This window comes from Talpa occidentalis, unplaced genomic scaffold (assembly GCF_014898055.3).
Source record: "Talpa occidentalis isolate TD23 unplaced genomic scaffold, MPIMG_talOcc4v2.1 talOcc4.13, whole genome shotgun sequence".
Classification (NCBI taxonomy): domain Eukaryota; kingdom Metazoa; phylum Chordata; class Mammalia; order Eulipotyphla; family Talpidae; genus Talpa; species Talpa occidentalis.
The window spans coordinates 67,061,054-67,205,232 of record NW_023601322.1 but is presented as its reverse complement, the minus strand read 5'-3'; the positions used below and the strand labels follow the sequence as shown (position 1 = coordinate 67,205,232).

Here is a 144,179-nt window from a genome sequence, read left to right as displayed (position 1 = left end):
TCTGCAGAGGCAGGCTACCTGGTGACCAAGGTTGTGGCTGTGGATGGTGACTCAGGCCAGAATTCTTGGCTGTCTTATCATCTACTTAAGGCCACTGACCCTGGGTTATTTTCTGTTCAACAACAAAATGGGGAAATCCGCACACTGAGGCAGATATCTGAGAGAGACCCAATGATGCATAAACTGACCATTGTTGTTCAGGATCATGGCCAACCAGCCCTTTCCACTACTGCCTCACTAAACATTCTGCTGGTGGATGGCTTTTCTGAGCCATATCTGCAGTTTCGGGATCCATCCAAGCATCCAATAAGGGTAAATCCATCCACTAAGTATCTGGTCATATCTCTGGCTGTACTTTCCTTTCTCTTTCTCCTCTCTGTCACAGTGATTTTTGTTATACACATCTACCAAAAGATTACTAAATATAGAGAAAGGTTCACAATTCAAGAGCATTTCTATGATGACTGTAATTTCCCTAACAACCTAATGCAAGGAGGAGCCAATGGAACCTTGTCCCAGCCTTGTTCCTATGAAATATGCTCAGCCACTGGCACTGGCAATAGTGAGTTCCGGTTTCTTAAGCGCTTTATGCCCAACTTCCCCTTCCCTCATGGTACTGGAGAGGCAAAAGCAGAGGCTAGCTCTAATTTACCGCCAAATTCTAATAGAAATAGGTATCGGGGGTCAGAGGGCCATGCCCGAGAAGCAGATGACTACATGTAGCTCACATTCATGCGCATTATTCCTGTCTCCCCTGAAAGTTCATTAGTCATGGTCCTGGAAATGCTTAGTTCTATAGAGATACCCTATCATTTTGCCCTTAAATTACTTCCCAGTAGAAAGTGACACGTGCAGAGGGATGAGAACTTTTACTGATAGGGAACAGGTTTGAGAAGCAGAGACATAGTTTATCCTTACACAGAAATTTCTATATTGTTGACCCTTGGTGAGCAGAGATTACCTTTGAATCAACATCTTGCATGCATCGTTCATAAGCATACAAATGCCTGGTGAATGGCTGTCCTCACTGCTAACTGGGTGGGAGGAGGGTAAAACAAAGAGAGGGTTTGTTTTATTTGCAAATGTAATAAGGGCAGATATAAGGCTCAAGACACTCAGGCCCAGGGGCCAAAGGGGCTTTGAGCTGCTTCCAAAACCTAGTGGAAGTCAGAATGTCAACTGTCCCCCCAGGCTAAGTCCTTCAATCCTAGTAATCCCAGAATCTTCTTTGAGCAGCTATCAAAGGGATAGCTGGTCAAAGTGTCTTAGAATTGTTTGCAGATATTGTATCCAAAACCACAGAAAATTTTTGTGCATTATGTGCTGGAGACAAAGGCATTGGGTCCGCCACTGGGAATGTCTCCATTTCAAGGGATGCCCTTCCCATTGAATAATTAAGCAATTTATGATTGATGGTGGAGACTTTTCAACAGAATGGGATAGTTAGAGAAAGCATTTATGGTAAAAATAAAATTGAAGAAAATTTCTAATATAAACACATTAGGAGGGGTTGTTGAACATGGCAAACATAGGCCTCATGAAGTCCTAAGTTTTTTATCACAACAGTTCCAGCTCATTTGGATGGGAACCATGTGGTGTTTGGTCAAGTAACTAAAGGAAGAGGTATGGCAAGAACACTGGAAACAGAGAAATGAACTTTCAAAACCCTGCCAAATTATGCGTTATCACAGAGCATGGAGAACTGAAGGAAGGGGATGACTGGGGAATAGTCCCTAAAGATGGTACTGGTGACAATAATCACCCTAATTTCCCTGACTATGCAGATCTGGATCTAAAAGATGCAGATACAATTTTATTAATAGCAGAAAACTTTAAAAACACTGGAAATGCTTTTTTCAAATCCCAGTCCTGGGAGATGACCATTTAAAAATATACTAAAGTTTTAAGGTATATGGAAGGTTCAAAGGCTGTCACTGAGAAAGCAGGTAGATCTCCAGGCTGCAACCTATAGCTTTCAACTGTATGCTGAATATTGGTGCTTATAAATTGAAGATGTCCAGTTGGCAGACAACACAGGCCCTTGAAATAGACCCATCAAATACTAAGACACTGTACTGGAAAGCTCAAGGATGGCAAGGATTAAAATAATATTGTCAAGCACTGGCTTATCAGAAGCAAGCTCAGGAGACGGTACCAGAAGAAACGACTATTCAGACAGAACTGCTGAAAGTCAAACAAAATATAAAGGCAGAGAAAGATAAGGAGAAGGCAGCATACATTGATAAAAATACATTTGCTTAAAAAGGTATTTGTTTAAATATATACATTTGATTGTATATAGGCAATGAGAAAACTGAAGGGTTTTTGTCTATTATGCACGATCCTTAACGTGTTGACACTTCCGTCATTTTTGTAATACTGATAAAGGATTCACTCTGAATAGTCTCCAAAAGTAAGTCATCGGTAGATATAGGTTTTGCATAGGCTTGTGGTAGTTAACAAGTGATATTAAACGACTACACGATAAAAACACAAAAAGAAGTTATATAAAGTTATGGCCTTAAGAAAAATGGCTTTAAGACACATTTCCAGGTAGTACAAGATTTGATTTTAAGTCAGTTTCTCATTTCAGCATTCTGAAATGATGGAAAATGAAAAAGCTATTTCTAAAGCAAAATCATTCATAAAATGAAATGGAATAGGGAAACAAGTTGGTCCTTTATTTTATCATCACTCTTTTGCCTCCTAAAGTTATGTTAGGTTCTCTCATTCTAAAACTAAGGAAACCAATATTAAAACATTGACATACTTCAAGGATGCTATCAATGCTTTAACTATCCCTTAAAAGTTAAAATTTTTCTTTTTAACATAACTTAACATGCATCTTATTTTCTGCAAAAGGTGTAAATTCAGATCCACAAGGACATGTCCTATACAGGAGAGCACAATATTTGTAACTGAAATTTCAGTACTTTTCTTAAAATATTTCTCTTAAAATACTTCTCAAAATATACCTGGTCTTAAGTATTATTAGTCATAATTAGAATTAAGACTGCTTCTAGGGCCTCCCCGGTGGCGCAGTGTTTGAGCGCTGGGTTGCGAAGCTGCCCGCAGCCTCTGCGGCGCTGGTTCAAACCCCGGCTGCTCCCCGGCCACCGGAGGAGGGTCCCGCATGGTCGCAGACCTCTCCTGCCGCCCGCTGCTCCCCTCAGCACTGTACTTCGGTCCTTCTGCCTGCTCTGCTCCCCACTCTGGCTCTGGTGAATTCTCTCACCATCCCACGCTTCTGACTGTACCCAGTGCTTGTATAAATAAATAAATCTTCAAAAAAAAAATTAAGACTACTTCTAAAGACCTAGCTGTCTACCTGGTGGCCAGGATTTACTAAATTTTAGTACTATTTTTTAAAATTTCCTTCAATCAGGGATTGTCTTTGTTTTATCATTATTAAATTAGATTGCTTTTATGTATTGGGAAGAAAACCACAGAAATTATATTGTGCATTGTGCCTATCAGAGGGTACATGATGTCAATTTGACATTTTGACTAGTGACATTAATCTCTTTAAAATTCTGGTGAGAAAAAAATCTTACCATGTTAACTGTTTTTTAAGTGTACAGTTTAAGTAGTGATAGTAATCTTGACCACATGGTTAAAACAATACCTGTCATATTTCACCACTGTAAAGCTACTGCTTTTCCCTTTGTGATTAATAAATATCTGGAGAAACTTTGAAACTATGGAACTATGCAAATACATTTCTGCTTAAACTTTTGCCCACTGATTTTAGTACTCATTGCTGGATCTTTCCAGTGGCCATCAACACTATGGCATTCAAATGGTGATTTTTCTGTTTCCTTGATTCATTTTACATTCATTAACTGAAATTCTTTAAAAATGTTACATTTCCCTATTCATCTACTAATTTAGCCAGTTATTTCTTTACATATGGACTAATGGATATACACCTTGTCATTTGGTTTATAATCCAATGCTATCATGACTTATTTTGTTATTCAGCAAACCCTGTTATCTGGGATGAAAAGAAGATTTTTAAGACTTGAATTATCCACATAGAACATGTTTTGATGAAAATTAGTCTTTCTTTGTAACCCTGTAATGTTAATCTTAAGCATAAGTTTCTTTAGCATTGTTAAGGTTTGTTCATGTTTTTAACTGTAAATGAAAATTACATTAACATGATTTTACATTTCTATTACAGATATATAAAGCTATTTAAAAAATCAAAACATAAAAATTTAAAATTTTGTGATATAGACATGTTTATATATTTATAAGGTATGTATAAAAGAAATGGTCTTTAAAATAAATTATACAGGGCCTCCTCAGTGGCACAGTGGGTTGAGTGCCACTCTATGAAGCTGTCTGCAGCCTCTGCAATGCGGGTTTGATTCCCAGCCGGTGAGGGAGAAACCCACATGGTGCGGCAGACCTCACCTGCCTCACTCGCTGCTCCCCTCAGCAATGTCTTTGGTCCGTCTGCCTGTTCTGCTCCCCTCTCTGTCTCTGGTGAAGTTTCTCACCCTCCTGCACTTCTGGTCTGTACCCCAGTTCTTGTCTAAATAAATCTTTAAAAAAAATAATAATCAGATATGTAACAAATGGAGCTGATCTGTCTGGTTTTACTTAATTCTCCAAAAAATAAATATATTGCTTTCTCTGTTATGTCTGTGTAGTTTACTGTTGTTTTCTATTTAAAGATTATTGTTTCATTCCTGGAGACAAAATTCATTCATATAATTCTCACATCCATATATATAGTGAGTCATATTTTCTAGAGTTGAATTAAACAAATGTGCCTAATCAGACACGCACTTTTCAACCAACCAGACCGCCAACTCTATTAACACTTTTTTGAACTCTTAGAAACTTAAAGAAAACCTTTATTTTCTTTTTCTTTTTAAGAGCCTGTGGAAGAACAGTTTGAGACCACTTGGTGTTTGTCCCTGTCCACTCAGTGGCATGAATACTGGTAGCTACAGACCAGTTTGCAGTGGCAGGCTGAACACTCCAGTCCTCAGTAGGGAACTTTGGGATATGCAAAGGGAGTACCTGCCTGCCCTCAGACCAGTCTGTAACCTCAGGTTTAGCAGCAGTAAACTCAGGAGCTGGAGCAATACATTCACCCTGAAATTCCTCCTTGTTACAGTTTTATCAGCAGCAGTCTGCTCTTCCTTTTCAATCTCTTCAGGATTTCTGTAGAAGTAGAGATCAGGTATACTTCCTATGTGTATTCACAGGAGATAGGGTTACACGTATACAGTACTTTGTGGGTCTGTTTCCAGCACTTCAGGACCACTTAGTGAATTCCCCTTTTGCAAGGCCAGGCAATTAGCACATAGCACAGAGGAGAGTCTGTGTACACAGAGGTATGGGAGGTTTACGTAAGACACCTTCCTAAAAGACTGGTTGTCAGCCCTGGGACCAAAAACCATGAAAAAACTAGTCACCCTCAAACTGTCTGGTTAGTGAATCTTCCAGAAATAAATCAGTGAGCAATAAGACTGGCTATACTGACAGCAGTCAATTTCAACAAAACTTGCTGGCCAGTATTCCTGGATGATATGACACTGACATCAGCCAGGTTTTTAGTGGCAACAATGACACAAGCTGCAAACAGAAGCTTCTACCAGGTTCTTTTCAGAAGCATGATGTAGATGCTGTCACTTTTCCTTTTGTAGATATACTTTTCCATTTGGAAGTATAGGTTGGTGCCATCTAAGTGGGTTCCTCCTATAAGCAATTTTCAGGACATCAAGAGCTTAGGACATTGTGAATGTTTCCCTTTAAGTTACAATGGCAGCGCAGAACACACCACATGGACTTATTTCTAGATAGCGTTATAGCATTATCAAAAATATTGGTAATGTCTATGTAACACTTAAACATGATAAAAAGTAAAAATAGTAAGGGTTTTTTGGTCAAGCAAGTGAAGCAGTTTATTCTTCTGTGTACCAAGCTCTGCTCTACATACAGAAATGATTGATAAAAAAATGGGGAGAGTAAGTTGGTGACAGAGGAGGTTCCCTGCTTCGAGAGGATCATCTCAGTTAACCAATTGGGTACTGAAAGGATTGGCATGGTAAAGAGGAGGAGAGCCAGGCTAAGTCAAGGAGAGCCAAGTTTCTCACAGGCCCCCCTGCACAGATCTTACAGGTACTATATACAGAGTCCCGTGGCTTGGGGAAAAACTGGAACAACCCCTGGACATCAGAGATCAACACAGCACTGAAAAGAAGGGGAGAAAATCTCCATAAGCCTGCAGTCCATGGTGACTGAGAACTCAGCTAGAAGCCCTGCAGAGGTGAGGGCTAAACAGTGGGGAAACACATGCATCAGAGGTGTGCTCCTTGCAGCCAGGTACCCAGTAAAAAGAACAAAGACAATGCACTGGGTTGCATACCTTCTCCTACTCCTCAGGACCAGCATCATCCTCATGCATTGTGCTAACAATGCACAAGCTAGAGTCTCAGATCTAGAATTTCAGAGAGGAAGCCTAAGATTGTTATCCTCAACACAAGCTAGCACTCGTCCAACCCACACATTTACAGCAGAGTCTAGACCATCCAGGACCCTCTTCCACACTCTGACTCAGCAACTGCAACATCAGGTCTCATGATCTACAGAAGACCACAAAGGTCAAAAAACTAAAATCAAGTGGAATCACAGTGCCACCTACAGGAAAATTAAAGTAGTTCAAATTGTCACAGGTATAAAAATATGGGGAAATCTAAAGCAGCAGGCAGACAAATCTTATAACACATGGCACCTTGAAACCTCAAATAGCATGACATCACAGAGGAAAAACCTTCCTGAAACCAATACAAAGACATGGAAGATTTTATTTCCCTATTCAAGAGTTCCAAATTGCTATAATAAAAAAATTTGAAAAAATAGAAATGAAGAAAAAAAAAAAAAGTCAAAATGATACAATAAAAGCAAATCAGACAAACCAAAAAAATTCAAGAAAACAATGAATGGCCTAGTATATAAAATTAATGAACAAAAAATAGAAATTGAAGTTTTAAGAAAATAACAGATTTGGGCCTCTCCGGTGGCGCAGCAGGTTGAGCACAGCGCTATGAAGCTGTCTGCAGCCTCTGCAGGGCAGGTTCGATTCCCAGCCGGCCAGGGAGAATCCCACACGGCGAGGCAGACCTCACCTGTCTCACCGACTGCTCCCCTCAGCAGTGTATTTCAGTCTGTCTGCCTGTTCTGCTTCCAGCTGTCTCTGGTGAATCCTCTCACCCTCCCGTGACTCTGGCCTGTACCCCAGTTCTTGTATAAATAAAATAAATCTTTAAAAAAAAAGAAAATAACAGATTTGGGACATAAAAAAAAAGCTCAAAAGGCAGAAAGTTCTAGAGAAAATTATGGAAGCAGAGAGATAAAATTGAGGACTGATTCAGGTACCTCAAAGACAGAAATACACAAAGGAAAGCTGGAAGGAGAAATATAAACAAACAAACAAAAAATATTGAAAAAAAAACACCTTGAGATATCCAATTCCATGAGGAAAGGAAACAGAGGGACAGTGGTATTTCAGAAGTGGACAAAAGGGGTGGGAGGAAAAGAGGTTATCCTCCCTGGTGGCACAAGGGGTTAAGCACAGCACTGTGAAGCTATCCGCAGCCACTGCAGCACGAGTTCGATACCCGGCTAGGGATTAACCCACAAGGCACAGCAGACCTTTCCTGTTTCGCCCGCTGCTCCCCTCAGCAGTGGATTTCAGTCTGCCTGCTCTGTTCCCACTGTCTCTGGTGAATCCCCTCTCCCCCTGCACCTCTGGCCTGTACCCCAGTTCTTATATGCATAAATAAACAAATCTTCAAAAAAAAGTTATTCAAAACAATCAAGAAAAAATTTCCCAAACCTGGGGAAGGAACTAAATACACAAGTCCATGAAACTAAGAGAACATCTGGTTATCTAAAATAATGACACCTACAGGCCTCCCTGGTGGTGCAATTGAGAGCTGGGTTGCGAAGCTGCCTGCAGCCTCTGCAGCGTGGGTTCGATTCCAGGCCACCGGGCGAGGGTCCCACATGGCGCGCAGACCTCTCCTGCCGCCCGCTGCTCCCCTCAGCAGTGTATTTCATCAGTCTGCCTGTTCTGTTCCCCGCTCTGGCTCTGGTGAATTCTCTCACCCTCCCGTGCTTCTGACTGTACCCAGTGCTTGTATGTATGTGTGTATAAATAAATAAATAAAGAGTTCCTCCGGTGGCCGGGGAGCAGCCAGGGATTGAACCGGCATTGCAGAGGCTGAGGGCAGCTTCGCAACCCAGCGCAACCGCTGCGCCACCGGGGAGGCCCTATCTTGAACTCTTGATAGTTTTACTACTAAGAAAGAATCTTGAAGTCTAGAGAAAAAAGTAGGTAACCTGTACCCCTATGTTTATAGCTGCACTATTTACAATAGCTAAGCTTTGGAAACAACCCAAATGCCCAAAAATAGATGACTGGATCAAGAAGTGGTACATATCACCATGGAATATTACTCAGCATTCAAAAAAGATAAACACATGCAATTTGCAGCAACATGGATGGCGCTGGAAGGGATCATGCTCAGCGAAATAAGCCAGAAAGAAAAAGAAAAATACCGGATGGTCTCACTCATAGCAGGAATCTAGAAAACTTAAATAAGGGACCAGGAAAAAGAATAACTATAAGAAAGTAAAAATCAAAATCAACAAACAACTATGAACCAGAGATACTCTATAGGGGGCAGGGGGCGGGGAAAGGAGGGATTGGGGTCAAAATAAGGGGGTTGCAATTGTATGGGGAGTATAAAAATAAAATTAAAAAATCTTAAAAAAAAAAAAAGAAAGAAAAAAGTAGGTAACCTATAAAGTTACTCCCATCAGGCTTACCTCAGACATCTCAGCAGAAGCTGTGCAAGCAAGGAGAGAATGGAATTGACAAACTCAAAATAGTCAAAGATAAAAGCTGTCAGCCAAGAACAGTGTATCCTGTAAGACTCTTTCAGACATTCCTGGCCTAGGGGTTAAGTCTCAGCACTGTCACTGCTACTGCCTTAGTTCAATCCCTGGCCAGGAAGCTAACCCACATGGCATAGCAGATCTCTCTCCTGTCTTGCCCACTGCTCCCCTTAGCAATGTATTTCAGTAAATCTGCCTTTTCTGCTCCCCGTGCTGTCTTTGGTGAACCCTCTCTCTCTTACACACACCCACTCTCACACCTCTGGCCTACATCCCAGCTCTTGTATGCATAAATAAATATTTTTTTTTAAATCCTAGAAACTGAATACAGTAATATATCAAGATACTTATCCACCCTGATCAAGTAGGTTTCATCCCATGGATGCAAGCATGGTTCAACATATGCAATTTCATGTCATTCACCAGATCAACAAAGGAAGATAAAAACAGGATCATCTCAATAGATACTGAGAAAGTATTCAACAATATTCAACATCCATTTATGATAAAAACACTCAAAAATGAAGTGGAATTTATCTAAACATTATAAAGCCATACATGGCTTTACCCCACAGCCAGCATCATAGTCAATTATGAAAAGCTGAAAGCATGTCCACTAAACTCAGCAAGACAAGGATATCCACTATCACCACTATCATTAATATAGTATTGGAAATTCTAACTGAAGCAATTAGGCAAGAGAAAGAACATGAAAGGCATCCAAAATTGGAGAAAATGTAAAACTATCACCACTTGTCTATGACATGCTAATATATTTGAGAAACCAAAAGACTATAAAAAAATACTTCTAAATACAAAATCGGGCCTCCCCGGTGGCGCAGCGGTTGAGCGCTGGGTGGGCGAAGTCTGCCGCAGACGGCAACTCTGCAGCGCCGGTTCGATCCCCGGCTGCTCCCCGGCCACCAGAGGAGGGTCCCACATGGTGCGCAGACCTCTCCTGCCGCCCGCTGCTCCCCTCAGCAGTGTACTTCGGTCCTTCTGCCTGTTCTGCTCCCCACTCTGGTGAATTCTCTCACCCTCCCGCGCTTCTGACTGTACCCAGTGCATGTATAAACAAAACGAACAAACAAACAAATAAATAACATGCCTCTATAAAAAAAAAGTAAAAAAAAAAAATAAAAAATACAAAATCAATACAGTAAAGTGGCAGGATACAAACAATGTATCAAAAGAAAAAACACAAGAAGAAAGAAATAAGGAATACAATCTCATTTATAATCACATCAACAATGAAATACTTGAGGGCCTCTCTGGTGGCACAAGGGGTTAAGATACAACCTATGAAGCAATCCACAGCCACTGCAGCACAAGTTCGATCCCCGGCCAGGGAGCAACCCACATGGTGCAGCAGACCTCTCCTGACTCGCCTGCTGCTCCCCTCAGCAGTATATTTCAGTCAGTCTGCCTGTTCTGTCCCCTACTCTGTCTCTGGTGAATCCTCTCATTCCCCACACCTCTGGCCTGTACCCCAGTTCTTGTATGCATAAATAAATCTTTTTTAAAAAAGAAATACTTGAGACTAAGCTTAATGAAGGAAGTGAAGCACATCTGTATGTTGAAAACTATAAACCTGTTATAGGAAATAAAAGACACAAAGAAATGGAAAGATAATCTATGCTCTAGGAATGAAATAATTAACATTGCTAAAATGACCATATATCCAAAACAATTTATAGATTGAATGCAATACCTATCAAAATACCAATGATTCTTTTCAAGGAAATACAACAATTATCAAATTTATATGGTACTGTATAGGCTCCAAATAGCTAAGACAGTTCTGAAAGAAAAAAAATGGAGGAAACATACTTCCTGATTTCAAACTATATTACACAGTGACAGTAGTCAAAATGGTAAGGTACTGGAATAAAAAACCCAGACCAATGACATAGAATTGAAAGCACATAGATAAATCCACACAAATATGGACAGTTAATCTTTGACAAAGGAGCTACAGCCATGCAATGGAGAACAGCTAGCCTCTTTAAGTAAGTGTTGGGAAACATGAATAGGACTTGCAAAAAAAAAAAAAAAAAACAAACCAAGACCCATACTTAAGTGCATACACAAAAATTAAAAATGATTTAAAGGGGTCTCCCCTGGTGGTGCAGGCAGTTGGGCGCTGCGCTGTGAAGCTGTCCGAAGCCTCCACAGCACTGGTTTCATCCTGGCCAGCAGGCGAGGGTCCCACAAGGCACAGCAGACCTCTCCTGCCTCACCTGCTGCTCCCCTCAGCAGTGTATTTCGTCAGTCAGCCTGTTCTGTTCCCGCTCTGTCTCCGGTGAATCCTCTCACCCTTCCATGCATCTGGCCTGCACCCTGGTTCTTGTACAAAATAAATAAATCTTTTTAAAAAATGAATTAAAGACCTAGACACCAGAACCAAAGCCATGAAGTACTTGAAAGAAAATATAGGGTACACACAAAATTCTTATATAACCCAACAACAAAGAAACAAACTACCCAATCAAAAAATGGGCAAAGCACTCAAAAATACACTTTGCTAAAGAAGACATTTATTACAAGGGAAAAACAAATTAAAAACACACTGACAGGGCCTTCCTGGTGGTGCAAGGCGTTAAGACTCAACGAATGAAGCTATCCGCAGCCACTGCAGCACGAGTTCGATCCCCGGCCAGGAAGCAACCCACATGGCACAGCAGACCTCTCCTGACTCGCCTGCTGCTCCCCTCAGCAGTGTATTTCAGTACATCTGCCTACTCTGTTCCCCACTCTATCTCTGGTGAATCCTCTCACAATCCCCTCACCCCCAAACCTCTGGCCTATACCCCAGTTCTTGTATACATAAATAAATAAACCTTCAAAAAAAAAACCACATTGACATACCACCTCACACCTATGAGAATGGCCCATATAAAAAAGAATTGAATCAAAAAATGTTGGCAAGGTCATGGTGAAAAAGGAACTCTCATCCACTGTTAGCGGGAATGCAAGTTGGTGCAGCCCCTGTGGAAAATGGCATGGCGATTCTTCAAGAAAAAAAAGGGAAATTCCATACAATCCAGCAATGTCTCTATTGGGTATTTATTCAAATAATATGAAAACTCAAATAAGAAAAGATTTATGTAGACCTACGTTCATAGCAGCACTGTCCACAACTGCCAAGTCATGAAACCAATCCAAGTGCCCTTCAATAGATGAATGCATAAAGAAATTGTGGCATATGTACTCAATGAAGTACTATACAGCTGTGAAAAAATATGAAATAGTGGCATTTGGGACAAAATGAATGGACCTCAAGGTGATTATGTTAAGTGAAATTGATAGGGGGAAAGGATGTCCTGAGCAAACTCCATACAGGCTTTGTGGACTCCACCCCCATGACACTGGGAACTACAAATCCCACGATCACCAAAGCGAAGGTTGCGAGGACCCGAGGGCGGAGTTAAACAACTAGGCACTCGGTTTGGGTATTTAACTGGTCATGTGGCCGGGGGTTACCCCTTTTTGGCCACGAGGTGTGCTAGGTTTTTGGCAGCCTGGCGGGTCATTGGGATTCCAGGTAGGCGGAACGGGTAGAACATATTTACGAACTTAGTCCTCTCTTTTTCTCCAAGTTGTTCATTTCCCCAGTTCCCCTTCCCTTGTAAATAAACCTTTTATCAACATTTTGTGTGTGTGTCTGCATTTAGCATTAATAAGTCCCTTTTAATCACACAGGTGAGGACCCACAGTCAAGCAACCCCATTTTATATCGGGGTTTGCCCTGTAACAAAATCGGTCAAAAAGTAAAGACAGATAGCAACGGGATAATTTCATTCATCTGTGGAATTAAATAACTGAAAAACAGATAGGCAAATTATAGTAGGAATTAATCTTGAACTCATGAAAGATTACAGTGGTTACCAGAGGCAACAGAGGGGAGGAAGGAAGGAATGGAGGAGGCAGATGGGGTTTGGGCACAGGTAGTTTGGTGCAGGGTGTGTGAAACACATGAACAAATGGAAAACGTATAGTCTAAAAAAGTTAACTATTAAAAAAATAAACACCCCCTGCAGTTCATTTACAAATCCACCAAATCAGTACACTCTGCACAAACACACTGACAGCTGTAAGTTGCCAAATTGGTATCATTTTACAAGTCACTCAGAATCTGAGTCTTAGGAATATTAGCAGTGATAAATTGATTACACATGCCTTACTCTTTATTATAAGACCCATTTAACTATATACAAAAACTGTTTTCAATACAAAATTCTGTATAAACTCAATGATCTCTGCCACAAATAATAGATTTCAACCAAACAACAGAATACAAATATGAAAGGAATTTGCAAAGAACATTATTACTCTTGAAAATATATACAAAAACACATTTACTCTATAAAAAGCCACTAAACGGGGCTCCCGGGTGGTAGAGGGGTTAAATCAGCACTATCGAGCTATTGGCAGCCACTGCAGCATGAGTTGTATCCCCAGCCAGGGAGCTACCCACATGGCCCAAGAGACCTCTTCTGTCTCACCAGCTGCTCCCCTCAGCAGTGTACTTCAGTAGATCTACTTGTTCTACTCCCCACTCTGTCTGGTGAATCCTCTTACCTCCCACATCTCTGGCCTGCAACCCAGTTCTTGTATGCATAAATAAATAAATCTTTTTTTAAAAAGTCACTAAACACTTGGTGAATCAAAGGAATTTCTAATTTTACTCCAAAATTTAATTTTCCAGCTCTCACTATTCCTAGAGAGAAATGTAAAATAGAAAAGAAAAATACTGTCTTGTGGGCCTCCCTGGTGGCGCAAGGGTTAAGATGCAACCTATGAAGCAATCCACAGCCACTGCAGCACGAGTTCAAGTTTGATTCCCAGCCAGTCAGGGAGCAACCCAAATGGCGCAGCAGACCTCTCCTACTCGCCTGCTATTCCCCTCAGCAGTGTACTTCGGTCAATCTGCCTGTTCTGTTCCCCACTCTGTCTCTGGTGAATCCTCTCACCCCCTACACCTCTGGCCTGTACCCCAGCCCTTGTATGCATAAATAAATAAATCTTTAAAGAAAAAGAAAAAGACTGTCTTGCAAAATGCCCAATTAGCCAAAGTGTGAAGACTTCATTGACTATTTTCTTGAAACCCATGTACTCTCAGCGAGGCCTGTAAGAACACATTTTCTTCTAATTAGTATACAAATTAGAATTTCCCTTATACCAATTAACACTTTGCAATTTCTTTGACCTTAAAATCATTTCAAAGTAAAATATTCATTTGCTTTAGGAAGATTTGAGAAATCCCTATTCCTCACTATCAAAGTTAATTAGTAAGTATTGTTCCCTTAGTAAAAGGTATTCCTTTGAATCAAATGAGTTCTCAGGAAGCCCAACATAACCACTAACCATATTTTGAAAGTAGGTTTCCACTGACCTCACTTTTTTCCTAGAAAATCATTTTTTTAAGTACCAATATTTTGAACTTCAGCATGATCTTTTGGGAATACAAGAATGCCCCCTAAAACTTAAGTTTTCATTAAGCTTGTTGAAACATTTGACAAATTATGGAAATAATCCTTCCCAGAATACTCAAGAATCACAATATGGCAAATGTGTCAGAGTTAACATTCAGTAAATGTCAAATCAAAGAAAAATTTGTACTGATACTCAGTTGAATACTTGTCAATCTTTAATTTTTATTGGCAAGATAGTATGAGAATTTTTCTGTTTGTATATTAGCATATACAGTGTGCATGGCTTTACACAAACGAAAGTGAATAATGACTAAATAAAGAAGCTACTATGAGTAGAAAAATTAATGTTTGACTAAAATTGTTGGTTTTGTCCAAATACACCCAAATTCTCTTCAATTTATTTATATTTAAAATATCTGAAAAACTTGAATTTTTTTTTTTACTTGACCACATCTGAACCTAGTTCTGAACTAATCATGTTTAATTGGAAGAGGAAGGTATTTTTCAGTGTCCCTCATATATTAGGCAAAAAAATCAGCTGAAGAGAAAAAGGTGGTTCTGCATTTGTTTTAAACAAGTGTTAATTTTTAAAGTGCAATTTTATGTTAATCTAATTTTGTCATTTTATTTTTTCCATTTTCAACAAATAGGTCAGGTGATTGACTACAGAGGAATCTTTCTATTAAGATCATTTAAACCATTTGCCTAGCATTGAATCTATTCAGAAGTATTTAATCATGCTTTAAACTTCGACGTCATTAGGAATGCTTACTACTTTTTACATAATGTTCACTGAATAAACACGAGTGAATTCCCATGCGTGTTGATTTACAGTTTAACTGTAGCTACGTCAACCCGTTTCTTTACTGAAGAGCACTTACATCAATAGTAAAATACACACACATAAATATATAAAAGCTGCTAAAAAAAAAAAAATATATATATATAAAACAGCTGCTACACTTTCTGAATCACCTCCTGACTGTGAATATGTAAGTATACACTTTCGGGGAAAATTGGCTACTTGTTATCTTTACTCAATTTCCTATGTATATGTTTATATTCCCAGTAAGCTACCAATTGAGCGCTTCTCCTGTGCTCAATTACCTGACCATAATCTACGTTGAAAATGGAAGGAAAAAAAAATCTAAATTCAAAGTACTACGAAAGTTTGGAGGTAGAGATCATTTGAAAGAGAATAAAAAGAGATGTTAAAAAAAAAGAACCGTTCGCTCTACATATGCAAATTATTTTAAGCCGTGATTACATTCAGTAAAATCCTATTCTGTACCAGCAGTTTCGCAAGCAAACTTCAAAGTTTCTGTTAAAAACCCGACGCAATCTCCGGAGAGCTCTTACCGAAAGCTCCAGCCCATCAGCTTAACCTACTCCTCCCCCCGACCCTTGCTCGAGCAATCCAACGGCCGGTTCTTAACATCAGCTGTTCCCACTTTGCTGTTAGTGAGCACAGGGAACACGATACTCCTACTCCACAACACAGGATTTATACATTCCGGCTGTAGCCAGCACAATCAACCACGTATTTAGTTACAAATCTCTACCTCTGCCACCAAATTTATAAAAAGATTTAGTTAGCAGGATTTTGCAACTTCCTAAAGCATTTTCATCCCATTCAAAAAGTGCTTCAATTTACATTTTGCAAAGGCAAAGAGGAGCAGTTTTCAAATGTAAGAAATTTTAAATTACCCTGGTCACGGGAAGTTTAATACAGCCAGGTTTTTTTTTACATTTACCCATCGAAGCTGCGGTTCCAGTGCTAGTGCTCACATGGGCCGTAGGAAAGCACTCGAAAACAAAGGCAGCAACACCGACCTGGTGTCTGCCAGAAATCACCCAGAAACGTTCCAGACCAAACAGGAAAATACAAAAATAAAATTTCACATACCTCTTTCCCGCCTTTCTAACTTCCCATCCCTTGATTTGCTCACACAGCGAGCAGCGCCTCCCCTCGCGGAAGCCGGAAGCGGAATGCGTTTCACAAACAGCCTCTGTAGCCGACATTTTTCTCAGATTCTCGCGGAATAGACTTCAACACAGCTTTAATTAGTTCAATAATAATAAAAATAAACAAAAAAAAAGACATAAAACTAAGCGGTTAAACCTGAGCGCACGGGCCACGCCGCCCCCACGTGGGGGGGGGGGCAGCGTGGCAGGTCGCGAATCTGCGGCTTAAGAACCCGGCGACCGGAAGTAGCTGCCGCGCGCTCTTCCGGCGGCGGCGGGAAGAATCGCGGCACCTGGAGGAAGTGCGGATACGGCCTTGCCCTAGATTGAGAGGCTTCCTGTGGGTAGACTCCGATTCCACGCCTGTGGGTGTGGAATTCGAGGTAGGGAGTAATAGCCTCCCAACCTACGTGGCAGCTGACGAGAGTGGCAGCTGGTCGCCTCCATTGCCGTTCGTTGCAGCGCGCGCAGGAGAATAAAGACCTTTAAGATGGTCACACACACCAGAGCTGTCGTTCTTCCCTGTGTTTGGAGGAGACTCAGAAGTTCCGTTAAAGAAAGGAGCGGTGGGACCGTGTTTGCATACTGCTGACAACATTCTGTTTCCTTGAGAAAACTGATATTAGAACTAGAAGGCAAAGGAAAGCAAGGGTTAACCAATAGGAAAATACAAATGTCACATTTTTAAAAATCTGACTAGATGGAACTTGGAAAGCCTGGGAAATAAAGAGAACATCAGTTTGACTAGATAAATTTTTTTTCATTTCATTTTTTTTTTTATTTTTAAACACTATTTGCTTCCCCTCACCCCCTCAGATTGAGTCCCCATAGCATTTCCTTCCCCAAGGCACCCGTGCGCCATCACCACAGTCCCCTGTGCTCTTCCCTCCCTCCCTCTGATCCCTCTCCCTCCTCCTCCCCTGCAGGATGTTTCTGATTTATAATTTTGTGTTTGTGATTTGTACTGTTATATTTTTTTTACACTGATGTCTTATTTGATTCCCTATATTCCTGCTATAAGTGAAACCATCCGATATTTTTCTTTTTCCTTCTGACTTATTTCACTGAGCATAATTCCTTCTAGCTCCATCCACGTTGCTGCGAATGGCATGAGTTTATCTTTTTTGATTGCTGAATAATATTCTGTTGTGTATATATACCACATCTTCTTGATCCTTGACTAGACGTTATTCAGCAGAGCCGTAAATAAAAATATGAAGCTAGAGTTGATCACAATAGACAAGGGAAAAACATAAGTTTCTATCAGTGGATAAATGGTAAAGAAAATATGATATATTCCAATATTCAGTCATAAACAAGAAATCTGCCATTTGTGGCAATGTGGAGGGAGTTTGAGGGCATTTTGCTAAATGAAATAAATCAAACTAATACTGAATGATTACACATGTGGAATCTAAAAACAATGAACTCATAGAAGCAGAGGATAGAATTGTGGTTGCTGAAGATGAAGGAATGGGGGGAGTGTGAAGATGTTGGTCAAAGGCTACAAACTTTTAGTTATAAAATAGCATCCAGAGATCTAATGTAAAGCATGGTGACTACAGTTAACAATGCTATATTGTATACTTGAAAGTTGCTATTGGAGTAGACCTTTATATTGTCACCATGGCAACAACATGATAATTATGAAGGTAAAGGAGGTACTAACTTTATTGTGGTAAACATTTCACAGTATATACATGTATCAAATGATCACTTCCTACACCTTGAGTTACACCTTACACTGTTATATACCAATTATTTGTCAAAAAAGCTTGGGGTGGGAGGGAGAATGGAAGTAGCTGTTAGGCTGTTAGAATGTAGTTGAATTTGAAATGTGGACAAGTGAGATTTATGCTCTAATTGAAAGCAAAAGGGGAGCAGAAAAGTAGACAGGGCCTAGACCATGACATCTTAAGTTCCTACAAAGGATTCTGAATTTTAATATTAAAGCAATGAAAAGTTCTGCAGAGATTTCAGAAGGGTGTGAGAGAAATTCAATATGTTCAAGTTCACTCTGACTGCTTTGTGGAGGAGGGAGAAGGATGTGCAAAAATTGGCTGATGAGAGGTAGATGGAAAAAAAAAAGACAAGAAACTAAATTAATAATCCAGCAAATGAAGATATCCTGGATAAATGTGTTGTGAATGTATGTGAATAAAAACAGGAAAATTTGGACTGAGAATAGACCAAACTTGGTCATGGATTGGTGGTAAGGGCAATGGAGTTGTCAAAGACACTTCTGCTTCTGGTCTTCAGAAGCTTGAAGATCCATTCTAGGCTTAGGAAATTGAGATCTGCTCTCCTCCCCAAGAGTGGCAAGACATAGAAAGTACATTGTGATGGTGCAGTATGGTGGTGCACAATGGATCTTTAAGGAATTTACCACAATGACTCCTTAAGAAATTCAAGTCACACAAGGAGGACACCAATATCCTAAATGTATGGGATGCAGCAAAAGCAGTAATAAGAGGAAAATATATAGCAATAGAAGCTCACATCAAAAAACAAGAAAGAACTCAAAGAAACAACCTAATCTCGAAGCTCAAAGATCTAGAAAAAGAACAACAAAAAAACCCCAAATCCAGTAGAAGAAAAGAAATAATAAAAACCAAAGAAGAAATAAATGAAATTGAAACTAAAAAAACAATCCAAAAGATCAATGAAACCAAGAGCTGGTTCTTTGAAAAAATAAATAAAATAGACAAACCCCTAGCCAGGCTCACAAAGGAAAAAAGGGAGAAAGCACAAATACACAGGATCATAAATGAAAGAGGAGAAATCACAACGGACACAGCAGAAATCAAAAGAATAATCAGTAACTACTATGAACAGTTATATGGAAACAAGTTCAACAATCTAGAGGAGATGGACAAATTCCTACAACTCTACAATCACCCAAAGCTAGATAAAGAAGAAATAGAACACCTAAACAGACCAATTACAAGCAGCGAAATTGAAATGGTAATCAAAAACCTCCCCAAAAACAAAAGCCCAGGACCTGATGGATTTACAAATGAATTCTACCAAACATTCAGAGACGAATTAGTGCCTATCCTTCACAAACTCTTCCAAAAAATTGAGAAGGAAGGGACAATACCAAACACGTTCTATGAAGCCAATATTACACTAATACCAAAACCGAATAAGGACAACACAAAAAAGGAAAACTATAGGCCAATCTCCCTAATGAACACTGATGCAAAAATCCTCAATAAAATTTTAGCTATCAGAATCCAACAATGTATCCATAAGATAATTCACCACGACCAAGTTGGATTCATTCCAGGGGCACAAGGATGGTTTAACATCCGAAAATCAATCAACGTTATCCAACACATCAACAAAAAGAAATATAAAAACCATATGATAATATCAATAGATGCTGAGAAAGCTTTCGACAAAGTGCAACACCCATTCATGATAAAAGCCCTTGAAATTCTTGGGATACAAGGAACATACCTCAACATCATAAAGGCCATCTATGACAAGCCAACAGCCAGTATCATTCTCAATGGTGAAAAGCTGAAAGCAATTCCATTAAGATCTGGAACAAGACAAGGATGTCCACTCTCACCACTGCTTTTCAATATAATACTGGAAGTCCTAGCCAGAGCAATAAGACAAGAGAAAGACATCCAAGGAATCCAAATAGGAAAAGAAGAAGTCAAACTATCACTATTTGCAGATGATATGATAATATACATAGAGAACCCCAAAATCTCCACAGAAAAACTAATTCAACTCATCGGTCAGTTCAGTAAAGTGGCAGGATACAAAATCAACATGCAAAAGTCAGTAGCCTTCCTATACACAAACAATAAATCTGAAGAAGAAGAAATCAAAAAAACCACCCCTTTTATTATTGAAACAAAAAAAATCAAATATTTGGGAATAAATCTAACAAAAGAAGTAAAGGACCTATACAAAGAAAACTATAAAACACTGTTAAAAGAAATAGAAGAAGACACAAAGAAATGGAAAGACATCCCCTGCTCATGGATTGGAAGAATAAACATTATTAAAATGGCCATCCTACCAAAAGCAATATACAGATTCAATGCTATTCCAATCAAAATCTCAATGGCATTCTTCAAAGAAATAGAACAATTATTGATGAAATTCATATGGAATCACCAAAAACCCCGAATAGCCAAAGCTCTACTGAAAAAAAAAGAAGGAAATGGAGGCATCAAACTCCCAGACTTCAAACTATACTACAAAGCCATAATCATCAAAACTGCATGGTATTGGAACAAGAACAGACATACAGACCAATGGAATCGAATAGAAAATCCAGAAATAAACCCACAGATTTATGGTCAACTAATCTTTGACAAAGGAGCAAAGACTATGCATTGGAGCAAAGAAAGTTTGTTCAATAAATGGTGCTGGGAAAACTGGGTCGCTACATGCAAAAGAATGAAGCTTGACCACTACCTCACACCATACACAAAAATCAACTCAAAATGGATTAAAGAACTAGACATAAGACCTGAAACCATAAAATACATAGAAGGAAATATAGGCGAAACACTACGGGATTTGCACATCAAAGACATCTTTACAGACACATCACCCAAAGCAGTGATAGTGAAGGCAAAGAAACAGCTGGGACTACATCAAATTAAAGAGCTTCTGCACAGCAAAAGAGACAATAACAAAAACAAAGAGAAACCCCACCAACTGGGAGAACATTTTTGCACCCAACACTAATGATAAAGGACTGATCACAAAAATCTGCAAAGAGCTGATGAGACTCAGCAACAACAAAGAAAATAATCCAGTCAAAAAATGGGCAGAAGAGCTAAAAAGAAACTTCTCTGAAGAGGAAATGCAAATGGCCAACAGACATATGAAAAAATGTTCAACATCACTTGCAATCAGGGAAATGCAAATCAAAACTACCATGAGATACCATCTCACACCAGTGAGAATGGCACATATTAAAAAAACTAGCAACAACAAATGTTGGCGAGGATGTGGAGAAAAAGGAACTCTTCTGCACTGTTGGTGGGAGTGCAAACTGGTCCAACCACTATGGAGAGCTGTGTGGAGATTTCTGGACCTACTAAACATAGAGCTTCCATATGATCCAGCAATTCCACTCCTAGGTATTTACCCAAAGGACACAGAAACATCAATTCCAAAGAGCACCTGCACCCCTATGTTTATAGCAGCACTGTTTACAATAGCTAAGCTTTGGAAACAACCCAAATGCCCAAAAGTAGATGACTGGATCAAGAAGATGTGGTACATATATACCATGGAATATTACTCAGCATTCAAAAAAGATAAACACATGCAATTTGCAGCAACATGGATGGCGCTGGAAGGGATCATGCTCAGCGAAATAAGCCAAAAAGAAAAAGAAAAATACCGGATGGTCTCACTCATAGCAGGAATCTAGAAAACTTAAATAAGGGACCAGGAAAATGAATATAAGAAAGTGAAAATCAAAATCAACAAAAAACTATGAACCAGAGACACTTTTGGGGGGTGGGGGGCGGGAGGGGAAGGATTGGGGTCAGAATGGGGCGTTTGCAATTGTATGGGGGAATATAAAAATAAAATTTAAGATTAAAAAAAAAAAAAAGAGAAATTCAAGTCACAGCAGTTCTTTCAGAAAACATTTTGGGGCCTCCCTGGTGGTGCGAGGCATTAAGACAAAACCTATGAAGCTATTTGCAGCCACTGCAGCGCAAGTTCAATCCCCAGCCAGGGAGCTACCCACATGGCACAGCAGGCCTATCCTGACTTGCCCGCTGCTCCCCTCAACAGTGTATTTCAGTCAATCTGCCTGTTCTGTTCCCCACTCTGCCTCTGGCAGGTCCTCTCACCCCCATCCCCACACCTCTGGCCTGTACCCCAGTTCTTGTACGGATAAATATTTTAAAAAAGAAACCATTTTTGTTGTCAATAGTGTAAAAATGGACAAGTTTTCAGACATTCCAGTTGAATATGACATTGAAGATAAACTTTTGTAAAAGAATTGAGTAGATTCTTAGCAGGGCTACCAAACCAGGTAGACAGGAGACCAGTATGAAATTATATATATATATATATATATGTGTGTGTGTGTGTGTGTGTGTGTGTGTGTGTGTGTGTGTGTCTATCTCTACACTTAAGATCCCTTTGTCTTCTAGGAACTGTCCCCCATTTCCCATTTTATAGAGGAGGAAATTATGTATTTTATTAATATCAATAACTCATTACACATTGATAAGCAGGTTAGGAGTCTCATCGTGATGGCACAGCTGGTATTAGCAATCTCTATACAAAATGTCCATGAAACTTAAAATAGAACCAAGAAGAAGATTATAGAATAACAAGAGGAACAAAACAGAACATTTTCAATATGTAAAAGGTAGATCTTACCTGTTCTCAACACACAGACACACACACCCAACAAGATGAGGGCAGTATGCTAAGTGAAATAACTGATACTAAGAAAGACAAATAATGCATGATCTCATTTACATGTGGAATCTGAAAACAGTAAACTCATAGAATGGAAGTTGCCATCTCAGTTTATCTTTAGATATCTTTAGCTATCTTTAGTTTATCTTTAGTTTATCTTTGGTGTTTGGAACTGGGCAGTGGCGGGTTTTAGTCATGTTGGTCAAAGGGTATAATCTGAGGATCTAATGAACAGTGTGGTGACCTGTACTGAATAATATTGTATCTTATACTTGAAAGTTACTAAGGAAGTAGATCCTACCTGTTCTCAACACATGTACACACCGGTAATTGCGTGAAATGTAAAAAGTCCTCTCAGTTATTTTTATTTTTATTTTTTTTTTTGGTGGGACCCTCGCTGGCGGCCGGGGAACAAACCAGTGCTGCAGAGGCTACAGGCAGGCTGGCAGTCCAGTGCTCAACCGCTGCGCCATCAGGGGAGGCCTTCCTCTCAGTTATTTCAATCAGACTTTAGGGGCATGGATGGGACATTGTTTGCTTCGGTTAAAACATCTTTTAAGTTCTTTTCAACTAAAAGTTCATTAGGAAACATTTATTTTAAAGAATGATATAAATATATAACCCTAGGTAATGATTAAATAATAGATTACAGGGCATCCCCGGTGGCGCAGCGGTTGAGCGCTGGGTTGCGAAGCTGCCCGCAGACTCTGCAGCGCCGGTTCGATCCCCGGCTGCTCCCCGGCCACCAGAGGAGGGTCCCACATGGCGCGCAGACCTCTCCTGCCACCCGCTGCTCCCCTCAGCAGTGCACTTTGGTCCTTCTGCCTGCTCTGCATCCCGCTCTGGCTCTGGTGAATTCTCTCACCCTCCTGCGCTTCTGACTGTGTACCTAGTGCTTGTATAAATAAATAAAAATAAATCTTTAAAAAAATAAATAATAGATTACAGAATAAATAATGGCATTATTGGGTTAATAAATTATCTAGTTCTACATGATCCATTATACTAAGGAGAGATTCTAGACTTAGCAAAAGGGACTGGCTTGCCTTAGTTCACACAGCATGTTATTTTAGAGCTGAGGTGAAAATTGACTAGTGATTCTTTTTCTGAAAAAAATACACAAGAGGGCCTCCCCTGGTGGCACAGGGGTTGAGCGCTGGGCTATGAAGCTGCCCGCAGCCTCTGCAGCGCCGGTTCGATCCCCGGCCACCGGTGAGGGTCCCACATGGCGCGCAGACCTTTCCTGTTGCGCCCGCTGCTCCCCTCAGCAGCGTATTATCATCACTCTGCCTGTTCTGTTCCCTGCTCTGGCTCTGATGAATCCTCTCACCCTCCCACACTTCTGACTGTACCCAGTGCTTGTATAAATAAATAAATAAATAAATAAATAAATAAATAAATAAATAAATAAATAAATAAATAAATCTTTAAAAAAAATACACAAGAAACAAGCAGGAGGAAAATTTTCTGGCAGATTTAACTCAAGGTTGACATCAATTCTGAACTTTAAATTTGGGGGGGCAGTTTCTTCTACATTTACACTGATCAGTAAATCGAGGTGTTAAAAGTCACAGAGGAGTTAGCTCTGTTCTTATAAGACAAAACACACACACACACACACACACACACACACACACACACACTTAGAAAAGAAAGGCGGCCAAGATTATCAGATAGAAGCAGGCTTTATTTGACAAATGCCTATGAGGGGTGATTCTCCACAGCTGCAGAATGAGAATCACCACTTGAATTTTGGAAAGCATGTCTTTATAGCATCAGGGTACTTCTGGAATTTTTTGGTGCCCATTGAGTGGTGGGGTCTCTTCTGCTGGAAGGGGTGTGCTGGGATTTCCTGCCAAGGGCAGAGGTCTCTCTACTGCTGGAGGGGTCTGCTGGAGTTATTTACTGCTGTCAGCTTAGTCTTTAGTTTATCTCTGGTGCCTGGGAACTGGGCAGTGGCGGGTTTTAGGAGGGCATGGGCTGGTGAGTGGGAATGGGCTGGTGAGTGCTCTCATCATACATATACACACACACCTATATATACATACATATATGTATATCACATTTTCTTTATTAAGTCATCTATTTATGAATGATTTTTCCCATGTCATGGTTATTATGGATAATGGTGCAATGTACATGGAGTACAGTTATTTCTTCAAGATAATGGTTCCAGTCCTGCAGATATATGCCTAGAAGTGGGACTGCAGGGTCATATGGTAGTTCTATTTTAATTTTCTGAGGAATCTCCCTTTTGTTTTCCATAATGGCTTCACCATCTTTATTTATTACATTCGCACCCCAAAGCTTATAAAATTTCACTCTTAGGAGTCATTTAGATTTAACTTGTTTTGTAGGAGTAAATAAGACTGTACAGATAAATTCCCATTTTCATAGTACTAGCAACAGATCACAGCATTTATGAAACATTATGATATTCCAGGCACTGGCTGAACATTTCATAAGCATTGCTTCACTCAGTTTCCACAATTTCTTTTCTTTTTTTTTTTTTTAAGATTTATTTATTTATTTATTTATACAAGCACTGGGTACAGTCAGAAGTGCAGGAAGGTGAGAGAATTCATCAGGGCCAGAGTGGGGAGCAGAACAGGCAGAAGGACCGAAGTACACTGCTGAGGGGAGCAGTGGGCGCGGCAGGAGAGGTCTGCGTGCCATGTGGGACCCTTGCCGGTGGGCTGGGGATCGAACCGGCAGCTTCGCAGGCCAGCGCTCAACTGCTGCGCCACCTGGGGAAGCCCCCACAATTTCTTTTTTAAAAAAGATTTATATTTACTTTTATGTATTTATGTATTTATGCATACAAGAACTGGGGTGTAGGGCCTCCCTGGTGGCTGAGGCAGTAAGCGCAGCGCTATGAAGGTGTCCGCAGCCTCTGCAGTGCCGGTTCGATCCCTGCTGGCCAAGGAGCAACCCAGGGCACGGAGCAACCCACATGGCGCAGCAGACCTCTCCTGTCTCACCCGCTGCTCCCCTCAGCAGTGTGTTTCAGTCAGTCTGCCTGTTCTATTCCCTGCTCTGTCTCTGGTGAATCCTCTCACCATCCCACACATCTGGCCTGTACCCCAGTTCTTGTATGCATGAATACATAAATCTTAAAATAAAAGAACTGGGATGTAGGCCAGAGATGCGGAAGGCAGGGTGTGTGTGTGAGAGAGGATTCACAAGAGATAGAGTGGGGAGCAGAACAGACAGAGCTGCTGAAATACACTGCTGAGGGGAGCAGCAGGTGAGTCAGGAGAGGTCTGCTGCAACATGTGGGTTAGCTCCCTGCCAGGGATCAAACTCATGCTTCTGGGCCTCCCCGGTGGCGCAGCGGTTGAGCGCTGGGTTGCAAAGCTGCCCGCAGCCTCTGCGGCGCCGGTTCAATCCTCGGCTGCTCCCCGGCCACCAGAGGAGGGTCCCACATGGTGCGCAGACCTCTCCTGCCGCCCGCTGCTCCCCTCAGCAGTGTACTTCGATCCTTCTGCCTGCTCTGCTCCCCGCTCTGGCTCTGGTGAATTCTCTCACCCTCCCGCGCTTCTGACTGTACCTAGTGCATGTATAAACAAAACAAACAAACAAATAAATAAATAAAAATAAAACATGCCTCTATAAAAAAAATTAAAAAAAAAAACAACTCATGCTTCAGTGGCTGTCGATGAGAGCTTGATAGCACTCAGACTTTAACCCCTGTGCCACCAGGGAGGTCTCGATTCTCATAATTTCATGAAGTAGATGACATCATCTTATCCATTTGTTCAGATGAGGAAACTGAAGCTTGGAGAGATTGATTTCCCTTATCACTTGCATACAAATGAAATAGTGAGCCAAGACTTGAATGAGTCTTCCTGATTCAAGCACCTATACTTTCAATCACCACTTAAAAACATCTCTTAGTGGTACATTAACAGGTCACATGCACATATTCAAATAGCAGGACTCCCCTTTAAGTTAGGTATTAGATATATGAGCCAAATCCAAATTAAAAAAAGGACCCATCCGTACCCTTTTACTTGTCATCCTCACAACACTTCATACAGGGCTGTGCCTGACTGACTGCAAGACTGCATCCCACATAAGCCATGGTATTTCCACTTTTTAAAGAAAATCTTACTTCTTGAAAAATCAGAAATACTATTTCTGTAATAGGAAATCATTTCAGTGTGCTTGTGTTTAAGTTGGTACCACAAAATTCAACTTAGCTTAAACCTCTCCTCTTCTGAGAGTCTCTCCTAGGAGCCCTCTTATGTTCTTACTTAAATATTCCCTTTGAGTATTTCAGAGCACTTGTGCACAACTCTGTCTTACCACTTACCTCTCACTACAGTAATTGTTGCCACCTTTCACCCTTCTAGCTTGTAACCTCCTGGGGTGGCAGGTCCCAGGCCTTATCCAATTTTATATTCCTAATTCTGTATACAGTGCATGAGCATAATCCGTGTGTGATAAACAACTAATAAACTGATAAAATCAATAAATGCATGGCCACATGACTGGGCTGTCTGAAAGGAAGAAAAACCAGATCAAGTTACTCTCAATGGAAATTGTACAACTGATGATAATAAAACTGTATGCTTATTAACACTTACTTTTGTTCACATCTGCTAAATCGAAAAAATAACTCAAACAGGAGATAAGAACTGTTGCACTTGACGTTTACTCTGAAAAGATTTTCAGTTTCTGAGGAAAAGCGCTGTGCAGACACCAGATTCTCAGTTCTGACGCCCGGTGGCCGTTACAGGCTAAAAATCACGAAGAGGAGGAGGAGGAGGAGCCCGCGCTGGCCGCAGACTCCATCTTGAAGACGACAAAATCTGAAAGGTGCTGGAAATAGATGCGGTTTGGCAAACGTCAGCCCGGGGCTCAGATTTTAGATCTTTCTTCCAATGAACGGGGGCTAGACATAGTTGCTCTTACCCTTCTTGTAAGACTCCCGAAGGCTTCTCTTGTTAAAGACGACGCGCTCAGGACATGAGAAAATTGGGTGAAAGAAAATCTGGCAGAAAAGGCAAGTGGCGAATTTCCCATTTCTTCCTGGGCGCAGCGCAGGCGGCCCAGGAAAAGGAAGGCTACTCTATGGCTAGTTTCTGGACATTTAGTGCTGGTGCCCGACACGGGGGCGCCCGCGTGGAAGGGAGGACAAACGCAACAGGGTGGTTTCCACAGAGATCAGAGAATATTTTCGATCCACACTGTGAAGAGCCTTCGCGCCCCAATAGGAAACCAGACCTATAGGAACTCTGCATTTGCAAGTATATCTTACCTGTAAGCTTTTTTGTTTTCCGAGGGGGAGGAAATGAGTCTGAGATGTTCTTCCTCTGAAAATTCCTTCTGAACGTTTTAGAATATTCAGGGGGAAATGCATGAGATTTAGGTGGCTTTCCATCGTTGGAACCACACAACCAGATCAATTTACATTTTCACAATAATATGCGATGCAATAGTGGGGTGAGTAATTTGCCAGTCTGTGGGGTCGCGAGGAGGCGGGTAATGTGGGAGGAAGACACCCAAGGTAAGCTTCACTCTCTCAGGGAAAGGAATGGTATAGGTATCCACACTAGTCTGGGACCTCCTCAGTTCAAATCTTGACAATCAATGACAAGGGTAGAGACGCTTACCCCTCAGTACCATGGGTGTAGAATTCTCTGCTGACGATTTAATAAACATTTAATCTCAATAAATAATTAAGAAACATCTCAGTAAACTGTGCAGACTCACTGAGTTCTCCAACCTCTGGAGAGTACTTACTAAATACTTAAAATATTGCTGATATCTGCATTATAAACATCTGCTGCAAGAAAACTACCAGGCAATTTTAGGGTTCCCTGACAAATATGCAGGCAAATTTACATTGGTGACAGTTTCAGAAATACTTTAATTCGTGTGAAGGATGTTGGATGACAATTCCATAAAACTGGTCATGTTCACACTTATCTACTCATCTGGAGAACTTCCAGAAAGACTTCACCTTTTTAAGGATCATACTACTCTAGGAGTAGTATCAGCAGTCTGGAATAAAAAGAGAAAGCCTTGATTCTTCTTTCCAGAATTATTTTTCCACTATTAGAAATATTTCACATTCTGCCAAATGAATGCAGGACAGAAAAGATACTTGCAATATCACTTTATCGCCAATGAAATGGAGTCCTAGAAAATCACAAGACAGTAGGTAGTGACAACTATTATCCTCTCTAGTCTTGCTTTTGGGCACTGCGAGAAACAGAGGAAAACATCCTCTTTCTGAATAACAATATTGCTGTCCTTTTGTGGCTCTACCTTCAGTAGTGTTTTCTTCTGAAGCAATGCTAATTGTTGATTTACAATCAAAAGAACTGATTTACAATAAAAAGAACTCCTCTTTACTTACCTCACAAAGGTCTTTGTTTAGAAGTGTAGCCTCTGTTAAGTACAGAAAAGAAATGCATTTTTTTCTGCCTATGCTTAATTTCCTTTGACCTTCCTCAAAAGTAAGTTACTGCTAAAACTTTTAGACTATCTTCCCATATATCTTGATGCTCAGCAAGCAAAGTCAGTGTCTGTATGTAACTTCCCAGAGGAAGTCAGGCTGTTTGTTTTATTTTATTATTTTATTTTGTTGAGGTAATCATTTACAACACTGTAAATGATTCAGAAGGTCATCTTTTGCTTTTCCTGATATTTCACAGATGATGGCGGATAAATTGCGATAGTCTACTTTTCAGCAAGACTGGTCTCCATCTACTAAATTCAAGTAACTATTTATTTGAGTAATATTATGTAGTCTGTGTTTGAAATTAAATTATTTCAGTGAAATTAATGGCAAAAATTCAAATACAGATATAAAAATACAGGGGAGAAAAAGGAATTGTAGAAAAAATAAATGTTTCTTTCATTACTTAAAGTCTAATTCACTGAGTTATTGTGTAGCTTATTTACGACAATGTTAAATTTGTGGTAGCTTTTACCAAGTTACCTTATTTATTAAACACTAAAAATAATTTGTTATTTTGCAATAATATTCCAGCATCTCCAGTACAAGTCCCATAATGGAAATGCCATGTAATGTGAACTGGCAAAAAAAATCTCATCTCTTCTCTTTGTGTCAATGTTTAAAACCCTCCAATATGGTTCAGAATAATCAAAGGTAGAGGATACATAAGCATGACAATTCTCAAATGAGACCTACTTGTTGCTTTTAATGTATAGTAGTTGCAGAAAAAAAAATAAAATCACATTATTTAACCCACTGGATAATAATAGATATATATCAAATATTTGATATTTTCATTTTGAAATATTTCTTTTTTTCTGGAGAATTTAAAAAACTAAGAGAGTCTACAGCATGGCACTGCAGGCTCAAATATTGATTAAACCACATTACAAATACAATACTCTGTGTGCCACATTACCTATCCCAACAATGAGAGTTGTACTGGAAACCTGAAACTTGATGTATAAGCAACAGAAAAAAGACTAGTGTGCTCAGACTTTGATTGTGCCTTCCATATTTGCTGGAAGGTATTAAAAGCGGGAATAATAGGATACTTAATAGTCTAATGTAAGGCAAAATCTGATATTTTCTCTATTACTTGGCATATGCCATTGAAGGTACTGAACTCCAGCAGAGTTCTGTTTCAGAGGCCCTGGAGAGTAGTTTCTTCCTTCCTAATTTAGCAGTGATTTGGACACTTAGGTTGGGGAAGATATGGGCAGTAGTGAGGGGAGTAAGAGGATAATTCATATTTCTGAAGATGAAGATAGCATTTTCAAATCAACAGACTTGGATCAAAGTTGGTATGCAGATCCACTGAGACATACATGTCGAGTTTTCCATTGCTAAATGAAAATCCTTTGTATTTTCCAAGTTGAGTTGGCTCTCACAGATATATGATATACTTAAAGATATACTTTAAATCCTGCACAGCTTAAAGACAGAGGATACATTCTGAGAAGTGAATTGTTAGGTGATTTCATCCCTCTGCAAACGTCATAGAATGTACTTAGACAAATCTAGGTGGTATAGCCAATAATACACACATAAGCTATATCAGTAGCCTATAAGGACCACTGTCCTTTATGCTGCCTGTTGTTGACCAAATTGTCATTACACTGAGCACGACTGTAAATAACAATTCACTACTGTGTTCTTGGACTTGGTAATAGTAGGATACTTTTGACCACTACTAAAAAAAATCCAATAGCGCATACCTGTAGGAACCAAGTCCATGAAGATGGCAGGCCTTGGATGTAGGCAGACTATTCATAAGTACACCTAGAATCCCAATTCCCATTTCTGTTCTTTACAACTACCAGTATAATGGTGGCAGGAAATATCCTGGACCAGAATGGGCAGATTTCTCAATGGAAAGAAACAGGTTGAGGTTAATGTGACCATGACATTAGATTACCATATAGATCCAGATGGCCTTTGCCAAAGTTATGGGTTACCAGTGACTTTTGCATAGCTGTATTAAAAAGAGCTAGTCCTACCAAAAAAAAAAAAAAAAAAAAAAGGTCTTCCCTCCCTGGATATTATCTTTTCTGTCAAATATTTGGATGTAAGATAAGATAGATAAATATCTTTAAGGTTTTTTTAGGCTACTAAAGGCTTAAAGAAAACTTTTATTATAACATATGCATTGGTTTAAAAAGAAACCCATTACTAAAACCCATTGATTCCAAGGCAATAGTTATGTATAGTATGGGTTCTCAGATCATCAATTATAATAGACTTTCTGAAAAACATACTATCCTGATGTAAAAGGCAGTCCAGCTATATTAACCATCTTACCATTTATGAACTACATCTCAGCAAACCAGTTTGAGACCATAAGTGCTGTTTTCTGTGTTTTTAACCCATTGCGGAGAAAAACAAAAAAAGATGTCTTGGTTCATAGTACCAGCATCCTTTCACCCTAAATTCTTCCATAGAGGCAGACAGAGAAAAGATAAGTAGAAAAGATAAGTACAATACTATAATCAGTACCAGAGATCTGGGGTTTCCCCAGAACTGAAAAAGAATGTAATCCTGGCTTCACTTTCACCAAACTGCTCCTACACTTACCTAACATAGAACACAACCTCAGACTCCATGCTCTTTAGCAGCACATTGCTGTAGACAAAGGATTTTAAAAATGCCTAGATAACCAATTGTTGCCCAGAATGTGCACCACTTCCTCAGAACACAAAGAACCTGTTAGCTCCAACACTCCTGAATTGAAGGCTTTAAATGTCCAGTCCTGCATAAGGAAAATAGATAGTAATGTGGATCTAGAGGTTGATGACAATGGCAATTCGCTGTTCACGTTATTTTCCTGATGCAGAAAGAGATGTGATGGTCAAGGTGGTGGCAGCAGACAGATGACCTCTGGAAGGCCTTCAAGTGAAGTTTGGAAGGGAGCCTGTGGTTGTCCAATTTTTTTACACAAAATTATAGAAAACAAATGAGAGCTTTAAAAAATGTTAGGTCACTATTATATTTAATGTATCATTCATTGAAAGGCTTTTGGAAATACAGGGCATAGACAAAATATTAAATAACACCATGAGGGGGAACATAGGACAACCCACACGACAACTAGTCTGGATACCTGAAAATATGGTGTCATGAAAGATGGGAAACTGTTGTAGAATAGATGAATATAGCACCAAATACAATCATGAAACTTGGTTAAAAAGAGTTTCTAATATATTTCTTTTTTTTTTATAGAGGCATGTTTTTATTTATTTATTTATTTAATTTGTTTGTTTGTTTTTGTTTATACATGCACTGGGTACAGTCAGAAGCGTGGGAGGGTGAGAGAATTCACCAGAGCCAGAGCGGAGAGCAGAGCAGGTCTAATATATTTCTTATAGCAAGTAGTTAAGTGCATTTATAAAAGTAACTCAAGTGTGAATGCGTGTTTCACACAAAGTTGAAGAAAACTAGAGAAGGATAATCAATGTGATTTAATAGGGAATGGGTTTTACCAAATATTGTGGATTTCTTTTTTTTTTAAGATTTATTTATTTATGCATACAAGAACTGGGATACAGGCCAGAAATGTGGTGGGGGTGAGAGGATTCACCAGAGACAGATGGGGAACAGAACAGGCAGATCTATTGAAATATACTGCTGAGGGGAGCAGCAGGCTAGGTAGGGAGGTCTGCTGCACCATGTGGTCACCTTCCTGGCTGGGGATCGAACTCCTGCTGCAGTGGCTGTGGATTGCTTCATAGTGCTGTGGCTTAACCCCTTGCTCCACCAGGGAGGCCCCAGGAATTCTTAATTTTGTCAAGATGATAGTAGCATTGTGATTGTTTAGGAAAATGTCCTTATATTTAGGAGACATCTGCTGAAATATTTAGAGGTGAAGTGTGAAGAATCAACAAAAAAAGGAGTATGTATGCATAGAATAAAATAGGAAAAATGTGGCAAAACAAACAATTCTAAACTTTGGCTGGAGGACAGAGTTATGTTTATACAGTTATTTTAAACTTTTCTGTTTATCTGAAGCATTATAAATATTTTTAATTAATAGACTTAGAGCAATTTTTGGTTTTACAGAATATCGAGCAGATAGTACAGAGTTCCCATATACACACTTTCTCCTATTCACAGTCTCCCTTCATATTAACATCTTGCATTAGTCAGGTACATTTGTTATATGTGATGACCCATTGTTATGAAAATGTGCAGACTGATGAAAAAGTCTGTGGTTTATATTAGGGTTCACTCTTTGTGCTGTGTAGTTCTATGGGTTTTGACAAATACATAAATGGCATGTGTCCAGTATTACTGTCCCATAAATAAAATTTTCTGTGCCCCCCAAATTTTTTACCTCTCCTTCCCTCGCCAAAAAACCCCATTAATCTTTTTTCTTTTTTTAAAAAAAATTATTTATGCATACAAGAACTGGGGTACAGGCCAGAGGTGCAGGGCAGGGGGCATAAGAGTGTTCACTAGAGACAGAGCGGGGAACAGAACAGGCAGACTGACTGAAATGCACTGCTGAGGGGAGCAGCAGGCAAGACAGGAGAGGTCTCATGGGCCATGGGGTCAGCTCCCAGCCAGGATAAAACTCATGCTTCAGTGGCTGGCGATAGCTTGATATCATGCTTTAACCCCTTCACACAAGGGAGGCCCCCACTGATCTTTTATTTTTTTTAATTTATTTTTATTTATTTATTTATTTTTGGTGGGACCCTCGCCAGTGGCCGGGGATCAAACTGGTGCTGCAGAGGCTGCGGGCAGCCTCGCAACACAGCACTCAACCACTGCGCCACCAGGGGAGGCCCCCCCCCCATTGATCTTTTAAATGTATTTTACCTTTTTTTTTTTAAAGATTTATTTTTATTTATTTATACAAGCACTGGGTACAGTCAGAAGCACAGGAGGGTGAGAGAATTCACCAGAGCCAGAGTAGGGAGCAGAACAGGCAGAAGGACCGAAGCACACTGCTGAGGGGAGCAGCGGGCGGCAGGAGAGGTCTGCGCGCCATGTGGGACCCTCCTCCAGTGGCCGGGGAGCAGCAGGGGATTGAACTGGCGCTGCAGAGGCTGTAGGCAGCTTCGCAACTCAGCGTTCAACCGCTGCACCACCGGGGAGGCCAATGTATTTTACCTTTTCCAGAATATCAGGTAGTTGCAATTACAGAATGAATGTGTAGCTTTTCAGACTGCTGCTTTTGTTAAGTAACAAAAATTTACTTTTCCTGCATTTCTTTTGTAGCTTTACAGCACATTTCTTTTTTTTAAATTTATTTATGCACACAAGAGCTGGGGTATAGGCCAGAGGTCCAGGGGGATGGGGGGGTGAAGGGTGGGGTAGGGTGAGGGTGTGTGAGAGGATTCACCAGAGACAGAGTGGGGGGCAGAACATATGGATGGACTGGAATACACTGCTGAGGGGAGCAGTGGGCTAGACAGGAGAGGTCTGCTGTGCCATGTGAGTCACCTCCCTGGCGTGGGATCAAACTCATGCAGCAGTAACTGCAGATTTCTATGCAGTGCTGAAGCTTAACCTCCTGCGCAAGCAGGGAAGCCTTACAACTCATTTCTTTTCAGCAAAAAATATTTTTAAAACACAAAAGGACAGAAAAATTTAAAACTTAACAACAAATTGTAATACAGATACTTTGACATCTGATTTAACAAATATTCTCTAAAATGACATTTTAAAAGATATTTTGAGAAATCACATCACTTGGTATTTAATATAAAAATTGCTAACGTTGCTAGGTGTGATCATTGAATTGAAGTTGTTTTTTTTTTTAAAAAGATATATTTATTTTTATTCAAGAACTGGGGTACAGGCCAGATGCGTGGGAGGGTGAGAGGATACACTGGAGACAGAGCAGGAACAGAACAGGCAGACTGACACAAATACACTACTGAGGGGAGCAGCGGACATGACAGGAGAGGTCTGCTGCCCCATGTGGGATTCTCTCCGGCCGTCCAGGATCAAACCCGTGCTGCAGAAGCTGTGGACAGCTTCACAGTGCGGCGTTCAACCGCCTGCGCCACCAAGGAGGCCCAGTTTTGTTTTTTAAAAGCTTACTTATTAGAAAGGAAAATAAAAGCCTCTCTGGTAGCACAAGGGGTTAAGACACAACCTTTGAAGCTGTCTGCAGCCTCTGCAGCACAAATTCGATCTCCGGTCTGCAAGGGAGCTACCCACATGGCACAGCAGACCTCTCCTGTATCACCTGCTGCTCCCCTCAGCAGTATATTTCAGACAGTCTGCCTGTTCTGCTCCCTACTCTGTCTCTGGTGAATCCTCTCACCCCCTACACCTCTGGCCTGTACCCCAGTTCTTGTATGCATAAATAAATACATCTTAAAAATTAAATTAAAGAGGATAGAAATAAAACTTAAAAAAGAAATTTAAATAAAAATAGCACTACATTCAAAAGAATGTACTACTTTTGGAGGTTTTCATGTTGCTCAAATGCATCAGATTTCAGGAAAATGTGAGGTGGGAGCAATGCAAGAGAGAAATATGAGTAAAGAGACTATTTCAGCGTCCATGGGAGTGTTCTCATTTGAATGCTGTGTTTTCCCTGGATCTCTATACTTTTCCATTGGACTTGAGTTTAAAGATGGTAACCTAACCACCACCAAACTGCCTACGTGCCCAACATCTGAATAAAACTGAGAACCTTCTAGCCAAAGCCTTCTTTCTGCTCATCCTAGGACTGAAGATGCTCCCCACAGTTTCTGTGCTGATTTTTTCCAGTTTAAAAAAAGACATTTGATTTTGTGAGGAAACTGGAATGGAAATTTGTCTATGATTTGTATGTCATCATGGATGCAATGAAAAGGTCTTTCGAAACGTAGATGAGACTTCCATACATTGACAGGCACTACTTGAAAATATTCCATTTAGATTGCCAGCTGCCTAAAAGGATTGGGATTTTCTTAATGTTTGGGAGGAAATGTACGCTGAGAAAGGACGCGGGGTGGCGCTGCAGCCTTAGAATTCGAAGGAAGAAAATACCATCAGCCCGCGCTCCTCCAGCCAGAAGCTTTCTTAACGCAGGGAGCTGGAAGGGAGGCTTCCTAAGATGGTCGCTCCGGGTGTCAGGGCCCTAGGCAGCTCCACTTCACCCACAATCTTTGAGATACCGGGGGGACGCAGTCAGCGAAAAGCGAGCCCGAGCTGGGCCAGGTTTGCTGGGAGACCAGGCGCGATGGAGACCGGAGAAGGAAAGGAACTCTTTCTGAAACAAAGGCAAGTCTTGATATTCTTTGTTTTGCTGGGCGTAGCTCAGGCTGGTTCGGAGCCTAGACACTACTCAGTGGCCGAGGAAATGGAGAGTGGCTCCTTTGTGGCCAATTTGTTAAAAGACCTAGGGTTAGAGGTAGAGGAGCTAGCTGCGCGGGGGGCCCGGGTCATTAACAAAGGGAAAAAAATGCATTTACAGCTTGATAGGCACACCGGAGATTTGTTATTAAATGAGAAACTGGACCGAGAGGAGCTGTGCGGCCCTACGGAGCCCTGCATACTACCTTTCCAGGTGTTACTGGAAAATCCCTTGCAGTTTTTTCAGGCTGAGCTACAGATTAGGGACATAAATGACCATCCCCCGGTTTTCCTAGATCAAGAAATAATTTTGAAAATTTCAGAAAGTATCACTCCCGGAACTACTTTCTTAATAGAACGTGCCCAGGACTTGGATGTAGGAAGTAACACTCTCCAAAGTTACATAATCAGCCCCAATTCCCACTTTCATCTTAAATTACAAGACAGTCCTGACGGCATAATACCACAGTTGGTGCTGGACAAACCACTAGATCGGGAGGAACAGTCAGAGATCAGGTTAACCCTCACGGCGCTGGATGGCGGGACTCCACCTAGGTCTGGTGCCGCCCTGGTCCGCATTGAAGTCTTGGACAGCAATGATAATGCCCCACAGTTTGCAAAGCTACTCTACGAAGTGCAGGTCCTAGAAAACAGTCCCATTGGATCCCAGGTTGCCATTGTCTCTGCCAGGGATTTAGACATCGGTGTCAATGGGGAAATATCTTATGCCTTTTCCCAAGCCTCTGAAGACATTCGCAAAACTTTTCGAATAAATGCAAAATCGGGAGAACTCCTTCTAACAAAGAACCTGGATTTTGAATCCATCCAGACTTACACATTCAATATTCAGGCAACAGATGGCGGGGGGCCTTTCTGGAAGTTGTGCAGTCTTTGTGCAAGTGTTGGATTTGAATGACAACCCCCCGGAATTGACCGTGTCAACACTTAACAATGAGATCTCAGAAAACTTGCAAGAGACCATAATTGCTGTATTCAGTGTTTCAGATCCTGACTCCGGGGACAAAGGAAGGATGGTCTGTTCCATCCAAGATGATCTTCCTTTCGTCCTTAAACCCTCTGTAGAGAATTTTTACACCCTAGTGACAAATACAGCGCTGGACCGAGAGCTAACATCGGAGTACAACATCACGATCACGGTCACGGACTTGGGGACCCCCAGGCTGAGGACCCAGCACCACATCACCGTGCTGGTGTCCGACGTGAACGACAACGCCCCCGCCTTCAGCCAGAGCGCCTACACGCTGCTGGTGCGCGAGAACAACAGCCCCGCGCTGCACATCGGCAGCGTGCGCGCCACCGACGCCGACGCGGGCTCCAACGCGCAGCTCACCTACTCGCTGCTGCCCGCCGGCCGCGCGCACCCGCCGCCCGCCGCGCTCGTGGCCGTCAACGCCGACACCGGCCAGCTGTTCGCGCTGCGCTCGCTCGACTACGAGGCGCTGCGCGCCTTCGACTTCCTGGTGGGCGCCACGGACCGCGGCTCGCCCGCGCTCAGCGGCCAGGCGCGGGTGCGCGTCGTGGTGCAGGACGCCAACGACAACGCGCCCTCCGTGCTCTACCCGCCGCCCAACGCCTCGGCGCCCTGCCCCGAGCTGGTGCCGCGCGCGGCCGACGCGGGCTACCTGGTCACCAAGGTGGTGGCGGTGGACGGCGACGCGGGCCAGAACGCCTGGCTGTCGTTCCAGCTGCTCAGGGCCACGGAGCCCGGGCTGTTCGGCGTGTGGGCGCACAACGGCGAGGTGCGCACCGCCAGGCCGCTGGGCGAGCGCGACGCGCCCAAGCACCGGCTGGTCGTGCTGGTCAAGGACAACGGCGAGCCGCCGCTGTCGGCCAGCGTCACGCTGCACGTGCTGCTGGTCGACGGCTTCTCGCAGCCCTACCTGCCGCCGCCCGACGCGCCGCCGCCCGCCGCGCAGGCCGACCGCCTCACCGCGTCCCTGGTGGTGGCGCTGGCCGCCGTGTCGTCGCTCTTCCTCCTGTGCGCGCTCGCCTTCGCGGCCGCGCGCCTGTGCGGGAGGCGCGGGGCCGGCGCGCGCGCGGGCTCGCTGGGGCCCGACGGCCCCTTCCCGGGCCGCCTGGTGGACGTGGGCGGCGCCGGGACGCTGTCCCACAGCTACCAGTATGAGGTGTGCCTGACGGGGGGCTCAGGGACCAACGAGTTCAAGTTCCTCAAACCCATTCTCCCCAACTTCCTTGCTCAGGGTGAGGAGAGTGTTCATGAAGCAAACCTGTTTCAGGGGTAGGTCTGAAGTCAGTTGAGTATTAATAAGGGCCTAATGGAGTCCTGTCTCAGTTAATTGGTGGAAATTTCTTTTCTACTGCTTTGCTCATTGGGGGTATTTTTATTAGAAAAGTCTCTTATTCCAATCCATTACATGTTATTGGTGTTTCTAAAGTGTTGCTTTGTGATATGACAGTAATTTTTTTGTATTCTTACTGGTTTTTGCTGTAACTTAATTCAATTTAAATTGTAAAAGTATTTTGTTTTTAGGAAGTCTTTTCTTTTAAAGTAGAACGCCTTTTCTGAAAACCACCTTTTCCACTTCCTAGATAATTTTGCAGGTCATATTTCTAAATGTTTCCTAATTCAGGATTATTCTCCACCCTAGCTGTCCACACTCTGAATAGTTTCTATATGCTCTTAGGCTAGTGTAATTTTTGTTCTGTGAACTCACATTGGATAAAATCACTAACAGGTATAGTCATGAATAGCAAAGCATGTACACACATTGTTCTAAATACATACTTTAAGTGTATTTGCATGGAAATTGTGATAGTGATTGTGAGAACCTTGACTGTTGGATTCCACAAACCATACACCTTAAAGGTGCTCAATAAATCAATATTACAGTGTAGTTAAATAACTAGCACATGTCCAGTCATTTTCAAAGACATACTAATTTTTCATGCTTTCTATTTAAAAATTTACAAAATATTTGCCTGTTTCTATCCCTTCCCTTTAAAAACTACCTGTTTTATTTATGAAAAGTCACCTATTAACTTTGAGCTCTTTATTAAAATCTAAAAGACTTGAGGGAATATAATGTCTTTGTCCTTGACCAAATTTTAGAAACTTCAATGCAGCTTGGCTTTAAATTCTTCAAAAATTTATGAAGTATTTATGATTCATTGGAAATAAGCCTGTAGCAAAAATACTTATCTAGGTCTACTTGTTCTTTTTTGGTTTTGTTTTGCATTGATTTTACTTGTATTTTGCTCTTTCTGTTTCTTAGAGTTTTCAGTGCTTTTTCCTTCTAGATGCTTGAATTATGTTTCCCAGAAGCTCCCAAATTATAGCATAATTAGCACAATGACAGGAAGTTTGTAGGTTCTGAATGATTGTTTGAAGGAAAGAAGAGTCTTTATTTCACCTGTGATATATTGATATTTAAATACACTAAACTACTCACAGGGTAAATTTTATATTGATCTATAAAATATTGGACAATTTTTTAATCAAAAATTCTATTATATACAATTAATTATATATATAATTTTTGGTTATTAAACTGAACACTGTTAATCAAACACTCAGTTATCAGTCCTACTATCTCTTTCCTTCAACATATTTCCTTTCTCTTCCTGTTTGAGTCTCCTCTCCTGCCCATTAGCTTAAGAAATACATATGGGCCTCCCTGGTGGCTCAAGGGGCTAAGCACCACACAATCCCAAGCCTCTGCCAGCCAGGGAGCAACCCACAAGGCACAGCAGACCTCTCCTGGCTTGCCAGCTGCTCCCCTCAGCAACGTATCTCAGTCAGTCTGCCTGTTCTATTCCCCACTCTGTCTCTGGTGAATCCTCTCAACCCCCTTTGCATCTCTGGCCTGTACCCCAGCTCTTGTATGCATAAATAAATAAATCTTTTTTAAAAAAGAAAATTACCTTCATTTTTCTATTTCAAATTTCCTTCCATAATTCCCTAGTTGATCCAAATTTCTTCTTACAGTTCATGTTCTAATCCATGCATTAAAATAGTTAATTCTTAGTGTTCTTCAGCTATTTTAAAATTTTACAGTGTTCTATGCTATTCAATGAACTGTACCATTAATATTATAATGTGATATTGAAAGATCTCACTTTGAGATTAGCAGTGTTATAGCGCACTGTCTTCATATCAGAAGTCTCCAATCAATTTATTACCTGTAGGATTTTTGGATAAATCACATAATTTCTCCCCCCCCCAAATTATAAGTTATTCAATAGTTTGCAGTTACAGTCAAATAATACAAAGATATAGAAGTATAATTGTTGTTTTTGAAATCACTAATGTGAAAAGTAAGCTTAATAGAGGAGGTTTCATGTTACATTACTGATAATTGTGATGCTCTATTGAAAATGTGGTATTTGTGTTGTTTCGTTTCTCTGCTTAAAACCTTGCAGTGACTTCCTTTCATTCTCAGAATAAGATCCAACTGCCCTTATTTGGCTCCAGTTTACCTCTCCAGCCCTTTCTTCCTACTTATTTTCAAGACACTAAGTTTTGGATACACTGTCCTTCCTTCATTATCTAGAATAGCTTTGCTTTCCTGTCTTGGGGCCTTTACATATCATTATCTTATATACAGAATCTACATTCTACAGTCAACCCAGAAACTTCTCATCCTTCATTTTCAGTGAAGTGGCACAAATATGGAAAACTTTCTCACTGTTTCCATTTAGTTAGACCCCCCTATTGCATATTTTCACTGCACTCAGTACATCTCTAATACAGCACTTTTCACACGCTTTGAACATCTGTCTAAAGTCTGTCACACCATTATATGGAAGACTGTATAAGACTATTAACCTGGTCTGGCTTGTTACCACTATATTCCTAACTTCCACAAACTAAATATTATCATCAATATGATTATATGAGTAATTATAAAATTGCTATGACACAAAAGGGGAGAAATCTGTGTTCTTTGCATGAGTGTAAAGATATGGAAGGAATTAGGCACCTATGATCCTCTGGATCTACCTTAATAATAAGGATATTATTAAGGATATTATTAATATCCTTAATAATAAGGATATTATCTCTTATAATTTTTTGTCACCTTGCTTGGAGTCTTCTCATAGCATTTTTATGACAGTCAAAACAACTCGTGCACATTTAACAAAAAATCTGGAAAATAAACAAAAACAAAAATAGGACAGTGATTCATGTTATCCTTTAGAGCAAAATCTTTTATGTAATAGTTCTAGATATGTGGGAATAGCCTTAGCAGGTGCCCAAATCCCACAAACCATGTATATAAGTATCTATTGGGGACAGTCAGTCCCAAAAGGATAAGAATTCATTTCATTTCTCTGTTTAACTTACATACCGAAGAAGTTGCGCCAGTAGCGTCGACTGAGTGTGGTAAGGGGAATAAGCAAATTTAAAATCAAAACAACAAAAAAACCAAACACCTTCTCTAAAGTTTGAAACTGCTAGCGAACGCATGGTGGCGCTGTTGACTAAGAAAGAGAATTAAGCCACAGGCAGTGTGCAAACTAACGTAATGCACTGATCCCGTGTGGTAAACTAGGGGTTGTGAGCGTGAGCTGATTTTTAAGGAAGCAAATCTCAGCCTCTGGAGAGGAATAGTCGCTAGACCTTCTTCAAAGTTTGGGAGACAGAAGACTGCGTTTCCCGGGGCTATCAGAGACTGAGCTTAACGATATTCTTGGACCAACCTGGCATAAAGAGCAATGGAGGCCGCAGGGGAGCGCTTTCTTAGACAAAGGCAAGTCCTGTTTCTCTTTGTTTTTCTGGGTGGGTCTCTGCTTGGGTCGGAGTCAAGACGCTACTCTGTGCCTGAGGAAAAGGAGAGGGGCGTTTTAATAGCCAACATAGCAGAGGATCTGGGGTTGAGTGTAGGGGAATTGGCCACAAGGGGGGCCCAGGTTGTGTCTAAAGGGAACAGACAGTATTTTCAGCTTAATCATCAGACGGGTGATTTGCTCCTGCTGGAGAAACTGGATCGGGAGGAGCTCTGCGGCCCCACAGAACCATGTACACTGCACTTTCAGATACTATTGCAAAACCCTTTGCAGTTTATTACAAATGAGCTCCATGTCACAGACATAAATGACCATTCTCCAGTATTCTTTGAAAATGAAATGCAGCTGAAAATCCTAGAAAATACTCCACTAGGAACAGTAATTCCTTTGGGAAATGCTGAGGACTTGGATGTGGGAAGAAATGGTCTCCAAAATTATACCATCACTCCTATTTCTCATTTCCACGTTCTCACGCGTAGTGGTAGGGATGGAAGGAAGTACCCAGAACTAGTGCTGGACAAAGCACTGGACCGTGAGGATCAACCTGAGCTCAGTTTAACGCTCACCGCCCTGGATGGAGGCTCCCCAGGCCGGTCTGGGACCACCCAGATCCACATTCTGGTCTTGGATATAAATGACAATGCACCAGAATTCACACAGTCACTCTATGAAGTTCAGATTCCAGAGGACAGGCCGGTTAACTCTGTTATTGTCACTGTATCAGCTTCGGATTTAGATACAGGAAAATTTGGGACAATATCATATGCATTTTTCCATGCTTCTGAAGAAATTCACAACACTTTTCGACTAAATGCAATGACTGGTGATATTCAACTGGTTAAGTATTTGGATTTTGAGGTGGTTAACACTTATGAATTCAATATAGAAGCCACGGACGGCGGAGGGCTTTCAGGAAAATCAACTGTGGTAGTTCAAGTGGTTGATGTGAATGATAACCCACCAGAACTGACTGTGTCGTCAATTACCAGTCCTATCCCCGAGAACTCACCAGAGACTGTGGTGGCCATTTTCAGTGTTTCCGATCCAGACTCTGGAGATAATGGGAAGTTGATGTGTTCCATAGAGAATGGTCTGCCCTTTGTCCTGAAACCATCTATAGAGAATTTTTACACCCTAATGTCAGAAGGAGCGCTGGACAGAGAAAGGCAGGCCGAGTACAACATCACGATCACGGTCACGGACTTGGGGACCCCCAGGCTGAGGACCCAGCACCACATCACCGTGCTGGTGTCCGACGTGAACGACAACGCCCCCGCCTTCAGCCAGAGCGCCTACACGCTGCTGGTGCGCGAGAACAACAGCCCCGCGCTGCACATCGGCAGCGTGCGCGCCACCGACGCCGACGCGGGCTCCAACGCGCAGCTCACCTACTCGCTGCTGCCCGCCGGCCGCGCGCACCCGCCGCCCGCCGCGCTCGTGGCCGTCAACGCCGACACCGGCCAGCTGTTCGCGCTGCGCTCGCTCGACTACGAGGCGCTGCGCGCCTTCGACTTCCTGGTGGGCGCCACGGACCGCGGCTCGCCCGCGCTCAGCGGCCAGGCGCGGGTGCGCGTCGTGGTGCAGGACGCCAACGACAACGCGCCCTCCGTGCTCTACCCGCCGCCCAACGCCTCGGCGCCCTGCCCCGAGCTGGTGCCGCGCGCGGCCGACGCGGGCTACCTGGTCACCAAGGTGGTGGCGGTGGACGGCGACGCGGGCCAGAACGCCTGGCTGTCGTTCCAGCTGCTCAGGGCCACGGAGCCCGGGCTGTTCGGCGTGTGGGCGCACAACGGCGAGGTGCGCACCGCCAGGCCGCTGGGCGAGCGCGACGCGCCCAAGCACCGGCTGGTCGTGCTGGTCAAGGACAACGGCGAGCCGCCGCTGTCGGCCAGCGTCACGCTGCACGTGCTGCTGGTCGACGGCTTCTCGCAGCCCTACCTGCCGCCGCCCGACGCGCCGCCGCCCGCCGCGCAGGCCGACCGCCTCACCGCGTCCCTGGTGGTGGCGCTGGCCGCCGTGTCGTCGCTCTTCCTCCTGTGCGCGCTCGCCTTCGCGGCCGCGCGCCTGTGCGGGAGGCGCGGGGCCGGCGCGCGCGCGGGCTCGCTGGGGCCCGACGGCCCCTTCCCGGGCCGCCTGGTGGACGTGGGCGGCGCCGGGACGCTGTCCCACAGCTACCAGTATGAGGTGTGCCTGACGGGGGGCTCAGGGACCAACGAGTTCAAGTTCCTCAAACCCATTCTCCCCAACTTCCTTGCTCAGGGTGAGGAGAGTGTTCATGAAGCAAACCCGTTTCAGGGGTAGGTTTGAAGTCAATCAATGATAAATATTAAAGGATCGATTGAATTTACACTAGATAAATTTATCTTTTAATGATGGTTTCAATTAAGTATATTTAAGGGAATGCTTATTAAAATCTATATCCAATTCAATATAGAGTATCAAACCACCAGTCTTATAACTTTGTTGAAAGTAGTCAGGTACTTTTTTAAAATAACACTCCTAATGTAGCTTTGTGTGGGGTTAGTAAAGTTGGTGGATAGATAAGAATGTGTATGATTTAAGATGTACCATGTTTTTAAGGGTATACTGCTCAAATGAAAGTAATACACCTAATTCAGAATGACATTCAAAATTATTTCAATATTGGGTCTCCCTGGTGGTACAGGGGTTAAAGTCTCAGAATTTTCAACCTCTGGCCAGCCACTATGGCAAAAGTTTGATCCCCAGCCCTGGAGTTGACCTACTTGGCTCAGCAGTCCTCTCCTGTTTCACCAGCTGCTCCCCTCAGCAGTGTATTTCAGTAGATTCACCTGTTTTGCTCCCCACTCTGTGTCTGGTGAATCCGCTCCACCCCTTTCCTCCCCACCTCTGACCCCAGTTCTTGTGCACATAAATAATAAGTCTAAAAAAAAAACAACATTTCAGGGCCTCTGTGGTGGCGCAGGCGGTTGAATGCAGCTCTGTGAAGCTGTCCGCAGCCTCCGCAGCACTAGTTCCATCCCGGCCTGCCGTGGAGCAACCCACATGGCCCAGCAGACCTCTCCTGTCTCACCCGCTGCTCCCCTCAGCAGTGTATTTCCGTCCTTCTGCCTGTTCTGTTCCCCGCTCTGTCTCTGGTGAATCCTCTCACCCTCCCACACATCTGGCCTGTACCTCAGCTCTTGTATAAATTAAAAAAAATAAACATTTCAGTTATTGTCTATTCTTACATTGCCCAAAAATGGACAAAAATACAAGATAGCTGGGCTATCTTGCCTCTACCTTACCAGGGAGGAATTATAAAACTGCCACTTACTTTCCAGAGTACTCCTTGGTCTAAAATGTATTGTGAGGATTGAGGGGGGGAAAAATCAAATCTAAGCATTTTAAACAACCGATTATGGTTTTCCATTTGGCAAAAAACAGTTTTGCAAGGCTTCTGGAAAAAGGCAATTTGGTTTGTAAATTGTGAGATGTAAATTTTCTCAACCTGATGGGCATTTTTTGAAAATTTCATGAATATGCATGTATATATGATCTCTAAATGCTGTATGGTAAAAATAATGTCCCATTAAATCCCACTTTTTTTGCAAAATATTCTTGACATTTATATAGTGATGTCAGGGAAATGTTTTCTCTATTTCCTGTTTTGGTTCCTTCTTTAGATTTCAACCTGACATGAATCAGGATGATATATAGTCCTTCTGGGATAAGTACTGTCCATCCACATCAGCATTCGGCCTCCTGTAGGAGAGACCAATGTCATTTGTGAAAGAATAAACTAGCCAAAAGTAAAAAAGAAAAGTGGAATACAACCAAAACATCAACATTTATGACAAACGTAATAGTTCCCAATTAGCAAAGCTAATTAGGAAAAAATAAAATTTCTCCTTAAAGGAATTATCTCATACAGATAGAACTTTCCAGAAAATGACTCCTTGTAAATTTGCATTTCAATGAGTGTGAAATATAGGTTTCATTTGGAAGGTTAGCTGATACTAAATTTTAGTGTGCTTTCACCATTGCTTGCTTTACAATTTTTTTCATTCAAACGGCCATTTGATGTGCTAAAACTTATCTCTCTCTATGGAAAAAATACAAAAGTAACTCTTTTATAAGAATTTAAATAAAATCTACAAACCACCGATATTATTTAGCTATTGCTAATAGGTTAATATTTTGAAATAATATGTCATTTGAACATTTAAGGAACTAAAAATGTTCATTAAAATCTAATACCTACTTTACCAATTTATCTCTTATCAATTTATCTCATTAACAATTAATGTTAATTCACCCTCTACTTATCACCTTCAATTTATGCCCAAACAGCTCTCTGGCCATCATAAGTTTTCAAAACATTTTCTCACTTAAAAAAAATGAGACAGAGTTCAAAACTTTAAAGTATGTACTTAGATTTCGAACTTTAAGATTACTTCTATTCAAATTTCTTTAAAATAATGTTTATCTTTCTTTCAATGATATTTAAAGTTCTTGCCCATATTTTATCTGGGAGGAAACTGCTATTTAATTTCCAGAATACTCCTCTTAGCTATTCTAGCTCTCTTTGAATATTCAAATATCATGCTTTAGGTCTAGCAACCAATTTTTCAAATTATTGTATGACTCCTGAAGAATAAGGCATATTTTCTCCCTTACAAGTACTCACCAACCCCGACCCTGTTTAGCTTGCAATATCACAGGAGATGAGGCACATTCACAGTGGGATGGGAGGAGACATATAATGCATCTTTTCTTACTGCCATGGAATGGTTTATCAGGTGATCATTCTATATATCAATAACTCCACTTCCATGCAGATATAACAGGCTTTTTTTTACAATAAACTTGGCATTGGGGGAGTATTTTATGATATAATGTTAAACTACCCTTTTAGTTCACCTATTTGATTTTAACTTTATACCCTAATAACATCTCTAAAGATCTAGACATGGGCCTCCCCTGGTGATGCAGTGGTTGAGCACTGAGCTGCGAAGCTGCCCGCAGCCTCTGCAGCACCGGTTAGATCCCTGGCTGCTGGCGAGTGTCCCCATGGGGCGCAGACCTCTCCTGCTGCCCGCTGCTCCCCTCAGCAGTGTACTTCGGTCCTTCTGCCTGTTCTGTTCCCCGCTCTGGCTCTGGTGAATTCTCTTACCCTCTCACGCTTCTGACTGTACCCAGTGCTTGTATAAATAAATAAATAAATAAATCTTAAAAAAAAATAAAGATCTAGACATAGATTTCTTTCTCCAATATTTAAAGCTTTAGAAACTTAATTATGTATGTCATTCTTACATTTTTATCTAATTACCTAATTAATTTTACTGAACCAACAAAACACAATTTCCTTTCAATTGCTAAGTTTTGTAGCACCTCTCTTTGCTGGTAGCTATTTCTAATAGGAGACAAACCACTTTTAAGTTTCTTGTATTAATTGAAAACTTCAATACATTTTACCTATAATGCTTATGTACCCAAGTCAAGGCTGAAAGTTGGATCTAAATTATTATAAAAAATCTGGGCCTCTCTGGTGACACAAGGGGTTAAGCACCACACTATGAAACAATCCGAAGCCTCTGCAGCACCAGTTTGAGCCCCAGCTGGCCAGGGAGAAACCCACATGGCACAGCAGACCTCTCCTGACTCGCCCGCTGCTCCCCTCAGCAGTGTACTTCGGTCAATCTGCTTGAGCTGTTCCCCACTCTGTCTCTGGTGAATCCTCTCACCCCCCACACCTCTGGCCTGTACCCCAGCTCTTGTATGCATAAATAAATAAATCTCAAAAAAAATAAATTATTTAAAAAATCATTTACTTTCCCAATTCCAGTTACATAGATAAGAGAATGGATTCTGGCATAATACTTTAACAGTTTGAGTAGTAAGCTCTGCTGTGATGTGTGACAATGGGCAGGTTTGCCTCATAAAATGCACTACTAAGAGTGCCTACCTCATTAGAATTGTTTGGGGGATGAGTTAATATATGTAAAATGGCATGTAGAAGCATGTATATGTTAATATTATATCTCATTAGCTTAAGGTTGACAAAAGAAACTGAAAATGAGTGGTTCACAATATTATTTCTATGTCAAAATACAGGATAAGTAGACAAAATATAGTTTTCATTCTATTTTGATCTCTACCTTGAAACAAAATAAAAGTTGGTAGCTATAGTATGACCAATTTGCTCTTCATTTTGTCCAAGATATTTGCTTTCTACTTGCATCCAAAATAATATGCTTTCATTTTAGTATGTTTTTTATTATTTTTATTTCATTTAACATTGATGATATATATTGTACCTCATCTGATTTGCCTTAAATATGAAACAAGTTATAAAGTACATTAATATTATTGCCATTGCTACAACTTTTATAGGAATTCATAGAACTGGAATAAAACTATCTTAATTGAACAGTGCTTAACATGCGTTATACCCTCACTTTTCTGAATTCTATATTCAGCTTCAGCTATTTGTACAACTAATGTATGATCTGATAATTATCTTATGTAGGTAGAAATAATCATCAGGGAGGATTACTTATCAAATTGTTATTTATTGTATGACTAGTACTAGTTTGAAACCAGGCTTGTTTCAAACACAATTTTTCCTAATACTTCCTATCACTATCTGAATCTAAGATTATCGATATGTTCTTAAAATAATTCATTCAATATGAATTATGGATCATAGTTTATTAAGTTAATTAAGTAATTAGGTTAAATTATGAGATATTTAAGGACAGGAATGCCCATATGTGACAGGATTAGTAGTATTCCACTCAATATACTAATTGTAACTAATAATAAACTGGTTAGTTAACTGTCTCAATTGACTTATTGTAGCAGGGCAATCACAATAACTGCTTATTACGCAGGAATCCATTTTATAAACAAGCCTCTCTTTTTTACCAATATGAGTAGACAAGGCCGGAGATACCCTCTGTACACAGACTTAAATGCTTTAAGTCAGGTTTTCTTGTTTTCCCCTTAACAGTTGGTCAAAGAATATAATGTCTGGGATACAAAGACAAATATAAGAAGCAAGCTCATCACAAAATATAAATATGTATCTAGCTAAACAAGCTTAAGCTTAAAACCTTTATCTTAGCAAAACTGTATGATTTTACTCACTTGATTTTGTCTTGATATTATCCTGTTAATTAGTCAAGCAGAATAATCAAGTCCTATCACCCTCTGACAGTCCCTTTCCTTATCTGCAAAACCTATTTTGTTTTTTCTCCAGGTCTATTAATCTGATTCGATAATACCATGTGACTTCCTTCTAAATGTAATATAAGCTAGTATTTGTAAAGGACCCATAGCACAGCAATATGCCTCTTCATTCAACTATATTATTATTTTCACCCCCAACATAGGAAAATAGAACCTTTTAATTTGAAAAACAGTCTTCCTGAGACAGTGGTACAGAACACCTTAAAAAACCTTTGCATCATCATAAATTCCTCACACATTTGGAAATAAATATATATGATTATTAGGAATTGAAATTGTATGTGTTTCTCTCTCCTGGTTAGATTATGCAAGGGAGAAATATAGTCCTTTAAAGTTCCATTGACTAGGATATAGGGAGACCAAGATATTTTCTTTGTGCTCATAATTATTCTAGCTTTTACAATGTAATGGAATAACCTTATGAATAACAGTTTTATTGCATAACAAAGTTTGTGAAAGTTCCATACACTTTCAAGTGGCTCACATTTTGACAATTTGCGAGGTACGATTTGACTTGAGAATATTAGCTTCTCAAGCAGGACGCAGGGTGGCGCTGCGGGTTAAGATTGGGAATAAAAGCCCTAAAAAGCTCACGTATTCCTTCGTCACAATACGGAATTAAAAATACACGGAAGAAGCTGTTGCCAGCTGTACTGGGTTACCAACGACTTTGTGCAGCGATATACTAAGCGAATTTATGATTAAAAGCAACTTTGAACGGATAGAAAACCAGAAATATCTCTAGCCTTTGTTGTGGTTGCTGAAGGGACTGGATGTAAGCACCTCGGCTCCAACATGGAGGCACCTGAGAAAATTCAACCAAACAGGCAAGTGATCTTCCTTTTTATGGTGGTGTTCTTGTCTCAAGCTGACCCAGAGCCTATTTGCTATTCTGTGCTGGAAGAAACAGAGAGCGGCTCCTTTGTAGCCCATTTAACCAAGGAGCTGGGCTTGGGAGTTGGGGAGCTGGCTGCCAGGTCAGCCAGGGTGGTGTCTGACAATGACAAGCTTGGCTTGCAGCTGGATCGTCAGACTGGAGATTTGCTTCTGAGGGAGAAACTAGACCGGGAAGAGCTATGTGGTCCCACTGAACCTTGTATAATGCATTTCCAAGTGTTCCTGGAAACACCCGTGCAATTTTTTGAAGGAGAATTATCAATCCAGGACATAAATGACCACTCCCAGTATTTCCGACAAAGGAAATGCTCTTGAAAATACCAGAAAACAGCCCTCCTGGGACTCTGTTTCCACTGACGTTAGCTCAGGATCTGGATGTGGGCAGCAATGGTCTTCAAAAATATACTATCAGTCCCAATTCTCATTTTCATGTTCTCACTCAAAATCAGAGCGAGGGCAAGAAATATCCAGCCTTGGTGCAGGACAAAGAGCTGGATAGAGAGGAGCAGGCTGAGTTTAGTTTAACTCTCATGGCTGTGGATGGCGGGTCTCCACCCAGGTCTGGCACCATCACTGTGCAAATTCAGGTCATGGATGTCAATGACAATTCCCCTGAATTTTTGCACACCCCATATGAGGTGCAGGTCTTGGAAAACAGCCCCCTAGGCTCTCCAATACTTACTGTCTTAGCTAGGGATATAGATACCGGAAACTTCGGAAGTGTTTCTTATGGTTTGTTTCAAGCATCAGATGAAATTAAACAAACTTTCTCCATAAATGAAGTTACAGGAGAAATCACACTGACAAAGAAATTGGATTTTGAACAAATTAAAACTTACCATGTGCAAATTGAGGCTACAGATGGAGGAGGCCTTTCTGGAAAAGGCACTGTAGTCATAGAGGTGGTGGATGTAAATGACAACACCCCTGAACTGATCATATCTTCACTCACTGACTCCATCCCAGAAAATGCTCCTGAGACGGTAGTCGCCATCTTCCGAATTAGAGACAGGGACTCTGGAGACAATGGAAAGATGACCTGCTCCATTCCAGATAACCTGCCATTCATTCTAAAACCAACTTTCAAGAATTTCTACACCCTGGAAACAGAGAGACCGCTGGACAGAGAAAGGCAGGCCGAGTACAACATCACGATCAGGGTCACGGACTTGGGGACCCCCAGGCTGAGGACCCAGCACCACATCACCGTGCTGGTGTCCGACGTGAACGACAACGCCCCCGCCTTCAGCCAGAGCGCCTACACGCTGCTGGTGCGCGAGAACAACAGCCCCGCGCTGCACATCGGCAGCGTGCGCGCCACCGACGCCGACGCGGGCTCCAACGCGCAGCTCACCTACTCGCTGCTGCCCGCCGGCCGCGCGCACCCGCCGCCCGCCGCGCTCGTGGCCGTCAACGCCGACACCGGCCAGCTGTTCGCGCTGCGCTCGCTCGACTACGAGGCGCTGCGCGCCTTCGACTTCCTGGTGGGCGCCACGGACCGCGGCTCGCCCGCGCTCAGCGGCCAGGCGCGGGTGCGCGTCGTGGTGCAGGACGCCAACGACAACGCGCCCTCCGTGCTCTACCCGCCGCCCAACGCCTCGGCGCCCTGCCCCGAGCTGGTGCCGCGCGCGGCCGACGCGGGCTACCTGGTCACCAAGGTGGTGGCGGTGGACGGCGACGCGGGCCAGAACGCCTGGCTGTCGTTCCAGCTGCTCAGGGCCACGGAGCCCGGGCTGTTCGGCGTGTGGGCGCACAACGGCGAGGTGCGCACCGCCAGGCCGCTGGGCGAGCGCGACGCGCCCAAGCACCGGCTGGTCGTGCTGGTCAAGGACAACGGCGAGCCGCCGCTGTCGGCCAGCGTCACGCTGCACGTGCTGCTGGTCGACGGCTTCTCGCAGCCCTACCTGCCGCCGCCCGACGCGCCGCCGCCCGCCGCGCAGGCCGACCGCCTCACCGCGTCCCTGGTGGTGGCGCTGGCCGCCGTGTCGTCGCTCTTCCTCCTGTGCGCGCTCGCCTTCGCGGCCGCGCGCCTGTGCGGGAGGCGCGGGGCCGGCGCGCGCGCGGGCTCGCTGGGGCCCGACGGCCCCTTCCCGGGCCGCCTGGTGGACGTGGGCGGCGCCGGGACGCTGTCCCACAGCTACCAGTATGAGGTGTGCCTGACGGGGGAACCCAGGACTGGTGAGTTCAAATTCCTGAAGCCAATATTCCCCAACCTTTTGGATACTGAGAGTGAAAATAAGGAAAACCCCAATTGCAGGAATAGTTTTGTATTCACTTAAATTCTGTATTTTTGCCAAGTGACCTTCTTAATTTTGGTAAACTCCTTTGCATTGTCTTTCTTTTAAGAAATTGTACTGTTGTGAATGTATGTCTACTGTAAACCCATACATGTCTCTAATCACACTTTCTTCCTTTTTAATATGTATTACACTTAGCATTTTTTTAGTTGTACAGGATATTGAGTATTTTCTTCTTATTTGACTTTTTCTTGGTTAGTAACCATTCCATAACTACAATTTACCCAAGTAGTATAAGAAGGAATTTTAAAACCAACTTCTTGATTAGTTATTGTATCTTTAGAAGTATTTTAAAGCTTTTATGTAATCTGCATTGCTGTATATTGTGGTGCTTGTCTTTACCAGATAGCTTCATCTCTGCAAGGCCAGAGTGATTCTTATAGCCATCTAGGATTTCTTGTTGACTTCCCGTCCAGGCTTTGCCCCTGAACGTATTTGTTTCTCCCAAATTATACATAAACATGCTTATGTACATATTGATACAATATTGTGATCTCCCATGGTGAGTGTCATTTATGCTAGAGATTGTATTATTTACTTGGCTATTATATACCCAGAATAGAGTAAGTACTTCATTAATAATAAAATTAAAATTTTACATTATTCTCATTTATAAATAATAATGAAAAAAGTCTTTATTTAATTTCATATTTAATAAAACCAGGTCGTTGTTTGGTAATAATCCTTTTAAAAATCTCATAACTTTAAACCTTTATGAAGGTTTAAAGACTCTGGAGAGTATCATATACTCCCTTGTCCTTCCTTCTTCCCTAGAAATATAAGTTCAAGTGTAGTTTAATGTACATATTTCTCTTGCTCTTCCTGTAGCCTCCCTCATCTTTCAAAGGCAATCAGAGAAAATCTTATGAATTTTGGTTATCCTATCAAGTTTGATTTTCATATCAAGTTTTCACTCAAAATTATTTTGTAAACATGGACAGCCATTATCAATAAATAACTTAGTTTTGATGTCAAAGTTATCTTTTGTTTTGTTCTTTGATGTAGCTTTCAGGTATTCTGTGTAAACTTAATTTTTCAACTATACTGGTTTCATTTATAAGAAATAAGCATTATTTTATCTTTTAGAACAGTAAGAATAGAAACTAAATAAGATAAGAAATGAACTTATCTAAACTATTATTGTTTTATGCTGTGTTCAATAAGTCAATTACATTGATTTTGAGAGTTCAAACTAAATTTATATGGATATGTTATCAGTCCACTTAGTTGAACTTTTAGCACAAGTGAGCAATTGAAAATCTTGCTTTATAATCTAAATATTTTTATATTTTAAGTGTCATTCTACTGAAATTTAAATATTGGCCTCCCTGAAGTACTTTCTCCCCTATGAATACAATGAAATTTTAAAAAGCAACATTAGTGACTGTTTAAGTTATTTTGGAAACAAAGTTTTGGCCTTCATCCAATCCAAAAATTTAAATGAGAAAGTGATAACATTAGAAAAATGAAGACTCATTCTTCAGCCAAAATAAAGGGAGCAGAATTAAAAACAAATATACAATGGGCCTCCCGGGTGGTGCAGCGGTTGAGCGCTGGGTTGCGAAGCTGCATGCAGCCTCTACAACATCGGTTCGATCCCCGGCTGCCGGGCGAGGGTCCCACATGGCGCGCAGACCTCTCCTGCCGCCCACTGCTCCCCTCAGCAGTGTATTTCGTCAGTCTGCCTGCTCTGCTCTCCCCTCTGGCTCTGGTGAATTCTCTCACCCTCCTGCGCTTCTGACTCTACCCAGTGCTTGTATAAATAAATAAAAATAAATCTTTTAAAAAAAAAACAAATATACAAGACATAAATATAGTAGTTAACTTTAATGACTTCTCCATTTATTATTCATTACTTTGCTTTTCTGTGTAGGGGCAAGATATTTGACTAAATTTTTCACAAATTTATTTGAGCATTATGAAAATTCAACTATATTTTTTTGTTTATGCAAGGAAAGTCTAATTTGTATAACTATCCAAATGAGACCAGTTGAATAATTACCCACAACCCATTTTTGTTAATACGTGTGTGTAAACTGAGGAATCCCTTTGTGCATTACTTTATGAATTGCTATATGTAGACATAAAGCATGCAGTGTTCCTTACCAGTTAGTCAGCACCAGACTTTTGTGTAAAATAGACCAACATCTTGAAATGCAATGAAATTAGAAATTATTAGTAAACATGATTCAAACAACTTTCACAAAATGTATCCTTCATGAAAAATAGTTCAATTCTATTGTTACAAACCAAAAATAGAGAACAGAGACCAAATCTTAAAAATAAAGATGCAGTTCTATCATATATTTCCCAAATGCTTGTATTATATATGCATATTTTATAGTTTCTTTTTGGGCATTTTTAGGAACAGAATATAATGTGTTTAACACATGCTTTTTTTTTTTTTTTTTTTTTTTTTTTTTGTTTAACACATGCTTTCTGGGGGACAGAAATTCTACTGAAGGCAGTGTAACCCACATCACTTTAAGAACCCCTCCTTTTACTACCAAAAGTTACAAAATGGAGATTTTATAAAGTCTGAGGTTAAAAGTTACACACATATTTGATGAATTTTGCTTCTAGGTTACATAGATTATCTAACTATAAAAAATGGTTAATATTTATCTATTTGAACCAACAGATAGCAGATGGTATAATAAGATCTGAAGGAACTAAGATGCCTAAAAAGGACTGACTGACTGACTCCTACAGTCAGTTTTCTCTGAGGAAATTTGCTAAGATGGAGAACAGACAAAATACTCCTGCCAGGAACAGTAACTTCAGAAGACATTGACAGATCAGAGTATTCAGGCTTAGGGTCAGTTCTCAGGATACTCATCAGTGCCTCCCTGGGGCATTCAGGGAAGGAGACTAAAAACATAAGTGGAAAATTTCTGGAAAACATAGTGAAGTTTTAATAGTCTGGCTGCACATAGATTAGTGTTTGGGACCCACTGTGGGAAGGGACTATGGAACATACAGTAAGTTGTTTTTTTTTTATAGATTTATTTATTTATTTATACAAGCACTGGGTACAGTCAGAGAAGTGAGGGAGGGTGAGAGAATTCACCAGAGCCAGAGGGGAGAGCAGAACAGGCAGACTGATGAAGTACACTGCTGAGGGAAGCAGCAGGTGGCAGGAGAGGTCTGCGCACCATGTGGGACCCTCACCCTGGTGGCCAGGGATCAAACCGGTGCTGCAGAGGCTGCGGGCAGCTTTGCAACCCAGCGCTCAACCGCTGCGCCACCGGGAGGCCCTATACAGTAAGTTTTAATTGAAAATTCTGGAGGAAAAAGTGCCTATCAGGGCTGCAAAGAACCTTGACTAAGAACAGAACCTGTTTGAATTAAGGCAATTTGATTAGGCCTGACTCTCAGGCTACAAAAGAGGAAGGATAGTATCAGTTGAATCATGGACCGAGTTTTACATATTCAGCATTCAGTAAAAAATTATTAGGCACACACACACACACAACTAGCTATGAATAAGACCTATAGAACAAACAGACAATACAAATGACCAATAGATGAAACAGATAATTAGAATCAACTGACAATGATGTTAAAATAAGTATGACTAATAAGCTTAAAATAAGGAGTAGAGAAACTAAACTTTAAAAATAGGGAATTTCATCAGATAATTGAACTTTACAAATGGATATTCTCAAACTGAAAAAGATAATTTCTGAAATTAAAAAGCATGTATATGATAATGACATAGTGGGCATGAAGGGATGTAGGAAAAGTGAATGCAAGATAAGTCCATATAAAATATCCAATTAGACTCACAGAGAAACGAATAATGAAGAATATAGAAAGAATATTCATGCTCACTTTGGAAGCACAGAACAATACAGAGAAGATTAACATGAAACTGAGAGAACCTAAATGAGAAACAGACAAATCCACAATCATAACAGAGAACTTAAATCAATCCTGTAGAAACCTAATAAAAAAAAAGGACACGTACACTAAGAATATCAAAGATCTGAACAACACAGTAATTCTATTTTAATACATTAATATATATAACAAACAGGAGAATATACATCTCTTTATGTGCATATTATCAAATTATGGGTCCAAGGCAAGCCACATTTTTTTTTTAAAGAATTGAAATGACTTAGAGAGTATGGTCTTTATTCACAGCAGAATTAAGACAGAAATAAAATTGTAACAAGAAATCCCCAAAAGTTCTCAAACTAAATAATATAATCCTTGGCTCAAAGAGGAAATCAAAGCAGAAATATCCATATATATATTTTTTAAAGATTTATTTTTATTTATTTATTTATACAAGCACTGGGTGCAGTCAGAAGCATGGGTGGGTGAGAGATTTCTCCAGAGCCAGAGCAGGGAGCAGAGCAGGCAGAAGGACAGAAGTATGCTGGGGAGCAGTGGGTAGCAGGAGAGGTCTGCTTGCCATGTGGGACCCTCCTCCGGTGGCCAGGGAGCAGCTGGGGATCGAACCGGCGCTGCAGAAGCTGGCAGCTTCGCAACCCAGCACTCAACCGCTGCGCCACCGGGGAGGCCATGTGTATATATTTTTAAACTAGGTAAAAATTAAGATTTTATATCTCAAAACAGGGCTTAGAGATTTTCAAGCTTAAAATGCACATGTTAGAAAAGAAAGACTGAAAATCAGTAATCTAAGTTTTCATCTAAAGAAACTAAAAAAGAACAAGTCAAATGAAAATAAGGAAGAAAGTAACAAACAGTATACATATACATATATAAAATAGAAGATGAAAGTATAACAGAGAAAATCCATAAAGCTGAAAATTAGCTCTTTGTAATGATTAATAAAACAAATCTCTGAGTCAGAACAATCAAGACTAAAAGAAAGACACTTCAATATTAGGAATGAAAAAGGGACATCACTACCAACCTTACAGACATTAAAAATATAAAAGGGATATTATGAACAGCTTTATGACAATAAATTTCACAATTTATGTAAAATGAAGAACATTTAGAACATTTATTAAAACCATAATTTATCAAAAGGGAAATGAGAATAGAAAACCTGATTAGTCATTTCTAGTAAGTAAATTAGTTATTAAAAATCTAGCTACTCCAATTCACACTGGTTAACACTTTGAAATAATTTTGAAAAATTAGCACCAGTTTTTATGCACTCTTTGAGAGAACAGAACAAATAGGAACTATTTCTCAGTTTGTGTGCTAGCTATTTCTCATTTGTGTGCTAGCCTAATTTGAATGGGTTATGACATCCACCCTTGAATAAGACATTATGAGAAAGAAAAATGACAGGCCAATCTCTTTTATAAAAAGTTGGAAAATTTTCAAACAAAATAGCAACAAGTTCAGAAATATATAAGTATCTAGAGCTACACCACCCTGAACATGCCTGATCTTGGAAGCTAAGCAGGGTGGGGTCTGGTTTTCTTTGATAGGAGAAACATATAAAATAGGAATAATAAAATGGGGTTGTTTCAGGAACACAATTGCAACTTAATATTTAAAAACCAACCAGGGCCTCCCTGGTGGCGCAAGGGGCTAAGACGCAACCTATGACGCTATCCACAACCACTGCAGCATGAGTTTGATCACCGCTCAGGGAGCTACCCACATGGCACAGCATACCTTCTCCTGACTCGCCCACTGCTCCCCTCAGCAGTGCATTCAGTCAATCTGCCTTTTATGTTCCTCCACTCTGTCTCTGGTGAAGCCTCTCACCCCCCACACCTCTGGCCTGTACCCCAGTTCTTGTATGCATAAATAAATAAATCTTCAAAAAATTTAAAAAAATAGGGCCTTCCCGGTGGCGCAGTGGTTGAGCACTGGGTTGCGAAGCTGCCCGCAGTCTCTGCAGCACCAGTTCGATCCCCAACTGCTCCCCGGCCACCGGAGGAGGGTCCCACATGGCGCGCAGACCTCTCCTGCCGTGCCCGCTACTCCCCTCAGCAGTGTACTTCAGTCCTTCTGCCTGCTCTGCTCCCCACTCTGGCTCTGGTGAATTCTCTCACCCTCCCACGCTTCTGACTATACCCAGTGCCTGTATAAATAATAAATAAATAAATCTTTTTAAAAAAACTTAAAAAATAAAAATCATGTAATTCATCACAATAACAACTAAAGGAGAAAAATGTAATTATCTCAAAAGATACAGATAAAGGTCAGTTGATAAAATTCAGCATGCATTATGGTAAAACAGCAAACTGAAAATAGAAGGGCAGTTCACATTGTATTTTAAAATCTATGGTAAACGTCACCTTGATGGTAGATTACTGAAAACTCTCATGGATCAGGAATGAAATAAGAATGCCTGCTTGTACTATTTTACTATAGATGCTAAAGAGTGAAAGAAGGCAAAAAATAATAATAATAAAAGGCACAATGACTGGCTATGAAGAAATAAGAATGTCTTTTTTAAAGGATGAGATGATTTGTAAACAAACACATAATTAAGAATCTGTTAGAATGAGTAAATGAAGTTAGCAATTCTACTGAATATAATAAGGTCAACATACAATATAAATTATATTTTTGTACAGCAAAAATGAACATTAAAATGTTGAATCTCATTTGTAATAGTTTCAAAATAACAGGTATCTAGAAACACCAGAATATGCTTAAGACTTCTACATTGAAAAGTATAAAGTATTATTGGAAAAGTTGTATATATCTAAATAAATAGAGATTATATAATGTTCAATATTTTAGAGACTCAATGTTGGGGAAATGTCAGTTCTCACCAGTCAATAGATACAGTGAAATCATAAACAAAATTTCATCAGATTTCTTGGTGAAAATTGTCAAACTGAACCTAAAATTTATATGGAGATACAAAAGGACAACAATCAACACAATCTTGAAGAAAAAGAACAAAACTGAAGGACTTACCTATCAGATAATAAAACCTATTATAAAGCTTTAGTAATAAAGTCAATATGGTTTTGCAGGATAAATAAAGAGAAAATGGAAAAAAGTCTTGAACAGAACTTTGGTCAGTAGACTTATGCCAAAATGACACTTCAGAAGCAATGCAGAATGGGTCACCTTTTCATAGATGGTGTAGTCGTTTAGAGAGATTTATGTGAAAAAAAGTCATTTTTTGACCTGAACTTAATTCATATGAAAAAATTAATTCAGAAAGATTATATCACTAAGTGTGAAAAGTAAAATAAATTTTCAAAATATACCAACACAAGAATATTTTCATGACCATGGGGGTATGCAAAGATTTAAACAGGGCACAAATAGTCCTATCCATGAGTGAAAATATTGAAAAATTAGGCTAAATTAAGGTCAAGTTTTGTTCACCAAAGACACTACATGACATTTCAGGTGCAAGCCATAGAGTGGGAGAAGATATTTGCAATTGAAAAAGGAGACATATTTAGAACGTATAAGGAACTTCAAAAGGCCAATAAGAAAAGAGATAATGTCCTAAGTAGAGAAACAGACAAAAATACTTGATAGGCACTTCAAAAGAATGTATCCCACTGACCAATAAACATGTGAAAATGTGCTCAATTTAATTAATCATGGAAATACCAATTAAAGTTATCTAATACAATATCACCATACACTCACCAAAGTAGTTTAAATTAAAAGATAGTATCAAATGTTGACAAAGCTAAGGAGCAACTGGAACTCTCATTCTTGCTGGTTTCGATAAATCACACTTGAAAACTGTTTTAGCAATATCTACTAAAGCTAAAATTATGTGTACATCTTAATACACAACAATGTAACTCCTAGGAATATATTCAACATGAATGAATAGACAACATAAGACAAGTACAAGAATGTGGGTAGCAGCATCACTCAAAATATCCCCAGATGGAAAACCCCAATCAATGTCCATCAATTGGAGAATGGATAAACAAATTGTGGTATCATGTAACAGAATAATAAAAAGCAGTGAGAATAAGTTAGTAGGTTTTACAACTGCATGTAACAAATGTAATGTTAAGTGAAAGAAACATTACATTTTCTGATTGATATTTCAAAATGAAGTGATTTTTTTATAGCTTGTAAACCACATACTTCTTGATATAATTAAGTAAATCCACAACAGAAAGTTTCTTCCTGTACTCAAAACATACTTTCATGAGGAAAACTAACACAGCGTTTTAGTTTGTTCTAAAAGTATTTTTCAACTGAAAGTTAACTCAGCAAATATTTATTTAGAACTTCCAATAAATAAGAATTGGAATTATAGTTGGGATAATTTCTGTGACTTAAAAGGTTAACAGAATTCATGTTTGGAATTAAATGGTAAATACTATATGCAATAGTAAATGTGGACGCCTGGTGGCGCTGCAGGCTAAGCGTATGAATGAAGGCACAGTGGATACCCCGGTCGCCATTAAGCTGGGAATCAAAACTCTGAATGCTTCCCAAAAGAAGGAAGTGTTTTTAGGTAAGATCTAGGGGAAAAAAATCTTCAGAGGGCATCGTTCTAGGTGCAAGTCAGTCAGAAAGATTTAATTCGAGGTTATTTAACGAGCAATCTGGATCAACTGTACACGGAATTGAAGAAACTGCACCTTCTTGGACCGGACCTGACCAATGGAGACTGCGCTAGCAAAAAAGCCACGGAAAGGCAAGTTATCTTTCTTGCTATATTGTTGCTTTTGAGGGAGGCTGCCTCTGAAACAATTAGATATTCCATGCCAGAAGAAACAGAAAGTGGCTCCATTGTGGCCAACCTGGCAAAAGACCTGGGGCTCAGGGTGAGGGAACTAGCCACAAGGGGTGCGCGAATCCATTACAAAGGAAACAAACAGCTCTTTCAGCTCGATACAAAGACCGGTAATTTGCTTCTATTTGAAAAATTAGACCGGGAGATGCTGTGTGGGGCGACAGATCCCTGCATATTGCATTTCCAACTGTTACTGGAAAGCCCGGTGCAGTTTTTCAAGGTGATCTGCAGCTCACAGACATAAATGACCATTCCCCAGAGTTCCTAGAGAGTGAAATGCTCCTAAAAATCACAGAAAACGTCCTGCCAGGGACTGTGTTTCCTTTGAAATTAGCTCAGGACTTTGACATAGGTAACAACACTGTTCAGAACTATACAATCAGCCCCAACTCCCATTTTCATGTTGTCACTCATAACCGCGGAGATGGCAGAAGATACCCAGAGTTGGTGCTGGACAAAGCGCTGGATCGGGAGGAGCAGCCGCAGTTCAGTTTTATCCTCACGGCGCTGGATGGAGGAGCTCCACCCAGGTCCGGGACCACTGCAGTCCTCATTGAGGTCCTGGACATCAATGACAATGCCCCTGAGTTTTTACAGTCGCTCTATGAGGTACAGGTTCCCGAGAACAGCCCCCTAAACTCCTTGGTTGTCACTGTCTCTGCCCAAGATTTAGATGTAGGAGCCTATGGGAATGTAATCTATGCACTATTGCAAGGCGCTGAAGTTACACAGCCATTTGTAATTGACGAGATAACAGGAGAAATTCGTCTGAAAAGGACATTGGATTTCGAGACAACTCGCTATTACAATATGGAAATTGCAGCCACAGATGGCGGGGGTCTTGCAGGAAAATGCACTGTAGCAATAGAGGTGGTGGATGTAAATGACAATGCCCCTGAACTGACCATGTCCACGCTCTCCAGTTCCATCCCAGAAAACTCGCCAGAGACTGTAGTTGCTGTTTTCAGTGTTTCTGATCCAGATTCCGAGGACAACGGTAGGATGGTTTGTTCCATTCAGAACGATCTCCCCTTTCTCCTAAAACCCACATTCAAGAACTTCTACACACTGGTGACAGAGGGAGCGCTGGACAGAGAAAGGCAGGCCGAGTACAACATCACGATCACGGTCACGGACTTGGGGACCCCCAGGCTGAGGACCCAGCACCACATCACCGTGCTGGTGTCCGACGTGAACGACAACGCCCCCGCCTTCAGCCAGAGCGCCTACACGCTGCTGGTGCGCGAGAACAACAGCCCCGCGCTGCACATCGGCAGCGTGCGCGCCACCGACGCCGACGCGGGCTCCAACGCGCAGCTCACCTACTCGCTGCTGCCCGCCGGCCGCGCGCACCCGCCGCCCGCCGCGCTCGTGGCCGTCAACGCCGACACCGGCCAGCTGTTCGCGCTGCGCTCGCTCGACTACGAGGCGCTGCGCGCCTTCGACTTCCTGGTGGGCGCCACGGACCGCGGCTCGCCCGCGCTCAGCGGCCAGGCGCGGGTGCGCGTCGTGGTGCAGGACGCCAACGACAACGCGCCCTCCGTGCTCTACCCGCCGCCCAACGCCTCGGCGCCCTGCCCCGAGCTGGTGCCGCGCGCGCCGACGCGGGCTACCTGGTCACCAAGGTGGTGGCGGTGGACGGCGACGCGGGCCAGAACGCCTGGCTGTCGTTCCAGCTGCTCAGGGCCACGGAGCCCGGGCTGTTCGGCGTGTGGGCGCACAACGGCGAGGTGCGCACCGCCAGGCCGCTGGGCGAGCGCGACGCGCCCAAGCACCGGCTGGTCGTGCTGGTCAAGGACAACGGCGAGCCGCCGCTGTCGGCCAGCGTCACGCTGCACGTGCTGCTGGTCGACGGCTTCTCGCAGCCCTACCTGCCGCCGCCCGACGCGCCGCCGCCCGCCGCGCAGGCCGACCGCCTCACCGCGTCCCTGGTGGTGGCGCTGGCCGCCGTGTCGTCGCTCTTCCTCCTGTGCGCGCTCGCCTTCGCGGCCGCGCGCCTGTGCGGGAGGCGCGGGGCCGGCGCGCGCGCGGGCTCGCTGGGCCCGACGGCCCCTTCCCGGGCCGCCTGGTGGACGTGGGCGGCGCCGGGACGCTGTCCCACAGCTACCAGTATGAGGTGTGCCTGACGGGGGGCTCAGGGACCAACGAGTTCAAGTTCTTGAAGCCCATTTTACCTAACCTTCCGCCTTTGGGCGCTGGGGAGGAAATAGAGGGAAAAGCCACCTTCCGGAATAGCTTTGGGTTCAATTAGGAATCCAATCACGATGCTATGATTTAGTCATTTATCTCTAACTTCCCCAGATCCCAGGATTGGGAACATCATGGAGAAAAATTCCACCTTCAAGCATAGCATTGATTGCCCTTTTGTAATTAGTTCTTTTGAACTTTATCTTGGCTACTTTTGGAAAACTCAATTCTACAACATTGCACTTATTCATACAATACCATTATCAATTCATGCATGCTGTTGAATTTCCCAAAATGTTTACTCCTCTTGTTATTTGTTGAGATTCTTAATAAAAATCAACTGATTTTCTCGATATTCTGTTTATCTGTTTCATCACATTTGAAGTTTATTCAATGCGAACTATCTAAAGTAAATTGTTTAACATAATTTTCTTCATTTTTCTCCCTCCTTTTTTCATTTTGCTTTCAAAGGAATACATGCCTATGATAAAGAATGCTGTAGGAGAGAAAGCATGACGATAAGAATAGTTTTATCTACTCTTCTGTGGTTGTTCTCATCAGCACTGACAAACATCTTTTAAACAAACATTTTATTGAGTTATACATACAAACAGAAAAGTGAAGAATCCTTGATGTTCATTTCAATGTGTTTCAGAAACTGTACATACTTGGAATCAACATCTTGAGGAAAAATGAAACACAATTAGCATCCCAGGTGCCATTCACATTACCTCTTAAAATCTCTACTATTCCAAGTATAACAAATAGCCTAGGTGCCAATACTATAGTTTAGCTTTGCCTTTTTAAAATTTATACAAATGGAATAGTAGAGTATAAAATATTTTGTGTCTTTCACTTAATGTTATGTTACAGGTGACATTTATGCATACTACTTTTAATTCTTCATTTTTGTTGCTCTACAGTATCCCACTATATGAGTATTTCACAATTTATTTACCATCCATTTGAATGAGTCAAAATTTGGTTGTTAGAATAATACTCTGAACATTTTTTAAAATTTTTTTTTTAAAAGAGGCATGTATTATTTATTTATTTGTTTGTTTGTTTGTTTATACATGCACTGGGTACAGTCAGAAGTGCGGAAGGGTGAGAGAATTCACCAGAGCCAGAGCGGGGAGCAGAGCAGGCAGAAGGACCGAAGTACACTGCTGAGGGGAGCAGCGGGCGGCAGGAGAGGTCTGTGCGCCATGTGGGACCCTCCTCTGGTGGCGGGGGAGCAGCCAGGGATTGAACCGGTGCAGCAGAGGCCGGGGGCAGCTTCACAACCCAGCGCTCAACCGCTGCGCCACCGGGGAGGCCCTGAACATTCTTGTACATTTCTTTTGGTGTGTATGCTTTTCTTTCTGTTGGGTATATAGTTAAGGGTGAAATGCTGCTCCATAAGTACACTTTTACTCTTAGTAGATAATTCCAAATAGTTTTACAAAGTGCTGTATTAATTTACACTGTTATCAGCAGTATCTAGATGTACTAGTTCCTCACCATGCTTGCCAACATCTAGTTGTCTGTTTTTCATTATATCTCTTTGAAAGCAGTTTTAAACCTTATATTTTCTGGTTCTTACTTAATATATACTATCCATTACTTAGGGATATGTTTGTAATTTTCTTCAAACTTTAAACAATTAATTTTCTGCTATTATCATTTAGGACATAGCACACTTGAAACCTTTCTCACCCATCCTGCACAAATAGCTACTGTACTATTTTCTGGTATGTCTCTGCTCAAAGTGAAACTTCCATTGATTGTTCCACTAATAGTATATTTCTTGATCTTTTGTGTGTAGTGGAAAAGAATTCTTATTTTTTCTGTTGTTTCTTTTGCATCTATAGACATCTCTAAAATGAACTCTGGTTTTTATATAGTCATAATTGATGGCACTTTTTACTCTAGAATTAATAGGGAATAATTAATTTCTTGTTTTGTCTAGAAATATATTTTAAGCCTGGAATTCAATATTAGAAGTGAACCTTAATAACCACATAGATTATGAATGTTCCACAGTCAATAGGTCACCAGGAACACACTATCTCGGAATGAAGTTGGATTAATTGTTGTAAGGAAACTGCTCTTATTGGTCACTATTGGTCTTAGATTGTTATGTGATTTTGGGGGTGAGGTTCAAGGAATTAGGGGCTACTATGGAAAGGATGCTTTTAGAGAGTGGGGGTAACTATCTATAATTGAGTATCTTAAAGGGTTTTACTACAGAGGTGGAAAGTACAAAGTGAGGTTAAGGCTGCTTGTTTTTGTTGTTGTGTGTGTGTGTTTTTAAAGCATTCACTGGTAATAGTCAGGACAGGAGACTTTGATTTGATTATTTTTTTGTACAATGTTCTTGGTTATATATTTGCTCAATCATGATCATGAAATTCTCTTATTTTGGTCTCTTTCCATCAGGGTCACAATGGTCTTTGGTGATGTTGTTCTGTGGCATTGTTTATGTTCAACAGACATTCATGGCCTACTTGTGAGCGCTATATCGGTTTCTAGTTGAAGGAAGCAATTTTTCTCTTTCTCAAAATATTGTTGGTTGTACTATAAAATCCCTGGAAGAAATTATCAGGGAAAAGCTTCATGATATTAATTTGGCAATGACTTCTTAGATGTGACAGCAAAAGCACAGGCAACAAAAGCAAAAACAGATAAATGAGACTACCTCAAACTTTACAAAATTTGGGGGCAACAAAGTATTAAAATGCAACCTGTGGAGCAGAAGAAAATATTTGCAAATGCTATATATCCAATTATCAGTTAATGTGCAGAAAATATAAAAACTCCAACAACTCCAAAAATGAAGAACTTGATTAAAAATGGACAAAGGAACTGAAGATACATTTCCCCAAAGATGGCATACAAATGACCAACAAACAGATGCAAACATACTCAACACTACTAATCATATGAGAAATGCAAATCAAAACTTCAATATCACCTCACATTGTGATGACTACTCTCAAAAAGCAGAAAATAACAACTGTTGGTGAGGGTATGAAGAAATGGGCACCTTTGTGGAATGTTGGTGAGACCGTAAAATAGTATAACTGCTATGGAAAACAGTATGGATTTTCTTTGAAAATTTTAAAATAGAACTTTTGCATAATCCAGTAATTCTACTTCTGGGCACATATCCTATACAATTAAAAGCAAGGTCTCCAAGAAATATTTGCATACTTGTGTTTGCAGCAGCACTCTTCACAATAGCAAGTGGTGGAAGAAACCCAAATGCACATTTGTGGATGAATAGAGAAACTAACTGTGGTATATACATTTAATGGAGTATTATTCAACCCTAAGAAGGGAAGCTTATCACATGCTACATCATAAGTGAACCTTAAGGACATTGTTTTAAGTGACATAAGCCAGTCACAAAAAGGCAAATAAATATTGCCTGACTCCATTTATATGATGCTTCTAAAGTGGTCAGATGCACAGAAGCAGAAAGTAAGATGGTGGTTACAAGGCACTAGGGGAATGAGGACAGTGACAATTTTTGTTTAAAAAGGTATAGAGTTTCAGATATGCAAGATGAAAACGTGTGAATGTGAACAGACAACTCTACTGAACCGTATACCTGAAAATAATTAAGATGATAAATTTTATGTTTTTTTACCACAATAAAATATTGTCCATTGCAGACTCATATTAGTGATAAGGGCCATATTTTCTGCTCTTTTAATCTCCTGTTGTGTCTTCTATGCCACTGAATGTAGAATGTCTCCAGAATCAAGAGCAATAGATTTACTATTTTAGCCATCATTTAGACTTGACTTCACCATATCTTTCAGTATGTTCAAATCAGTAATTCACCTTTGCATATTTCCTACCTGAATCCCTCTCTGCTTCTATCTGGACTAAATGACCTCTTAGTGCAAATAAAACTGTCATCTTCTTCATACCTCTCCTAGTTGAGTCTACTGTTTGATAGATCCTTACCTATTTCTTTTTAAAATTCCTTCTCCTTGGGACTTTCGGGTGGCACAGTGAGTTGAATGCAGCACTGTGAAGTTGTCCACAGCTTCTGCAATGCCGGTTCGATTCCCTGCCTGCCAGGGAGACTCCCACGTGGTGGGGCAGGCCTCTCCTATCTCTCCCACTGCTCTGTCTCTGGTGAATTCTCTCACCCTCCCACACCTCTGGCTTGTACCCCAGTGTTTGTATAAATAAATAAATCTTTAAAAAAATAAATAAAATGCCATTATAAAAATTCCCTCTCTTTGTTACAGCATATCCTCAGGTGACTTTCTAAGAGAAGGTGCACAAAAAATAAGCTGTCTATGTCTCTTCATATCTGACAATGGATTTAGTTTTCTTTTAAACTTCATCAATATCTTATACATTATATGCATCATTCAATATCTTGTATATCACAATTAATTCATTTTTATATCTGGGATTATTTCATATTCACTATTATTTCCATAAAATTACATTCCCAATTTTTCTTTTTCTGAGACTTGTGTTTGTTGGATATCAAATATACCCAATTGTTTCTACCTGTTTCTTTTTTTTTTTAAATAATTCCATGATCAGAATTGAAGGATTTTTTTTTTAAAGATTTATTTATTTATTTATTTATTTATTTATTTATTTATTTATTTATTTATTTATTTATACAAGCACTAGGTACAGTCAGAAGCACAGGAGGGTGAGAGAATTCACCAGAGCCAGAGCGGGGAGCAGAGCAGGCAGAAGGACCGAAGTACACTCCTGAGGGGAGTAGCAGGCGGCAGTAGAGCGATCGAAACAGCGCTGCAGAGGCTTCAGGCAGCTTCGCAACCCAGCGCTCAATCGCTGCGCCACCGGGAGGCCCTGTTTCTGTTTCTTATATTTCTCTTCTATTGCACAAAAATTCATCACCAGCCATTTGAGATTTCAAATGTATTTAGTGACAAATCATTTATATTTTGAAGATATTCTGCAGTAACTTTCATCAATTAGAAGATTTAAGTAGCCGCTTATATATCATCTCTATCTTTACCCTGAATTGTTGTTTTTCTTTGCATATAGCTAAATTAAAGAAGACTTGTGAGAGATGCTACTCATCCTTGAAGATTAGTTTTATCTTTAATTTTTAATATATTTGAAAATGTTTAAATAGTATAATTGAAAGGAAAATAAAACATATAGAATAAAAATGGAAATAAGCTTCATCAGTTATGTAATTATTATAAGCTAACTAAATAAAATCAAGTTTACCATACTGCCCAATGTTTCATTAGCTAAAGTACTATTGCAACCCACAGGTAATAATTTGGCTAAATTAATCTTAAAACTATCTCTCCACATTAGCATATAATAGCATAAATAGCAGGGGAAAGCTATTAAAAATGATTAAGATAATTCCCAGTGAATGATGAAATGTTCTGTATCTTGAAAGAGGTGTGGGTTACGTGGGCAGATTCATGTGTTCAAATGGTATAGTTAAGATTTGTGCATTTCAGTTTTTGTAAACATTACTAGAAGAAATGTTTACAGACACCTGAGAATTGAAAGGAGAAACAGATCCACAATTAAAGTTGGAGACTTCAACACCCTCTCTTAACAACTGATAGAACAACTAGAGAGAAAATCAGCAAGGATGCAAAAGAAAGTATGGACTAGCTTAAGCAGAATGTTGTGAACCTGAGTGATGTGTACATGGGAGTTTATGCTTTTTACTTTGGACTTTTCCCTTAACAAAATCATATGAGATGGATTATTCCCTGGAAATGTGTTTAGAAGAGTTCAACTCTACTCTAGCAAGTCTCAGTAAAGCAAAAGAGAATAAAACAGAAGCATTATCCTGAAGGAATCCATAATAGCCCATTTTCTATAAATAGGGAGCATCTCTACATACCCAGCTGATATCTTTTAGGATTAAATTAAGATGTTAACCTCTTTCTCTTTATAACAACCAATGTTTTTGGAAACATCTCAGTGGTCTAAAATGAGTTTTAAACATACTGTGCCACTAATAAAATTTGCTTTAAAATGAAAAACAATGCAGTAAACTTATATATATGAGGATAGCTGGTGGTGGTACGTGCAAAGAGAATGAATAAAGGACTCTGCAGATGTGAGAGATTAACACTAAACTGGTATCTGAATACCACTAAAAGGAAAAAGCATCTAGGATTGAACTGGAAATAGTTTTGTTACAGAGAAAGAACAAAACCCATCCAAGAAATCCATGAGTGTTCATTTTACTTCATTAGTTTGTTTACTTGTTATTCTTATCCTCAAGGAAATCTGTCAATTTAAGCAGAAACTGGTGATATAGGGATGGATATAACCATAAATGTTCCATCACAGAATTCCACTCAAAAGTATTTCACCTGTTAAACTACCTTATACTCAGCCTATATTTATGACCTTGTGTCATCATCCTTGTTAGAGAATAGTAGAGGTGTTTCTTGAACATTTGCTTTCTGTATTGCATTATGTTCTTACAACAGGATAATATATTTGTATCTTGATGAATATGAAAGGGGAATTTGACCAACAAATACAATAAAATGAATACTTCTATTAAAATAGTGACCCATTCTACACACACAAAAATGAACTGGAATCCTAAAATGCTCATTTATGAAAGATACTTAGTTGCTCCCAGCTTCTCTTCTAAATATTTTAATTTGGTTAGATAATTCTACCATAAGTATCTAGTGGTCTCAATTCTCCTTCGAACAACTTGCTGCGAGTTACTTGCGGATGTGATCAAATAGCAAGGGTTGCTTTTCGTTGCTTTTCGTGCTATCTTATGAATCACATAATTCATAGAAATGATTGATTATTTTACCATTGGTGTTGCTAACCAACTTCCTGATTTTGTATAGTTGATTAGAAAAATTAAATGGTGGACTTCTGGGACTAAAATTTACAATGATCAGCAGAATATAAGTTGATTACAGAGAGTTTACATCACATGAAGGAATGACCCTTAAATGTTTGTATGCATGAGCAGCAAAGAGAAAGATTGAGATTTAAAATTTGATTCAAGATCTGGAAGGGGAAGAAGCCCAGGAATTGAATTTGAGAAAAGAAAACAAATTCTGAGGTAATTGTTTATGAATGTGGTTCACACACTATAGTGTGAGAAACACTGACTTGATCTATAAATGAAAGTCTACAATGCTTAGATTTGGGGATGTTTCTGAGTAAGCACTTCACGATTTGAACGCGTGGTGGCAGTGCAGGCTAAGAGAGTGAATAAAAAGATCTGCAGAATCAGTGGACTCCATTTCACCAGAAGCCCCAAGGAGGAAAAAAATACAGAACACATTTACAGTTAAAGCTAAGTTAGGAGTGTTCAGGAAGGCAGTCGTTGACAGACAAGTTGTCAGAAGGATTTGAAATTCTATAACAAGGACATTTTGGAGGGTTGACGGTGGAGTTGGTGACTGAGAGTGGAAAAGGATTTTTTCTTCTGGCACCAGACATGACAACAGAGATGGCACAAACAAAAGTACATCGCAAGAAAAGGCAAGTGGCCATTTTCATTATATTGATGTTTTGGTGGGAGGTGGGTTCGGAATCCATTCAGTATTCTGTCTGGGAAGAGGAAGAAAGTGGTACGTTTGTGGCCAGCTTGACAAAGGACCTGGGACTCAGGGTAGGAGAGCTGGCTGCACGCAGCGCCCAGGTTGTTTTCAAGGGGAACAGGCAGCATTTGCAGATTGACCCACAGACCTATGATTTGCGTCTAAATGAGAAACTGGATCGGGAGGAGCTGTGCGGCTCCACTGAACCATGTGTGCTACCCTTCCAAGTATTACTGGAAAATCCCTTGCAGTTTTTTCAGGCTACCTTACAAATCAAAGATATAAATGACCACGCCCCAGAGTTCCCAGCCAGAGAAATGCTACTAAAAATATCAGAAATTACTACACCAGGAAAGATATTTCCCTTGAAAATGGCACAGGATTTAGACACTGGTAGCAACAGTCTTCAGAGCTACACAATCAGCTCCGACCCTCACTTTCACGTACTCACTCGCGATCGCAGCGATGGCAGGAAGTTCCCAGAGCTGGTGCTGGATAAAGCGTTGGACCGGGAGGAGCAGGCTGAGCTCAGGCTAACCCTCACAGCGCTGGATGGCGGGTCTCCGCCACGGTCTGGAACTATCAAGATTCAGATCCTGGTCTTGGACATCAACGATAACGCCCCCGAGTTTGCTCAGGAGCTCTATGAGGTGCAGATCCCTGAAAACAAACCCTTGGCTCTCTGGTTATCACCATCTCTGCAAGAGATTTAGATGCAGGATCCTTTGGGGAGGTATCTTATGCCCTATTTCAAGTTGATGACGTTAATCAGCCCTTCGAAATAAACTCAATTACAGGAGAAATTCGACTGAGAAGGATGTTGGATTTTGAGGAATTACAATTTTATCACGTGGATGTGGAGGCCATAGATGGTGGGGGACTATCTGGAAAATGCTCAATAGTCATCAAGGTCCTGGACATGAATGACAATGCCCCCCAATTGATCATGTCCTCATTCATCAGCCCCATCCCTGAAAACGTGCCAGAGATCATGGTGGCAGTCTTCAGTGTATCAGATGCAGACTCTGGGCAAAACCAACAGGTTGTCTGTTCTATTGATGACAATCTCCCCTTTGTTCTAAAACCATCAGTCGAGAATTTCTACACTTTAGTAACAGAGGGAGCGCTGGACAGAGAAAGGCAGGCCGAGTACAACATCACGATCACGGTCACGGACTTGGGGACCCCCAGGCTGAGGACCCAGCACCACATCACCGTGCTGGTGTCCGACGTGAACGACAACGCCCCCGCCTTCAGCCAGAGCGCCTACACGCTGCTGGTGCGCGAGAACAACAGCCCCGCGCTGCACATCGGCAGCGTGCGCGCCACCGACGCCGACGCGGGCTCCAACGCGCAGCTCACCTACTCGCTGCTGCCCGCCGGCCGCGCGCACCCGCCGCCCGCCGCGCTCGTGGCCGTCAACGCCGACACCGGCCAGCTGTTCGCGCTGCGCTCGCTCGACTACGAGGCGCTGCGCGCCTTCGACTTCCTGGTGGGCGCCACGGACCGCGGCTCGCCCGCGCTCAGCGGCCAGGCGCGGGTGCGCGTCGTGGTGCAGGACGCCAACGACAACGCGCCCTCCGTGCTCTACCCGCCGCCCAACGCCTCGGCGCCCTGCCCCGAGCTGGTGCCGCGCGCGGCCGACGCGGGCTACCTGGTCACCAAGGTGGTGGCGGTGGACGGCGACGCGGGCCAGAACGCCTGGCTGTCGTTCCAGCTGCTCAGGGCCACGGAGCCCGGGCTGTTCGGCGTGTGGGCGCACAACGGCGAGGTGCGCACCGCCAGGCCGCTGGGCGAGCGCGACGCGCCCAAGCACCGGCTGGTCGTGCTGGTCAAGGACAACGGCGAGCCGCCGCTGTCGGCCAGCGTCACGCTGCACGTGCTGCTGGTCGACGGCTTCTCGCAGCCCTACCTGCCGCCGCCCGACGCGCCGCCGCCCGCCGCGCAGGCCGACCGCCTCACCGCGTCCCTGGTGGTGGCGCTGGCCGCCGTGTCGTCGCTCTTCCTCCTGTGCGCGCTCGCCTTCGCGGCCGCGCGCCTGTGCGGGAGGCGCGGGGCCGGCGCGCGCGCGGGCTCGCTGGGGCCCGACGGCCCCTTCCCGGGCCGCCTGGTGGACGTGGGCGGCGCCGGGACGCTGTCCCACAGCTACCAGTATGAGGTGTGCCTGACGGGGGGCTCAGGGACCAACGAGTTCAAGTTCCTCAAGCCCATTCTCCCCAACTTCCTGGGTGAACCAGCTGTTCAGGACATTGAGGTAAATGCTAACTTCAGAAATCATTTTGGGTCCAATTAGGAATCTCACTTTGACAAGATTTGGTAAATGATAATATTCACTAATGTATAATTCCTAACCTTTTCATTTACATAATGAGCTTACTGTTTCCCGTATTCATAATTATTGTCATATTTATAATTAGTTAAATCTGCTGATATATTTTGCATCCCGTAAATCTGGGCTGTTTGCTTGTTTTTAACATCATACATTTTGCATGTTCATACAATAGCAAAGAAATGGTGTTTCTCAGGTGCACGGGGAGTCAAATTCTCAAAATTTACATGTTTTCAGGGTTCTGATAGTTGACCTTGTCCAGTGATATCTTTTTATGATTAAGAGAATTATGTTTTATTATCAGGTGCATGAATCTAATTATTGTAAATGATTGCTTTCAGCTTACACATCATTTCCAGTTAATGTAATTCCATTAACTGTCAGATTTTTGTAGCGTTCCTTCCAAAACACTTGTTACCATCACAGAAAGCAGTATTTTATTGGCCATTTTCTGAGTATTTTTTCTCAAAATTGATATTATTTAAATGATCAACCCCAGTTAAACAGTAAAAATGGTAAAGATAATATTGGTAGACTTATGATTACTTTTTCATAATAAATGGTTTTGGTATGGAAGTATTTATTCTCATTTTTTAATAACATATAGTCACAGTACTCAATAAGAAAATGAAAGTAAATTAACATTATTATTCCATCATAATAAATAATTATTAATATTATGAACATCATTCCAAAATATTTCTATGGTTGTTTATAAGTTAATAGATGGAAATAACTTTTAAAAATTAATTTATAGGGCCCTCTTGGTAGCACAGTGGTTAAGTATCAGCGCTGTCAAGTTCTCGCCAGTCACTGTGGCATGAGTTCGAGCCTCAGAGCAGCAGACCTCTCCTGTCTCATCTGCTCCTCCACTCCTCCATAGATCCGTGTGTTCTGCTCCCCACTCTGTCCCTGATGAATCCTCTCACCCTTCCCCACCCTCTGGCCTACACCCCAGTTCTTGTATGCATAAACAAAAAATAAATCTTTAAAAATTAATCTATAATAAATTGCTAACTTTATAATTAATACAATCAGGTTTTACTTAAATACAATAAAACAAAATTGCAAACTATACAACTTGCTTAAGCTTATATAAATGATCCCTACATTATTAAAGAACAAGATTGTGATGCATATTTAAGATACTAGTACCACTAAATGGCCTGCTTAAAAACATTCTTACACTTTCTCCCTCCTCACTTTACTTTATACATTTTTATATAAGTACCTCATCCATGTTTATAGCATTTACAGTGCATTTAAGAAGATAATTCCCATGATTGCTTAGGCATTTTGTTTTTCATATTTAATCTAAAATTACAGAATGCTATAATTTTTCCACTTTAATTCAAAGGTAGCATTTTTTAAAATTCAACTTTTTCCATACCTACTTCCATATTTCTAAATAATCTACTTGTAAAATGCTTTCTCTCAAATTTAGTTTTAGATATTATTCACTTCTTTCCTAAGTGGCATACACACACACTTGCACAGTTCCTCTATCTCATGCTCTCTCATAGCAATATTACCATCCTGTTTAAATAGTGTTTACATAATCATGACAATGTAAATATCACTTACTACACCTGAGCCTCCTGATGCACAGATCTTGTTTCTTTCCTTCCCCCAAATTACTGCCTCATTTTCTCTCTTTTTCTATGTACATATTTTTAAGTTATCACCATATTTTCTAAGTTCTTAATCTCTTTAATATATTGTTAAACTCATAAAGAAATCACTCGTTTCCACAATTTTTAAAGCCATGTGGGAACTATGTAGGCTTCTGTCTCATTGAATAATTTGCTCTCTTGGTACCAAAGGCAGTTTAGGACTTGCTTTACCCATCACCCTGAGAATTTCTTTTATCTCTTTCCTGTGTTTGATTTCATTTTGTGGATTTTATGCCTTCCTCTTGGGTGTACTCATGCTATATTTTGAAGAATATTTGATGATTAATTTATTGAGAACTTGAACATCTGAAAATTTCAGGTGACATAAAATCAAATGTTCACTTGATGGTTTTGTTGAGTGTGGAATAATAGGTAAGGAGTTATCTACTGCTAGTATGTCTTCATTTACTTTGAGTCTCTAATATTGAGATGTTCAACACTTTGATTACCCATTCTTTCCTGACACCTGTGTTCCCCCCACCCATCCCTGATTATCAATCTAGAGCAATGAAAACATCTTTGTTTGTCACATACAGAGAACATGGTGCTACTGGCATTTATGGATACAGACAAGGGATGCTGCTAAACTATGATACACAGGACAGCACCCCATGAATGGGGGCCTGAACCCCAAATGCTCTAGAACCCCAAATGCCAATAATGTGGAGGATGACCCTACTTACTCTAGTGAAATTGGGTTATTATATATATATATTATCACCAGTGTTTCTAGAGTTTCTTGATTATGTGTCATAGTGTAAGAATTTTGTCATTCATTGTGCTGGATATTCAGTGAGATTTGTCTATCTTGAGACATATGTTTTTCATACGCAGCATGATTTGGGATATTTTTGTGTGTGTAAGTTAAGAAATTATTTCCTCCATTCAGTGTTCTTTGTTTTCTTATTCTGTAACTCTTATTAATTGTACAGTGAACTCCTAGGTTGACTTTCAATTTTTCTTAAACTTTCTCTATTTACTATCTTTTGTATTATTTTCCTGGGTTCTGATAGGTTTTCTCAATCCTTCATATTTTCATTTTCCAAAACTCTTGCTCTCTGAATGTTTCTTTCTATAGTAATTCACACACCATAATACTCATCTTTTAAAGTATACAGTTCAGGACTTTGTAATATATTCAAAGATTGTATAATCATTACCACTATCTAATTCTGCAATATTTTCACATTTCTATCACCCTGTATGGAAACCTGTTATTTACTGGTAATCATTTCCTCTCCCTTCCTCCCTCCAGTCCTTGGCAACCACTAGTCAACTTTCTATCTTTATAGATCTGCCTGTTCTGGATATTTAATATAAACAGAATTAATTAATATATATCCTTTTGTGTCTATCTTCTTTCATTCAGTATAATTTTCAAGGTTCATCCATGTTGTGGATGAACACATTCCTTTTACTGCTGAATACTACAAAACATAAATTTGTTTTGATTAACACACTGTATGGGTGAATAGACATTTGGGTCTGTTTCTACTTTTTGGTTATAATGAATAATGAATTAATGCTATAAGCATTAATTTAAAAGTTATTATGTGGACATTTGCTTTCAGTTCTCTTTGATTTTTACCTAGAATTGATTTGCTGTGTCATACAGTGACTCTGGGCAACTTTTTGAGGAATTATCAAACTGTTCTCCAAAGTAACTGCACTATTTTACATTCCTAGCATGTATGAGAGTTCCATTCTCCATATTCTTGCCAACATTTTTCCTTTTGATTACAGTCATCCTAAAATGCATAAAGTAGTATCTTATTGTGATTTGCATTTCCCAGTGACTAGTGATTCTGAGCTGAATCTATTTACTGACCATGTGAATATCTTTTCATTTACTGACCATGTGAATATCTTCTTTGGAGAAATAGCAACTCAAATTCTTTGCCATTTTAAAATTGAATTTTTTGTCTTTTTATTATTGAGTTGGAGTAGTTATTTATTCAGGATATTAGGACCTGATCACATAAAAGGTATACAAATATTTTCTCCCATTCTGTGGGTTGTCTTTTCACTTTATTGTTGGTGTCCTTTGAAGTACAAAAGGGTTTTTTCTTCATGAAGCCCAATTTACATATTTTGTTCCTTTGGTTGTTTGTGCTTTATGTATCATATCTAAGAAATCATTGCCTAATCCAAAGTCACCTCTGTTTTCTCCTAAGAGTTTTACTCCTTATATTTAGGTCTTTATTCACCCAATGGCAGTTTTTTATTATATCACAAAAACTAGATTTTTTTTCTTTTATCTCCAAGGATATTCATTGTAGGTTTTTAACTTTTCCCTTCTGAGTCTAGCATTTTGTTTTTCTTCTGAACTTCTTTTATCCTTTGTTTGTCTTTAGTCTCTGCTTCGAGATTTTCCCTATAAATATCATGCTGCCTGGTTGTCTGTTTTTATTTTTTCATGGAACATTATAAGCTGGTTAGACATTGTATGTTTGTGTGGGGCTATTAGTTGTGGACAGCGCTTGTGGGTAATGAACATTTTGTTTGGGGATGAATTATTAATATTTGTAAGTCTTTTTTCTTAGATCTGTGTTATTTTTCAGAGAGGAATTCAATAAGAATGGGGGAGTGATAGTGGAAAGTGTTATAAAAGCACAGTAATAGCTCCTTGGTTGGAGAGTAGATCCTAATCAGCGTGTAAAATTTCCTTATTCCTCTTCCCACTAATGTCTCAGTCCAGTCCTTAGTTGTGATTGTATCCGTCAGTCCAGAGTCCTTTTATATAACGCCTATAGATAGTACATCTCCCATTTTCTGCAACTATGAGTAAAGGGAAGGTACTTTGCTCCCCTGGCTGGGCCAGGAATTCTCATATACAAGTATTCTTTATATAGATTTTTCAGCCTCTCTCTCTGGACCTTCAATATGTATCATTACTTTGAATAGATTTGATTTTCCTCTTTTCTAACTCTTCCCCACTCTCTGTTCTCACTTGACAAAATAAAAAAGTGAAATCTGTCCATCACTAATTGTAGTGGCTTTACATTTTACAAAATTTAGTGAATTGTCCCCCTGCTATTTATTCTTCTCCTTTTTTGGCCTTTATAAGGCTATTTGTTTTAAATTTTTGCTCTCTATTGTTTAAATCAAGTTCAGGAGGGAAATGAAATAAATGGTTGTGCTCAAACTGGAATGAAATGCATTACTTACTGTCATTCATTTTACTCCTGCTTCTCCACAACTTAATTTATATTTTTCATTCTGTAAAGGAGAGTTTATATGTGCTGTATTTCTTGAACTATCACATCTGAGAAGTATAATATAGCTGGTATTAAATTCTTCAGTCAACTTCCTTGTCATCAGAGACTTGTTGACATCAAATATAACAGTAATCCTTTCATCATCATTTCTCAGTTAATCTATAAATTGGCTGAATTTCATCATTTAGCAATGTTTTATGAATTCTTTCCTGCTTGCTGCATTGTTATCTTTGTAACTGAATAAGATCTTGGCTAAGTATAAAGTTATTGAACCATAATTTCCTTCTCTCAGAACCTTGTAGATATCTATCTAGTATTAAACGTTCATGAGGAGAAGTCTCAAGTTTGTTTACTTTACTGGCAGGTGACTTGTTTTCTATCCTTGAATTTCATTACCATTATCAGGTTATGTCTTTATTTTTTATAATTTTTATCACCTTTTTCCTGGAACTCAGTGTATGTACCTTTCAATGTGTTCCATACAGATAATTTCAGACAGGTCATTTGCTTGTTTATTTGTGGTAAGTGTAATTGGTTTTTATTTTTTTAAGATTTATTTTACTTACGCATACAAGAACTGGGGTGCAGGTCAAAAGTGCGGGGAGTGAGAGGATTCACCAGAGTCAGACATGGGAGCAGAACAGGCAGATCTACTGAAATACCCTGCTGAGGGGAGCAGTGGGTGAAGGGGAGCAGTGGGCGGGCAAGACAGAAGAGGTCTGCTGAGCCATGTGGGTCACCTCCCTGGAGGGGGATCGAACTCATCTGCAGTAGTTGGCAATAGCTTGATAGTGTTGAGAGTTTAACCCCTGAACCACCAGGGAGGCCCTAATTGGTTTTTATTTTTTATTTTTTTTATTTTTTAAGATTTATTTATTTATACAAGCACTGGGTACAGTCAGAAGCACGGGAGGGTGAGAGAGTTCACCAGAGCCAGAGCGGGTAGCAGAGCAGGTAGAAGGACCTAAGCACACTGCTGAGGGGAGCAGCGGGTGGCCAGGGAGGTCTGCGCACCATGTGGGACCCTCCTCCCATGGCAGGGGAGCAGCCAGGGGTCGAACTGGCGCCGCAGAGGCTGCAGCCAGCTTTGCAACCCAGCACTCAACCGCTGCGCCACCAGGGAGTCCCCCTAATTGGTTTTTAAATGTCTAATTTCTTAAGGTTGTATATAGGTCTATTTCTGCTGTTTTATGTTTTTTGATTCTTCTCATTCATATTGTCTTTGTTTCTCCTCATGTGATTGATTGATCTTCAAATTATTTGGAGGGTGTCCTCAAAGTCTCAGCCACATGTTCCATTCTTCAAAGTAGATTTTCATTTGTTTCAGTCAGGATCCTGGAAATACTATTAATAGAGAACCACCACAAATTAAGCTTATGACTTGAGTTTTTTTAAACTTTTTTTTTTTTAAATAGAGGCATGTTTATTTATTTATTAATTATATTTGTTTGTTTGTTTTGTTTATACATGCACTGGGTACAGTCAGAAGCGCGGGAGGGTGAGAGAATTCACCAGAGCCACAGTGGGGAGCAGAGCAGGCAGAAGGACTGAAGTACACTGCTGAGGGGAGCAGCGGGTGGCAGGAGAGGTCTGCGCACCATGTGGGATCCTCCTCCAGTGGCCGGGGAACAGCCGGGGATCGAACCGGCGCCGCAGAGGCCGTGGGCAGCTTCGCAACCCAGCGCTCAACCGCTGCGCCACCGGGGAGGCCCTGACTTGAGTTTTTTTGCAACTCAACCTATGCATATTTAAAATACAAACACACAATAGGGTCAATCTGTAGCCTCAATTTCCCAGGCATGTTTTCTTTTCTTTTTCTTCTCCTCTACTTTATACTGAGGGAGCCTTCTATATAATTCCCTGTCATTGTGGGGAGGGAGCAGGTTTACATTAGTTGATGTCCACACTATATTTATATTATGGTTATAGCCCTATGGGGTTCCAGAAAATGGAGAGGCTCTCCATCTAATATTCCACACCTTCAGTTGGCCCTGAGCCTTAATTTATATTTCAGAGCCCAAATAGTTTTAACTCAAACCCCAAGGACAAATACTTTCAATGCCCTGAGGAAATAATAAATTTTGTTTTACTGATATACTGCTTACCCCTCTATTACAGGCTTGCACTGAAAATTAGGCTTTTTCACTATTTTTCTATTATGTCTTCTATATTTATGTTCTACATTTATCTTTACTGTATATGTTTTTGTTTTTCACAATTGTTCTTCAACATTTTACAAGTGATTTCTTAGGAAGTCTGGTCCATTTTTAAAATTATTTCCCATAGAAGAGTCATCTGAATTCTTCATACCATCAGTTTTAGAAATGAGAAGCTCTGCCTGATGCCTTTTTAATGAGATGATCCAATTTTGCCATCACCTCAGTGATATGTTAGGCTCCTTTTCCCCCTCTGATGCACTGAATCCAGTGTTTCATTCACTGGGTACTCTGCCCAGACCACTCAATGACCTAGCTCTATTTCCTGCTAAGCTAAAATCACATGGAGAAGTCTCTTTTTCTGCAGCACTTAGAAAAATATATATTGATGTAAATAAGGATGAATAAATGTTTAATAATAATAACTAATTTTAGTCTATTTTTATCATCTGGTTTTATAAACTTTACAAGTTATTGAAATTTTTATAAAATACTCATGCATTCTTTACCCTATTTTTGATACTTGCTTTGTTCACATAACAACATATTACATAGAACAGGTGAGCCAGCTATTTCCTTATTTATTCACAACTAATGAAGTTGTCATTTATTGTGTTACATATCAGGAGAGAAAGTGTCTGTGATGCAGTTGTAGGCCATTTCTGTTTTTTTTTTTAAGAATATACATTAAATTTATCAAACATTTTCATCGTTAGCCTGTTAAGACACATCCCTAATTGTTTTATTTTTCCCTATTCTCAAGCAAGCCAACTTGTGCTGGCTTAAGGGGAATGAATCTTAACTATTTGATGATTTCATATTTTACATTTATCCTTTGAAAACTTTAATTGAAAGCTCAAATTCCTTATAATTCGGTGAAGGAATAAATTTTTGAGTTTGGGTGAATGACTTCTAGTCCAGGACAAAAGCCAGAAATCACTGTATGTGTAGTTAACAATAAAAGATTGATAGAGGGAATTAGAAGCTTACAAAACTGGGAGAACAATGAAATGGCTTTCAAGAAGTATTACCATACCTGCAGTACAAAAATCAGGAAGCTGCTGCTACTGCTACAACCAAACTGTTGCCTCCTCCCAGTGTTCTCTCCCACTTTCCAAACTGGGGACTGCACACGGGAATAGTGTCTGCCTGCCAAGGTAGCCTGAAGGTCCCCTTGAAACCGATGACTAGACACAGATGTGCTGGCTTGACTGTCAGCGCCCTCACCTTTCTCACCATGTTGGTCAACAGCAACAACCTCTGGGTGACCTTTGCTGGTCTTACAAGGCTAAAGTCCAGGTATCTCACTGTTGAAACTTATTTATCTCTGGAATAATAACTCAGAGTTACTATTATATAAAACGGAGTTTTAAGCTTCCCAGACCCGGAATTTTGAAAAAGTTCATAAAGGGAAATAGGAATGTATGACAGGTATATGCCAATAGCACACATCATTGGTTCAAAAGGTCTAATCCTAGCAACTGAACTTCAATGCTTTGAGGGATAAGTTTTCAGAGGAACAAACATTTCTTCTGGATACAAAGACACCACTGAAAAGGACAAAAACAATTATGTGTTCCTCTAATGGCCAATCTGAATCAGGCAATTAATTTGATGCTATCTGCTCTTAAGGGGGGGAAGTGCAGGTGTGGTTTCAGTAGATATAACAGATTCTTAATTTCACCCAAATATTTTTCTCCCTTTATTACTAATAGATTTCCCAATTTTTAACTGCCAATTTGGTTATGTGATTTAGAGATTACATTTATCAACTCTGTTGTGACTGGGAAAGGTCCTGTAAGTTATGGCGCATGAAATATAAGCACATAAAAAGCACTACTTCATTGTAGTCTTTCAAAAGGAAGGAATAGTTTTCCCTTCTTCTGTTCGCTAGTCTAAAGGTAGATGTAATGACTGGATATTTGGCAAGTCCAGTCTTGACTCTGAGGTAAAGACCATGCACTGAAGATGATATAGAAAGAATATGCACCAACACCAGAACTCGGCCCTAGATACCACAGTCACCCAGTCAGTGGCTAGGCTTCCTTTAAGAAAGAAAAGTAAAATTCTACTTTGTGGAAGCTATTGTTGCTATGGGTATTTCTATAATTTCAGGTCAAAATTATATAAGGTATACACATATATAATATAGAACAATAGTCTAGCTAACATAGTAAGCTTCTTTAATAATGTGATATTTAAGGGAAGAACCAAAGAATGGAGATAATTATGAGGCTTATTTGAAATCAAGGTTTACATGAAACCTTAGAAATCAAAGTTTATTGAGAATGAGCAAAGCAAATCAACTTAAGATTCAAGAAAAACAATTCTTTAAAATGAAGAAAATAAAAGGAATGGATTATAAATGTAAAAGCATAAATTAACTAGATAGACTAAAACTGCAGCTTTGACTGATTAAACACATTTATATCTTTGAAATTTTCAAGGGCATTTTTTTAAAAAGATTTATTTATTTATTTATACAAGCACTGGGTATAGTCAGAAGTGCGGGAGGGTGAGAGAATTCACCAGAGCAAGAGCAGGGAGCAGAACAGGCAGACTGATGAAGTACACTGCTGAGGGGAGCAGCGGGTGAGACAGGAGAGGTCTGTCACACCATGTGGCACCCTCGCTGGTGGCTGGGGATCGAGCCGGCACTGCAGAGGCTGCGGGCAGCTTTGCAGCCCAGCACTCAACCGCTGCACCACCAGGGGAGGCCCTCAAGGGTATTTTAAATTAAATTGGTGGGTAGCACAAGCACATTTAATTTGGCTCCCTCTAGAAATGTACTTACACAAAAGTGAGTGAGAGAGGGACAGAATAAAATAGAATATTACAGATAAAAAATTTAATAGCTGGCAAGCAGATAGATAACTTAATATACCTTACAAAACAACTGCCAGTCCTGAAGGGGAAAAGCTGAGAACCCAATTCAGTCTAGACATAGGATTTTCAGAAGCATCAGAATAGTCGGTTCTAGACACTCTGGAAATGATGGCAGGATGTCAAATAAGGATGGTATTAAAATTGCCTAAAAATCAGTAAATCTTTGGTAGTCAGATAAATTTTCCCTGCTTCAATTATTGAGTAACCTACTTCCCTGAACCTTGAATAAGTGTGGAGTTTTGTTTTCTGATGGCTACAGAGGTTCCCATGGCAAAATTGAGAGCAGGGGTAATATGGATAATGGAATGATGTGGCCATCTAAATATTGAAGCTGATTATTAAAATGCTATGATAGTCACTGGGACAAATTACAAATATTTCAGTTCTTGTGTCAGACACATGGAAGAATTTTAGTTCTATTTCCTCTTTAAATTAAACATGGCCATGGAATTCCTTTTGGCTGATAAAGTGTGAAAAAAAGTTACATATTACTTCTGGGTGGAAGTTTTTTTCAGACAGTGCATGATTTTTTGTCACATTTACTTTCCTTGCTGTAGTGATCCTGAAAGCATATGTGGAGATGCAACCTCTAGAAAACTGGATCCCTGAATGACTATGTGAGGAGGCCCCATGTTGAGTGGTAGCGAATATGTAGTATGATAAAGATCAACCTCCACTGTGTTAAACCATTGAAATTTGGGGGAGCAGTTTGGTACTGAAGCATAATCTAGCCTATTCTGAGTGATACAGACTCTTCTTCAACCCAATCCTTTATCTTTTCAATCCTTACCTTTTCCTTGTAGTTAGGAGATTTTAGAGAGTTGCAGAATCTGAGCAGCCCAAGTGGTAAGGCCTAACTACACTGATGCTGGGTTTTCCTCAACTGCAAGTGCTCCCACGTCAGCACAGAATAAAGATCAAAATATACAAACCTGGCCAACACACTCAGAGCTATTGTGCAGCTGAAGGGACAGCATTTTGGAGGAGATCATCAGCAAGTCACCTGCCATCTTTTCAATCACATGAAACCACTGAAGTGTGTGAGCTATTAAAGCCATAAAGTAAACAAGAAAAAAGAGGAAGAAATAAAACAATCCTAGAAATAGAAATCAAATCAGAATAAGATGCAAAGGGAACTCCAAGAATAATAGCAAAGGTTAGTTCTGAGATGACTGATGTGCAGCAGATGGAGAGAGCATTCACCCAATTTGAGGGAAATTTGATATTAGAAGATACTGCAATACAGAGTAAACTCTAAAACACTGTTAAAAGAAATAGAAGGAGGGTTGGAAGAATTAACATTATCAAAATGGCCATCCTACCAAAAGCAATTTACAGATTCAATGCTATTCCAATAAAAAATTTCAATGACATTCTTCAAAGAAATAGAACATATTTGATGAAATTCTTATGGAGCCACCAAAACCCCCAAATAGCCAAAGCTTTCCTGAAAAAAAAAAAGAAGAGAGGACCTCCCTGCTGGTACAAGGGGTTAAGCACCGCACTATGAAGCAATCTGCAGCCTCTGCAGTACAAGTTTGATCCCTGGCTGGCCAGAGAGAAACCCAGATGGTGAAGCAGACCTCTCCTGTCTTGCCCACTGCTCCCCTCAGCAGTGTATTTCAGTCATTTTTCCTGTTCTGTTACCCAGTCTGTCTCTGGTGAATCCTCTCACCCTCTGCATCTCTGGCCTGTACCCCAGCTCTTGTATGCATACATAAATAAATCTTTTAAAAAAAGAAGGGGGCCTCCCCGGTGGCGCAGTGGTTGAGCGCTGGGTTGCGAAGCTGCCCACGGCCTCTGCCACACCGGTTCGATCCCCGGCTGCTCCCCGGCCACCGGAGGAGGGTCCCACATGGCGCGCAGACCTCTCCTGCCTCCCGCTGCTCCCCTCAGCAGTGTACTTCGGTCCTTCTGCCTGCTCTGCTCCCTGCTCTGGCTCTGGTGAATTCTCTCACCCTCCGGTGCTTCTGACTGTACCCAGTGCATGTATAAACAAACAAATAAATAAATAAATAAATAAACAAAACATGCCTCTATTAAAAAAAATAAAAACATTTTAAAAAAAATAAAAAAAGAAGGGAATGGAAGTATCACACTCCCAGACTTCAAACTATACTACAAAGCCATAATTATCAAAACTGCATGGTACTGTAACAAGAACAGACATATGGACCAATGGAACCAAATAGAAAATCCAGAAATAAACCCACAGATTTATGGTCAACTAATCTTTGACAAAGGAGCAAAGAATATGCAATGGAGCAAAGAAAGTCTGTTCAATAAATGGTGCTGGGAAAACTGGGTCACTACATGCTAAAGAATGAAGTTTGACTACTACCTCACACCATGCACAAAACCAACTCAAAAAGGATTAAGGAACTAGACATAAGACTTGAAACCATAAAATATATAGAAGGAAATATAGGCGAAACACTACATGACATACACCTCAGTGACATCTTTAAAGACGCATAACCCAAAGCAGTGATAGTGAAGGCAAAGATAAACAGCTGGGACTACATCAAATTAAAGAGCTTCTGTACAGCAAAAGAGACAGTAACCAAAACAAAGAGACACCCCACCAACTGGGAGAAAATTTTTGCACACAACACTAATGATAAAGGACTGATCACAAAAAACTACAGAGCTGATGAGACTCAACAAAAACAAAGTAAATAATCCAGTCAAAAAGTGGGCAGAAGAGCTAAAAAGAAACTTCTCCAAAGAGGAAATGCAAATGGCCAACAGGCATATGAAAAAATGTTCAACATCACTTGTAATTAGGGAAATGCAAATCAAAACTACAATGAGGTACCATCTTACACCAGTGAATGGCACATATTATAAAAAACTAGCAACAACAAATGTTGGTGAGGGTGTGGAGAAAAAGGAACTCTCCTGCACTGCTGGTGGGAGTGCAAACTGGTCAAACCACTATGGAGAGCTGTGTGGAGATTCCTCAACCTGCTAAAGATGGAGTGTCCATATGATCCAGCAATTCCACTCCTAGGTATTTACCCAAAAGACACAGAAACATTAATTCAAAAGGGCACCTGTACCCCTATGTTTATAGCAGCACTATTTACAATAGCTAGGCTATGGAAACAACCCAAATGCCCAAAAATAGATGACTGGATCAAGAAGTTGTGGGACATATACGACAACAGAGGAAAGCACTTACAATGGAGGAAGGAAAGTCACAACAATAATTGCTAATGGTCAAACTAGACATTCACATGCAAAAGAATGAAACTAGACTATTATTTAATAATAAACCAAAGGGCCTCCCTGGGCACAAGGGGTTGGGATGCCACCTGTGAAGCTGTCTGCAGCCACTGCAGCACGAGTTCGATCCCCAGCCAGGGAACTTCCCACGTGGCGCAGCGGACCTCTTCTGGCTCGCCCGCTGCTCCCCTCGGCAGTGTGTTTCAGTAGGTCCGCCTTTTTTTTTTTAAATATTTATTTATTTATTTATTTATTTATTTATTTATTTATTTTTTTATACAAGCACTGGGTACAGTCAGAAGCACGGGAGGGTGAGAGAATTCACCAAAGCCAGAGCAGACTGATGAAATACACTGAGGGGAGCAGCGAGCGGCAGGAGAGGTCTGCGCAGGCCATGTGGGACCCTGGCCAGCCCGGAGGCCAGGGATCAGGGATCGAGCAGGCGCTGCAGAGGCTGCGGCCAACCCAGCGCTTAACCTCTGAGCCACCAGGGAGGCCCCGGTCTGCCTGTTCTGTTCCTGGCTCTGTCTCTGGTGAATCCTCTCACCTCCCCCACCCCACCTCAACACACACACCCCTCTGGCCTGTACCCTAGTTCTTGTATGCATAAATGGATAAATCTTTAAAAAAAATAACAAACCCAAGAATTAATTCAAACTATGGGCCTCCCTGGTGGCGCAGGCGGTTGAGCGCCGCACTGTAAAGGTATCGGCAGCCTCTGTAGCGCGGGTTTGATCCGGCCGACTGGCTGGTGAGAAGCCCACATGGCACAGCAGACCTCTCCTGTCTCGCCCGCTGCTCCCCTCAGCAGTGTTTCTTCAGTCTGCCTGTCCTGTTCCCGGCTCTGTCTCTGGTGAATCCTCTCACCCTCCCGTACATCTGGCCTGTATCCCAGTTCTTGTATAAAAATAAATAAATCTTTTTTAAAAAATTAATTCAAACTGGATTTAACACTTGGATGCAAGAACTGAAATCACAAAATAAATAGAAGAACACATAGGAGATATGCTCCTTGACATCAGCATTAGAGAAACGTTTGGTGACTTTTTCAATAGCAAGGGAACCAAAAACAAACCAATGGGACTACTTCACTAAAAAGCCTCTGCACAGTGAGAGAAACTTGCCTCATCAAAATGAAAAGGCACCCTACTGAATGGGACAAGTATTTGTACATCATACATTCAACAAGTTGTTAATATAGTATGTGTATATACACATAATTTATAAATTTCAATAAGAAAACAATGCAATTTAAAAGTGGCAGAGGATCTGAACAGATAATTCAAAAAAAGGCATGCAAAAGGCCAATAGGCACATGAAAAAAATGTTCATCATCTCATTATTAGGGAAACATGAATCAAAGAACAATTGAGACATTACCTCACACTTATAAGAATGGTTATTATCCAAAAGACAAGAAACAACAAAAAAAAACAACAAGTGTTGGAGAGGATGTGGAGAGAAGAGAACCTTTATACACTATTGGTTTGAAGGAAAATTGATACAGTCATTATGGAGAGGCCTCAAAAAACTAAAAATGTAAATTCCATACAATCCAGTTATCCCACTTCTTGGTATTTACTCAAAAATATAAAAAATCCTAAATCAAAGTGATACATGCACACCTGTGGTTACTGCAGCAATATTTACAATAGCCAAGGACAGCAAACAACCTAAATGTCTATTGACTAAAAACCAGGGCAAAGAAAGATGTGGTCTATATACACAATGGAATACTATTCAGCTATAAAAAAGATGCAATCCTGCCATTTGAAACAACATGGAAGGACCTAGAAGGTATATGCTTAGTGAAATAAGCAGATGGAGAAAGACAAACACTGTGTTATTTCACTCATATGTTGTACATAAAGAAAACAAGCAGATGAACTAATTAAAACAAAAATTGAAACAAAAAACAACCACTGATAGACCAATTAGTGGTTGCCGAGAAGGGATGGAAGATGGAGTGGGTAAATCAGGACAAATGAGATCATTACATGGTGAAGGACAGACTTGGAATTTTAGTGGTGAATTTAATGCAGAATATATACACATTGATTTTCAGTGATGCACACCTGACACTTAAATAATCTTATAATGCACTGTTACTTCCATTTTAAAAATTTAAAATAAGATAAAAAAGAAATTCAGATATGCAAGTAAGAACAAGGAAAGCAAAAATCAGTTCTTAGAGCTGTATAGTCCTATAGAAACCAAATATTTAACATTTTCCATCTTACCAATGGCATTTTTCTAAACTAAGGCTTACTAAGAAAAGCAAAGATGATTTAAATCTCTGGAAAAATTACTGAGCACTACTGACAGGAATAAAGATATAACTAAAGATAAATTCAGTGAAAACATAACACAAAGAAATTCACAAATACAGACAAACTGGATGGTTTTAAAATAAAATACTGGTTACTTTAAAATGAAACAAAACCTGGATAGATTAATAACCAAAAGTAAAATGGGAACAACAGTCATGGATTTACCACCACCAAAGCCAACAAACCAACTCATGTAAGGAAAAAGGTGTAATTAGTCATTAGAAATAGATGATTATATCATTATAAAAACTCTTCTGCTACATGAAAATACAGGGAAAACCTGCTAATCAATTCTATGAAGGCAGGATAATTTCATACAAAAACCATAGAAATTAACATATACAACACACACAGACAGAGCAATGTGGACTGGGAGAATCCTAAAAGCTTATTGACACATCAAATCCATATGTGCAATAAAATAATAATTCTGTGTCACAATTAAATGGCATTCATATCAAGAGTTTGAGATAAAAAGTTAAAGGAAAAAGTACAGCTTTAACAGATGTCAAAATGACTTTTAAAATATGAAATAAAACCTTCTTGATCCAAAAAGGAACATTTACCCCAAATCAAGTTCAACCATCATAGTTAAAGATGAAATACTAGGAGTGCTTCCACAAAGGCAAGGATGACCTGCATACTACTGTTAATTTTAAGAGTGTTTACTGCATGTTCTTGGAGATATTAGTCATAGAAATCATATATAAACATTTTATACATAATACCTAATGAGAATGAAGGGTGGACAATGAGGTATAAAAAGTGCTTCAAAAAATTATGGATAAAGACCTTGAAACTGGAGGGATTACTTAATTCATAAGTTAAAGAAAAATGGAAAAAAGGCTAGTTACTCAGCAGTATGAAAGCATTTTTGTTAAAGCAGTTTACAAATAAATAAAAGCTCTTTCTCTAATATTTGTTGGCTTTTTGATGGACGCTTCATTTTCTTATATACTCTTTACTATCGATTTTTAAAACAGGAGGTTTCCTTAAGATTTGCTCTTGAATTTCGTGCTCTAAATTAAGATAAATAACAGATTTGATTCTCTATGAATTCAAAATATCAGAGTAAAGCGATAAAACACTTACTGGCATCACTGATGATTTGAAGGGAAACATGAAATGAAACAGCAAAACACTGGGCGAAAAAAATCACTCCTGTTGCAGTACCATCAACCCGCCATGTTTTTCTGTTCTAGCCTTAAAAACGGGAATAACATTCACATAACGCAAGGTGGCGCTGCTGGCTAAAAAGAGGGGGGAAATTTGCACAAAGGGTGTTGCAGATTCCAGCATTAAAAGGAAAGCCGACCAGACAAGAGTAAAGAAAACCGTGCTGACAGGAGTTGGGGGAAATTGGGGGATCCCTCCCCACAAGCACTGGTATTATAAGCTCATTTCTAAGGACTCAGTTGCCATTTCTGAGAGCTGCCTGAGGACCAGTGTTTTTAAAGGAGAATGGAGTCTAGAGCGGAGCGTGCTGGGCAGAAAAGGCAAGTCCTATTTCTTTGTGTATTTCTGGGAGTGTCTTGGGCTGTTGCGGAGCCGCTTCGGTATTTTGTGGCTGAGGAAACGGAGAGAGGCACCTTTCTGGCCAACCTAGCAAAAGATCTGGGTTAGGGGCAGGGGAACTGTCAGCCCGGGGAGCTAGAATTGTTTCAGATCAGAACATACTATTTTTACTGCTCAATCCACTTACTGGTGATTTACTGCTGAATGAGAAATTAGACCGAGAGGAGCTGTGCGGCCCCACAGAGCCGTGTGTGCTGCCTTTCCAGTTGTTACTGGAAAAGCCTTTTCAGATTTTCCGTGCTGAATTGTGGGTCAGCGACATCAACGATCATTCGCCAGTATTTCTGGACAGAGAGATTCCCTTGAAAATATTAGAAAGTACCATTCCAGGAGCAGCATTTCTCCTAGAGAGTGCACAAGATGCGGATGTTGGAATCAACAATCTGAGAAACTACACAATCAGCCCCAACACCTATTTCCATATCAATGTCCATGACGGTGGTGAGGGGAGTATCTACCCTGAGTTGGTACTGGATAGAGCTCTGGACCGAGAAGAGGTGCCTGAGCTCAGTTTAACCCTCACGGCTTTGGATGGCGGCTCTCCGCCTAGATCCGGGACCGCTCTCGTACGGATCGAGGTTGTGGACACAAATGACAACGTCCCTGAATTTGTTCAGTTGCTCTACAAAGTGCAGGTGGCTGAGAATAGCCCGGTTGGCTCACTAGTTGTCACCGTGTCAGCTAGAGATTTAGATGCCGGAAGTAATGGGGAAATAGTTTATGCATTTTTTTTATGCAACTGACAAAATTCTCAAAACGTTTCAAATAGATCCAACATCTGGCACAATTCATCTTAAAGCTGAACTGAACTATGAGGCAATACAAAACTATACATTAACTGTTCAGGCCAAAGATGGTGGAGGACTTTCTGGAAAATGTACTGTGGTGGTTCAAGTAACAGATGTTAATGATAATCCACCGGAACTGCTCATGTCATCACTTACTAGCCCAATTTCAGAAAATTCTCCAAAGACTGTAGTAGCTGTCTTTAGGATTAGAGACAGAGATTCAGGGAATAATGCAAAGTTGGTGTGCTCCATCCAAGATGATCTCCCCTTTGTCCTGAAGCAATCTGTAGAGAATTACTACACCCTTGAAACAGAGAGACCGCTGGACAGAGAAAAGCAGGCCGAGTACAACATCACGATCAGCGTCACGGACATGGGGACCCCCAGGCTGAGGACCCAGCACCACATCACCGTGCTGGTGTCCGACGTGAACGACAACGCCCCCGCCTTCAGCCAGAGCGCCTACACGCTGCTGGTGCGCGAGAACAACAGCCCCGCGCTGCACATCGGCAGCGTGCGCGCCACCGACGCCGACGCGGGCTCCAACGCGCAGCTCACCTACTCGCTGCTGCCCGCCGGCCGCGCGCACCGCCGCCGCCGCCGCGCTCGTGGCCGTCAACGCCGACACCGGCCAGCTGTTCGCGCTGCGCTCGCTCGACTACGAGGCGCTGCGCGCCTTCGACTTCCTGGTGGGCGCCACGGACCGCGGCTCGCCCGCGCTCAGCGGCCAGGCGCGGGTGCGCGTCGTGGTGCAGGACGCCAACGACAACGCGCCCTCCGTGCTCTACCCGCCGCCCAACGCCTCGGCGCCCTGCCCCGAGCTGGTGCCGCGCGCGGCCGACGCGGGCTACCTGGTCACCAAGGTGGTGGCGGTGGACGGCGACGCGGGCCAGAACGCCTGGCTGTCGTTCCAGCTGCTCAGGGCCACGGAGCCCGGGCTGTTCGGCGTGTGGGCGCACAACGGCGAGGTGCGCACCGCCAGGCCGCTGGGCGCGAGCGCGACGCGCCCAAGCACCGGCTGGTCGTGCTGGTCAAGGACAACGGCGAGCCGCCGCTGTCGGCCAGCGTCACGCTGCACGTGCTGCTGGTCGACGGCTTCTCGCAGCCCTACCTGCCGCCGCCCGACGCGCCGCCGCCCGCCGCGCAGGCCGACCGCCTCACCGCGTCCCTGGTGGTGGCGCTGGCCGCCGTGTCGTCGCTCTTCCTCCTGTGCGCGCTCGCCTTCGCGGCCGCGCGCCTGTGCGGGAGGCGCGGGGCCGGCGCGCGCGCGGGCTCGCTGGGGCCCGACGGCCCCTTCCCGGGCCGCCTGGTGGACGTGGGCGGCGCCGGGACGCTGTCCCACAGCTACCAGTATGAGGTGTGCCTGACGGGAGGCACTGGAACCAGCGACTTCAAATTCTTAAAACCAGTTATTCCTAACCTGCAGTACCAGTGCACAGGAAGAGGTACAGAAGAAAATCCCTCAATCCGAAATGACTTGAGTTTCTGATAAAGAATGAAATATATAAATGCTGTCATCTATCTGTGAGTATATTCCTATTAAGAAATTTATCCTGAATTACCTCTAGAGGAGTGCTTTTACTTTTTTTTCAAATATTCTTAAAGTCATAGAACAAATACCTTTGCTTTAGAAAGGATCCAACTTTAGCCCTAAGGATCCTCTACACAGGAAGCCATGCATGTGTCATGTCTTTTTTCATGCATGATGTGTAGGCTGTTACATGATAGATCCTGATCGAGATGTTTACATTATTTTTCATTGCCATCAAACTTTTTTTTTCTACTTTCCCCTGATTTATTAGAGTGCTGTATAAGTGATTCCACTCTACATTTTAGGAGCACAGATTGTAGAGTCTCTTTTATTACAGTTTAAAAAAATGTGCTTACTATTCTCCATTCACTATTTTAACACTGAATCTTAAAAGGGGAGAAATTTCAGAAATGAGCAAGTAGATGTTGGGCAGGTTCACAAAGTCACCACTAATAAATGGCAGAGCTGCATCTCTCCACCTTCTGTCCAACTCTGGAATCTTGCTATGACACTATGCACCATCATGTATCACCTGACAAGTTCCACCCTTATTAGGTAGGAACTTTTTTCTCATATTCATCTTCTTGCTCAGTCTTTTCTATATTTGAATTAACAGTGTATGTATAGTGTATCTATGTAATACACTACACTACACAGCTTTATTTCCTTATAAACCAATAATCCAGCTTTTCTGAATCAACTGTTCAACTATTATTATTAAAATTTCTGATCTAAAGCTCAAGTAAAAATGTTGAAAGATGAATCCATGCCTTTTCCTTGTTATCTGAACACATGACCTTCATTTCACAGGCAAGATAATGGCTCTGCATAGAAATATTACATAATTTTGTTTGGTTCAGTTTAGTATTCTCTTCACATTAGTTTTGTGCAGTTGTCCCTATATGCCTTTACAATGCCTTTTCCTCTTTAATTTGAAAGTTTACTTTTTTTAAGATTTATTTTTATTTATTTATACAAGCACTGGGTACAGTCAGAAGTGCAGGAGGGTGAGAGAATTCACCAGATCCAGAGCAGGGAGCAGAATAGGCAGAAGGATCGAAGTACACTACTGAGGGGGAGAAGCGGGAGGCATGAAAGGTCTGCGCGCCATGTGGGACCCTCACCCAGCGGCCAGGGATTGAACCGGAGCTGCCATGTGGGACCCTCGCCAGGCGCCCGGGGATCCAACCGGCGCAGCAGAGGCTGCTGGCAGCTTTGCAACCCAGTGCTCAACTGCTTGTCCATCGGGGAGGCCTGAAAGTTTATTTTTTAAAAGCTTCTTGTTCAATATAATGCAGTAATGAATGGGGAAGATATAAGAATAGTTTTACATGTAAAATTAATGAGAAACAAATTATCATTAAATTAATTAGAGATTCTGGGGAAATTAAGGTTCGTTACATTAATTCATAGCTGCTCTTTCTTTTTATTTATTTATTTTTGTTTGTTTTTATACAAGCACTGGGTACAGTCAGAAGCGCGGGAGGGTGGGAGAATTCACCATAGCCAGAGTGGGGAGCAGAGCAGGCAGAAGGACTGAAGTACACTGCTGAGGGGAGCAGCGGCGGCAGGAGGGGTCTGTGCGCGCCATGTGGGACCCTCCTCCGGTGGCCGGGGAGCAGCCAGGGATCGAACCGGCGCCGCAGAGGCCGCGGGCAGCATCGCAACCCAGCGCTCAACCGCTGTGCCACCGGGGAGGCCCCATAGCTGCTCTTTCTTTAGTTAGCAAATATCCAGATAATTTTTTGCATAGCTCTATTCTTAATATGTGAGATTGGTAAGTCTTAAAGTAGTGCTAGTATTATGCATTACTAATGCATATAGTCCAAGGACAAAAAAAACAATAAATACCTCACAGCCCAAAACATAAGGTGAAGACAATATTATAGTTTTTCCAACACAGCAATGGCACAGAAAAAAAGGAGGAAGGACCTTTACACAATCAAAGAAATTAAAAACATACCAACCAAATGCAAGCATGGTGGATCTTGTTTGAAACAACCACAATGACTTTGAAAGAATGGAGAATCTGATAATAGATATTAAAATATTATTAACTAAAATTTCTAGGTGTGGAATTGGCATGGTATTTTTAAGTCATTTAAAGTTCAAAATGTATAATGAAGTATTCGTGGGTAAAAATTTAGTTTGTCTGGGATATAAAAATACTGGGGAATAAGGTGATTATGCAAAATATTGGTAATTATGAAACTAGTTGTGAGTACTCAGAGGCTTATTTCCTGCTTTGGATTTGAATTTTTTCAAATAATGTAACTTAAAATTCACTCATAAAAAGTGGAGTTAACTAAAATAGCATATCAGAATTACCACTGTTATCAGACATTATATTAGAAAAAATTCTCTAAGCCTTCTCTTTCACAATTTTGACTTGATAACTTCTGAGATAATGTGGCTCATGAATTCATATGCATTCTACTGCTGACTGAATCTTGGGTGTTTTCTAATCATGGCAATGGACTTATGTAAACGGAGCTACCTGGTGCCATCAAATGACATGACTCCTCTCTCTCTCTCTCTCTCTCTCTCTCTCTCTCTCTCTCTGTCTCTCTCTGTCTCTCTGTGTGTATGTATAAGATTAATTTCTCTCTGCCTCAATTTCCTTATCTCTAAGGTGGGCAGTTCACAGCAACCCTATCTGATAGGTACACCTATCTAGTAGGTATTACTATCTCCATTTTACAGAGCAGGAAACTGAGGGAGAGGTTAAATAATTTGTCCAAGGTATATAGTTACTGATTATTCCCATATATCGAGGCAATAAAAGTATATAATTCTAAACATTGTCAGTGATACCTAATTGTATGTTTTTAATTTCTTGTATATATCCTTCCCAGCAAGCTGGTCCATATTTTCTTTTTGCCACAAATTCAATTTGCATTATTGAAAGCAAAAAAGGCCCTACTCATGTTATTTCTCTTGTGTGGTTCTCATACGTTCCTCTTGTTTTGCCTTGGCCCAAAGGTCCTGTGATAGTGAAAGTAGTATTGTAACCTTACTTATCTATAGAAAGAATTAGGAATAGTGCATCCATCTTAATCCCAGAAAACGTAAAACCCTATGAAGACACATGGTGGCGCTGCAGGATAAGAAGGTAAAAAACCAGAACTGAGTCTGCTGCTCCAACAGCAGGCAAAATTTACCAACAAAGCCAGGGAGCCCACAGGAACCTTGGATGTCACAGAGCGAGTGGATCCTCTAAAAAGGACTACTCACCGGAATATACCCAAGATCTTTTGTATATTAAGCATCGTCTCAGATTTGGAGGTCTTTACGGTTCAGGGGCACCCTCGCTGGAGTCTATAGAAAGGAAGAACAATGGAGGCCAGCGGGAAGCTCATTTGCAGCCAAAGGCAAGTTGTTTTCTTCTTTCTTCTATTGGGCTTAGCTCTGCGGGCACGGAATTTAGGCGCTATTCTGTAGTGGAGGAAACCGAGGGGAGTTCCTTTATAACCAATTTAGCAAAGGACCTGGGTCTCGGGCAGAGAGAACTCTCCAGGAGAGGGGCTAGGGTGATTTCCAAAGGCAACAAATTGCATTTGCAGCTCAATCTGGAGACAGGGGCTCTGATGCTAAATGAGAAACTGGACCGTGAGGAATTGTGTGGTCACACAGAGCCCTGTGTGCTGCGTTTCCAGGTATTGCTAGAAAATCCCTTGGCATTTTTTCAAGCTGAGTTACAAGTAATAGACATAAATGACCATGCTCCCGTGTTCCTAGACAAAGATATGCTGCTAAAAAATCAGAGAGCAGCCCTCCCGGGACTACATTCCCTCTGAAGAACGCTCAGGATGTGGATGTAGGCCAAAATAATATAGAGAACTATATAATAAGTCCCAACTCCTATTTTCGGGTCCTCACCCGCAAACGCAGCGATGGCAAGAAGTATCCTGAGCTGGTGCTGGACAAAGCACTGGATCGTGAGGAGGAACCTGAAGTCAGGTTAACCCTCACAGCTCAGGATGGCGGCTCTCCACCCCAGTCTGGTACTACTCAGGTCTACATCGAAGTCATGGATATCAATGATAATGCCCCTGAATTTGAGCAACCTTTCTATAGGGTGCAGATCCCTGAGGACAGTCCCCTAGGATTCTTGATCACCACGGTCTCTGCTACAGATAAAGATATAGGAATCAATGGAGAGATTTCCTATTCCCTTTTCCAGGCTTCAAAGGAGATTAGCAAAACCTTTGAGATAGATGCTATGACAGGAGAAATTCAACTGAAAAAACAACTTGACTTCGAAACAACTCAATCCTATGAGATCAATGTTGAGGCCAGAGATGCTGGAAGCTTGTCAGGAAAATGCACTGTTCTGACTCAAGTCGTCGATGTGAATGACAATGCCCCAGAAGTCATCATGTCCTCATTTACCAGACAGATCCCTGAGAACTCTCCGAGACTGTGGTTGCAGTGTTCAGTGTTTCAGATCTTGATTCGGAAGAAAATGGGAAAATAAGTTGCTTCATTCAGGAAGATCTACCGTTTATCCTAAAATCTTCCTTGGAAAACTTTTACACCCTGGTAACAGAGAAGCCGCTGGACAGAGAGCTAACATCGGAGTACAACATCACGATCACGGTCACGGACATGGGGACCCCCAGGCTGAGGACCCAGCACCACATCACCGTGCTGGTGTCCGACGTGAACGACAACGCCCCCGCCTTCAGCCAGAGCGCCTACACGCTGCTGGTGCGCGAGAACAACAGCCCCGCGCTGCACATCGGCAGCGTGCGCGCCACCGACGCCGACGCGCGGCTCCAACGCGCAGCTCACCTACTCGCTGCTGCCCGCCGGCCGCGCGCACCCCGCCGCCCGCCGCGCTCGTGGCCGTCAACGCCGACACCGGCCAGCTGTTCGCGCTGCGCTCGCTCGACTACGAGGCGCTGCGCGCCTTCGACTTCCTGGTGGGCGCCACGGACCGCGGCTCGCCCGCGCTCAGCGGCCAGGCGCGGGTGCGCGTCGTGGTGCAGGACGCCAACGACAACGCGCCCTCCGTGCTCTAACCCGCCGCCCAACGCCTCGGCGCCCTGCCCGAGCTGGTGCCGCGCGCGGCCGACGCGGGCTACCTGGTCACCAAGGTGGTGGCGGTGGACGGCGACGCGGGCCAGAACGCCTGGCTGTCGTTCCAGCTGCTCAGGGCCACGGAGCCCGGGCTGTTCGGCGTGTGGCGCACAACGGCGAGGTGCGCACCGCCAGGCCGCTGGGCGAGCGCGACGCGCCCAAGCACCGGCTGGTCGTGCTGGTCAAGGACAACGGCGAGCCGCCGCTGTCGGCCAGCGTCACGCTGCACGTGCTGCTGGTCGACGGCTTCTCGCAGCCCTACCTGCCGCCGCCGACGCGCCGCCGCCCGCCGCGCAGGCCGACCGCCTCACCGCGTCCCTGGTGGTGGCGCTGGCCGCCGTGTCGTCGCTCTTCCTCCTGTGCGCGCTCGCCTTCGCGGCCGCGCGCCTGTGCGGGAGGCGCGGGGCCGGCGCGCGCGCGGGCTCGCTGGGGCCCGACGGCCCCTTCCCGGGCTGCCTGGTGGACGTGGGCGGCGCCGGGACGCTGTCCCACAGCTACCAGTATGAGGTGTGCCTGACGGGGGGCTCAGGGACCAACGAGTTCAAGTTTCTCAAACCTATTTTGCCCAATTTTCAAGGCAATTCTCCTGGGCTAGAAATAGAAGAAAACCCTAACTATAGGAGCGACTTTAGTTTCAGCGTTCAGTGACAACATAGATATGCCTAGTTTCTGTTAATTTCTCATTATGCTAATTAACTTTTAGGAAAGATTTTTAATACCTCTTTTCACTGAGGGAAGAAAGCAAGAGTATTTTTGCTTTTACTACAAAGTAGAAAGGGGGAAACATCATTTGGTGTTGGTTTCTGCAGCAGTGGGCAGTGAGACAGCGTAAACCTGCAGTATCCAGAGTGGTCCCGCCAAACTCCTGCTTCTGTAAACTACTTTATAGGGGCTCTGTCTCACATTATTCCTGCATTTACTATATGTTAGTGTTATTTCAATGTTGTGTGTTGTTTTGGGGGTCTGAGGACATTAAGAACATTTCCATATAAGTTATTAGTAATTGCTTCTTTCATGCTATTTTTGACTTAAAAATACTCTACTTTCAGAAGGGGTGGGAAGCATATATAATTGGTGTTAATATCCCAAATATTTAAAATCAATGAAATTCAAGCTGATGTTTTTGGCAACTATTCTGATTGTTCAAGTTATACTATACAAAGTTGTTTGCAAAACTTACTGTCCCCCCTTTGTTTTAAAAGAATTTTATCTTTCCTTCCTTACTATAACAAGATGAACAGCCCAAAATCTTGACTCCTAAATGCTAACAAAGACAACAGTACAAATCTTTATTTTCAATGCCTTATGTATGTATGGAAGGGGGGGACTAAGGAAAATAATTATATAAAATTGGTGCATTGCCTTAAAGTTTTTCCTACTAGCTTTTAAACCATTACTTACATAAGAGCAGCAACGTATTAACATTTACAATGATGGTCACCTACACAGAAAGGAAAGAGCACAGTGTGATGTCTGGCTATTGCTTTATTCTCTTTCGTAGCACCTAACTTTTTTTTTTTTAAGATTTATTTAGGGCCTCCCCTGGTGGCGCAGCGGTTGAGCGCTGGGCTGTGAGGCTGCTCGCGGCCTCTGCAGCGCCGGTTTGTTCCCTGGCCGCTGGCGAGGGTAAAAAAGATTTTTTTATTTATACAAGAACTAGGGTACAGGCCAGATGTGCGGGAGGGTGAGAGGATTCACCAGAGACAGAGTGGGGAACAGAACAGGCAGACTGAAATACACTGCTGAGGAGAGCAGCAGGTGAGACAGGAGAGATCTGCTCACCATTTGGGTATCTCCATGTCTAGCAGGGATTGAACAGAGATTGAACGCGCACTGCAGAGGCTGTGGACAGCTTCACAACGCTGTGTTCAACCGCCTGAGCCACCTATCTTTTATATTGTTTTTTTAGTATGGCCGTACCACCCTGAACATGCCCCATTTTGTCTGATATTGTTTTCTCTTAAAAGTTTTGTACTGATTATGATTCCTTTTTATTAATATACCAATGTTAGTTTTAATATAATTGCTTTAATTGCTCTCTTTTTAGTGTCACTGGTGTTAAGAGAGTAAAATATCTGTGTCATGTTTATTCAGTGATATGATATAATAGTGAAACTGACTTTCCCATTTGAGAAACACTGAGCATCTGTGACAGAAAATGCAGTGACCAACCAATGTCCATCCATCTTTTCTTCCTTAGTAGCCAACCATAAATTTTACTTAAGGCATTATTAGTATGCTTACTCAAACCAAAATTAAAAATTTTTTTCCCAGCCTCCCTGGAATAAGCCATAGGCTGTGTTATATTCAATGAGCTGTATATATAAATTTTTACTGTAGGAAACCTCCAAGAAGGCTGTATAAAGGAATATGTGTTATCTAAGAAAAGGTCTATTTTCCCCCCTTTTCTAATTGCCCCCTTCTGCTTGGACTGTATGTCTTGGTTGGAAAACAATTAGGCATGCTCAGCGAAAAGCAACACAAGGAAGGACATAAAGGTAGAAGACAGTCAGCATAGAATGACTTGAGAGATGAGGGCCCCTAAAGATCACAAAGTCACTATGCCATCCCTGGATTGCCTGTTTCTGACCTTTTTTGATTTGAGACTAAAGGGGCTTTATCTCATTTAAGCTGCCCTCAATTTAGTTTTGGTGCTACCTCCAAGAGAATACAATACAATGCTTTAATAATGTAATATTTTAAATCAAAATGTTACATAATACAGAAAAACACACATCTTAAATGTTAACTGGATGTAACGGATCTTTTTAAAGCTTATTTCTTTATTTCAAATTTAGTTGAAAGTAGTGTACAGAGTGCTAATTAATTATTCCCTCATTCTTTTTAGCCCTCTGTTCAAGTCTAAGGAATTTGACGTTATCCCCTCTTTGACATGAGAAAACTGAAGCATAGAACACTTAAGTAATTTGCTCATAATTCTGATAAAATGAAAAGTTTGAAATATAAGACTATTTGAATTGAAAACCCAGCTCTTAACCTACACGCTATAACGGTAGACATTATCTGGTACCAATGTCTTCCTAACCAAGGATATAAATTCCATATAATCTATGAGCTGACCTCCTATGTTGAAATGTAACTTTTAGTCTATCATTTGTATTTGTTTTCACACCAATGGCCACACCACTCTGGATTAATAAATCAAAAGTACTTATAGAAGTACTGACCTAAGTAAACTGGGATAGACACTATAATTGAGCTTCATTATGAGCAGGTCAGCCTGTTTATCTTCTTGTACATTCATTATTGCAGCAATGAATGCCCTGAATAGGGAGTAAAATTGCCCTGTGGTAAAATTTCTTGTACTATTCCTTCAGCTTTTTTCTGTCATCCCTAATATACACATTAACTTAAAACTTGTTTATGTATATATATATATATATATATATATGTGAGTCCCCCTTTAAAATTAAACATATTGTATTCATTTGAGCATACCATTTCTGGAAAACAGTTACTATTATATTTTTAATTCTGACAGAAATAACTAATTTCAAAAATGTATAGGCTATTGTGAAGGAATTTCTTTCACTAACTAACTTATGGATTCTGGTAATTTAGTAGGAAAAAAACAGGCTCCAGTTAAAATTAACTGCATGCCTTTGGCAACTGCTCTTAAAAATTCTGTGGAAAAAAGAAGTGGGGAGTCATAAATTACTTTTCTCCAGGTTGTTCAACAGAACTGAATCACATTCTTCAGTATTTGCTATGATAATACTATTCTTGCAGAGTGATAAATTCTTGTTGAGTCATATACTGGGTGCATGAGAAGCTATGCTTGCATTATGTGTTAGTTTCCTATTGCTGCTATAAAAATACACCACAGGTGTGTTGCTTAAAACAATAAAAACATATTACTTATGGTTCTAAAGGCCTGATATCTTATATGGTTCATACAGGGTTAAAATCATGGTGTCAGGAGGGATGTATTTCTTTCTAAGGCCCTAGAGGAGACTCCATCTTTGTCTTTCTCCAGTTTGTAGATGCTGTCCACACAATTAATGGTCCCCCTTTTTCCATCTTCAAAGCCAAACAACATTACATCTCTTTGACCGTTATTCTGTAGTCACATCTTCCTCTGGCCAAAATCAGGAAAGATTCTCTCCCACCCAGATAATCCTGGATATAATCTTTCATTCATATGGTTCTAATTTTAATTACATGCCTGAAATCTATTTTGCCATCTAAAAGAACATAGTAACATATTTTGGGAATTAGACATGGACATTTCTGGCTAGGTGGTCATTATTCTGCCCATCACAGATTGGCTGCCTGGAGGAAAATAATACAGTTTAGTAATACCAAGTGTGGCCAACAGAAGTCACATAAATATTTGGTATAGCATGAGTTTAAGCCTCACTTGTGCCATTATGGGAATGAATAAGTTCCCCCAAATTGAGAAGGTAACTTGTATTCAAAGAATGAAGCTGGTATGCCCATTAATCACACTTAAAAGTTTATTAGTCACCTTGTATACAGTGGGCCTTGGCACTGAAGCCACTGGACAGAACTTTAGATGGAGGGAGGATTCACACCTCACTCCTAGACAGGGGTCTTTTTATACCTCTCTGAAACTTAATATTTAACTAGAGAGTAGCAGTTTCATAAAACTACTGATGTCAGACACCCAGGGGATGTATTATATGTATCTTTGTGCTAATAAGGTTAATAGGTTTGTATATGGTTCATGATACAGGTTACTGAATATGTAGAAAACAGTGTGAATTTTGGCTCTCTTCCCAGAGTAGGGTATCTCTCATTCACAGGCCTAAAATGGCCTGGATTCAAGATGGAGTCACTTTGGTTTTCCTACAAACATTGATTAGATGTTCTAACTTGAGACAAGGTAATTAACAAACTTCTAACCATCATTAATCAAAACACTGAATTGAAAAAGATAACATGAAATCTCACTGCAATTCAAAATTTAGAAATAGAAAACCTTAACAAATGAATACAAATATGATGAAGGACTTGTATCTGGAATATATAAAGAACACTTACAGCTCAATTATAAAAAGACAAATAACCCAGTCTTTAAATGGGCAAAGACGTAAACAGACATTTCTCCAAGGATGATATGAAAATGACCAACAAGCATGTGAAGAGATATTCAACATCATATTCATCAGAGAATTGCAAATCAAACTCATGATGTATGAGATACCACTTCATACCCATAGGGTGGCTAAAATCAAACGGTCAGATAACAAGTGTTGGGAGGATGTGGAAAATTTAAATACTGATACATATTACATGGTGTGAATGTAAAAGAATACACTTACTTTGGAAGAGTCTAGCAGTTCCTCAATTAAACATAGAGATATCATATGACCTAGCAATTCTAGTCATAGAAAATGAAAACATAAGTCCACACAAATATCTATATATGAATGTTTACAGCAGCATTATTCACAATAGGCAAAAATTGGAAACAACCCAAAAGTCCATCAACAAACAAAGGGATCTTCAAAATATATGTCTCACAGTGAACCCCAAAGTGGAATGAATTACTAGAACATGAATGAACTTAAATGAAAGAAACCAGTCACAAAAGTCTACATAAATTATTCCACTCAGAATAGAGAAGTATATAGAGATAGAAAGTAAGTTAGAGGTTAATTAGGACTCAAAGCAGAAGGGATGGAGGAACAGGGAATGATGTAAAGACTTTTGAGGTGATAAAAGTGTTCTAAAATTGACAGTGGTAAGAGATGCACCATTCTTCCTTAAAACCACATAACTCTACACGTCAAATGGGTGGGTTATATTTCATTAAAATCGTTTTTTTTTAAATAAAAGAATAAACCATATTGTGTCATGATTAAGCGGGGGGGGGGGGGGGAAGAGCCCAAAACCTGAGACCGACCTATTCAGGAAAACACTTCTGATAATTTAAAAATAGTGGAAACTCAGTCTTCAAGCTTAGGTGTTGGAAAGAAGAGGAAGTAATATACTTTTAAACAGAGCTCTCTTCAGAACCACCACTGATGGCAATTTTGCAGCATACACTCATTTCTAACTCAATAGTACATAGCTTGAAAAATATGTACTTGTGGAATTGTTCCCAAGTTACTTCAGAAACTTGGAACTTGAAAAATTTTGCTCCTTAATGTACTTTCTTTTCAGATTAAATGTTTAATCAATAACACTCACCCACTTTAAACAGTCAATAACATAAATGACAATTTTCTCTATGTACTCCTCCTGTGAAACAACACAAGCTGTACCTAATCGCACGAAACCACATGAAAACAGAACTCAGCCTTTTAGATTACAGAACACAGTTTACACAATCAATATGATACATTTAGAATTTTGCATCCAATGTTAAACCAGAACATGTAAGATGCAGTTCGAACACGTGGTGGCGCTGCAGGTTAAGGTGAAGGAAAACAGAATTGCTTATGCAGCCCCAGTATCCACCCAGTTTCAGACCGCCTGGAAGCTAAGCCATAGCTTTCTCAGCCAGAGCAAAAGTGAGTGTGAAACCTCTTAATAAAACTCTATTTAGCGGCACAGTCCTGACCTTCTGGACAGAGCTACTAAGGCCCTGGGAATATATGAAGAAGTTCCCGTGAACCTAGTTACAAAAAAAGAGCAATGGAAATTGGATGGAAGCACAATCTGAGACAAAGGCAAGTCCTAATTTTCTTTGTTTTGCTCAGCATGTCTGGGGTGGGCGCCGAACTGGGACCTTATTCAGTAGTGGAAGAAATGGAGAGGGGCTCCTTTGTGGCAAATCTGCAGAAAGATCTGGGGCTAGGGTTAACGGAGATGTCCACCCGCAGGGCACGGATCATTTCCAAGGAGAACAAAGAATATTTGCAGTTTCAGGTTCAGACTGGGGATTTGCTCATAAATGAGAACCTAGATCGAGAGGAGCTATGCGGCCCCACTGAACCTTGCCTACTACATTTTCAAGTGCTAATGGAAAAACCTTTAGAGATATTTCAGGCTGAACTGCGGGTGAAAGACATAAATGACCACTCTCCCGTGTTCACTGAAAAAAATATGACTCTAAAAATACCAGAAAACAGCCCTCTAGGAATTCTATTCCCTCTGAGTAATGCGGTGGACTTGGATGTAGGAAGTAACAACTTTCAGACCTATAAAATCAGCCCCAACTCCCATTTTCGGGTTTTAACTCGCAATCGCAGCGATGGCAGAAAATACCCTGAACTGGTGTTGGATAAAGAACTAGATCGGGGGCCTCCCCGGTGGCGCAGCGGTTGAGCGCTGGGTTGCGAAGCTGCCTGCAGCCTCTGCAGCCGTTCGATCCCCGCTGCTCCCCGGCCACAGAGGAGGTCCCACATGGCGCGCAGACCTCTCCTGCCGCCCGCTGCTCCCCTCAGCAGTGTACTTCGTTCCTTCTGCCTGCTCTGCTCCCCGCTCTGGCTCTGGTGAATTCTCTCACCCTCCCACGCTTCTGACTGTACCAGTGCATGTATCAAACAAAACTAATATAATAAGGACATGCCTCTAGAAATTAAATTAAAAAAAAAAAAAAAAAAAAAAAAAAAAAAAAGAACTAGATCGGGAGGAGGAGCCTGAAATCGCATTAACCCTGACCGCGCTGGATGGAGGCTCTCCACCTCGGCACGGGACCGCGCAGGTGCGCGTTGAAGTGGTGGACAGCAATGATAACGCCCCTCAATTTGGACAGCCGCTCTACACAGTGCATATTCCCGAGAACAGCCCCTTGGGCTCTCTGGTTGTCACCGTCTCCGCCACGGATTTGGACAGTGGCGTCAATGGGAAAATAACATACACGCTCTTCCAGCCTTCAGAAGATATTAGTAAGATTTTGGAGGTAAATCCTATAACAGGCGAAATTCGACTGAAAAAACAAGTAGATTTTGAAACAACTCTGTCTTACGAAGTGGACATCAAGGCCACTGATGGGGGAGGTCTTTCAGGAAAATGCACTCTTCTTCTGCAGGTGCTGGATGTGAATGATAACCCCCCAGAAGTGACGATGTCTGCATTCACCAGCCCCATCCCAGAAAACTCGCCTGAGATTGTAGTTGCTGTTTTCAGTGTATCAGATCCGGATTCCGGAGACAATGGGAAAACTATTTCGTCCATCCAGGATGACCTTCCCTTTCTTCTAAAGCCTTCAGTCAAGAACTTCTACACGCTGGTGACAGAAGGAGCCCTGGGACAGGAAAGGCAGGCCGAGTACAACATCACGATCACCGTCACGGACTTGGGACCCCAGGCTGAGGACCCAGCACCACATCACCGTGCTGGTGTCCGACGTGAACGACAACGCCCCCGCCTTCAGCCAGAGCGCCTACACGCTGCTGGTGCGCGAGAACAACAGCCCCGCGCTGCACATCGGCAGCGTGCGCGCCACCGACGCCGACGCGGGCTCCAACGCGCAGCTCACCTACTCGCTGCTGCCCGCCGGCCGCGCGCACCGCCGCCCGCCGCGCTCGTGGCCGTCAACGCCGACACCGGCCAGCTGTTCGCGCTGCGCTCGCTCGACTACGAGGCGCTGCGCGCCTTCGACTTCCTGGTGGGCGCCACGGACCGCGGCTCGCCCGCGCTCAGCGGCCAGGCGCGGGTGCGCGTCGTGGTGCAGGACGCCAACGACAACGCGCCCTCCGTGCTCTACCCGCCGCCCAACGCCTCGGCGCCCTGCCCCGAGCTGGTGCGCGCGCGGCCGACGCGGGCTACCTGGTCACCAAGGTGGTGGCGGTGGACGGCGACGCGGGCCAGAACGCCTGGCTGTCGTTCCAGCTGCTCAGGGCCACGGAGCCGGGCTGTTCGGCGTGTGGGCGCACAACGGCGAGGTGCACCGCCAGGCCGCTGGGCGAGCGCGACGCGCCCAAGCACCGGCTGGTCGTGCTGGTCAAGGACAACGGCGAGCCGCCGCTGTCGGCCAGCGTCACGCTGCACGTGCTGCTGGTCGACGGCTTCTCGCAGCCCTACCTGCCGCCGCCCGACGCGCCGCCGCCCGCCGCGCAGGCCGACCGCCTCACCGCGTCCCTGGTGGTGGCGCTGGCCGCCGTGTCGTCGCTCTTCCTCCTGTGCGCGCTCGCCTTCGCGGCCGCGCGCCTGTGCGGGAGGCGCGGGCCGGCGCGCGCGCGGGCTCGCTGGGCCCGACGGCCCCTTCCGGGCCGCCTGGTGGACGTGGGCGGCGCCGGGACGCTGTCCCACAGCTACCAGTATGAGGTGTGCCTGACGGGGGGCTCAGGGACCAACGAGTTCAAGTTCTTAAAACCGGTTATCCCTAATCTGCAATAGTAGAGCACAACAAGTGGAGTGAAAGAAAACCTGCTGCCAATCAGGTTAGTTTGGATTTAATTACCAATAAGAATCTAATAGACACCCTTTAATATTTTCTTGTTGGTTAACTACATTGTTAACACAACCATCAATAAGCTGCTTTTAATTTTCTCCTTTTGTTCATTCCCAATATCTATTTTCTAAAAGATTTTTTTTATTTATGCATACAGGAACAGGGGTGTAGGCCAGAGATGCAGACAGTGAGAGGATTCATCTGAAACTGATGAGGAGCAAAACAGGGGGATCCACTGAAATACACTGTTGAGGGGAGCAGTGGGTGAGACAGGAGATGTCTGCTGGGCCAAATGGGTTTAGTTCTCTGGCTGGGGATGAACTCGTGCTGCAGTGGGTGGCAACAGCTTGATGCACTGAGACTTTAACTTCTGCGCCACCAAGGAGCCCCCCAAGATCTATTATGTTCTGGGGGGTTGTGGGGGGAGACCCTCACTGGCAGCCGGGGAATGAAAGGGGCGCTGCCGTCTCGCAGCCCAGCACTCAACCGCTGCACCACCAGGGGAGCCCCCCCAAGATCTATTTTTAAGATTAACTTCACAAGTTTCCTTTTCCTGATATATTAGCCCAATGAAGCATTTCATTAAAATGTTTTCCACTTTGTCTTTTTATATTCATTGCTCACATTTTTCATTTTAGCTTTTTCCCTTAGAAAATGATTAAAATAATCCTCTGCATGTGAGAGATTTATGCATATAGTCACTACTTGATTTCTGTTTTCTTTTCAAAACCTGTCATTCTTGATTTTTATTATAGCATGATTCTTTTTATAATTAAAAAATTTACATAGAAGAACTGGGGTGTTGGCCAGAGGTGTGTGGGGAGGTTAGAGTATTTATCAGAGACAGTGGCGAGCAGACCAGGGGGATCTACTTAAATACACTGCTCAGGGGAGCACCAGGCAAGACAGAGAGGTCTGCTATTTCTTAAGTGAGTTAGCTCCCTGGTGGGGATCAAACTCAGGCTGTAGGAGTGATTGCACTGAGACTTAATCCCTTGGCCACCATGGAGGCCCTAGAGATATCCATAAATTATTTCTTTAAAACGTGCTATTTCCTTTTTTTGTTATGGTGATTTATATTTGTTATGTGATATGATAGCTATCTGATCAATCTTATCTTAAAATAAGAAGTACTGTAAAATACTGAGTGTGTAAATGAAGTTTGAAAACCAAAAAAGAGAAAAATTTAAGCATCTTATGGCATCAAACAGAAATAGTTAACAATATATTGAGTGCTTTTTCTTTTACTATTTAATCTGTATTTTAAAAACCAGAGGATTTTAATGACAAACAATATAGTCCCATTCAATTGAATAAACAGTAGTAGTCATTAAGCAAATATTTATATGATATGCTTTTATATTTAACAATAAATATACTTTGGCTAGGGCTAGCCTTTTCTCTGAACAATAATCTTCAATTTAATGTTTCCCTTGTTTATTATGAGAAAAATAGGGCTTGTTTCTAGATATTAGGCCATTGAAAAACATTCTGTATGAGGCAGATGCTATAATTTTGTTCTGACCTTCAGCAGTGTTAGGATAGGCATATAGTGTGGTCTGTTCTCTACCTTCCTTTATTTGGTATAGAGAAAACAGACTCTACCATAAGTAAGAGGGAACTTAAAATGGAGGTCAAGCCCTTCTTTAATTCTGCCATTAATTTTAAAGCTAATGTAAGGGGGAAATACAAATGAAAGAAAGTGAACAGAAATTGCAAAGAATAAGTAATAACCACAATTCTCAAATGGCAAGGATAAAAGTACTGAAAATTGTTTCATAGTCTACTCACTAGAGTTTATATATGCATGCTTTAATACAGCTAGAATTTGGTGTCTGACTTGCCAGCCACAGATGATGAAGGCATACTAAAGTAGCTCACATGTTGTAGAAGGGACAGACTGGCATCAAACAGGAGGCAATAATATTTACAGAGCAATTATAAGTTTTAGTGGGGCTCAGAGGAAGGGAAGCCTGAATGCTTCCTTCTGGACTATATAGTGATAATTCTATTTAAGCAATGTAATTGCATTTTTTTTTTAATGGGAAGGAACTTTAATACAACTAGGAAACAATACAGGTAAGGCAAAAAGTCTAGTTTCTAAATGAAGCACCCAAAGTTACCCGTCCCCTCGTGGGTAAAAGTCCATCCAAATGGGATTGGCCCAGAGCAAACCCCAAAGCCTGCCACAAGTCTAAAACATCTTCCAGTGGGGACCCACAGCAAAGGGTCAAAAATAACCAGACAAGCCCGGAAGAAAAAAAACAAAATCAACATCAAAATAAAAGCTGCCATTGTCACCTCCCCACGGGTCTCACCCACATCTGTGTCACCTAGTCCATGACCAAAAGACAAGCGTAGTTTCTTCACGTGTCTCTAGGATCCACGCGCCTCCTCCAGGTCTCCTGGCTCCATCCTGCTTCCTTCCTCAGTCTCTTCTGCAGCTTCTCCTCTTCCTGCTCAGCTCCACCCTCCCTTGGTGGGGCAGGGAACCTCCCCCTTTCCTGGGGACCACCCTGTTGCATAACATTGTTACTTTTCACTCAATGACCAACATTTGAGTGACACAGGAGTTTGTTTTCAAGGATCAAATAAGTTTTTGGAGACAAAAGACAGTAATTCCAGCATGGTTAGAGAAATGCCTTAAATTTTAGCAAGTTTTTAACATTACACATAAGTCTATTAAAGTCATTTCTCTCATACTAATGAAAATACATCTATCTTAAGGAGGATATAAGTCAAAAGTATACTTATATGATTCTGTTGTGGTCACTTTACAAAAAAATATAACTTTACATAAAACTAAATGGGTTTTTCATTATCTGTTATCAGATTACTTTTTTTTTCTTTTTTTTTTTTTAATAAATTTTATTGTTATATTCCCCATACAATTGCAATCCCCCATTCTGACCCCAATCCCTCCCCTCCCACCCCGCCCCCCTAAAAGTGTCTCTGGTTCATAGTTTTTTGTTGATTTTGATTTTCACTTTCTTATAGTTATTCATTTTCCTGGTCCCTTATTTAAGTTTTCTAGATTCCTGCTATGAGTGAGACCATCCGGTATTTTTCTTTTTCTTTTTGGCTTATTTCGCTGAGCATGATCCCTTCCAGCGCCATCCATGTTGCTGCAAATTGCATGTGTTTATCTTTTTTGAATGCTGAGTAATATTCCATGGTATATATGTACCACATCTTCTTGATCCAGTCATCTATTTTTGGGCATTTGGGTTGTTTCCAAAGCTTAGCTATTGTAAACAGTGCTGCTATAAACATAGGGGTGCAGGTGTTCTTTGGAATTGATGTTTCTGTGTCCTTTGGGTAAATACCTAGGAGTGGAATTGCTGGATCATATGGAAGCTCTATGTTTAGTAGGTCCAGAAATCTCCATACAGCTTTCACAGTGGTTGGACCAGTTTGCACTCCCACCAACAGTGCAGAAGAGTTCCTTTTTCTCCACACCCTCGCCAACATTTGTTGTTGCTAGTTTTTTTAATATGTGCCATTCTCACTGGTGTAAGATGGTATCTCATGGTAGTTTTGATTTGCATTTCCCTGATGACAAGTGATGTTGAACATTTTTTCATATACCTGTTGGCCATTTGCATTTCCTCTTCAGAGAAGTTTCTTTTTAGCTCTTCTGCCCATTTTTTGACTGGATTATTTTCTTTGTTGTTGTTGAGTCTCATCAGCTCTTTGCAGATTTTTGTGATCAGTCCTTTATCATTAGTGTTGGGTGCAAAAATGTTCTCCCAGTTGGTGGGGTTTCTCTTTGTTTTTGTTATTGTCTCTTTTGCTGTGCAAAAGCTCTTTAATTTGATGTAGTCCCAGCTGTTTATCTTTGCCTTCACTATCACTGCTTTGGGTGATGTGTCTGTAAAGATGTCTTTGATGTGCAAATCACGTAGTGTTTCGCCTATATTTCCTTCTATATATTTTATGGTTTCAGGTCTTATGTCTAGTTCTTTAATCCATTTTGAGTTGATTTTTGTGTATGGTGTGAGGTGGTGGTCAAGCTTCATTCTTTTGCATGTAGCGACCCAGTTTCCCAGCACCATTTATTGAACAAACTTTCTTTGCTCCAATGCATATTCTTTGCTCCTTTGTCAAAGATTAGTTGACCATAAATCTGTGGGTTTATTTCTGGATTTTCTATTCGATTCCATTGGTCTGTATGTCTGTTCTTGTTCCAATACCATGCAGTTTTGATGATTATGGCTTTGTAGTATAGTTTGAAGTCTGGGAGTCTGATGCCTCCATTCCCTTCTTTTTTTTCAGGAGAGCTTTGGCTATTCGGGGTTTTTGGTGATTCCATATGAATTTCATCAATAATTGTTCTATTTCTTTGAAGAATGACATTGAAATTTTGATTGGAATAGCATTGAATCTGTATATTGCTTTTGGTAGGATGGCCATTTTAATAATGTTATTCTTCCAATCCATGAGCAGGGGATGTCTCTCCATTTCTTTGTGTCTTCTTCTATTTCTTTTAACAGTGTTTTATAGTTTTCTTTGTATAGGTCCTTTACCTCTTTTGTTAGATTTATTCCCAAATATTTGATTTTTTTTGTTTCAATAACAAAAGGGATGGTCTTTTTGATTTTTCTTCTTCAGTTTATTGTTTGTGTATAGGAAGGCTACTGACTTTTGCGTGTTGATTTTGTATCCTGCCACTTTACTGAACTGATTGATGAGTTGAATTAGCTTTTCTGTGGAGTTTTTGGGGTTCTCTATGTATAATATCATATCGTCTGCAAATAGTGATAGTTTGACTCCTTCTTTTCCTATTTGGATTCCTTGGATGTCTTTCTCTTGTCTTATTGCCCTGGCTAGGACTTCCAGTATTATATTGAAAAGCAATGGTGAGAGTGGACATCCTTGTCTTGTTCCAGATCTTAATGGAATTGCTTTCAGCTTTTCACCATTGAGAATGATACTGGCTGTTGGTTGTCATAGATGGCCTTTATGATGTTGAGGTATGTTCCTTGTATCCAAGAATTTCAAGGGCTTTTATCATGAATGGGTGTTGCACTTTGTCGAAAGCTTTCTCAGCATCTATTGATATTATCATATGGTTTTTATATTTCTTTTTGTTGATGTGTTGGATAACGTTGATTGATTTTCGGATGTTAAACCATCCTTGTGCCCTGGAATGAATCCAACTTGGTCGTGGTGAATTATCTTATGGATACATTGTTGGATTCTGATAGCTAAAATTTTATTGAGGATTTTTGCATCAGTGTTCATTAGGGAGATTGGCCTGTAGTTTTCCTTTTTTGTGTTGTCCTTGTTCGGTTTTGGTATTAGTGTAATGTTGGCTTCATAAAACGTGTTTGGTATTGTCCCTTCCTTCTCAATTTTTTGGAAGAGTTTGTGAAGGATAGGCACTAATTCGTCTCTGAATGTTTGGTAGAATTCATTTGTAAATCCATCAGGTCCTGGGCTTTTGTTTTGGGGAGGGTTTTTATTAACCATTTCAATTTCGCTAATTGTAATTGGTCTGTTTAGGTGTTCTATTTCTTCTTTATCTAGCTTTGGGTGATTGTAGAGTTGTAGGAATTTGTCCATCTCCTCTAGATTGTTAAACTTGTTTCCATATAACTGTTCATAGTAGTTACTGATTATTCTTTTGATTTCTGCTGTGTCCTTGTGATTTCTCCTCTTTCATTGATGATCCTGTTTATTTTGTGCTTTCTCCCTTTTTCCTTTGTGAGCCTGGCTAGGGGTTTGTCTATTAATTGCTTTTTTCAAAAAACCAGCTCTTGGTTTCATTGATCTTTTGGATTGTTTTTTTAGTTTCAATTTCATTTATTTCTGCTTTGGTTTTTATTATTTCTTTCTTCTTACTGGTTTTGGGGTTTTTTGTTGTTCTTTTTCTAGATCTTTGAGCTTCGAGATGAGGTTGTTTCTTTGCGTTCTTTCTTGTTTCTTGATGTGAGCTTCTATTGCTATATATTTTCCTCTTATTACTGCTTTTGCTGCATCCCATACATTTAGGATATTAGTGTCCTCCTTGTCGTTCAATTCAAAAAATTTTTTAATTTCTTCTTTGATCTCTCATTAGTCCAATGGTCTTCCAGTAGTGTGGTTTTTAATCTCCATGAGGTAGAGGAAATTCCTTGCCTTCTTTTTATGGTTTATTCTAGTTTGATGCCTTCATGGCATCCCTGGCTGCTCTCCGGCCACCGGAGGAGGGTCCCACATGGCGCGCAGACCTCCCCTGCCGCCCGCTGCTCCCCTCAGCAGTGTACTTCAGTTCTTCTGCCTGCTCTGCTCCCCGCTCTGGCTCTGGTGAATTCTCTCACCCTCCCGCACTTCTGACTACCCAGTGCATGTATACATAAACAAACAAACAAACAAATAAATAAAAATACATACCTCTTTTAAAAAAATAAAATAAAATCACATTCTTTAAAAAAATAAAATAAAATAAAATACATTTTAAATGTATAATATATACATTATATATAATGTATATATGGTGTGTACAATGGTGTGTATAATAAAATGGTGTACATAATGGTGTGTATAATATATATATTAGGTTGTCAGAAGAGTCATGATGCATTTTTCCTTGAGAAATATAGGAAAAAATATGTCAACCCAATATAACCTTTCTCCCTCTGTGATTTCAGTCAGGCAAAGTGTTAGATATACTGATCTGTCTTAAAATATACTTTATAAACCAGATATAAAATAGTACCTCTATAAGAAACTAACCAGAAAGTGATATCGTGTTAACTAAATACATGGAAAGAAGCACAGAAAGTAAATCCACTTAGAGACAAGAAGTACTGAGATGCCTTAAAGAGCAGCCTTGTTGTAGATTTTCCAGTTGCTCCCAAATCTGCATTCTCCCTTGGGTTTTTGGAAACAAAATGTACTCTCTAAATAAATTTCCTCAGGTTAAGATAAACAAATGGATTTTCCCCCTTGTTGTCAAAAACATGTATAGATATTCTTGCATGGATAGCCCTTACTATCAATTTGAGGTTTTTAAAATTATGGCTTGTATTAATAATATCTGGAATAAAAAGTCTGTGAACTATTAGTACCATATAGTGACAAGCACAAGCTTTTGTTAGAATATATAATTTTCAGAAAAATTTATAGATATTCCCAAATATATAGTCTTGAGAGTATTTAAGAGAAATTGTTAGAAAACTCTACAAGAGTTTTGGAAATGTTTATTACTATCACAATAGCTTTAATGTGAAATAACACTGGCAATGTAGAATGTGTTCTTATTTGTAGGATCATTATAGTCTTGTCATGTGCTTTCTTTTTAAAACTCTGTAGTTAATGAAGAAACATTTTAGTTCATTCTGAATTATTAAAATACTATTTTAAAAGAGCATAGGCTATAGCTATATGGGAAAATGCTATCTTGTTTATCCAGCTCATATAATGAACTAGGATACCAACAAAAATGGGAGCTCCTATATTAAGAGGAAAATCTATCATAATTTTAAGATTGTGATTTATAAATTGATCTAGCCAACAAACATTTGCTCAGCATCTGATGTGTGTGAGGGACTAGAAGTTCTAGAGGGATGTAAAACAAAATATAGTTCTGGAACTCCAGGATGACACAGACAAGAAACTATTAAATATGCACCTTAAGCGATAGCAGGTTGTGATCAGTGCTAAGGAGAATAAGCAGGGTAAAAGACATAGGTAGTGCCCTCATATGCACTTTCCCATTTCATAAAACCTAACTCTAATCTTACATAGAAATGGTATCCTACACTGAAATTAATGGTTAACTTTTTCTTTGATATAATTCCAATAATTGGAACCACAATTCTGGAATATAGACTGCCTAGAATTTGAAAGGCAATCTAGAAGAATTCATTCGTTTTTGCTGAGAAACATTTAAGAAATAACACAATTGTGTTATTTATGTGTTATGTATTATTTTTATAAGATTACATTACTGATCATTATTAATTCTTCTTTCACTTCTCAATTTTCACAGCACCCACCCAGACACAAGCTTTAGATGGTAGGGATTATGTCTGAGTTGTTAACTGATGTATTGCAGAACTAAGTAACAGATATTAATATTTCTTTGAATGAAGGAATGAGAAATTGTAGTTGCATGGTTTTCTGAATACATCATCTCTCCCCAAACCAATTCCAAACTCCGAATAACTGGCGTCTTTATAGAGAATACATTTGCTGTGATTCTCTAAAATATCGCATGGTGGCGCTGCAGGCTAAGGCGTCAAAAACCAAAAAAGTCAGCTCTGAGGAGCTCTATCTCAGATCTCTAGCCCGAGGAAAGTCTGTGAGCTGAGCTCAAGACCAGTAAGTCTCTAGCAAATGCTGCCCATCGACATTTCCGGAGAGGTTACCGACTGAGAGATCCTTCACTGTCTCAGTCCCCTGGCGCACTAAGACAGAACTAGCCACTGTTTCTGGAAAGTTGCTTGCAGAAAGTAAAGATGGATACCAAAGGGGAGAGCTTTCCTAAACAAAGGCAAGTCTTTATTCTTTGTTTCTTGCTGGGAGAGGCTCTGGCAGGTTGGGAATCCCGCCGCTATTCCGTGATGGAGGAAACAGAGAGCAGCTCCTTAGTGGCCAACCTGGCCAAGGACCTGAGGCTGGGAGTGGAGGAGCTAGCTGCACGGGGCGCCCGGGTGGTCTCTGAGGATAACCAGCTCGCCTTGCAGCTTGATCTGCAGACTGGGGAGTTGATATTAAATGAGAAACTGGACCGGGAGAAAATGTGCGCCCCACCGATCCTTGCATAATGCATTTCCAAGTGTTACTGAAAAAACCAATGGGAGTATTTCAAGCTGAGCTACTAGTAAGAGATATAAACGATCATTCTCCTGAGTTTCCTGAAAGAGATATGGCGGTGAAAATTCCAGAGAACAGCGCTCCTGGCACTGTGTTTTCTTTGAAAAAAGCCCAAGACCTAGACGTGGGCAACAACAACATCCAAAACTACAATATCAGCCCCAACTCTCATTTCCATGTTTTCACCCGCAATCGGGGGGATGGTAGGAAATACCCAGAGCTGGTCCTGGACAAAGAGCTGGATAGAGAGGAACAGGCAGAATTCAAATTAACCCTCACAGCGCTGGATGGCGGCTCTCCACCTAGATCTGGCACCGCCCAGGTCCACATCTCAGTTTTGGATGTCAATGACAATGCCCCTGAGTGTGCACAGGGGCTCTACCAGGTGCGAGTCCCAGAGAACAGCCCTGTGGGGGCGCTGGTTGTCAAGGTGTCTGCTAATGATTTAGACACTGGGACAAATGGAGAGATAGCATACTCCCTTTTTTATAGTTCACAGGAGTTAAGCACAACTTTTGAGCTGAACAGTCTTTCAGGAGAAGTTCGACTTATTAAACAACTAGATTTTGAGACAAAATCCTCCTATGAGCTGGATATAGAGGCAACTGATGGTGGGGGGCTTTCTGGAAAATGCTCTGTCTCCATTGAGGTAACAGATATTAATGACAACTTCCCAGAAATAACTGTTTCATCACTTACCAGTCCTATTCCTGAAAATTCCCCTGAGACCGAAGTGGCTTTGTTTAGGATTCGGGACCGAGACTCAGGGGACAACGGGAGGATGATTTGCTTCATACAGGATGATCTCCCCTTCTTCCTGAAACCATCTCAAGAGAATTTCTATACCCTAGTAACAAATGCGGCGCTGGACAGAGAAAGGCAGGCCGAGTACAACATCACGATCACCGTCACGGACTTGGGCACCCCCAGGCTGAGGACCCAGCACCACATCACCGTGCTGGTGTCCGACGTGAACGACAACGCCCCCGCCTTCAGCCAGAGCGCCTACACGCTGCTGGTGCGCGAGAACAACAGCCCCGCGCTGCACATCGGCAGCGTGCGCGCCACCGACGCCGACGCGGGCTCCAACGCGCAGCTCACCTACTCGCTGCTGCCCGCCGGCCGCGCGCACCCGCCGCCCGCCGCGCTCGTGGCCGTCAACGCCGACACCGGCCAGCTGTTCGCGCTGCGCTCGCTCGACTACGAGGCGCTGCGCGCCTTCGACTTCCTGGTGGGCGCCACGGACCGCGGCTCGCCCGCGCTCAGCGGCCAGGCGCGGGTGCGCGTCGTGGTGCAGGACGCCAACGACAACGCGCCCTCCGTGCTCTACCCGCCGCCCAACGCCTCGGCGCCCTGCCCCGAGCTGGTGCCGCGCGCGGCCGACGCGGGCTACCTGGTCACCAAGGTGGTGGCGGTGGACGGCGACGCGGGCCAGAACGCCTGGCTGTCGTTCCAGCTGCTCAGGGCCACGGAGCCCGGGCTGTTCGGCGTGTGGGCGCACAACGGCGAGGTGCGCACCGCCAGGCCGCTGGGCGAGCGCGACGCGCCCAAGCACCGGCTGGTCGTGCTGGTCAAGGACAACGGCGAGCCGCCGCTGTCGGCCAGCGTCACGCTGCACGTGCTGCTGGTCGACGGCTTCTCGCAGCCCTACCTGCCGCCGCCCGACGCGCCGCCGCCCGCCGCGCAGGCCGACCGCCTCACCGCGTCCCTGGTGGTGGCGCTGGCCGCCGTGTCGTCGCTCTTCCTCCTGTGCGCGCTCGCCTTCGCGGCCGCGCGCCTGTGCGGGAGGCGCGGGGCCGGCGCGCGCGCGGGCTCGCTGGGGCCCGACGGCCCCTTCCCGGGCCGCCTGGTGGACGTGGGCGGCGCCGGGACGCTGTCCCACAGCTACCAGTATGAGGTGTGCCTGACGGGGGGCTCAGGGACCAACGAGTTCAAGTTCTTGAAGCCTGTCTTCCCTAATATGTAGGTCAAGACTTTGGGAGAAAATCTGTAAAATCCAATCTTCCAGAATAGTTTAGCTATCTGGAACTTTCCCACTGCCTACATTATTTGTTTCCTTCACCTTTACGTTTCTTCTTTCAACCCTATAGTAATCTTTAATTCTAATTGCTTTTCTTTTAACTCTACTATTTTCTTTAATAATCTTACTCTTTGTTTTATATTCTGGTTGCCTTGTAATTATTTTACTAAATAAGGTATTGTTAGTAAAAATTTCTATCAGGAAATGTCATAATTGTGATTAAATTTTTAGTACTCATTTCTAAAGGACAATATGTAAGTTAACTTCTCAAAATACATCACTCTAATTTTAAAATTTAAAATTCTAAATTAAATTTTTTTTTGTGTGTGTGGGACCCTCGCCGGCTTCCTGGGAACGAACTGGCGCTGCAGAGGCTGTGGGCAGCCCTGCAGCCCAGCGCTCAACCTTTGCACCACCAGGGGAGGCCCCCTCTAAATTTAAAATTTGTCACATATGACAAAAGATGCCTGATTTCTTATCACACTTTATTTTGAAATTAAAAGACTTTCAGTTTTTATTATTTACACAGCTATGACTTTTCTACAACGCTTTTCTGTCTAGGATGGAATAATTATTACTTATCATGTTCAGTTTCTTCCAAACTTTGAAAGTTCATCTCACCACTAGGCAGCAATGTGTATCATTTCATGATATTTATTTTAAAGTCACACCGTTAATCATTAGACTCACTCTAATATTTATCATCTACTCTTCTAGTTTAAAAATACTGAAAGACTTATGAGTCTTCCTTATATCTAACTGAAGTTAGGATTCTGCTTGGAGTCCTGAACAGACTACTAATACTGAGATTGACAGTTTTTACAGTGTGCCTATATACTCAAGGTCAGTAGACTCTAGGACCAAGTAATACATTACTTGCAATTACCCTGTGCTATTGGTGAAAAATTCTCAAGTGAGCTCCAATTTATGGGCCTAGCAGAGTTTTTGATGGCACAGCATGCCACAAATCTACTTGCCTTTGTATGACCTTGTTCTAGTTGACTTTGAAAGACAATAAATAGTTGGAGTTATAGTTAACCAAGGAAGACTTATTCTTTAAAGGGTATGGTAGTGAGACGGTTGTATGATTTGAAGAAATAATCAGGTCTGTTGTCAGAATCCTCTACCACCAGGGGTTTTTTAATTTTGCAGATGCTATAGAATGGTGTGGTGGGCAGAATTCTGTCCCCTAAAAATGTCCACATTCTAATCCCTGGAACCTGTAATGTTATGTATTGCAATGGGACTCACACAAGGAGCTCAGAAGGTTCTGTGAAATGCCATACCAGCAGAAATATTAGCTTGAACTGAAAGGAACAGAGAATTAAATAAGAGAATGCTATTGTACCCCAAATCCTATAAGTAAGAAACAGACTGATTAAAAACTACTTAGGTCCAAATATCTCCTGGCCTATTTTGAAACAATTTAATTTATGAGACTGTGGTCCTCCAAATGCAATGTCTACAACCTTTGGATTTAGGCCATGAGTGGGAAAAAAATATGAAGAAAGAAAATTTTGTTAGAACAACCATAATATCCTCACAAAGTTACTCATCTCTTTTGCTAAGTTGTTAGCAACTCTGCTAGTGAAGACATACTTAAAGGATTGCTGTGAGACTTAAAAGCAGGGAATGGAAAAGAAATAGGAAAAAACAAATGGTCCTGACCAATTCTTAGCCATGAGAAAGGAGATATGACTCACCCCATAGTATCATATGATAGACTTGGATGGTAACTTTTTTTTTTTTTGGTAACTTTTTTTTTTACTAAAAACTAACACAGGATTAAAAAGAAAACAGAACTACTTAGCTGAAAACACATACAACTTCTCATTAAAAATGGAGGATGACTTAGAGGACAAAACTTGTAACACTGAGGAGGAAGCTTCAAACCCAGGCCTTGAAAGCAAATAGTTTTCCTGGCAGTATTTCTATATTTCTGGAGCAAGTAACACCATTTCACTTTCCATTTTCTCTTTTTGAACTGGATTGTCTGTAACTATTACCCTGACCATCATTGTACAGTATGGAAAGTAGTTTCTTCAGTGTCACTGATCCACAGATGCAGAGGAATTATGTGAGGATTAATAGCCACATCTCACCCATACCTAATTTAGAAAATTTGATGATGAAAGTTGGAATTTCTGAGTTGATGAGATTTAGATGAAATTATGAACTTAGTTGATACTGTAATGAAGTGAGATCTCTGGGGACTTGGGATATATGTATTTTTATGTAGGGTGGATGTGAATCACTGGAGACCTGAAGGTGGAGGGTGGGCTGTGGTAGGGAGAATAACGTGTCCACAAAGTATCCATGTTCTAATTTCTGAAACCAGTGAATATCTTTAGTCTATTTTCCTTTTTCTAACATGGGTATTGAATTGAAGCAGCAAAATTGTAACCATGAGATGAATACCATCAAACAAAGGTCTATATACTAAGTGTGGTAAAATGAAAAGTCCTTAGATTTCTTATAAGGATGTTAAATTGATGCAACAATTCCACATTATTATCTTCCAGGCTTTATGTTGCATGATATAAATAAACCCTTATGTGATTAAGCAACTGTAATTGGGTTTTCTGTTCATTAAAGACAATGCATTCCAAACTGATATATCTTTCCACCTCACAAGTAAGGTTAATTTACAGTTGTCTAAGTAGGTCACAGGATGCAGGATGTGCTTGTAGGAAGAATCATTTTGATTTCCCTTAAAGGTTATCAAGAGAGTCCTCTGAGCAACTGAGGCTGACTTTATATCTTTATTCAGTCACTCCTCAACTTGCTAATACAAACATACACAGATAATTGAGTTTTCAAAGGAAATTTTCTAGCTAACAGCAACTCAAAAGTTGAGTTTTAGAGAACAGAATGAGAAGGTGAGCTGATAAGTGCCTATGCTTTTAAACCTGCCCTATTGGTGTCCTGACAAGACGACTAGGATGTTTATGCAGCAATCTGGAACACTGGTTTCCCTATCAGGCAGGGTCATAGTAGGATCAAAATTCTTACTTAGTAAAATAAACGGACTAGTTATGAGTCCTGAAAATCTTCATAAACAAGTCAGCAATCTACATGTTTTGCTAGAATATGCCTGGGGGAAGGATCAGAAATTCCTTATGCCCTTTCAGTACATGGAGATGCGTGATTTGCAACAGGCCCAGAGATCCATGTGCCAGTATCTACTATTTGTTTCCTATATTACTTTATCAGTACTTTAGTGGGAAAGCACTGAATTTAAAGGCATCTCCAAAGGATTGATATTTATGTCTTTTCTTTAAAAGTGCATTATTAGGGTCCTCACTGGTGGTGCAAGGGGTTAAGACGCAATCCATGAAGCTATCCGTGGCCACTGCAGCATGAGTTCAATCCCGGGCCAGGGAGCTTCCCACATGGCACAGTAGGCCTCTCCTGGCTTGCCCTCTGCTCCTCTCAGCAGTGTATTTCAGTCAATCTGCCTGTTCTGTTCCCCACTCGGTCTCTTGTGAATCCTCTCACCCCCCACGCCTCTGGTCTGTACCCCTATTCTTGTATGCATAAATAAATAAATCTTTTTTTAAAAGTACATTATTAATGTTCAACATCACTTGTAATCAGGGAAGTGCAAATCAAAACTACAATGAGATACCATCTTACACCAGTGAAAATGGCACATATTAAAAAAAAACTAGCAACAACAAATGTTGGTGAGGATGTGGAGAAAAAGGAACTCTCCTGCACTGCTGGTGGGAGTGCAAACTGGTCCAACCACTATGGAGAGCTATGTGGAGGTTCCTCAATCTGCTAAAATGGAGCTTCCATGTGATCCAGCAATTCCACTCCTAGGTATTTACCCAAAAGACACAAAAACATTAATTCAAATGGGCACCTGCACACTTACGTTTATTGCAGCACTAATTTACAATAGGTAAGCAATGGAAACAACCCAAATGCCCAAAAATAGATGACTGGATCAAGAAGATGTGGTACAGGGCTTCCCTGGTGGCGCAAGGGGTTAAGACGCAACCTATGAAGCTATCCGCAGCCACTGCAGCACGAGTTTGATTCCTGGCCAGGGAGTTACCCACATGGTGCAGCAGAAGATGTGGTACATATACACAATGGAATATTATTCAGCAATCAAAATAGATAAACTCATGCCGCTTGCAGCAACATGGGTGAAGCTGGAGGGGATCATTCTCAGTGAAATAAGTCAGAAAGAAAAAGAAAAATACCGGATGCTCTCACTCATAGCAGGAATTTAGAAAACCTAAATAAAGGATCAGGAAAAAGACTAATTATAATAAAGTAAAAATCAAAATCAACAGGCAACTATTAATCAGAGACACACTACGGGGGTGGGGATAAGGGAGTAGGATCAAAACAAGGGTGGTGGGAATTTTATGGGGACTAAAACCAAGATGAAAATGCTTACATTTTACAAAAATGAAAAATGATGTAAAAATATATAAAATAAAAATTTTAAAGTGCATTATTACCAATTTATTATCATAGTCATGGAAAATCAATTAAAACCTATCATGACACATGAAAGGTAATGTCTCAAACAATTTTAGTACTCTACAGCTGTACTGTTTGTATATTTGTGTACATTTGTATATGTGTGCATTTGTATGTATGTGTGTGCGTGCATGCTTTAGTATATGCTGGGGTACACTGCATGCAGATATGTACCAGAGTAACATTACATTTCCATGTTTTCCACACTGAAAATATATTTTTCATTAATGCATAAATCTAGTTAATAAGCTTGGTTGGCATCAGTAAGATATGCCAGAAAAGATCATATTTGAAAATGAAAGGAGTATTCTCTTTGTAAATTTAACAATATTGGAAGTTTGGCTGCCCTCTTCACCTTGAAGGATGAGCCCAGGAAGAGGGAACTATAAAGTAAATATGCTCTACTTTTTTTTCCCCCAATGAAATCAGTAAACAATAAATTTGACATCAGGATGTTACAGTTGGAATCAGTGTTTGATCCTGGTTTATTTAAACTTTTTATAAAGATTTATTTATTTATGCATACAAGATCTGGGGTATAGGCCAGAGGTGTGGGGGGTGAAAGGAGTCACCAGAGACAGAGTGGTGAACAGAACAGGCAGACTGATTGAAATACACTGCTGAGGGAGCAGCAGGCAAAGACAGGAGAGGTCTGCTGGGTCATGTGGGTAGCTCCCTGGCAAGCCGGAGATCGAACTAGTGCTGCAGAGGCTGCAGATAACTTTATAGTGCAGTACTTAACTCCTTGTGCCACCAGGGAGGCCCTATTTAAACTTTTTTTTAAAAGATTTATTTATTTATTTATTTATTTATTTATTTATTTATTTATTTATACAAGCACTGGCTACAGTCAGAAGCGTGGGAGGGTAAGAGAATTCACCAGAGCCAGAGCAGGGAACAGAATAGGCAGACTGACGAAATACACTGCTGAGGGGAGCAGCGGGCACAGCAGGAGAGGTCCGTGCACCATGTGGGACCCTCGCTGGTGGCCGGGGATTGAACCGGCTCGCTGCAGAGGCTGTGGGCAGCTTCACAGCCCAGCACTCAACCGCTGCGCCACCAGGGGAGGCCCCTATTTAAACTTTTGATATGTTGTTCATCATGGTTTTTTAGAATATTGAATACTACTTGTATTTTGAGTGCACCATTAAGTTTGCTTCTGAAACATTTGACTTACCTTAGATGACTGTTGGTTGTTTCCAACTTTCAAGATCCAGAGGTTATTGCAGCAGTAACAGTGGTCACAGCTGGAATCTGAATTTATTCTCTTCTCCATTTTGAATAGGGGATAGCAGCAGCAACAATAAAATACAAAGATATCCAAAGTGATTTGATAAACTGGAGTTCTGCAGACTGGAACAAAAGAGCACCAGTATGACTATAATTGAAAAGGCAAAATGCTTTATGTTTTTCTAGCAAGCTGCATGCAACCATGGGAAAATATTAACAATTAGGTAAATTCAAGTTGCTGACACATTGCTGAGAAATTTTTTTGCATTTATGTACATGACGGACATTGGAATAAATGTGTATATATATATTCATATTGTACACTTGTTAGGTTTAGCTTCAGGGTTATAATTATCTCATAATGAATTGGATATTGTTTCTTTCTCACCTCTATTATAAGAGTTTGTATATGACATTTTATGTTTTCATTTTATGCATTTGATAAAATTTCCATAGAAAAATCTGTAGTTAACATTTTGCTGAAGATTTTGAATTACATTCTCAATTTGTTAAGTAGATTTGCTGAAATTCCAATTTATTTCTTATGTCCATTGGGAACTTATGTTCTAAACAATTTGTACTTATTTTCTAATATGTTAATTTTATTGACATGAAGTTACTGATAATATCCTATACCATCTTTTCCATCTATTTAAGATCTGTAGTAACATCCCTCTTTCATTCTGATTATTGGTAAAATACCTTCATTTTGTCTTTATCAGTATTGCTGTGTCAGTTTCATTAATTTTTTAAATAAAATCCAATCATTATGTTTGTTATTTCCTATTACTTTCTATTTTCTGTTTCACTGATTTCCACTCCTATGTTTCTGATTCTCTTCTATACCTACTTTCAGTTTAGTTTTTTCCTTTTACCAGTTCCTCTCAAAGTTCAAATAATTGCTTATGAGGCTTCCTTCTCTAAGATATAAAATATTAAAGCTATAAATATATTACAATGTACTACTTAGCTGCATTTCATGAAATCTGATACACTGTGGTTTATTATCATTTCCATGTGAATTTATATATAATTTCTCTGTTGGTTTCTCTTGACACACTAGTTAACAAAAAGTGTGTTGCTCAGTTTCTAACAATGTATGAATATAATTTTTGATATCCCAAATAATTCTGTTTTTGTCTGAGAACATACTGTGTGTAATATCCTTGAAATTTATTGAGTTTTAATTGCTGTTCTTCAACATGAGTTGCTCTAGTGAGTTCCACACATGTACTTAAATGTTTATTGTGTAATTGTGTGCAGTGTTCTACAAATATCAACTAAATCAAGTTGTTTGATGATGTTCCAATTGATTTTATTCTCACCATTTTCCTACATGTACTAGCAATTACTAAGAAAAAATATTGAATTCTTTTAATTCTTCAACTAGGAGTGTGAACTTGTTCATTTCTCCTTTCAATTATGGCATTATTTGAAACCATATGTTTTTAAGTTCTGTGATTAGGTAGGTTTGTTTTATCTTCTTGGTAAATTGATACTAATCATTGTGAAAAATCCCTTTTAGTCTCTTGTAATACTTTTAATCTGATATTAATAGAGTCATTTCAGATTTCTTATGTTTAGGGCTTCTATAGCTCTTTTCATCCTTTTTCTTCCATTCTGTCTTTATATTTTAATTGTTTCCTTTGTAAACTACAGAATTAAATCTTTCCCTTTTTAGCCAGTTTATAATTTTTGCTTTTAAATTTTATATTGCATATAATTATTTATGATTATATCTATTGCATTTTTTAAATTCACACCCCTTTTTTTTAAAGATTTATTTATTTATTTATACAAGCACTGGGTACAGTCAGAAGCGTGGGAGGGTGAGAGAATTCACCAGAGCCAGAGCAGGGAGCAGAGCAGGCAGAAGGACCAAAGTACACTGCTGAGGGGAGCAGCAGGCGGCAGGAGAGGTCTGCGTGCCATGTGGAACCCTCCTCCGGTGGCCGGGGAGCAGCTGGGGATTGAACCGGTGCTGTAGAGGCTGCGGACAGCCCCGCAACCCAGCACTCAACCGCTGCACCACCAGGGAGCCCCACATCCTCTTTTTTTTTGTTCTTTTATTTCTTGTTTTCTTTTTCCTTTTGGCTTAATTGCGTTTTTGATATTCCATTTTAAATACTAAATGGTCTTTTTAGCGACAATATTTTCAGAAGCATTTGCTCTAAGGATAAATACTCTTTTCTTATCACAACCTACCTGAAATTAGTAGTATACCACTTCATATATAATGAAAAAATACTATGTAATTCTCATACTTGCCAAGGCACAGATCAGTGAAATATTCACTAGAGATCCTTAAGTTTTCATATGTTGGGGAACTCCTAAGAATATAATAAAATTGAGGGCCTCCCTGGTAATGCAAGGGGTTAAGACACAACCTAAGAAGTTATCCACAACCACTGCAGCATGAGTTCGATCATCAGTGAGGGAGCTACCCAATGGCACAGCAGACCTCTCCTGACTTGCTCACTGCTCCCCTCAGCAATGTATTTCAGTCAATCTGCCTGTTCTGTTCCCCACTCTGTCTCTGGTGAATCCTCTCACCCCTCACATCTCTGGCCTGTACCCCAGCTCTTGTATGCATAAATAAATAAATCTTTTTAAAAATGATCTAAAAAATTGAGAAATATTTCCAAAAGGCCTGTGTTGAAGATATAATATACTGGAGAGAAATATACTCAAGGTAATCAGGATTAAGAAGACTGCCTGATTCCAAATTCAAATGTGCACAGGAGAACTCATATGAAAGAGAAATTCTATTCTGTGGCTATAAGAAAATCTCCATTGACCATTGTCAAAAAAAGCATGGGATCACACACTTGATACAAACCCTATCAATGAATGCAGAGAATCCACAGGTATAATTTGATCTTAGGACCCATGTGAAAATTCATGTTGGAGAAGAATATTATGCATATATAAAAAATGTGGGAAAGCCTTTATTTATTCTTAAATGCTGTACATGTAAGAATGGTCATAAGAACTAACCATTGTCTTTCATCTCTTAGAATATGTATAAAAATTCTCACTAGAGAGAACTTCTATGAATGTAAAAAGATGTAGGAAATCTTCAGTTATTCATCACCCTTTAGGGCACATGTGAGAACTCATATTGAAAATATACATTATCCATGCAAAAGAATGTGAGAAAGCCTTTATTTCTTCTACATTCCTTACTGTACACAGAAGAACTTACATTGCAAAGAAGTCTTATGAATATAAAGATGTGGGAATATTTTCACTTATTCCTCAAAACATACTCTGCAAGTGTAAGTTGCATACCAGAAAGGTAGATATCTCTCTCTCTTTTCTCTTTCTCTCTCTCTCCACACACACACACACACACACACATACACATTATATACATATAATGAATATCAAAAGTCTAGTTTCCCCTTCTCCTTTAATTACTACATGAGTATAAATACTGGAGATAGGCTCTGTAATAGCAAACATTGAAAAATACTTCTATTCACATTTTACTGTGTATGTGATAATACGCACTTGAGTGAAATTTTGTAAATGTATGAAAAACAGGGATCCCTTCATTTGTTCCTCAACCCTTAGGAAACCTATGAGAACTCATACTGGAGAACAATTCTACTAGTATTTGGCATATATGAAATTCTAATTATATCTAATTCTTTAAAAGCCATATGAAATTCACATCAGAGAGACATCATATAAGTGTAATAAATGTAAGAAAGTGTAATTCTTAATACTTTAGTACATGTGTGAGAACACATACTGAAGAGAAAATGATAGAAACCATGTGGGGGAAGTCCAAGTTATTACCATTTCTCAGGCAGCAAGTGAAAGCTCATATTGGGGAGACAGGAATGTACATAATGTGGAAAATCCTTTAGTTTTCTCTCATACTTCAAAGACATACTTGAAAGATCACACTGGAGAGAAACCCAATGAATGTAACCAATGTGGGAAAACCTTCAGGTTCATCTCTTATCACGGATAAGGAAATTTTGTACTGGAAAAGAGATCTTTAAAATGTTGTAAATAAATGTTATCAATGCCCCATCTTCAAAGTGATCCACAGTTGATATATTTACAGTTTTCATATTGTAATACAAATCTTCTTGGTATTTCCAGTATCCATTCAGTTAGATCACACTTTTGTTATATACAATTATATATATAATTACCATTGTGAGGGCTCCTTGAATAGAAGTGTGTGTGTGTATATCTTCTTGTCTCCTTGGACAAAAACATGTTATTTAATATGCAAGTAAGTATATTTAACATTAATTTTATTATTGTTTCTAATTATTTTCCACAATATGCTATGTGGGTCGTCTTTAGGATATTGACTTGGGTACTTGTTGGGATTTTGTTTCTGGTCTACTATCGCAGACCCTGGGATTTAGATATCTGATATCTAGTCTGCCCCTCTTCCTTTCTAAGAGAACTTAGACAGTTTCAGGTCTACTAATGAAATAGATATATCTTTAGCATTTTTGTAGCTAGTGTATTCTACAAATAGTTATCTTGGTCAATAAGTAGGTTATATATAAATATGTAAATTAAGGGCCTCCCTGGTGGTACAGGCAGTTGAGCGCAGCATTATGAAGCTGTCCGCAGCCTCTGCAGTGCAGGTTTGATCCCTGCTGGCCAGGAAGATACCCACGTGGTGCAGCAGACCTCTCCTGACTCACCCGCTGCTCCCCTCAGCAGTGTATTTCAGTCAGTCTGCCTGGTCTATTCCCCGCTCTGTCTCTTCTGAATCCTCTCACCCTCCCACACATCTGCCTGTACCCCAGTTCTTGTATACATGAATAAATAAATATATATATATATATATATATATATTTAAAAAGTGCAGGGCCTCCCCTGGTGGCGCAGTGGTTGAGCGCTGGGTTGCGAGGCTGCCCGCAGCCTCTGCAGCACCAGTTCGATCCCCACCCACTGGCTAGGGTCCCACAAAAAAATAAAAATAAAAAAATAAAAAGTGCAAAATTATCAAAAAGGGGTGGTTTCATCAGACATGGTAGTTTCACCTTTTCTACTTCCTCCTTCAAATTGGATACAGAATTTCAAGTTGAAAAATATTTCAAATGGGGCCTCCTTGGTGGTGCAAGGGTTGAGTCTCAGCGCTATCTCACTATTGCCTCTGAAAACTTGAGTTCAATCCTTCCCAGGCAGCTAACCCACATGGCGCAGCAGACCTCTCCTGTCTCACCCACTGCTCCCCTTATCAGTGTATTTCAGTAGATCTGCCTGTTCTGCTCCCCACTCTGTCTCTGGTGAATCCTCTTACCTCCCCCTACACCTACCCCAGTTCTTCTATGCATAAATAAATCTTTTAAAAATATAAAGTTAAAAAACAAAGAAAAATATTTCAACCATGAGGATGAAAGTGAATGGTGGTTGTGCTGGAGTGTGTTAAATGAAGCTTATAACTACATCTTCCATAATCCTCTTTGCTGTAGGTTTAAGAACTGTACAGAATAGGAATCTGCACGAGATCTGGAGTGCAGAGAAGAGTAAGGCAGTCCCAGGGGATGTATAAGTAGTAGATTAATAAAGAGATCCAGAGCTGTTCAGAAGTTCCAAACTTCAAGATTGTCTTCCTGACTTCCTGACTACTGGCTTAGTTGAACAATAATCACTAAACACTTAACCTCAGTTTCCTCGGAGTTAGCAGCTTTCACAAACATCTCTGTGCACCCTTCATGTTCCCACTTTGGTGACTAAATATACCTTGCAAGTTCAAACCTGCTCATTCATATCAGTGTTCCAGGATATTGTGATTAGCTGCTTTCTCAAATCCCCTCAATCCCTCTTCTCCACTTTGTGAAATATCTGATTTCTATATTGAGCACATAATTATCATAATACTTTTAGGGCTCTATTTACCTGAGTCATACACTGTTGCTGCAAAAACAATCAAACCTGTAAGTTGTTACCTTAGGATATTGTTGATGACCACACTATCCCTATGCTGATTTGTGGGGCATGTTGTAGGAATTTCATGTTATTCAAAACTGCATAAAATCCCTAAATGACAAGCACGTGTTGAATTAAAACTCAATTTAATTCATAATACTAACAAAAGAGAAATTTTATGATCATCTCAATTTTAAATGCAGAAAGTCCTTGAAAATTTCAAAATGCATTTGATCAAAACTTTTTTTTTAAGATTTATTTATTTTATTTATACAAGCACTGGGTATAGTCAGAAGCGCGGGAGGGTGAGAGAATTCACCAGAGCCAGAGCAGGGAGCAGAACAGGCAGAAGGACCGAAGTACACTGCTGAGGGGAGCAGTGGGTGGCAGGAGAGGTCTGCGCGCCATGTGGGACCCTCACCTGGCAGCCAGGGATCGAAGCGGCGCTACAGAGGCTGTGGGCAGCTTTGCAACCCAGCGCTCAACCGCTGCACCACTGGGGAGGCCCTGATCAAAACTTTCAACACACTAAAGGATAGGAACATCCTCATTGTGGTAAAGAACATTTATGAAAATCCTACAGCTAACGCCACACTTAATGGTAGAATACTTAATGCTTCCCTATCACACTCAAGGTCAGAAAGGTCTCAGTACTTCTTTTTAACATTACAATGGAGAATCTAGTCAGAAGGCAGGAAATAATACGCACATTAAAAAGAAATTTATCTTTATAGATGGCATAATTGTGTATATCGAATATCCTAAAGAACCCATGAGACAACTGCTGGGACCAATGAGTAGATTTAGCAAGGTTACAGAATGTAAGGTCAATATATAAAAATCAATTATATTTCTATATGGCAAATAAATGGAAAATAAGAATGAAAAACTGGAACCTCCCTGATGGCGCAAGGGATTAAGCACCACACTATGAAGCAATCTGCAGCCACTGCAGCACGAATTTGAGTCCCGGCCTGCCAGGGAGCTACCCTCATGGCGCAGCAGACCTATCCTGCCTTGCCTGCTGCTATCCTGCCTCCCCGCAGCAGTGTTTTTCAGTCAGTCTGCCTGTTCTGTTCCCCACTCTGTCTCCAGTGATCTTCTCACCCCCTGCACCTCTGACCTGTACCCCAGTTCTTGTATGCATAAATAAATTTTTTTAAAAAAAGAATGAAAAACTACCACTTTCAATAGCATGAAAAAAATTAATTGACAATATGTTAAGACTTCTATGCTAAAATAAAACACTACACTGAAAATCCAAGGAGACTTTACAACGGAAATTATATATATATATTATATATATATATATATATATACACTATTTCACTATATATAAAAGTTGTGTGATATAGCTGAGTGGGGAAACTAGAAACAATAACTATCACCAAAGAGATCTATATTAGAATGCGAAATCTATAAATTTATGAGCTAGGGTTTACTTTAATGAGACACTTCAGAGAGAAACTGAGGTTTAAATAATGGAGATATACACCATGTTCAGGAATTGGAAGACTCAAATTGTTAAGATGTCCATTATTACCGAATTAATTTTTATAGAGAAATAACAAAAATCCAAGTAGGCTGCTTTATAGATTGATAAGGAACAAATACATAAATTTGCAAGACATCTTCTATAGTTAGCAATAATCAAGACAGTGAAGTGTTATGGCAGAAGAATTAACAAACTAAATATTGAACTGAATAAAATACTTACTTGATGTGAAAATAATCAACTTTTCCCCCTGTTATTGTCATAATATACTCAAGGCATTTATGTGCTTGTTTTAATGAAGTCTACATTTTGGGTCAATTTTTGCTTATTTAATTATCTCAACTTGACCAGCAGGAGACTCCTTAAATTGGTCCAGTAGGCTCTTGATTCCAATTGTAATTTTCTTTTTTTTAAAGATTTATTTATTTTATGCATACAAGAACTGGGGTACAGGCCAGAGGTGTGGGGGGCAGTGAGTGGATTCACCAGAGACAGAGTGGGGAACAGAACAGGCAGATGTACTGAAATACACTGCTGAGGGGAGCAGTGGGAGAGGCAGGAGAGGTCTGCTGTGCCATGTGGGTAGCTCCCTGGCCAGCTGGGGATCAAACTCATGCTGCAGTGGCTTCGGGTATCTTCACAGTGCTGTGTCTTAACCCTTTGCACCACCAGGGAGACCCCCCCAATGTGTAATTTTCAAAGCATCCTTGCTATCTGGCAATAGCAAGAGGTCACAAAATTATACTATATTTTGGTGATCCACACAAGTATTCAACTATTCTTACAAAGAGCTCTGGTGTTTCTTTTCATTGAATGAAGAGAACAAATTCCCGGGGTTCTGAAACACTGAAAGACTGAGAATCAGGAATTCTGAGTTCCAGTGAAGAAAGTGGTTCAGAGAGAGAGAACAGAGAAAGTTTGAAGGAATGATCTATGGACTGCAAGATGGATTGGATGTACAAAATAAGGGATAGTACAGGTAAGAAGATATCCACAGGTGTTTGGGTTGAAACAAGTGGACCCGGGGCTCCCCAAAAATAGCAGTCTGGAGGTAAAGAGTGATGAAAGCAAGTCTGTAGTTCTCTAAAAATGGCAAGTGTCCTTGGGACAATATTTGTTCATGGTAGATAGAGCTATATGAGTGGATAATCGGGAACAGCATAACTGCGTGCCTCACAGACATCCCCTTCTCCCCCCGCCCACCTCAGTCCTCTGGAATGCTAATTGTACAAACATCCTCCTTCATCCAGACCAGGTTTTGCGTTCCTACCTTAACCTGGGTTATATCATGGCCATAAATGACCCTGCCCCCTTCTACTTTGCCACTCTGTTCCTACAATCATCTGAAGACAGTTGCTATTCCACTTCTGGCCCTAGCATGGACATCAACAGAGAGAGTGTGGGATCTCAGTTTCCCTACGATATGATAAATTAAAACCAGCTTTGTGACAAGATCTACAAATGATTCATATGCTCCTTAAATTCTGAAAAGCAATATAGGTAATCCCTATATATAGGTAATCCCTAATCATCCTTTGGTATTCATTTCAGGGGCCACCTCCACCCAAGAACCCTTGCGGACTTCCCACCCCAACACAGCTTGCTGCTGGATAGTTGAGCGTGGGTATGGTAACAGCTATGCAGGTGTATGCCTGGCTTGCGGGCACTACTGGTGGCGCACCTGCTGAAGTAAACTTATTAATCATCTTGGCATCCCATGAGTAGCACCATATCAGCTTAACTGGGCATATCAGGGCATCACATATCAGGGCATCATATCAGGGCACCATATCAGGGCATCACACTTGGGAACCCTCACCCTGTACTCAAATCACTCCCATACCCAACCTTGGAATTTATGTTATGGGAGCACCTGAGAGGTGAGATCACCTGATCATGAGTGTCTTCAGTTAAGGTTGAAATCACATGTAAATCCAAACGAACATACTTACTCCATACTCTGTTCTTTAGAATAGCATGTTTTTTCACTGGGTGCATTACATCTCCACATTGCAGAATTTTATTCAGGGTTCCCCTGCAGATATTTTACTAAAGTTTACTGAAAGTCCTGCCAACAATAACTAGGGTTATTAGAAATGCTCTAAGAGTGGTTCTCCATTTGTCTTCTTTGATTCCCAATGCCCCAATCACAGCCCTGATCTGTCATCCTTCACCTCTGTGACCACCACCTCAATGCCAGTCCCCAATGCTCTTATGCAGACCCATGTGAACCCCTCACAAAATCCTGTCCCTTTCTCCCTCACCCCACTCCCTCCACAGACGCAAAGGTATATGTAGAATACACATCACAGCATGTCCCTAGCTACCAACCCTATCCTTCCAGGCCCATACCCTCCCCTGGTGTCACCATACTGCATTGACGAGAGGTCCTCCTCACTTCCCCTTTGTCATCCCTGCCCATTTCCCCTGCCCCAGAGGCCTAATTCTCAGGCCTCAAACTTTTCCCTGCCTTGAACATACTGCCCTATGACCTTCCTGGTTAACCCTTCTTACTCTTTCATCCTATTACCCGTTACCCATCACCCTATGGAAATTGTTTGCAATTATTATAACCACAGTTCCTTTGTCACCTGAAGTCCACGGGCCTCATGGGTTGGTTCCATTGCTGCACTCCAGACACCCAGAGTAGCACTGTAGACACCCTCAAAACACCACATTTACCAAATAAAATACATATACTTCAGGACAAATAGACTCAGTATGGGGTTATTCTCCAATTCTCCTGGGCCTTTTTTTCCCCTACTTCATTTCAGAGACTGACTTGCCTAGTCTACACTATCCAGGCCACCTGTGTGGTGCCCATGGTTTCAGCAATAAGTGGGAGGGCAGTGGACAGGGAATGAGGACAGTTTTTCCAATTCCTGTAACAGGTCCTCATTGAGTTCATATGACACCTCTTCCCCTTCCTCCCTCCAGGACCAAGGGGGACAGCTCCCCTATTGTTAGAACTGGGAGCCCCCTCTGAGGTCAGATTAGAAAACTGCCCATGGCTCAGTTCTTCATGTGCATTTGGATAATGCTTCTTGCTGATATGTCAGGCAACTCTCCATCTCTGTATAACAGAGGAATCTTTTCTCTAGATACAAATTACATGCACATAGTATTTTATTTTCATTTACTTATTTTAAAATGCTTTTAAAACTTGCATCTCTATTTTTACATTTCCATCTCAAAAAACCTATAAAAGGGGTTCCCTGGCGGTGTAGGGGTTAAGTCTCAGTGCTCTCACTCTATCAGCCATCACCACTAATAGCTGATATCACCGCTGATAGTTGATATCACCCTAGACAGGGAGCTAACCCACATATGGCAGCAGCAGACCTCTCCTGTCTCGCCCACTGCTCCACTCAGCAGTGTATTTCAGTGGATCCACCTGTTATACTCCCCACTCTCTCTGGTGAATCCTCTCACCCCCTGCACCTCTGCCTACACCCCAGTTCTTCTATACATAAATAAATCTTAAAAAAGGAGGCCTTATATTCACAATGTGGGTTGTATGTTGTGCTGCCATGGTTGTGGGTACTCAAGGCCTGGTTGTCAGGAAACTGAGTCAAACCTGCAGGTAACCCCAGACTGGGCCCTTACAGAATGACCCTCCTCCCTCTTGGAGGAGCTAATGTCCCATGGGATCCCCTGACATTCCATAGCCTATGTGAGCTGTGGGAAGAGCAAAGGGAGCAAAAGAACTCCTTGGGAAAGGCTGGCACTGGGACTGGACATTGGCCAAAATTTACCTGTTGTGATTATTGTTTCTCAGTTCCTCAAGTTCAGCTCTCAGTGGACGCAGCTGTTATATCTCTTGGGATCCTTTCTCTTGGAAGAGGATCTCTTTTTGTTGGTAACAAGTGGTTCTCTCCTATTGTTTAACCTTACCTAAGGCTATCTTCTTGTAGAGATTGCAAAACTGACCTGTGGAGTTCATTATTTTCACATGATTCATAAAATGTATTCTCCATTTCTAAGCAATGCTTTTCCTCCTTAAATAATTTTCTCTTAAGTTGCATGACATGTTGTCATATATATCAGGCAGACTATGAGGTAAGTTGCTGAATCTCACTTTCAAGATGTAAATTTTCATGCTGCAAAGATGCTTCCTCAATTTGGAGACTTGTTATAGGTCCTGTAAGCTCTTCAGCTATTTGTTTTTCTTCTCACAACTATTTTTTTTACTTTCCTTTTCAGAACTTTGAAGAGACACACTGAATCCTGCATCATCCATACCCTTCAGATCAACCTTTGACCAAGATAAGAAATAACTGCCCTTGTAGGCTTCCCTTTCTTGCTTGACTTCCAAGGTCCCATCATCCACAAGATTTCCACAGAGGACAAAGGGATGGTCACAGCATGTTTCAGACTTGACATTAATGGGCTGAATTTATCTTTCAGGACCTGCTCCATCCATGTGTGTGAGAGCTCCAACCTCTCTCCCCCTTTTCCAGTACTCTCTGCTTCCTTCTAGAAATTTCTTGGTTGAGCAGTAGTGGCCTTTATGGAAAATGCATTTTCATTCAAAGCTGTTTCATTCAAAGCTGTTTCTTTCTTCTGAAGTTGTTCTCCACTCTCCTCTGATGATTTTGAAATGAATTTTCAACACTGACTTCAGAAAGGTTAGGAGGCTGGCTCGTCTATGCTTTTTCCAGAAAGTAGACATTGTTCTGAAATGATGACCTGCCTAGGTTTTTTCACTGCTGACGAACACAAAGTTTGTAATGTGGGTAGAGTGCCTGGAGGGCATCAATGATTTCCACAGAGGATGCAGGGATGGTCACAGCATGTTTCAGACTTGACATTAATGGGCTGAATTTCTCAATTCACTGCCCATAGAATTCATCAGAGGCAGAACACATTTTGCTTAGTGCCTTCAACTTCTTAAAATATGTTGTCTTGTTATTATCATCACCATCATCACAGCAAAAACCCCATATATCAAGCTCTCAGAAACCAGCAGAGTGCCCCGCTCCAAGTACTCGAGGATCAGGTAGCAAGTGGACACCAGGACAGAGAGAAGGGCCTCCATGGCTGTGCTGAGCTCTACAGCTATGTGTCCAAGTGGTAGTGCTATGTGGGTCAGAACTGACCACTAAGAACCATGTGAGTGTTCCATCGCTAAGGTAAACAGGTGCTCAGCAACCTAGGCAATCAGTTGGAGCTGGGGTGGGGGGGGGGGAGGTGTGCAGCCAGGTTCTATAAAATAGATCCCACTGTGAAAAGATGTTTGTATCAATTGAACTGACCTCATGTTGCATCTGAGACTCTGTGCTACTGAACTTTTAAGCAAGCTATTTACTGACAGGCAAGAAACAGTTTCCAGATAGATACAGCCTTCTTCAAGAACAGTATAAATAAAATGTTTTCCTCTTTCTTCTCTCTACTGTAATCAAGACCATGTTGAATAAAAGTCAGTGAACTTTAAAAATTCAATTTATAACCAATGCTAGTTTTTGCAATCCTCTCCTTCCCTTGGACAATATCTTGAGTTTGTGCTACCTAATTTGCAAATTTAAGATGAAAAACAAGAACATTTTTAGTTTCATTGTGTTGTTCCTCAGTTGACACTTTTTTATAGAGAGAAACCAAAACAAAAATGCCAGAACAAAATGCACACCATCATCCACCATACACACTTCCACCATCTTACCATCCCCTAGAATCTTCACCTAGGTAAAATCTGTTTGATCAAAGTCCACTAATTTATTTTATTTTGCTCATCTACTTTGTTTTTCTTCTATTACCCATACATGTGAAATCATCTGATATTTGTCTTTATCTTTTCAGCTAACTTTGTTCCCCACAAGTTCCTTCCATTTTGCTGCAAATGGCAAAATTTCATCTTTCCCTATAACTGAATAGCATTCCATTGTGTGTATATACCACATCTTCTTCATTGAATTCACTCAGTAGACACTTAGGTTGCTCCCACACCTTAGCTATTGTAAATAATGCCACAATAAACATTGTGGAGCATATAATTTTTCAGAATTGATGGCTTAAAATTCTTTGGATAAATACCCAGAACTGGGATTTTGCTGGATCATATACCTGTTTTTAGATTTTAGAAAAAGGTTCAGAGCACCCAAAGTGGCTATACCAATTTACATTTCCACCAACAGTGTATGAGTTCCTTTTTCTCCACATGAGAATGTATGCCACTCTCACAGGTATGAATGATATCTTGTTATGGTTTTGTTGCTTCTTCCTTATCATTAGTGATGAACAAGTTTTTATAATATATGTCTCAGTCATCTGTATCTCCTCATTGGAAAAGTATCTTTTCAGAGTTTCTGCCCATTTTAAAATTGAGCTTATTTTTCTTTTTAAGATTTATTTATTTATTTATACAAGCACTGGGTACAGTCAGAAGCGCAGGAGGGTGAGAGAATTCACCAGAGCAGGGAAGAGAACAGGCAGACTGAAGAAGTACACTGCTGAGGGGAACAGTGGGCGGCAGGAGAGGTCTGCGCGCCATGTGGGACCCTAGCCTGTGGCCAGGGATCGAACCGGCACTGCAGAGGCTGCGGGCAGCTTTGCGGCCCAGCACTCAACCACTGTGCCACCAGGGGAGGTCCTGAGCTTATTTTTTAAATTAAGTTAGTTAAGTTCTCGGATAACATATTTACTCATAACAGTTGTGTTACATGTAAAATATTTGTTATTCAGTAGGCTGTGTTTTTAATCTGCTAGTATTTTCTTTTTTGTGTGTAAAACTTTTCAATTTAATGTAGTTCAATTATTTATCATTGATGTCATGGAACACAGCACCTATGCTTTCTTCTATATGTTTTATGACTTCAGGTCTTACAGGTAAGTCTAATCCATTTTGAACTTATTTTTGTATGTGAAGTTAGAGTGATATAGTCTCATTCTTTTGTGTTCAACCACTTTTCCAAACACCGTTTGTTGAATGGACTCACGGTTCTTCATTAAAGATCACAGTTCCTTTATTACAAATTAGGTGCAACATATCTATGGGTTTTTGGGCTTTTTATTCTGTGACATTAATTTATGTGTCTTTTTTTATTTCCAGTTCCACTGTTGTGATTATTGTTGATGTATAACTTAGAAGCAGGTAAAAATAATGCTTCCATTTTTCTTCTTCAAGATTGCTTCAGCTATACAGGATCTTTTATGATAATACACGCATTTAAGTATTTTTTGTTTCACTTCCTTGAATAGTACAATTGGAATTTAAATGGGGATTATATTAAATGTATAATCACTTTTGGTTAAATTGTCATTATGGCTATATTAATGCTATATTCCTCCTCTCCATGAACACAGGTTGTTTCCACCTCTACATTGCTCTATAATATTTAATATTTTAATTTTTGTTACATAACTCCTCACCTCTTAAATTTATTCCTAGGTATTCACTTGGTTTTGATGATTATAAATGGGACTGCTTTCTTCATTTTTTTTCCTCACTCATTTTCATGCAAGAATGCAACAGATTTTTGTTTAATAATGTTGCAGCCTGCTAATTCACCTTATTTATTTATTGTTTCAAGTAGTTTAGTAGACTCTTTCCAAACTGTATTCTTTATATTTCTTCTTCTTGGCTGTTTTAGCTAATACCTCTAATAAATGAAACAAGTGGGCATCCTTACCTTGTTCCTGATTTTTTTTTTAAAGATTTATTTATTTATACAAGAACCAGGGTATAGGCCAGATGTGCGGGAGTGTGAGAGGATTCACCAGAGATAGAGCGGGGAACAAAACAGGCAGACTGACAAAATACACTGCTGAGGGGAGCAGTGGGCGAGACAGGAGAAGTCTGCCTCACCATGTAGGAACCTCGCCAGCCGGGATGGAACTGGGGCTGCAGGCTGCTGACAGCTTCACAGCGGGACACTTAACTGCCTGTGCCACCAGGGGAGGCCCATCTTGCTCCTGATCTTAAAGGAAAAGTTTTCAGTTTTTCACCACTAAGTATACTGTCCTTAATGGTGTATATTTGATTTGGCCTTTATGTTGATATGCTTCTTCTACACCCATTTTGTTAGGAGTTGTTTGTTTTGTCATAAAATGGGTGCCTCCCATTCATGATAAAAGCCCTTGAAATTCTTGGGATACAAGGAACATACCTCAACTTCATAAAGACCATATATGACAAGCCAACAGCCAGTATCATTCTCAATGGTGAAAAGCTGAAAGCATTTCTATTAAGATCTGGAACAAGACAAGGATGTCCACTCTCACCACTGCTTTTCAATATAATACTGGAAGTCCTAGCCAGAGCAATAAGACAAGAGAAAGACATACAAGGAATCCAAATAGGAAAAGAAGAAGTCAAACTACCACTATTTGCAGATGATATGATAATATACATACAGAACCCCAAAAACTCCACAGAAAAACTAATTCAACTCATCAATCAGTTCAGTAAAGTGGCAGGATACAAAATCAACATGCAAAAGTCAGTAGCCTTCCTATACACAAACAATAAATCTGAAGAAGAAGAAATCAAAAAACCATCCCTTTTATTATCGAAACAAAAAAATCAAATACTTGGGAATAAATCTAACAAAAGAGGTAAAGGACCTATACAAAGAAAAATATAAAGCACTGTTAAAAGAAATAGAAGAAGACACAAAGAAATGGAAAGACATCCCCTGCTCATGGATTGGAAGAATAAACATTATTAAAATGGCCATCCTACCAAAAGCAATATACAGATTCAATGCTATTCCAATCAAAATTTCAATGTCGGGCCACCCTGGTGGCGCAGCGATTGAGCACTGGGTTGTGAAGCTGCCCGCAGCCTCTGCAGCACCGGTTCGATCCCCGGCTGCTCCCCGGCCACCGGAGGAGGGTCCCGCATGGCTTGCAGAACCCTCCTGCCGCCCGCTGCTCCCCTCAGCAGTGTACTTAGGTCCTTCTGCCTGCTCTGCTCCCCACTCTGGCTCTGGTGAATACTATCACCCTCCCGCTCTTCTGACTGTACCCAGTGTTTGTATGTATAAATCAATCAATCAATAAATCTTTAAAAAGAAAGAAAAAGAAAACCCAATGGGCCCAGAATAGCTAAAACAACCTTGAGACAGAAAAAAAAAATTTCAATGTCATTCTTCAAAGAAATAGAACAATTATTGATGAAATTCATATGGAATCACAAAAAACACCAAATAGCCAAAGCTCCCCTGAAAAAAAAAAAAGAAGGGAATGGAGGCATCACACTCCCAGACTTGAAACTATACTACAAAGCCATAATCATCAAAACTGTATGGTATTGGAACAAGAACAGACACACAGACCAATGGAATCAAATAGAAAATCCAGAAATAAACCCACAGATTTATGGTCAACTAATCTTTGACAAAGGAGCAAAGACTATGCATTGGAGCAAAGAAAGTTTGTTCAATAAATGGTGCTGGGAAAACTGGGTCGCTACATGCAAAAGAATGAAGCTTGACCACTACCTCACACCATACACAAAAATCAACTCAAAATGGATTAAAGAACTAGACATAAGACCTGAAACCATAAAATACATAGAAGGAAATATAGGCAAAACACTACGTGATATGCACATCAAAGACATCTTTACAGACACATCACCCAAAGCAGTGATAGTGAAGGCAAAGATAAACAGCTGGGACTACATCAAATTAAAGAGCTTCTGCACAGCAAAAGAGACAGTAATAAAAACAAAGAGAAACCCCACCAACTGGGAGAACATTTTTGCACACAACACTAATGATAAAGGACTAATCACAAAAATCTGCAAAGAGCTGATGAGACTCAACAACAACAAAGAAAATAATCCAGTGAAAAAATGGGCAGAAGAGCTAAAAAGAAACTTCTCTGAAGAGGAAAAGTAAATGGCCAACAGGCATATTAAAAAATGTTCAACATCACTTGTAATCAGGGAAATGCAAATCAAAACTACCATGAGATACCATCTTACTCCAGTGAGAATGGCACATATTAAAAAAAAAATAGCAACAACAAATGTTGGCGAGGATGTGGAGAAAAAGGAACTCTCCTGCACTGTTGGTGGGAGTGTAAACTGGTCCAACCACTATGGAGAGCTGTGTGGAGATTTCTGGACCTACTAAACATAGAGCTTCCCTATGATCCAGCAATTCCACTCTTAGGTATTTACCCAAAGGACACAGAAACATCAATTCCAAAGAGCACCTGCACCCCTATGTTTATAGCAGCACTGTTTATAACAGCTAAGCTTTGGAAACAACCCAAATGCCCAAAAATAGATGACTGGATCAAGAAGATGTGGTACATATACACCATGGAATATTACTCAGCATTCAAAAAAGATAAACACATGCAATTTACAGCAACATGGATGGCGCTGGAAGGGATCATGCTCAGCAAAATAAGCCAGAAAGAAAAAGAAAAATACCGGATGGTCTCACTCATAGCAGGAATTTAGAAAATCTAAATAAGGGACCAGGAAAAAGACTAATAATAATAAAGTGAAAATAAAAATCAACAAGCAACTATAAAACAGAGACACACTATGGGGCAGGAAGAAGGGAATAGGATCAAAACAAGGGGGTGGGAATTGTATGGGGACTATAACCAAGATGAAAATGCATACATTGTGCAAAAATGAAAAATGATGTAAAAATATATAAAATAAACAAAAATTTAAAAAAGGAATAAACAACATTGTCATTTCTCAGCATTCAGGTGTGCATAGTCCTCATATATATTACTATTACCTATCCCAAGTGAAAATAAATTGCTCACTGTAACTGACTTATGGGTATGTATTTTAACATTCCAGTTGGCCAAGTTGGTCAATAATTATTTGTCTTAACCTGTGAAGCAAGATAATTTACCTGGAGAGTAAGCCTCAGGGTTTTATAGAAATTCATAGTTATTGCTTCTTTGGTCTCCCTCCATAGCCTCTTGGCAGGAAGATGGCATCCACTTGCTAAAGGATTTAGCCTTTAAGGGACACAAGGGACCAAACAGAAGTTGTAGTTTGTTCAAACCCAGGTTCAATATTTAAGTCCTCTAATATTAGCACAGGATTACATTTAGACCCAAACAGACATCAAGGTATTTTAAGTTTCCAAACCCAAGACTACCTAACTGATTAGAGGTTTTTAAGATTGGCTGATTAAGGCCTAAAATTGATTCCAAATTTGGTCTTATGTCAAAACCTCCATATGCCTTATTAAAAAACAATAACCCTGATCAAATTCTGTGAGAACAACATGAGAAGGACATGACTTTAAAGAAGAGTATAATAAAGTTATCTGCCCTTGGACACCCTAATTATAAGATTCTCCTTTCCATTTTCCATGTGAAAAAGAAGGAAATGCTATTGGGATAATCACTCAGAAGCACAAGGATCACCATTAAATCATATGGTATTATAGTCAACAAATGGGCTCTGTGGCATGAGGATACCATTCTTGCCTCACAGTGGTTCAGGCCACTGAGAAGATAGTTGTGAATTCCCTCTTAACCATTGTTTGTACTTCATGAAACAGAAGTCCTCCTGAATTAGCACTCAACATTTCAGTTTCCTTACCACCTACGAAAACATTTTGCTGTTGCCCATGTAACTATTTCTTGCTATAATTATCTTAACCAGCAATTCTTTTCTCTGATGTTAAATGACTAAGTTCTTTATGACTAATGGAACTGATGGATCACCCCCTGAGCCTTCATGATGATCTGTAAGAATATCCTTTAGGTAATACTAACATCCATAATTGAAAGGTAAATGGTAAATATTGTAAATATTGATATGCAATATCAACACCCTTTGATGTAACTGAAGCTGCTCCTTTGCCTTTGGCTACTACAGCCCAACAAGGTGAATTGTACACACTCACATGGGCCTGTACTCTAGCCAAAGACAAGACTGCCAACGTTTACACTAATAGTAGACATGCTTTTGGAGTAGCACATAACTTTATAATGTTATGGAAGCAATGAAGCTTCTTCCAGTGGAAACAAAATCAAAAATAGGCCTTTGTGTTCAGAAATTTCTGGATACTATACATTTACCTGCTACTTTAGCTATGATTACAATTCCAGAACATACTAAGTTGACTGTCTGGAAGTTAAGGGAAATCACCTTGATATTTCTCCAAAGAACACTGCTCTTAAAGGAACCAGTACAGCCAAACCTCTGTGAAGCGCCAAAAGGGTATTTCCCCAATTTATAATTTAGAAAAAGAACTGGCCAGAGAAGCCCAAAAATAGGCTCCAGTAAAACAGAAATGGAAATTCAATAGCTGTTGGTGTGACCAAAAGAAAAAGCTCCAAAAGTTGGAGCTTTTTTTTTTTCTAAAGATTTTAGGGCCTCCCCGGTGGCGCAGCGGTTGAGCGCTGGGTTGCAAAGCTGCCCGCGGCCTCTGCGGCGCCGGTTCGATCCCCGGCTGCTCCCTGGCCACCGGAGGAGGGTCCCGCATGGCGCTCAGACCTCTCCTGCTGCCCGCTGCTCCCCCCAGCAGTGTACTTCGGTCCTTCTGACTGCTCTGCTCCCCGCTCTGGCTCTGGTGAATTCTCTCACCCTCCCTAGCTTCTGACTATACCCAGTGCATGTATAATAAACAAACAAACAAACAAACAAACAAATAAATACATGCCTCTTTAAAAAAAAAGATTTATTTTATTTTTTAAATTATTTTATTTTTTACATCATGGTTCATTTTTAAACAATATTTGCTCCCCCCATCCCCCTCAGGTGTAGTCCCCATAGTTTCCTTCACCAATGCAACCATGCACGCTCACCTCAGTCCCCTGTGCTCCCTCCTCCCCTGCAGGATGTCTCTGATTTATAATTGTCTGTTTTTGTTTTGTTGTGCTTCGTACTGTTATTACTTTTTTACATTTATGTCTTATTTCGTTCCCCTATATTCCTGCTCTAAGTGAAACCATCCGATATTTTTCTTTTTCCCTCTGGCTTATTTCACTGAGCATAATTTCTTCTCACTCCACCCACATTGCTGTGAATGGCATGAGTTTATCTTTTTTGATTGCTGAATATTATTCCAATATAAACACACACACACA

The 144,179-nt window shown here is 41.0% G+C and overlaps 9 protein-coding genes and 2 pseudogenes across 9 annotated transcripts in view; all 11 read left to right on the top strand.

The window, feature by feature from the left end:
* PCDHB1 (protocadherin beta 1) overlaps positions 1-726 on the top strand; it is a 2,543-nt gene extending 1,817 nt beyond the window's left edge. The window contains exon 1 of the mRNA XM_037509129.1: positions 1-726. This exon is cut by the window's left edge and continues 1,817 nt beyond it. Coding sequence (XP_037365026.1) covers positions 1-723 — 723 coding nt within the window. The 3' untranslated portion in view covers positions 724-726.
* Positions 727-771: 45 nt separating this feature from the next.
* Positions 772-2,262, top strand: LOC119242896 (peptidyl-prolyl cis-trans isomerase D-like; annotated as a pseudogene).
* A 33,978-nt stretch (positions 2,263-36,240) lies between these two features.
* On the top strand, positions 36,241-39,551 carry LOC119243373 (protocadherin beta-2-like). Its single transcript, XM_037509128.2, is given in 2 exon segments — positions 36,241-37,363; positions 37,365-39,551. Coding segments are annotated over 2 exon segments (2,502 nt in total). The 5' UTR covers positions 36,241-36,262; the 3' UTR covers positions 38,766-39,551.
* Positions 39,552-41,965: 2,414 nt separating this feature from the next.
* Positions 41,966-49,727, top strand: PCDHB3 (protocadherin beta 3). The gene is made up of 2 exons (XM_037509131.2): positions 41,966-44,567; positions 49,493-49,727. The coding sequence occupies exons 1-2, from the start codon at positions 42,199-42,201 to the stop codon at positions 49,512-49,514; spliced, it is 2,391 nt and encodes a 796-aa protein (XP_037365028.2). The 5' UTR covers positions 41,966-42,198; the 3' UTR covers positions 49,515-49,727.
* Positions 49,728-49,838: 111 nt separating this feature from the next.
* On the top strand, positions 49,839-53,640 carry LOC119243371 (protocadherin beta-4). The gene is given in 2 exon segments (XM_037509126.2): positions 49,839-50,659; positions 50,662-53,640. Coding segments are annotated over 2 exon segments (2,379 nt in total). The 5' UTR covers positions 49,839-50,277; the 3' UTR covers positions 52,659-53,640.
* A 7,487-nt stretch (positions 53,641-61,127) lies between these two features.
* Positions 61,128-63,930, top strand: LOC119243370 (protocadherin beta-5-like). The gene is given in 4 exon segments (XM_037509125.2): positions 61,128-61,571; positions 61,574-62,944; positions 62,947-63,381; positions 63,384-63,930. Coding segments are annotated over 4 exon segments (2,277 nt in total). The 5' UTR covers positions 61,128-61,318; the 3' UTR covers positions 63,602-63,930.
* A 6,766-nt stretch (positions 63,931-70,696) lies between these two features.
* Positions 70,697-135,400, top strand: LOC119243366 (protocadherin beta-6-like). The gene is given in 3 exon segments (XM_037509121.2): positions 70,697-71,753; positions 71,756-73,335; positions 135,366-135,400. Coding segments are annotated over 3 exon segments (2,376 nt in total). The 5' UTR covers positions 70,697-70,978; the 3' UTR covers positions 135,387-135,400.
* LOC119243364 (protocadherin beta-7-like) lies at positions 90,117-92,788 on the top strand. The gene is given in 5 exon segments (XM_037509120.2): positions 90,117-90,513; positions 90,516-91,201; positions 91,203-91,835; positions 91,837-92,256; positions 92,259-92,788. Coding segments are annotated over 5 exon segments (2,385 nt in total). The 5' UTR covers positions 90,117-90,362; the 3' UTR covers positions 92,754-92,788.
* Positions 96,108-99,875, top strand: LOC119243363 (protocadherin beta-8-like; annotated as a pseudogene).
* On the top strand, positions 104,320-132,014 carry LOC119243367 (protocadherin beta-16-like). The gene is given in 8 exon segments (XM_037509122.2): positions 104,320-105,129; positions 105,434-106,112; positions 106,114-106,319; positions 106,322-106,555; positions 106,558-106,659; positions 106,662-106,698; positions 106,700-107,194; positions 131,982-132,014. Coding segments are annotated over 7 exon segments (2,337 nt in total). The 5' UTR covers positions 104,320-104,501; the 3' UTR covers positions 107,151-107,194; positions 131,982-132,014.
* On the top strand, positions 115,089-121,674 carry LOC119243368 (protocadherin beta-15-like). The gene is given in 2 exon segments (XM_037509123.2): positions 115,089-115,938; positions 115,941-121,674. Coding segments are annotated over 2 exon segments (2,322 nt in total). The 5' UTR covers positions 115,089-115,649; the 3' UTR covers positions 117,974-121,674.
* Positions 135,401-144,179: the final 8,779 nt, after the last annotated feature.

Excerpts from the sequence above, each read along its gene's own strand:
- PCDHB3 (XM_037509131.2), top strand. The coding sequence starts at position 42,199 with ATGGAGGCCGCAGGGGAGCGCTTTCTTAGACAAAGGCAAGTCCTGTTT. Across the intron at positions 44,568-49,492 it reads GAAGCAAACCCGTTTCAGGG|GTCTATTAATCTGATTCGAT; the intron begins GTAGGTTTGAAG and ends TTTTTTCTCCAG.